The sequence below is a fragment of the Chiroxiphia lanceolata genome, chromosome 4 (genome assembly GCF_009829145.1).
Source record: "Chiroxiphia lanceolata isolate bChiLan1 chromosome 4, bChiLan1.pri, whole genome shotgun sequence".
Classification (NCBI taxonomy): Eukaryota; Metazoa; Chordata; class Aves; order Passeriformes; family Pipridae; genus Chiroxiphia; species Chiroxiphia lanceolata.
The window spans coordinates 13,947,556-14,066,767 of record NC_045640.1 but is presented as its reverse complement, the minus strand read 5'-3'; the positions used below and the strand labels follow the sequence as shown (position 1 = coordinate 14,066,767).

The 119,212-nt window shown below is 38.4% G+C and overlaps 2 protein-coding genes across 3 annotated transcripts; one reads left to right on the top strand and one right to left on the bottom strand.

The window, feature by feature from the left end:
• The first annotated feature begins 7,600 nt into the window (after positions 1-7,600).
• Positions 7,601-31,495, top strand: NSG1 (neuronal vesicle trafficking associated 1). Of its 2 annotated transcripts, none has more exons than XM_032684668.1 (5): positions 7,601-7,832; positions 8,294-8,447; positions 12,180-12,296; positions 23,562-23,672; positions 28,820-31,495. In XM_032684668.1, the coding sequence occupies exons 2-5, from the start codon at positions 8,319-8,321 to the stop codon at positions 29,018-29,020; spliced, it is 558 nt and encodes a 185-aa protein (XP_032540559.1). In that variant the 5' UTR covers positions 7,601-7,832; positions 8,294-8,318; the 3' UTR covers positions 29,021-31,495. The 2 variants fall into 2 exon arrangements, with proteins under 2 accessions (XP_032540559.1, XP_032540558.1); XM_032684667.1 differs by having other exon boundaries at positions 7,605-7,832; positions 8,297-8,447.
• Positions 30,365-93,438, bottom strand: STX18 (syntaxin 18). Its single transcript, XM_032684666.1, has 11 exons — positions 93,242-93,438; positions 59,311-59,378; positions 49,400-49,515; positions 48,278-48,355; positions 48,108-48,174; positions 45,452-45,567; positions 41,839-41,927; positions 34,905-34,963; positions 34,025-34,094; positions 33,376-33,456; positions 30,365-31,978 (listed from the first exon to the last, which is right to left on the bottom strand). The coding sequence occupies exons 1-11, from the start codon at positions 93,401-93,403 to the stop codon at positions 31,883-31,885; spliced, it is 1,002 nt and encodes a 333-aa protein (XP_032540557.1). The 5' UTR covers positions 93,404-93,438; the 3' UTR covers positions 30,365-31,882.
• Positions 93,439-119,212: the final 25,774 nt, after the last annotated feature.

Below are 119,212 nucleotides of genomic sequence, written 5' to 3'. Positions count from 1 at the left end.
GAATTAAAACCTCAAGATTCTCACTAAACTACTACTAGCACTGTGAATTATTTTGGCCATCCCAACACTCTCAAAGAATTGTCCTTTTCTGTCTCTCGGGCCTGATTTGTTTTTCTTTTGGAATTCAGCTTTGTCTGTAGTGGGAAATGGAACAGGGAATTGTTAGTTCATCTTTGTCCGGTGCTTTGAAGATGTAAAATATTTTTGGAAGCTGCTTGGTACAGTTGCCCATATTCTCCTCAGGGAAACAAATCTAACATTTGCTCTCCACAGCCTGCCCTTAGTGGAGTATTCAAGGAGATCTCTTTCCCTTTCTGTTCCCACAGGGCAACTGGATGCCTTTATTGCCGCTTCTGCTTGAAGACACCAATTCAAGAACCCAATTTATAAAGAGTCTTGAATGTGTTTGGCAGATTTCCTCAGCTGATATACTTTAATGTTCAGTGGGAACCCTGTCTTTCTGGAATTATTCCTCACTTCTCATTTTTGTTTTCTGTTTTTCACTGCGTTTTCATTTTGACTAATTCTTCCTCAAATATGCACCATGGAGATTTGATTGATTTAAAATTCATAAGTGCTGGATTTAGATTTCTTAGCATGTAGGGTGCTTAATGCCCTCAGTTGCAGTTTCCTAAAGTAACATAAGGAATTCAAATACAGCAGTGATGATGCTGCACATTTTACAGAATACAAATAGGGGTTTTTAGGTTCTTAGATCTCTTGCTGTGAAGTACCAGTAATCCTGTGCTAGTAAACATCTGTGCTGTCTGGATGTAGCTGGTCTTGTTTTTTATTTCTGCTAACAGAGAAGGAATTATTCCTGTGGCAACCAGATCCTGCAGGGTTAATACTATTTCTTTGAAGTTACTACTGATATTTCTTGCTACATCCTTTTGTCATCATTTTTCAAAGTAGCTCTTGTTGCATGGATTGTCAGTTTAAAGGAATGCAAAATGGGTTACCAGGATAGGAAAAACTCTGTTGTTTTAAAGCCATGATAAAGCTCTAATCTTACAAATGAGTGTGATATACAGTTCACATAAGTTGCACTGCATGTCACAGTTTTTGCTTTTACAGTTCTTAATAACAGGCAAGTGTAAAACCCTTTCCATCCAGAATATAAAACTAATAATAATACTACATGTTAATATCAATACATTTTAAAGTCAAGAGTACCCTTCTGATATTAGTTAATTAGTTACACAGTTTCCCTTCCCATTGAGTTACTTTATTTCACATGAGAATGGTTCAAAGCTGTGCCAGGGGAGGTTTAGGCTGGACATTAGGAAGCATTTGTTTCCCAAGAGGATGGTCAAACACCAGAACAGCTCGATGTCCCAAGCCTGTCAGTGTTTAAGAGGCATTTGGACAATGTTCTTAGTAACGTTCTTTAACTTTTGCTCAGCCCTGAATAGGTCAGGCAGCTGGACTAGAAGATCGTTTTAAGTCCATTCCAGATGAAATAGTCTATTCTATTCCATACCATTCCATTCCATTCCCATAATTGCCTTGCTCCACCCACCCTGAAAAATACGAATATAATAGTAAGGATATTAACTTGGTTTTTAGTAACATCTCTGTTTGCAGTTTTGTTTTTCAATGTACCATATTCAAAGCTTTCTAAAAACAAACAAACAAACAAACAAAAAACAGTGGACAGCTGCTGCAGTTTAGGCACCTAATTCTAATAATTCATTACTTTCTAAAAGGTATAATTCATCCTTTCAGTAAAAGTAGCTGGCTTATTCATTACTTGCTTTGCTGGCTCCCTCTTATTTTTCACTTGTTAGTGATCTGGAGTGAGCAGATGTTTTGTACATCCTCCTCTCTTCGTTTTTTGACATTTAGATATGTGCAAATAAGCATATTTAGGAGTCCCCAAAAACCTGCCATAGTCAATAAATGAATGCTCTACAGATTTTGGCTTCTCTGTTATTTGGAAAACTGTTCCCATAATGCTACATTCCTTTCCATTCTTTTCAGCATGTCTTCTCATCGTATCTTTGAACATAGAAACTTTTTAAAGTGCTGACCTAAATTATCAAAAGTGATCTTTAATTTCCTATGCCTCAGATTTTAAGTGCTCAGATTAAGAGTGAATCTTGACTAGCTGGCTCTCTTCTCTTTGCTTTCTTGAAGCCTGTCACTTTCCCGGCTACAGACTGAGACACCCCAAAATCACTTGGTGCTTTTGGCAATTTCAGATATTGAAGTTAAAGTGCCATTGTCTTAGAACTCCATCACAACTACAAATTGAATGAAAGAACGAGCACAGACACGAAAGATACAGAGCTTTGAATTTACACGTACCTTAGAAAATTTCTGATTGCTAGTTTTTATCTCTGGCGAAGTTCTATTTGCAAACTGAAATACAGCAAGATCAATGCCATGTGCAAAAACTTAAATGGCAGCTTTTGAGAAATTGCCCCATTAACCTGATGAGTTTCTAATTACAATAAGACATAAGAGCTTTTTTTCCTCATGCTATGTAGGATTTTGTCCTAACAGGTTTTTTTTAAAGCTACCCTGCTGTTAAAATAATTTAACTGCAGTGTTTGAGTATAATTTGTCCTATATTTCTTTTGCTTTCTCTGAGGAGTTACATAACTTTTTAATTTCTAATGAGGTTTCCTAAATATAAATTGTGATGTTATATTATGCACCTCCTTTGGCTCCCAACCAATTAATTTGAAGTGGTTCAAGGCCAAAGAGAAGTCTAGGATCACATTCTAGCATTCCTGGTGAAAGGCTTGTTTACGCACTTTTTTTTTTTTTTAAATAAATGGTTTAGTGGTTAAGTCCAGCTTCTGTTGAAATTGATCTTATCCTTTAATTTTATGTAATACTCTAAATTATTAGAGGATCATTTAGGATAGTTACATGACCTTGTGTTACTTAGATGCTGTTTAAAATCCATTTGTATAATAGCCAAAACATTACTGGGCTCTCCTAAATCAGGTAACTTTAGCCATTTAAATGACTGTTTAATCATAAGCAGGATTAACCTGGGAAGAGATCAGTAAAAGATCAACCTCACTTTACCCCTAAAGCTGTGCTTCCTTGCCTTTAAGTATATCCCATCACTGCTGTCTCCCCAAATCCCCCTGCCAGACAGAGCTCTGCCTCCTCATCATCAGGACTGTCACTTTTCTGCCCCAACTTAGCAAAGTGGTGGGTCTGATATCTGAGAATAACAGGAGGCCTGGAGAACAATTTGTCTGTCTGTACCGACTCTCCTTTCCCTTTCTCCCCTGGACTCAGAGCACTGATCTCCTTGCTGTATTTTGGCACCTTCTCTTCACCAAGAGATGAACCTGCAGGCCTACAGATGGTGTGAGGACAGAGACAGGACATAATCTGCCTTGTAGCACAATTTATCCCTTCTGCTGCACCTGCAATCTCAGAGCACTGATTCTCAGAGCAATCCTTCTGGCTTTTACTGCCCTGTATTTTATGGGGGCGTATCACTGATGTTTGCATTACTATTTGAGAAATGCTGCTCTTGAGAATCTGAGTGCTTAGAACTTCCTCTGTCTCAGCATTATTCCAACGTGTGGACTACCTTCTTCCTGAAAATGTTATTTACATGTCTGTGTCTGAATTCAGGATGATGGACATAAGGATGCCAGACTTGAAAAATTGTTCCATGTTTTAAAGAATTTCACAGATTTCCAGTGACCATTCCTCAATTTTCCCCAAGGAATAATTCAATCTCCTCCTTCTCAGTAATTTTGGAAATAGCAGATGTGCATTCTTCAGTATCAATACCTTTATTTCCATTTGACAATTCTACAAATCTGACAGTAACTGAAAATCATTATCCAGTTCATATTGCTGTTTTCTGTCATTAAGCTATCGCTTTTGTTCATGCACAGGTTTACTATTCATTTATCTACTATCCATTTCAGTATGAATGTCACAATTCTAGAGTTGTTTACACATAAGCCTATCACATATACAAGTCAGAGAAGAAAAATGTAAAGAAAAAGTTAGATTTTAGCTCCATTTCTGTCCCAGTCTGGATTTACGGGGCGGAGAGAAGGACTAAAGATGCTTTATAAACCTTAGCACTTCCTGGTGAGGTGAACTTGCTTGTATCACGTGCTAGTAGCTATGCAGCTGGCTCTACCTATACAGCTTCACCATGCACTTGTACCTCCTTTGGTACATCACTTAATCCATGTTTCCCTATTGCTGACTAAGAGTTTAACATAATTTCTGAAGATTATTGGCTTCTTAAAACAGACTGGTGAGAATGCTCTTCTTCCTCTGGTATTTGTAAATAACCTCAGATACCGAAGGGACTCGTTGCTTCAGGGTGAATAAACAGCAGGGATACTTGATGAACAACAATAGGTAGTGCTGCTTTACTTCAGCAGAGTTTGTCCCTTTTCATGAATGCTTATGTTGCACAAGCAATTGCAGCATTGCACTGCATCAGCACTGTTCCTAATCCTGATTTGGAAACATCAACTGTTAACTTGACAAAGCGTGACACATGGTATGTTGAAGTGTTTTCAGCTGCACTAACACAACAAATTGTAATGGTTCCAGAAGAGCCATTTCAGTTGATTGTGTCAATAAACCACAGCCCACAAAGAAAAAGACATGTGGTCAACCTGAATAAAGCATCATCAAATCACAAATAATAGATTAATTGTCACAAATTTTGTCCTCATTTTTAGAAAAAGAATTTTGCAGGAAAAAGAATCCTGTAATTCCCAGAGCTTTTGTCTGTGATGAATCAGAAGTCTAGCCCTGTGGCACTTACCAGTTTACGACATTTCATAATGTCCATATGTAGAGAGTGTGTGACTTTGTTCTTCATAGTTCTGCTACAAAATGAGAGCTTGTCAGGTGTTCTCAGTTTAGGTCAAAATGTAAGCTGTCCATGCAACTGGACTTCCTCCAGCTTTTGTGAGACATAGACCAACTGTTATTTAAGGAACACTTCTGTATCACTTCCCAGACTAAGTGCCAGCAAACACAAGCTTCACATTACTTTTTTTTTTTCTCCATTAGTTAGTTCATTGGGAAGAACTACATCTGCTTGACGGTAGTGCGAATTTTCAGCTTTCATAGTTAGGCTGATGGTACACACAGTGAATTCTAACCTCATTGAGACTATTAAGATTTCAGAGTAAGTAAATCAGGGTACAATCTGACTTAATGAGACTAGCCAGTAGGTCATCAATTCTGTGCGTGTGCTGCTTTTTCTGTTGCCCACATACCAGTCAAAACCCACAAGGAGCTATTGCGCTTCCTCAGAGATCACTAACATTAGATAAAGATTGCTGGCCATGACACTTCAGTGGCTCAGCAAGGATGTGTGTTACTTGTTAAGCACCTGGAACTTGAGTTACTCTGTGGAAGATTGACCACAGTCCCCCAAATTTAAAACCCCCTGAATAACCATAGCTAAATGACCTACAGCAGGAGCCCTAGAGGAAAGAGGTATGCTAGTTTTGAAGACTCATTTCTTTTCACATATTCTCTGTGTTAATATATACCTTTTTGCATTGTTAAGGCAGCAATTTTTGACTAGGAAGCATGTGAGTTTTCTTACTCAGCTACCTCATTTCTTTCTTCTGAAACCATCAGTAGCAAATTACAGTTGGTTATTTGATATCAGAAATTAAATCCTCTTAACTGCTCATTTCACATACCTGGCAAATAAAGACACTTACTAGTCACAGATATTTGTGTGCATGTATATGCACATGCAAACACATAGCTTTTTTTCTTTTACATCATAGTATATGGGATGAAATGCACTTAAAATGAAAAAAGGTAAGCCAAGTATTTGCAGTTGTACTGAGTGGCAGCAAGTGTAGTATCCAGTTGCTTAACAACAGGATTTTTCTGTAAAACTAAAGAATTGGGTAAGATTAGTTAGTTTATGCTAAAGGCAGATATCATTAAAGAAATGCACAATGCTAAAGAGAAGAATAACTTACTCTGTAGACTATCCAAATTTCTCATTTTCCCTGCAAGAGACACTAAAACTGAGGACCCCTGGAATATGCTCACATAATTGAAAAAAATGCCTCACCAATCAACTGGGGAATTTACATCCATTCATCTTAATCTGATACTGATACTTCCTCAGGCACGCACTTAATACACAATTGCCCAGAGCTTTTGACCAACTTCAGCCAACAGAAGGGCTCAAATATAAAATCACAGAAGCTGGAGATGAAAGGACTTAGTCACTCAATTTGTTAAACCATTTGCTGTGTTATTTTGGCTCCCTGTAGTATACTGTCAAATACACTTCTGATCATCACTTGGACTTTTGATGTCATTTGGATTCTGAATTACTTTGGCTTCACATAGAAATGAATGGATTACACTCATCCATCCGTGGGTTATTCATCTGTTCTGTTCAAGAACACTTGTAAGACAAGGATTTTGCCAAAATTAAATAATTCAAGTGTTTCCCGTTTTCTGAGAAACCCCTTCATTTCCAATTACAGGTGCAATTTTCTATATAAAATGAAAAACTTTTTCTTCTATTTAACACACACAAGTATGATTTATGAAATGTTACTCAGGTAAGACAAGCTTATTTTACACTTTATTTACTCGGGACGGAACACTGATGGGAGAAATAAATGAGATAGACAGGATGATCCACAGTGGGAGACACGACTTGCTTTATGTCACAGCCAGAAAGGAGCTCTGGGCCTCTATCATTACAGACCATTGACCTCAGAAAAATGAAACACATGTTGGATTGGGCAATTGGAACAAGCCACACAGAAGGGCTGCTCATGCTGTCATCTGTGAGGAGAGGCTGGCTGGTTTTGAAGCATAAAACTGGCTCTAGGCTGAGCACCTGTCTGCCTCTTCTCTCTCAGAGCTGCCTACCATCCCAGTCACTTGTTGCATCGCCCACAGCGCTTTTCTTTCCACTGGCTGGAAAGCAATGCACCTGTAAGACTACAAGATGAGCATGATGGTTTGCCTTAGGTTAGAGGAGACAGCGCAGTGAATATGAATCACTTTTATTGGTTTTTTTCCGCCCCGAGCCAGCCGGGCTGGTAAGATGTCCTCTCCCGCTCAGCTGCCAGGCTCCGCAATACGCCTTTGCCCTGAAGTGACGCGGGCGCCGGTTCCGATGCTCGCGTTCCCCCCGCTCTGCGGAGCGGGGACGGGGTCTCACCGTCCCCACAGCCCCGGCTCGTCCCTTCCCCGCGGGAGCGGCTGGAAGGGGAGAGCCGGCCATCGCCCCCCGGCTGAGGCGGCCAGAGGGAGCAGCCCCCGCCATCCCCCGCCTCAGGGGCCGGCGCCCCGCCGCGCGGCGGGCAGGGCGAGGCCGGGTCCCCTCGCCGCCGCCTGATGTAGCGCAGTTTCCCCGACCGCGGCACCGACGCTGCCCTTGCCGCGGCTCCCCAGGGCCAGGACTCGCACGGACCCGGGGCAAGGGGCTGCCGAGGGGATCAGGGCGGCGGCTCCGCCGGTCCCCGTTGGCGCAGGGCACGGGCAGCCACCGCCCCCAGCACCGTGAGGCAAAGAGGGAGGGAGGGGCGCGGAGGGCGGCGCATCCCGGCCGGTCCCCCCCCACCGCCGCCGCCTCCTTCTCCACCTGCTGCCGCTGCGCCAGTCGCCGGCTGGGGGGAGCCGCCCGCCCGCTCGTCCCCGCGGGGCCCCTTTGTGCTGCTGCTGCTCCAGAGCTGCCTCAGCCAAGCGCCGGCTGCGTCACGGCCCCGGCTCTGCGGCCGCCCAGAGCCACCCGCGGAGGGAGAGCCGCCGCCTCGCCCCCCGCTCCGCCATCGCTGCGCGGGCCGCGGCGAACGACGCCCCCCGAGGAAGGGCCGGGAGCCGCGGCGGTGAGTGGCGGCCGCGCTGCCCCTGCCCCGGGGAGGGGAGACCGGGAGAAAGGAGCAGGGAGCCCTCCGGCACGGCACGGGCAGGGGAGGGGGCGCGGGGAGAGGGCTCCGGAGCTCTGCGCATCCCGCGGGCTGCGGGGCGATGCCGCACCGGGCCGCGCGGGCAGCATCGCTCGCGTCGGGCTGACGTGCCGCGGATTTTGGGGTGTTTTTTTGTGTGCGTGATGGTGGGGTTTTTGTTTGTTCTGTTTATTCTTTAATTTTTATTTTTTTTAACTTCGATAGTAGAAGCTTTGGCCATCGTTCTTACTTCGCAGAACGCTAAAGCCTAACCCAGTCACAGCGACGAAGGCATATTTATTTTATTTTATTTTTTGGCCATAAGGTATTTTTGACTCACTGGGGAAAGGTCTGGTTTGTGATATTTTGCATTTCTGTACGTGTGTGTCCGTGTGTGCTAGCAGAAAATCCCTCTATCCTGGAAGAATGGTGAAACTGGGGAATAATTTCAGCGAGAAGAGCACAAAGCAGCCCCTTTTGGAGGATGGATTTGACACCATCCCCCTGATCACACCCCTGGATGTCAATCAACTCCAGTTCCCACCTCCTGATAAGGTACAGTAGGCTTTAGTTTCCACCCTGGAGAATCACACCCAAATCACAGGCAAACAACAAAAGAATAGGTTATGTGTAATGAGCAGCTTAGAAACGGCGAGAAATTTGGGGTGCTTTAAAGGATGCTAGTTCCATCTGGAGGAAAAAAAAAAGTTAAACTCATGAAAATCCAGTAATAGTGATTTGCATTAAAAACCAGTGCAAAATGTTAGCAGTAAGCATATATAGATTTCAGTGTTGTGTATGAAACATATAGACATATAAATGCAAGCTTCTCTGTGCTGTATTGTCATAGCCCTTCCTATTCTGCATCTTTCTTTTTTTATTATTATTTGTAAGGTACTGTGTATTTTGTGTGAATGATGTGAATTTTCTCTGTCCAGAAAATGCCTCTCTGACTGGGGGATAAAGCCCTGCTTTATTTCTCTGCAACATGGGGACAGGCAGACTGGCAACAGAGAGCTCTTCCATCTTCCTTCTGTGCTTCAGTAGGAAACTAATGCTAGCCCCAGACAAGCTGAAATAGATGAGAATAGGTCATTGAGTTTTTTCCATGGCAATTTATTTGGTTCAAAAACCTCCAAATAGGTGATTCAGATCCTCTGTAGTTGGAAGGGGACAGTCCAATGAGTGCTTACAGGTTGGAAGAGAAGTGTGCTTCCTGCATTCCTTATTATATGGCTTAATTATTAAGGATTTAATTTTAAAGCTTTAGGAAGGTGATGTGATAGCCTATAAATATGTTTATTGTCCTCACAATAAAGAATACAGTAAGTGTTACTACATGTAAGGCACACAGCAGTAGGATAACCTTTTCAGGTTTTTCAGTATTGTATTTTAATAGCATACCTACTTATACATTTCTCACATGCATCTGGCAAAAAAAGCTTTGTGGTCTTCATACAGTTTTTATTTTTGGCCTTCCACACATTCAATTCTACTTCTGGTTAAACTGATATTTACAGGATATATAGAATACATATACATACAGATATATTCATTCCTCAAAGCTCAAAAAGATTCAGATAATAGTATCTTAGGGTAAAGAATTTTAGCTTGTAAAATTTTCCTTGGTAGAGTGTTGCTTGTAGGCAATACAAATAATTTTTTGACCTCCATTTTATTTGCTATCAACACCATTCTGTGTTGTGTGTGGTGACCAGTTGGCAGGCATAAATGCAATAAGCCATAACAGCTGTTGGAGAGCCTGAGGGTCCATTTTATGCCCTCAGTTACATGGGTGTAAATCTTGTAACTGAGGACAAAATCGCACCCTAAGGCTTTAAAACAAGTTAAGTCTTACAGCGTCTGATACGCCTGCCAACTGGTGACTGGATATAACCGATTACAAGGGACCAGTGTCCAAAGGATTTCATTATGTTCCTGCACTGCTAAGCAGAAGTCTGAACTAGGGATCTGTATGGTAATAGGTTTAACCTGAGCAGAGCCTCTGTAGAGAGCTCAGGAGGTTCTGTGCCGGCCCTATGGCTCCTACTAGAATGGGGCAGAACTCCTCCCACCTTTAATGGCATTTGCCTTGAATAAAAGCAAATGTCCAGCTAGGCTAAAAGCTGAAATAAGGGAATATTTGATTGGTTTTTTACTCTCCACTGTCTAATTGTGTATTAGTTTTTCTTTCCTTTTGCAAACATGGGAAAAATTAAAGCCATGAATTTATTGGTCCTGCTGGTTTCCTTCTGTAAGTGGTTAGTCATGTCATGTCAGTGTCTCTTTACTGGTACAGACTCAAAGGCAGGAGCAGAGCAACTGATGTGAAAAGAAGAAAAAGTATTAAGGAAAGATTGGCACACAGATCAAATTCTGAAGTATGCAGACACTCATGTATAATGAATAGGAGTACATACTTCATATATCTATGCTTATTATTCACTTACAAGGCTCCAGTATGGCAGTGAAGCATAACTTCTTGAAGAGTAGTGACTACAGCGCTAAGGATTTGATGATTTTGACAGTTTCTAAATTAAAGGGGTGAAGTGATTTAAATTCATATTCAGATATGTTAAACAAAAGAAGACATTACATAACCAAGCAGTTAGAACTGTACATTCAGTGTCAGCTGAATGTGATTTGAGTTGCCTGAGATTACGCAACATAAAGGGGGGAGGAATGTAAGTAAAATGTTAAAAAGCATTTCAGAACTCTTCAGGCAGTTTACTTTCATGGTGCTGTTGGGCAGTTATAAAGTTAAAATAGGTAATAACTACTATCTTACTAATTATAGCTGAAAATAGGTAAAGAAGTTGCTAAACCACTGTCCTGCACAAATATGTGTAATGCTGTCAAAGTGTCTAATAAGCTTTATGGTACTGACTCTAGTACAGTTACACATTCTAGGTACCATTCAAGGAAGTGAGAAGAGGGGAACCCAAAGCTTGTAATTTCAATGCCTGGCTACCTGTGAGTGTCATAATGTTAGTTTTGGAGAGATGGAAAGAGACTATTTTACAAGGGCATGTAGTGACAGGACAAGGGGGAATGGATTCAAACTGAGTGTAGGTCTAGTTTAGATATTAGGAAGAAGTTCCTTCCTTTAAGGGTGGTGCAGCTCTGGAACAGGTTGCTCAGAGAAGCTCTGGATGCCCCATCCCTGGAAGTGTTCAAGGCCAGGCTGGAGGGAGCTCTGAGCAACCTGGTCTAGTGGAAGGTGTCCCTGCCCTTGGAATTAGATCATCTTTAAGGTCTCTTCCAACCCAGGCCATTCTATGATTCTATGATAATGTATTTGCTATTAATACCACGGGCTGTGCTAAAGATAGAATTTGATTCTAAAAATCTAAGAGTAGGTATTTATTCCTTGGAACAACAGAGAAAATTGAAAAAATCGTAATAGCGCTGTCAGGATGATGAACTGCACCCTATCTCGAGAATGATACTTAGAAAAAGATCCTGAAAAATGCAGAAGACAAAAATGAGGCAAATAGGTTAGGTATGAGAAAATTTTGTACAATTAGAATGCCTAGGAGAATAGTAGAGATTAGACTGACGTAGTGAATATTTTGGGAATACAGGTAAGGTGCTAAATGGTGCAGCTTGGGGCAGTAGTTCATAGTAAGGGATAGACTAAAGTTGAAGAGCCTTGGGTGTTTGAAGCAATCTCATTAACACAAGGGTTTGTGTGCATCTTGCTGCTTGCAGCTGATAAATCGGAAATTAGATGTTGAATATAAGAGTGCCAAAGGCCATAGTCTATCACATAGTGAATAGCAACTAGATGGGTCATTTCATTTTTTCTGAACTCAAGATCCTGCCATCAAAGAACATGGCATCTTGCAGGATTTTTGTGGGCCCTCTTCAGTAATCTTCTCCTATTGGTCTCCAGTTTGAAATCCCATTAGTGGGATTTCCTGAAGCAAGTGGAGGTGACTGTTTTCAGACTATACAAAGTGAGAAGGACCATGATTTGGATTTGACCTATGCTTGCCTAGTACAGGAGCACAGTATCACCACAGATGAAAGAACTGGAAGTTTGTGAAACTGTTGTATAACAAGTCTTCCTGTAGGTCCATCAAGATCACTTTAAGAGATAACTTTGTTAATGATTGATATGCCAGAAAAATAAATAATAATTTACAGCTTTCAAAGAAGAATTACACAAAGAGGGGGGAGGAATATTTTGCTAGATGTGCTTGTAGGTAAAAGAAGAGTTAAAGAATAATTAAGGTTTCTGTGGCTAGTTTCAGCTGACAGTTTTTTTTTACTTTTTTCTTAAAGGTTGTGGTCAAAACAAAAACAGAATATGAACCTGATCGCAAGAAGGGAAAGTTCCGTACTCCTAAAATAGCTGAATTCACAATCAGCATCACTGAAGGGGTTTCAGAAAGATTTAAGGTAAGCAGTGCTGTCTGAAGATGTTAATAGCTCAGTTGTGTTCACAGAATTGCTTAAAATCAATTGCTGATTGAAGTCAGAACTGGCTGTAACAGAGTGCCTGTTGTGGGTATAGCTGGACATGAGAAAAATAAATTCAGTGTTATAATAGTTCAGTATGTAACAATTAGAAACAAAATCAAATCTTGAAGCATTATTGCTTGTAATCCCTCTCTAGCAGATGAATTCAGAAGGTGTTTCTGTCAGTGTGTGGGTTTCAGAACATGGCTGTCTGGGGTGTCTGCGGGCTGCACACAGGTAGTGCTCATGGCATGGATAAAACTCCTGTTTGTGCTGAAGGACAAGAACCACAAGAACATTTATTTTCTTTTTGGCTTCTTATTTATCACTGTGGCCAAACCATTCTCTTAAAAGCACTGTCATAGTCCATTATGTATTTTTTATGGTTAAGCGTATGACTTGGCAGCTCAGGGGTATATACCAGAGCTCTGCTGTCAGGTTTCCTGGTCCAATTAAATCGTAAAGCTTGGTGACTACTCTTACTGTCAGATGGTAGTTCACCAAGAATCTGACTCAGATTTACTCTTTAGTGTCCCTGTTGCTTCCTTCAGTAGTCCCGTAGGAAACCTGAGAGCTTAACTGGTGCAAAGATTGAATTTCCCCCTTCTCACTGGAGATAGGTTTTCCTGCTCTGTGTAAGTAAAGCAAAACAGGAAAGTTGGTACTTCAACTCATGCTTCCCTACTTGTTCTTTTAACAAAGGAAGACTGGAGCTTTTCAGTGCTTTTAATTGGCATCTTACCCAAGGATGCCAAAGCGTTTTTAAACAGTAGGAAACCACACTCTTCCCTGCGCAAGTACAAATATATTTGGAAAGCCTAACATTTAGTATGAGGGAGAAATACAGAGATTCAGTAGAGATGTGGATTCTCTTTATATTGCATGCTTCTGAACTCTGCATGATAGGAGATTTTAGGGCACACCAGAGATTATGGTTTTGTCATGCCTGAGCAGTGGTTCTAAAAGCTGCCCAGGCCCAAGCTGACCTTCAGAAGTGTATATACAGCTCTCAGTGAAATCAGAGCATGCTAAACAAACAAAGTGAAGGCTCAGGGAGGGATTAGAATATATTTGGAAAGGAACTGTGCAGAGTGTTGCCGCGACAAATGTTTTAAGTGCCAGTTACCTGGTGGAGTCATCAGCCACACAGTGAAGCATGTAGGTTCCCAGTAAGCTATATGGGGAACCACCCTGGATAGCTAAGAAGAAATGATATGGGGTGTGGTAGGGTTTTACTAAGCAGGTAAGAAACTTATTTCCATTTTTTTCTATTCCTTGATTTGGGGCAAGGATGTCCTATCCCTCAGGGAAAATGCTACATTCTGACTAATATGCTCTCTTTGTCCTCCTGGCACCGTAGTACCACTCAGTCCTTGAGAGTAATCCCCTTCCTGTCAGGCAAGGGTTGGGAAAATGCAATTAGACAGCTCAGAACAAGGGGAACTTACGTCTGGTTGTCTTTGTGTGTGTCCTGGTCACACTGAGGTGACTGGAAAATGCTTGCTATGTTGTAGAAGAGAAAGGCGAGAAAGTTTGAGTACCCTACTAGGACTTTGGTTCCAAGCAGCTGAGCAGATGAATTTTGCACTTACGCTTTAGCTGTAGGGACTAAGGGGTTTCATTGCTTGAACATTAAGATATCTTAATCACATCTAAGTGGTTTGCACATCCCTATGTAGATCTGTTTTTTTCTGTCTTTGTTGAGAGAGCTGAGCAAATGAGACCTTACTGAACAACAAATAAAAAAGCTTGTCATGCTGTTGGGTAGTCTTTTCTAATATATATAGCTGAACAGTTAGAAGCCTGAGCATCTTTGCATTGCATTTTTATATACTTTTGGATGGCATACTTAAGTAAAATATCGTTTAGATACTACTTTATGATGATCATTCTGGGATTAATCTCATACTATGGGGTTGCTAGGTTTTGCTGCTAGGTAACTACTGCATCAGAGGGAGGTTTCAGTAAGATTTGGTATCTCTTGGGAATTGCAGAGTGATTCACACTGTGGCTGTAAGTCTAGGCTTCTAAAGAAGAGTGTGGGGGTTGATCAATTAGGAAAATTGTGGTTCAGTTAATTGAAAACAATGTTCATGCAGAACATTCAGGTCCTAAAAATGTCCCTTAATCTCCATATAGCAAGTTTCAGAATTGAATTATGCTGCTTGAAACATTTTAAAGAGAACTGACTGGTTCTCCAGCAGGGATGACTGTCATATTTACCACTCCCAGTAGTAAATATTAGATGAATAATTTATGACATTTCATAAATATGTAGATGAAAAGTACCGATTGTGTGAGGTTTTCTCCTGGGTCCTTATTAATTGTGAGTCATCATGTCAACTGCTGATGTTGATTCTGAGAGAGCAAAAAGATATTTGTCTGAAAATTAAATATTTGCTATAATTATGAAATGCATTATTTAACTGGTGAGATATTGACTTTGGCTCGTGTTCATGAAAAGTTTCAGATGCTGTTTTAATGACTTCAGTATTGTACATCACCAATGCACAAGCCTGCCACAAGACACAGCCCAAATGTTGTGCTAAAAATAAAGCAAGTCAGTCAGTCATATTTACAAATAATTCACATGTGTATTCTAGGATGTACTTCTTAAATAAGGACAAAGCAGATTGCAGTTTTGGGATTCAGCAGTGCAAATCATCTAAAGCTGTTCTTCTTGAGAAGTTATACATTATAACAAATGAAGCAACTCCAGCATGTGCATATGTCATGTAGATGGTGTTTTAGCACCTGGGTGAATAATCAATTACAAAATGTATTTTCTGCATTCAGCCCACATTACCACAGTTACTACAACAGAGCTGAGAATGTTTACAAAGAAAACTGCAAGTATAATTTTCTTCTATGAAGCGACATTCTGAATTCAAATCAGAATATCTCAGAAGAATGTGAAGATTTCCTGATTATGGGAACCCTGTTGTCTTAATTTAGTTTTATGGCACTAACCAGACTAAGAAAGATGTGATTTGTCACTGAAGATTATTTTCCATTGAGACATAGAAGTCTTGCTTTTGTTCTTTGAAAGTGTAGGCTAATGTGGGGAGTTGGTTCTTCACAACTGGAAAGCGACTTTGAACAAGGCAGATTTTTCCCTCCTGTAAATTGTCTGCTATACAGAGTAACACAACAAGGCTGGAAATGTCATTGCAAAGGACCCTTGTGAATCAGGACACAGGAGGAAGCTATGACAGAAGAAAATTGATGGTGTGAGTTACCCAAGGCCAAACCTTTGCTTCCCCCATTGACAGAGCAGTGTTCTTACAACCTCCAGTTGGATTTTGTAGTGGGATGTCTGTTCTGGCACCCATTGAATTGGGCTACAGTTGACAGTTATGCACAAACACACCAATTTAAAAAAATGTCTGTTGTAGCAATGCATGACTTTTTTTTTTTTCTGTCTTTGGGAAAATCTCAATAAAGAAGATTCAGAGGTATTTTGAAAGCAAACACTTATGTTTCCCTATAAACTTTAAGCCCTTAAATAAACCCAAGCTGTAGTATGCCTTCAGCCTTTTGGTTCTATTGAAAGGCAGTTCAGTTCTTCAGACTTTATCCTTGACATCTCTACATACACCTAACTGCAGAGCCAAAGCCTGAAGCTTATTTCTGTGGTAAGACCATATGGTGCAAGCCATGTACTATCAAGTAGCAAGCAGTTGTTGAAATGTCTGCATGAGGTTGTGGAAGAGGAATTCAGACTGCTTTCAAGATCAGTTCTCGCAGTTTTACCTGGTCATTTTAAGACTGCAAAAATGTATGCAACATATATCTAACTATTCAGTTTTTTTTTTCTATCTTAAAAGGGGCATCCTTCAAGCATATTTCTGCCTCAAGACTTTTGTATCTCTTCTTAGTAATGCCAACAATTACTATTGCTGCAAAAATAATCAGAGACAAGGAAGATAGATCTCTCTTGCTGTGTGATTACTTTGTGTGTTGAGTAGCTCTTTGCTCCCACATTAAAAGTCTGTTAGGTGCATGAGATGTCTCCCGTACAGGATATCACTTCCTTAAGTACATTGTGTGTCTGTCACTTTGGCTGGATGAGTGACAGGTACTTACTTACTGTCAGTAGTTCTGTTTCTTCAGTAGAACTGCTCACAGGATTAAAGTTGTTCACAAGTATAAGTGTTTGGCAGGCTTTGAATTTTTTCTTTATTGCTTAAAATAAGAAAAATAAAGGATGTTCTTTTTTCAGTGTAACTACTATTTTAAAACGATGCAAAGGCAGTACATGGCAACTGTCACTTTTTTTTTTTCTTAAATATTTGATACTCTCTGATATGGCATTGACAATCCTCCTGCTAAATTTTTGGCTGAAAGGAATTTTTACAGTCAGAGCTAGAAGATTTAAATAAAGTGAATGGCCTAACAGTGGCTTCCCTGTTATTAGTCAGGTCTCCTCTGCTATTGGCTCTGTTAGAAATCATTTTATTGGAAGAGAACCAGTGACATTGACAAAGATGTTTTGGATCTCTCCAGATATATCACTTAAATAGCCTTTCCTCTTCTGTAGTAACCTTAAGCAGCCTTTATCCTGGCCTCAGTAATATCTTCTGGGTTTGTATGTGAAGGTAGTAAGATTCTTATCTTGGTGCCACAGGGCTTCTTGAACTGCTTCCTCAGATCTCTGTAGTTAAGAAACTAATACAGGGTGCCATGTGATGGGAATGTTGTCATGAACAGCTGAGTTAAGCCACAGTGCTAGGAACTCAAGGCCACTGCCTTGTTAACTTGTTTTTGTCTAACAGTATGTCCCTCAGGTTTCATTAATCAACTCCCTTGCAGACTGGTCCTGTTGCCTTGCACTGTTGCAGTTAATAAATGCTGATTTTGTAGCTTCTTTTCTGTTACTGTCCTCATGAATCTATCTGCCTTTCTTGCTGCTACTCCCAATCATCTCCAGGTAGACATCCAAGACAGTTCTCTCCTTCTCTGTGTCATCTCTGTTTGGGAAGGACAGTCTTTTGATTTCTCCTGCTTTTTCTATACAGACTGCCCCAAAACTGTCATCCTCTTTGAGCATAAAGGTTTGATGGGAATGTTCTGGTGAAGAAGTTGAGTTTAATAGATGGCTACCAGTCATATAGCTAAACATGACACGATGTTAGAAATACACTTCTTGAAACGAGGCACCTGATTGTCTTGTATATGTATATATATTCCCATGGAAAGTATGGGACATTGTACCAAGTTGTTCTGTGTAATTTGCATTGCTCAGTAAATGAATACGAGTCAAATGTTGCATGTATAGAGGTAAAGGTTCTCTTTTTGCTTTTATGTTGCCATTTCCTGCAAATTGAACTTTTTTAATCCTTGAGTGCATTGTTTCAGACACATTTTTCATGTAAACTTCCAGAGGCAGGCTGAAGTAATAGCAAACAAGGACATAGTTTTTGAAAAGCAGTGATAAGTGGAGAGCTGATTTTGGTGTTCTCCAGTGTGCTGGTAGAGGGCATTGTGCAGCTGGAGATGCAGGATTTCAGGGGAGAGAGGTGAAATGGAGGTCACAGCCATTTGCAGGGAAGTCAGTGCAGTGTTTTACGAATTTTTGTCTGTGAGATGTAGCCAGACACAATCTATTGTAATTACAGTCTGTCTGCCTAAAATTCTCTTGTAGTTTAAATTCAATAGCAATAATCTTAATTTCCTGTCCTAAGTGGTTGTACAGAGTTGCTGTATTTCACCCCTGAGGTCTTTGCATTTAGCTGGTGAGCAAAGCATAAATTGGTTGTAAATCACTTCATATGAAAGGTGCTCTGTGTCTGTATGTCTTCACTCTTCTCGTTCAGTCATCAAGTCTGTACCTCACACTTTACAGACAGATCAGAAATGAAAGTTGTTTTGCCAGGAGGCTGAGTTGAAATAGATAATGCAGAGATGAGATGTGACCAAGTGCAGTGATTGAGCAGTGAAAATTACTGCATATCTTGTTAGTTCCACCTTAGTTCCACCTCTCATAATAACAGGAATGCTTCTACGTGGGTTTGTGTGCTGATGGAAGGAAAAGCATGAAGGAAGGCGTGGTGCAAAGCAGCACAGTGTGAGTGGGTTAATGGAAGAATTTCAGACAAGAGGAGGCGGCATTAGAAAGGTGAAGGCAGAGGAGAAACGGATGGTACCCAGGCTTTAATGGGACAGTGGGACACAGGCAAAATGGATGGAGCTGAGAGGAGCAAAAGGAGTAGACTTGTGCATGCCTTGAAACATGATTCATAATTTGTTCAGAAAGGGACAGGAGCCAGGAAAGGATGTGAAGAGAAACAGGCACTGTTGGTACAATTGATGAATTTTGCTGTAATATTGCAACTTGATTAAAAAGGGAGTCCAATCAACAGTAGTGGAGTAAGGAAGAAGGAGACTGCAGTAGCCAGGCAGAGAAGAATACAGCTTGCAGTGTTTCAGAGCTGAGGCAAAGTAGGATGGACTGATAGGGAAGACCTAGCAGATCTTATGGTAAAGGCCTTATCACAACCTGCTTACATGTTAGTGTAGTTGTCAGATATGGTGAGTTTCATTTGTTCAGCTAACCACTTACAGAGTCTGAAGACAAGTTTTTTTGCTGTGGGTATGCTTAGTTCATTCATTAGTCATCTCTCATTTCGATTACTGTAATGGCTTCTGGCTAGACGTTGTCCTTCTTCTGCTCTTCACTTTCAATCTATTCAGAAATCTGCCACATACATAGTATCTTGTCATCTTCTCTGTTCACTTCGTTTTGCTGCCAGATCCCCTTAAAACTAACTTTAAACGTCACACTCAAGATGAAAGCAAAGCCACACTTAGAATTCCTAGTTAAAAGAAATGGTTGTTTGTCCTATCTTGTAGTTATTTAATGAAAAGTATTTTAAAAGCCCATCACTCTTGCAGTGTGACAGTCACCTTGGAGTTCTGCAGGATCTGCATGGCAGTGAATGCTCATAGTAATTCATAAGACTTCTGCTCCCACTGTGTGTGGTCCTGCACTGCCAGCTGGCTACAACAAAGAGAGAAGAGGTTCAAGATTTCCTTCCAGAAGAATGGGAGTGGTGCTTGTGCATGTATTGCATCTGCTCCTGCCTTGAACAGAGGAAAAGGGCAAGTTGCTGTTAGTGTGTTGGTAGGAAGACAAGAATAACTTTAGGTTACAGCGGGTATGCAAAGTTGCTGTGGAAGAAAGCAATAAAATGGCAGCGTTGGTGTTGGTTGTGGTCTGAAGAGCAGATTGTTGCCTTCTCTTTTTCCAGGCTTTTATTTCTGAAAGGCATCCAGTAGGAGAGGGCTCAGAAGGTGAAGCAGAGAGTTTAGGCTACACTATGTTACTGGCTGGGGAGAGAAGCTGACTGTAGTGAACATGGGGATCTGACAACTGTGGACCATCACTGTGGGTTATTTTGAGAGTGAAGAAAAATGGCTATTAGAAGAAAGAGGATTGTCAGTTTATAAGGGAGAAGTAGATCAGATTAACAGGTGATTGTGATCACCTTGCAAAGAAATCCATCACTGGATTCCATCTGTGTCATTTGCATCTGTGACTGTCCTTAAATAGAAGTTACTCGTATCCTGAAGGATGGTAAGAGATGGGAGATTCTCTCCTAATAGGAAGGAGACAAGAGCTTACTTGATTAGGGATTTGCAAATGCAGTGTGATTGCAAATCATTGAAGATAATGAGAGTAAAAATTTACATGTTAATACCAAAATTAGTAACATCAGGAAATACAGTAAGTGAGAGAAAATTTTGAACCAGGAGCCCTGAAAGCTCTTCCCAGGGGCTTACTGGGTGGCAATGGAAGAACTTGTATGAGCTGTGAGAACTCACAGCTCCATGTCAGTCACTGAAAACAGGTCTCAGCAAATGGACTCTGAGGTTGTGGCTCTGCAACTTGTCAGGCTCCAGCACTGGGCTTTTGTCCTCTTCTGGAAAGTAACTGTTTTTTGAAACAATTTTTGAGCTTTGAACAGAGTGATATTGCAGTGATTGTGGAAATACAGTCTTTTTCTTTTGTCTAATACTTATCCTCAGTTACAAAATAGCTTGTTAGTATGTTGTCTCGGTATGTTCCTGAGACCTCATCTATATATTAGAATAGTTACAACTGGGAAATGCTGTTATAATTCTACTACTGCCTGCTAGTAGAATGGCCAGGAAATAGGGTTAAAATGCTTTAAGATTTGAGAATATTTTTCAAAACATTTTAAAACTGTTTGCTCCTATCTGTGGCAGAGACAAATGTGAGCTGAATTGATCTGTGCCATAGCAATTGTTCTGCTTGATGTCCATGTCCTGTGTCACAGGCCTGTGCTCCTAAAGAGAGCGGTCTTTGTTGAAGGCTGCGTGGAGTATGTCTTGTGGAGCATGAGAAGCTTCAGCAATAATCCCATCTGGCTTTTAGCTTTTCTATCCTAGCTCTCTAGTCTCTCTTTTCCCTTTCTTCTCTGAGGTAAAGAGCAGCCACTGTCAGAGCAAAAGGAACATTCTAACATGTGCTTGGAGTCAGTGGGAAGTGAATGACCCAAACCTGCAAATTGGACAGGGCCCTGTGTATATTGTAGATCTGCAGGGCTGGGTGAGGAGTGCTCCCTGTTTTCTGGTTCCTCATGTGCCCATGCTGCCCAGCAGCTCTGGAGCTCAGAAGAGGAAGGCCTTGGGCCCACAGCCCTGCAGACAGAGCGGGCTGTGGACCTGCACAGGGGCCCAGGCATGGTGAGGCCCATGGGGCAGGAGGACCCAGGGCATCTGTGTACAGGTACGGGGTACCAGCAGGGCATTAAGGAGGTGCAGTTCCCCAAGTGGGAACTGCAGGTTTAGGGGAGAAGGGTCAATTTTTCTAGAGCCTGGAGTGCAAGGTAAATTTGGAGGGAGAGAACAGAGAATAAGAATAAGGCTCATTTCAGTTGTGGGGAGGGGAGAGCCCTGGAGGGTGGAATGCAAGGTTTGGGCCAAGCCAAAGTGTGAAGGGTACATGTACGTGCACTTGTACATGTGTGTGGGTGGGACAGCTGAGGAAGCACAGGAAGAACACAACCATAGAAGAATAAAGGGAGAAGCCTGATTATAAACCTACCAGAAGGGTTGAGCTAAGGCGTAGCTTGGCCAGAAATGGGGGCGTGTCTGTGTTATGTTGTTTGTTATTAAACAGAGAATAACCAGAAAGGAAAGTGAAAATGTACTTTAGCTCTTGGATTCGTGCAGGATATTCTGAGACATGAAACATGTAAGCAGAAAACATTAGGTTGGCAAGACAGAGTGATCTATCCATGTTAACTTTTCTGTTTGCAAATGAGTAATAAACTCGGAGAAAGACTAATTAGATACAAAAATTCACGTCAGTGTGAAGTTTTTAGAGGCTGATTATGATTGAATTATTTTTCTTTTTTAATCCAGTGACTGTTGAGAAACTGAACATTTAATCGGAAAGGTGCTTTGCTCCATGTCTCATTTCTAACAGCATTGTTACATTAATGTCTGCATTTCTTCTGCTAAATTGCTTTTTGATCTGCAGTTCTCCCTGCCTGTAGTCCAGCCTTTCTTTTATGCTTATTTTCTGTCTATCAAAAATCCTTAAAAAATCCTTGGCTTCAGCAGCACAAGATACTTCCCAGCCTTGTTTCAGCCAGGACATTTAGCACTCGCTGTTGTCTGCCCATGATGAAGTTTGCTTCCACAGCATGAGAAGTCCCTAAAGTTCGTTGCAGTCCTGTAATGTCCTAATCTCACTGGCACACACAGTTTGCAGTGTTGCAAAATCTGTTAGTTCAGGGATTTATCATAAAGGGACTTGTTTTTACCAAGAGGCAAAGCTACAATTTCTTGTTGTTGTTGCTTTCTCAAATATCAGATTAGTCTTGTTTCAATTAATTGACCCTGACATGCCTAAATTCTTTTTTTAGGAGGTGTATATAGCTGGCTTCTGCAATTTCCTTTACAATTTAGATTACTTTATACTTTGGTTTAAGAAATTAATCATAATCTTGTTTGTTTCTGTTTATTATTGTTTCTTATGCTGTAGCACATGCTGGCTTACTTTCTAACTTGCCAAACAGGAAATAAATCTCAACCACTCTTACTGTGTAATCTCCTTGGGGTACTAGTCTATCAGTAGTTGTTTTAGAATAATACTACACATCTGGGATACTGTCCCAGGTAATGAATGCTATTTGCTCAGCTCACACTTTCCAGAAAAATGGGTCTGAATTAGAGAGCTTTGCAGTGTAACTACTAGGCCAGATTTGTGCTTTCTCTTGTCGATGGGTGATGGAATTCTGAAGGTGGTTCTCTCTCCTGTCACACCTAAAAGGCTGCCGGTCTCCAGCTGCTCAGTTTGTCTGGGAAAGGTGAGCTTGATACTGACACTGAGTTCAGATTTTAAGTGTGTCTTGGATTTTTCTCCAGCTCAAATTCAGGACCAGAGAGCTACTGAAGGATATGGTGAATAGCCAGTGCCATGTAAGGGAGTCTGTAGTGGCTTCTCTGTGAGCACTGAGAAAAGAGGTGCAACAGAGCTCCTCCAGGCTCTCCCAGTGTTGAACATGGTGTATTCCCTTACGGATCTGGCAGCGAACTACTCCTGTACAGTCTCTGTGTGATGAAGTAGTACTGTTTCAACTTAGAAATCAAGGAGCAGTGAGCAACCAAGCATGCAGAACTACTGGTGTAACTATCCATATGTTCAGAGCAGGCACAACAAACTCTGATCTTACCAAGAGACTGCAGACATTACTTTCTCCATGCCCTGAAAGAGTCACCTTTGTATTATCTGGATGACACCTGTGCTAACTTACTGTCACCTGACTCCATTCTTGGACAGGCACAGGGAAAACAAACATGTCTATCAGCTGACATAAACTAGACTTATGCTTACATCATCCAAATACTGAAAAAACCAGCAGACCCAAGTTACCTTGCTGTGTCCTTCTGGCCTCATGTGTGCCCTAAACAGAAATGCAATCAAAAAAAGCCTTGCAGTCCAGAGACAGTGGGCCACTGACCAGATGATCTGCTTTCTTCTCTGAGAAGAGGGAGGTAGAAGCACTTATGTGCTGCTTCCCTGTTCTCCCTCCATAATTCAGCAGCTTGTTTTATCCTTGGCTTGATTTTACTGTAAAGTGCATTCATAGCTGGCTGCTGCTGCCTGCAGTAACAAGGAGCAGTATAATAAGCAGTGCATTGCTAACATAAGTGTTTTATTTTTCTTTACAGGTAACTGTGCTGGTCCTTTTTGCCCTTGCGTTCTTAACGTGTGTTGTATTTCTGGTAGTCTACAAGGTTTACAAGTATGATCACACCTGTCCGGAAGGATTTGTTTTCAAGGTAAATTGCACACCCGGTCTAGAAACACAGGAGAGTATGTAATATTCCGTGTTGTTCTGTGCATAACCTTGATTAAGTCATGCTGTACTGCACAGAATTTTGTGATTCTTCTCATAGGTTAGTGTGCTTCCTGCTACGTTTTTCTTATTAACTGAGGTTGTACTATTGCACAGTATTAATAATGTTTTTATTTTGCTAATGCTTTAAACATTGAAAATATCGCAAAAATCCAAACACTGGTGTCCTTCAGACTTCATCTGCAGTTGTCCAGACAAAGCCCTCATTTAAGGGTCATATGGTTTAATGTTGAATGGTCTTCCAAAATAAGAGAATGATAAAACCTGGAGAAAAAAAATTCTGGAATATGTGTCAGAGAAACAGTAGAGTGATGTTCTCATTAAGAGTAGTAGAGTTACATGAGGGTTATTTTTGTAGGAAGAACTTCTTGTTCTAGAACGGTGACCTCCGAGCCCTACTGCCACCGGCCAAAAGTGATGCCAAAAAAGAGAAAATACATTTATTGGAAAAAAATACTGGTTCTAACCAAAAGAGAGGCTGGGCTGACTTAATTTATGTGAGGTGGTAGTGCTGGCTCCTCAGTTATGACCTGGGCTGAAAGTCAGAAAAGTAACATTGATTTCTGTTGTAAATTTAGCAGGGTTGAACTTGGCTGTAATTAGATAAGAAAAGTAGCAGTGATGATGGCAGTCTTCCCTCTAATTTTCTAAAAATATTTAGTCACATAATGAATCAAATGGGTACCCAGTATGAACTTCAAAAGGAACTACTTGACAATTCAGGATTTCTATCTGTCACTGCAGGCACATAAATATCTTACAAGAATCTAGTCCAAAATTATAATCAGTGATGCCCTGTTGGATTAATTTAGCTTCAAGCATTCAGTTGGTTACTACTTTCCCAGCAAAAGATACTGTGGTTAGAATACTTGGCTGTAACTCAGGAGATCAGCTTTCAGTTCTGCTGTTGGTTTTTTGTGTTGTCTTAGACAAGCACTGAAACCCTTCTGTGCTCATGTCTCGTGGGACAATAGCCCAGTAGCCCTTTCTTCCCCCCCCTAAGCTCTCTTGGCATAGAGGAATTTGGAATATGGACTATATGTTCCTACCAAACTTGTCTTGATGTGACCCTGACTTGACAGGAACAGCTAGTTATGTGCTCCTGTGTAAGTCTAGCAGCAGTCTCCTGCTTCTGCTTCCTTTCGCACCGGGTTGTCCTCTCCTTTGAGTTGCAGCCTTCTGGCTTCTTTTGGCTTTTCTTGGTAGTGCCACAATATTTAAGGGAAGAACAGTTTCTTAGCTACATTTTAGTTGCACTGAGTCTGGTTGTGTTTCTTTCCTTAGGGTCCTGTGTTTGGGACAGAAGTTAGGCAGAATGTCCCATAGCTTGTGCTGTTTTTAAGGTGCAGCACGTCCACAGGGCTGCGTTATGGTTACTCTCCTGGTGTTTTTTTGGAGGCTGCTTAGAGCTGCTTGATCGCATAATGCCAGAAGACACGGCATCTTTGGTAATGTAACTCTAAAAAAAGAGTTTGGCAAATGACACAAGGCCTGAAACTACCAATGTTGAGATGAATTTTTGTTTGCCTGTGCATCTGTTTCGGGGAGAGTCTGTGATATGTCATGGCATAGCTTGGCACACATGTCCTAGCAGACATGAAATCTGTCACCTTGTGAGCAGCGTATCAGTGGACTGGCTTCATCCTTAGGTAGACTCAACAACATTTCCTGGCCTGGATGTCCAGATGCTGATATGATTTCCTGGTTAAGGGCAAAGGTGTCCCTGCCTCAGGAAGCCTGGTTCTGTAGGAATCTCTACATAAAGGCTGAGCTATTGCAGCTGAGTCAGACTCGCTCTTCTCTGCTTTGATGCTCTCATACATGGAGCAGTTCCAAACGGTTCTGCTGTCCTACGCCTCCAGGACTTGAGGGTGTATTTTAAAAGGTGCTCATCTTCCTCTGTGCAGCAGTTTTAACCTGCTCCAGCCTTATTTCTGTGCTTGCTTAAGCTGAGACAGCCCTAGTACTGCTGCTATACTGATTGCTCCTCTGAGCAGTCTTCACTGCCTGTTGGTGAGACTCAAAACTTGAGTGCACTTACATCCTGGAGGAATTTCTCCAGGACATCAGTATGCTCTGTACCATATCTGTTACCCTTCAGCTTTTTTTGCCAACGCACCTGCATTCTGTCAGACTTGTGGACAGTACCATGAAGTCATTTCAGTGCACTGGAGACCACAGCATCATCTGTGTAATTGGGAATTACTGACCCAGCAAAGTTAACGTGACAGAAGATATTATTTATAAGAGAATACCACTGGGGTCTTCATGTCAAAGGAACAAAAGGAGTCATCTTAATTCAGCCAGATATAGACTGGCAACCAGGGGTTTCTCTGGCATCCAAGGCCATAACCCGTAACTAATTTCCAAAATTGAAGGGCTTTAAAAGAAAGAAGAGACTGACTGTGGAGCATCTCACTTTCTCCTCATGGCCTTCTTAATTCTCTCACCTGGGAACCATGGAAACAAACAAAAAGGATAGAGAGAAATGTTCTGCATAGCTGAAAGTCTTAGGCAAGTGCCACGATAACAATTGGCAGCAGTTCCCATAGCTCAGTCACTGGGTGCTGCGTGGCTTGCCTTGACTGGGAACTAAGCAAAGGGGCTGCTCCTGGGCAGAACACAAGGGGCAGTGAGTAAAAGGGGAGATTTTCCCATCTTTTCTAGAAGAGCAAAATCCTGAGAGCAAAAATGCAGTCAAGATAGAAACTGCTGTGTGTTTCTTTAGGCTCTTCTGTCAGATGTTGTGCATGTTTGTGACTACGAAAAAAAAAACAAACCAAAACCCATTACTGAGTCATTTTTGCCTGTTACAAAGCAAATTGCTTCTAAAGGCAACGAAGGATTCTGTGGCATTTTTAAAACTGTCAATCTTGGCTTGTCTTCACCTCTAATAATTATATTTGCTTGAATTTCCTTGGCAGATTTCATTATCTCAATGGATTGTGTTCCTTCTCCCATTTTAAATATTTAGAATTGCGACTACATCCCATGACTGGGTGAAATAATCACTACAAATATGTCTGTATCTGTATACTTATTAGCCATTTATCACATCAGCATTAGTGTCAGTTATCCCAGATAAAGCACGGATAATACTTCCAGAAGATGGCATGTTGATGTAATTCAACATGTGTATCAAATAGCTCTATTCCAGATTCCTGGGTTATGTTTTTATAAATCTAGGTCCCAGTCTTGCAGCTGAAAACCTCTGCTGATTTAAACAGTGCTGAATGGGCACAGGTGCTGCTCAGCTGGGGTTAAATCCCTTCTGCTTTGTTGTGCTACTTCAACAAAACAGAGAGGGAAGATTTGCCCCAGCTGCTGCCTTGACAAAAGATAAGATAACAAATAAAGGGAACCTGGGCGGATGTGGTAACTTTGGGCACTGTTGAGTCTGACACACTTCAAGGCTTCCGTCACACCCGCAGGTTCAAGCCGGTGAGGTGTTGTCTCTGTGGGAGGGCTGTTAGTTTTGTGACAGTGAGGCTGCTTTGAGCCATCAAATGTGCCATGTGATTGAATTCCCCAGGGGCAGGCAGCTTCATAAGACTACCCATGGGCCTGTTGTTTTGGCAGGTCTCCGTTTTTTCTTTCCTACCTTTTGATGCCTTTTTATCACACTAACATTTTTAGGATGCAAAATTTGTATTAAGCCAAGACTGTCTGCTGCATCTTCCTCCTTTTTGTGCTGTATGATTTTAACCAGTTGAAACTGTTGTTCCTGATGCTTATTTATGCCACTTCTCTTTTTCTTTTTGTCGGCAAGGACAAAAGTGAACTTAGAAGTAAATGTGGACACAGTTGAGGTAGCATCTGGTCCTAAAAGCCATGGAATTTTTGCACGTGTTTTTATGCTGAGAAATTTCCAGTATTAAATTTCGTTTGCTGAGCTGTAGGAGAACAGTAGCAGTTCAGAGTTGCTGTGCCATAATACTATAAATTTTAGTCCTCGGGTGCTGGAAGAAGGAAGACTGAACAGCCAATTTCTTTTTAAAAGAGCCAGAGTAGAAATGATTAAACTTATTTTTCTGAAGCTGCAGCTACTCATAGCTTACAGAGAGTCAATTCATTTGCTCAAGTGACTGTCCCAACATGCTGAGGTATCAAGGAAGACTGCCTGGACTAGCTGGTGTGGAAAGAGGACCTGCAGAGAGACCCCATGACCTTATGGGGCAAAACTTAGGGGTCACAGTATATGTCCAAGTCGTTTTTTCCTTCAGTGCAACCAGCTTCTCTGTAGGCTCTTAATTCACCATCACTGGAACAGTTGCTAGATAAGACCTGTGACAAATGCACTGCACAGGCACACTCACTTTGGGTTTTAAGATGACAGCAAAATTTGGATCCCACTTAGTATTTAACCCTCTAAATCACCTTTTTCACTCTCCAAAGCTCTAAGCATGTAGCAGGTTCTGTGCAGTGCTCGTGCACTCCTGGGAAATGAAATAATGTAGTCCCACAGTTACAGAGAGCTTTTTAAAAGCGTGCTGTTGGCTACATCTTTCTGACGAAGAGTGAAGTATTTTCTATGTGTGTACACACTTGTGCATATGCTTGGCCACCCGCAATGTTTTCCTGTATGTCTTAGTTACTGGGCTGTAAAACTGTTCATACGCTGGCACCAATATATCTGTATTAATTTCCATCCCTTGGACTGCAAACACCATAGTAAATTGCCTGAAGTTAATCTAATGGCAGGATACAGACAGCTGTAATTGTAAATCAACCAGCTGGAAGTAAGTGGGCAAGAAAAAACAGCAAAATATGGCTGGAACTAGAGACTGAAAACTTTAAAAATAATTTTAGGCAAGCGTGTTACGTTAATTATGCTGGCATATAAACCCAGATTGGTCTTCCTGGCAAATGCATGAATAGTTTAAGGAGTGCAGGGAAGAACATTTTGAACACAGTAGGACAACACTGTAGTTAATTGCTGTGTATTGCATCTTGACTCACAGAATGTGACTGTTGGCTTAGACTGAAAATAAAAGGAGAAAAAGAACCCTAATCTGCTGCTGGTGTGTGTGGGGCTGTATCTGCAATCTAAGAGATGGATTTTCCTTTCAGAATAATCAGTGCATTCCAGCTGGGTTGGAAAACTACTACTCTGAACAAGACTCCAACGCTCGAGGGAAATTTTACACAGTCATAAACCACTACAACCTGGCCAAACAAACCATCACGCGCTCCGTGTCCCCGTGGATGACAGTACTGTCAGAAGAGAAACTGTCTGAACAGGAGACTGAAGCTGCTGAGAAATCAGCTTAGTATGATAAGCGAATTATTAAAAATATGTAATTTGAAGGTAACTAAGGGACTTCAAGGAACTTTTCATTGAATATAATTATGAATAATTTAGAGGTTACTCATGTTTATGGTGCAATTGCTTCTGTTTGCTGATACTGCTTTGCAAAAAAAAAACAAAAAAAAAACCAAAACAAAAACTTGCTGCAGAACATTCATGGGCATAACCCCAGGTGCATATCAGCATTGCTGTAGAGCTTTGACACCATTTTCAATGTTAAAAGAATCCAATGCTAAGATATGTTCTTGCAGTTTATTGGATACTGATAGATTTCATCACTGGATTTTCAGGGCTTGGACCTTAGATAAATGATGTGTTCTGTTGTCTGAACAGATACTTAATTTGTTAAGTTTTTTAATTCTCTTTGTCATTTTGCAAACTGAAACACCCCAGCCATAACTAGAGTGATCTCTTGTTTAGCTGAAAGCTGTAAGTAATATTTAGTTTGGGCTCAAGCAAGAACGGTAGTCAGCACTGATGTCGGGGGCGTAATGTAATGACTTGTATGGAGAAAGAAACTGTCAGGTCGCATTTTTCCTTATGTTTCCTTTACTGTTGTTTATTTGTAAGTGATAATGAAGTTCTCTGCAACAAGGCATGCTCAATGTTTTCTTATTGCTGTCAACAGGATTTAACTGCATTTCCACTGTGGCTTTAGCATCTTGGTAAGGATGTGCACTGAAACACAAACTAGATAGACATATTGGAAAAACACCCGACAGTTTTAGTGGTGGGTGTCAAGGATAGTGTAAAAACTATACAGTTCATGAGAAATGACATCTTTTGATGATCTTTTGATCATACATTAAGAGTACATGTAGTCTACTATGTCATTTGTTGGATACAACTGAGGGAGTAATATGTCTAAATTTTCTCCTGTATTACATTCACATTTTCCCTTCTTATTAATTAGAAAGAGCTTTCTGTTTATGTATGGTTTGCAGTTTGATACTTTTTAAAACACAGAGCATCACAAGTGAAACAGTAGCGTATTAGATACCACAACTGGCTGTTTTGAAGCTACATGTGAAACAGAGTGAGGAGTAGAACTGTTTGTGTATGGCTTGGGAGGGGAAAAGACGTAGAAGAATATAGTATTGTGGATGCACGTTAAAGTTCCATTGTAATTACAAACTTACCTATTCTTTGTGTGAAATCATGTTTTCATTTTTATTATAAATCTTAAATATACATTACAAAAGGACATTATTAATTTAACATACAAAATAAGTGTGTGAAGCATCTAGGCAAGCAAGTCACCTTTTTGTTCATGTTACTTGAATGGGACAAGGGGTAGTGGACATGTCAAAAGTTCCTTTTTATTTTTTTTGGTAGAGTCTATTAAAAAATTGAAAGGGAAACATCAGTATAGGCTATTTCTCAAGATCAGTAGTAGAACAAACATGGTCAGCTCTACTTCTGTTTCTTTCCAGCAAAATTGCTTTATCAAAGCCTTTCATTCCAATACAGTAAAAATAACCATTATGACTCAATGCTCAAGGCTTGATAATGAAATGTGCATCACAGTGCAGCTCTAAAAGGCTGTTAATATATTAAGTCATCGTGGTATGTGGAATGCATCAAAAGCAATAAATTATGTGCCAGTTTTTTTCTTTGCATTTAAAAATATCAAGCTTATGTTAAGATCTTCAACACATACCATGTTTGCAATTTTTAACAGGCATCTGCTTTATTGAATGTAATTAATTCACATGTAACTTTTGACATTTTCACTCTGTGCAGAGTAAAGAATAAGAGTGATGCTGCTTGTTGCATATAATGTATAGAGATATACATTTCAGAAGAGATATGAAACCACACACATTTCATCCCAGCGTATTTACAGAGGACATTCAGATTTCACAGGATGGAAAGATCTGTTCCCCAAGACTGTCCTACGTAGAAATGATTCATGATACATCTCTTCCCCTTAAATTTAGGACAATAAAAATTTTAATGCACAAGTAAATACTGATGAGAAACAACTTCTTTTTCTCCTCCTAACAACAAACAATAAAAATTAGTAAGCCATACAGTCTAGGAGAAGCAGATTGCTTATGCTTCTTGAACTCAAAACCATTTTTCCTCTGATTTAATAGGAGGGAGTTTATTGATTCTTATCTACAGTTGGTTTTGAGGTATTTTTTTTTTAGTTAACAAACTGCTCCCAGTTTTAGTACTTGGACTTTAATACTGTCCATCCTTCGGCTTTGTTCCAGCATCCCAGAACGTCTGTTTCACTGCACAATCTGTCTATGTTGTATTCTCTCTTTTCACCTAGAAGTAAAGCTCTTTAGTTGACTCCTTATCATTATTGCTACTAAAAAATCAAGCTGATTTCTCAGTCAAGTAGTTTCAAAGGATTAGAAGTAGAGGTCATAGATGTGCAAAGTGATCACTGTGTACTGAAGTGGTAAATAAATGCCTGAGACAGTGTAGATACTTTTGCACAGTAACACTTCTCTCTCGCTCTGGGATGGGAGCTGGACTTTCAACATCACAAGTGGGTGGCTCTGACAAAACCAGTATTGTTATTTTTTCTTCCATTAGCTCTGCTCCAGCTTGTAGCTTTCTTCCCAGCCCTTTTAAAGAGTGTTCTCCGAAGGATTAAGCGTGGTTTTATATTTGACAAATGGATTTAAAATGAAGGCTGTCAGTTCCCTCTGCACTAATGGATATATGCACACACTTATTTCTTGGAAAATATTTCCATCATAGAGGTATGAAAAATGCATAAAATATGTAGGTATGCCATATACCCAACTCCATTGAAAAAAAAAGTCAAAAGTTTTACAAACAAAGCACGTAGACAATAGTATGTTTAATTAATTATCATACCAGTCCAAGAAAAGCAAGGAAAATGAACACATCACAAGGAAGAATAGGATCCACACTCTAAATCCAGCATTGTTTTTGATGGCCTGTGAGGAAAAGGTTATCCCTGTTACCATCACCAGTAAACACACAGAATTTCAACAGTGGCAACCCAGGATGCCTGTTAGTGGCATCACCCTTCCCTCCCACGTGAGAAGTAACCACGGTGGTAGCGGATCAAGGGTTGGACTTGATGATCCCAGAGGTCCTTTACAACCTGGCTGATTCTATGATTCTATGATAAGTAACATAATTTGCCCTTAATTTCAGATAAATACAGGTCAGATAGGCTGTACCTCTTTAGATTTATCAGTGAAGTCGCACTCAAAATTTTCAAATCAGACATTTAGGAAAAAAAAAAAGAAAATCCCAAGATCCCATGCAATGGAACTCAAAACATTAGGAACTACAACAAAAAGTACATGCTTCTAGATTAGTGTCAAGTTCCAAATGTGAAATTCCATGATTAGAAGTAAGAAGGCATTTATCTTTCTAATAAACATCTGAGTTAAACAAATGAAAAACCAACAAAACCAAACAAAAAAAACCCTGACACCTATGGAGGTTGATATAGCACAGTGAGTGCTCTCACAGCAAGTATTTTTCTAGGATTCTTCCCAAAATTGAGACCAGCATGTACCAGGGGACCTGGTTTTCACTCTCATTTTTCAGATTTACAGATGGAAGATTTTTTTTTTTACATGGTACAAACATCAATGTGAGTGACAAAGTTTTGTATTTAGCACCTTTTGCTAGTTTCTCTGTGTGGTTTAGGAAACTTAGTTCTACCTAAAAATGTGAAAAATGAAGCAAAAATAACTTCAATTCTTGCCACATTTGATGCACTTTTCAGGAGAGCAGAGCAGTAAATAACATCCTCATAATACCTTTTCTGTGTGCTCTCAGGAGGGCCATTTACTCAATAGCCTAATTTAGGAACTCTGTTTTTATTCAAATCTCAGTTACTGAAAGAAAACATCCTTTCCTTCTAATTAGTAAGACAGTGGAAGAGATTTTTTACTAGGAACATGTGAGAAGTGTTCAGGGTGGCAGAGAGTCTCTTCTGCTAATGCTTAGCATTTAACTCTAGCTTCAACCATTTCAGCACTGTCTTTTATCATAGTCTGCAATTTCTGCCCCCTCCCCTCCTTTTTTTTAAAACCAACTTCACAGGTGCTTAAATGCAAGCCAGGTGACCTTCATATTTAAAAAATTGATGAGGCCAACTAGATTTCTGCAGACCTGTGAGCTATTCAGATCATGGTTAGAACTAATGAAAAGCTCAGCTAACTTGAACAGTTTTCCCAAACCCATGTCCTGACACCCCAGCACCCACTGCACCGGTCCTGTGGGGGAGCTCTCACATGCTGTTTAAAGCAACACTTGGGAAAAACTGAAAGTTAAGAGAAACAAGTGAGTTTAAAACACAACTTCAAGACATTACCTCTCTTATGTCTTCATTGCCTTCTTTGATATTCTCTGTTGCACCCACAACTAATTGATGGATATTGTCAATATCAGTTTCCTGTTTTAAAAAAGAAATAAAACTGAGAAACAGTAATGAAAGTTAGGAAAAAACCACTTCCAAGCACTTAGAGAACAAGCAGAACTCAAAAATGAATCTGGTATTACTAACATCTTTGTTTCATTGATGCAAAGGTATAGAGTAATTACAATTAAGTTGCAGTTTCTTTATCTGTGATTTTATGAGCTTGAATGGAGACCACCAAGATCAGCAGGAAGTCTCCCATTTATCCAAGTTTAACCTGTCTGATATTTCCCAGCTCTTTTGGAAGAGGCAGCACCACTTCCAGAAAGGATGTTATGAAATAACACATTTAACAGAAGACCAGTTCTGAGGCATTAGAATCATCCTAACACATGTTGCGTTTTCCATTCCCTGTTCATACTAATAAGTAACAACAGTGAATATCTTGATTTTGAATTTGAAAAACAAACAAAAATCTTTTCCTTCACATGTGCACCAAAGATTCATTAACCTTATGTTTACACATTGCATGCAAGCAAGAGTAAAATATCCCCAAGAAAATCTTCAAGCTTTATTTGCTGCTGCAGTATTAAAATACACTAACCTGTTGCAAGACTTTCTCAGTGAATATCTCTTGTAATCTGGAGATTTCCACCACTTTTCCTTCAATTTGTCTTGGCAAAGAAGAGAAATACTCCATTAGAAACTAAATGCAAACATGTGTTGCTGTTGCAGATTCAGACTCTCCAGCCCAGTAAGTGGCTGTTCAGGAGGCCACTGTTTTGTCAGCCATCAGTGGGGCAGCACCAGCCTGTGATCAGGGCTCGGATGTTCTTGGTTGGAAAACAACCAGCCCATAAAGAAGCCCTGGAAAAGGCATCGCCCCGCAGCGCTCAGCAAGCTGCCTTCACTGCCAGGGGTTCACCTGTCTCCCTTCTTCAGTCTCACATAACAACATCCATGGTGGGCCCCAAGCAGCTGATTTTGACATATCCTCTTTATAGGCTACTATGACCTGTGGAATTCACCTTGCCTGGGACTAATAATCCAAAAGTCAGTTTCTAGCTTGAGAGCTGTTCAGCTGTTCTGCACAGCAAGGGAGAGTGAACGGTGCTGCTGTAAGGACAGCCAGGTCTCTGCACAGGGTCGGCGGTGGCACCTCCCCCACTGCTGTCTGTGTATGCAGTGGACCACAGGATATGAGTGGGAAACTCAGCATTTTAAAACTTGGGTAAGGGAGAATGCAAACCTTCCAAATTTAACCAGTACTATTCTGGATAGTTTGTGTGACCCTCAGAATCATTCTTTACCCTGTGGGACAGCACACAGCACCCTTCCTGGGCGCTCCTGTTTCATGCCACCTCCTCCCACACCACTGCAGTTGGTGCAGGCAGGTGTCCTGCAGCCAGTACACTGCGCGTGAGTGTTGTCCAGGTCACGGGACTGGCACGTGCCCCAGTTTGTTGAGTAACAGAAAATTGTACCTGACTTCATCAAAGAGATTGTTCATTTCACCAACAAGTCTCTGGTTCTCCTGTTCAAACTGGAAAAAGGGAGGAAATGACACACATGAGTTCACATGCCTGGACTCGGGGACCTTTCTTAATGCCCACAGCGATAAACCAACTCCCACCCTTTCCTTGCCATCCATTACACTATGTCTCAACTAAAACAATCTTAAAGTTACTCAAGTTTCTTTGCAGTAAGGAATGATACAGTGGATGAATCTGTCCTTTCTATATTATTTTAGAAATTTCAGTGGAGAAATCTTTCATGCTTGTGAAAGCATGTGATTCTCTTCATGCCATCTTTGCGCTGTCCTTCACATTCATGAACTGCCGGTGGAATGAATTTAGGAGCCTTTAGATTTTGCTGCAGTATGAAATACTTTACAAATGCACTGGCTTTAGTTATTCCAAAAGAGCTCTTTCAATTAAAACTCATGAGTATTTAATGAAACATTTAAATATATTGTTAGCACTGCATTTGTCAACTAGAAGGCTTTATGCAGGAAAATAATAAGCTTTGGCTTTTCAAGCATACATGACTCTCAGATAATTTGGGACTCATTACAGAACAAGTGACCATGCAGCAAGTATGATGACAAGATTTGCGGAAACAAAATCTGCACAGCCATAATACTGGAGAGAAGGGTCTCTCATGTCTCAGTGGATCTTACTGGAAACCACGTGATGAGGGCTCCCACACTGCCACTGTCCTCCACACTTTGTGCAGTAATATTTTTCACCTTCCTTCAGGCCCAGCAGAGCCTAAGAGAAACAGTACCTGACTCTAAGCAGCATATTAAATGTCAACCTGCATGCCTTAAGGTGAAGTCATTACTGCTAAAAATCAGAAATTTGTAGATTTAATCTCACCGAAGCGAGTGTTAATTGACAGGTATGAGTCTGAAGAAGGGTAACAGTGAATCTCATAGAAAAAGGTTTAGTTTTCTGACATGGGCAATTTACATCATGAAGTATAAAGAAAAATTACTTATTTCTCTAACATACAGATTTCTTTTTGTACTAGAGGTCACTGTCTACCTGACTGGCAAGAATAGCTTTCTCTCTTTGGTTAAAGGATTCCAGAGAGTCTAAAAGAAGGGTTATTGGGCACTGTCACCTTCACTGTGGGGTAGAGGCCTCAGGGAAAGCGTCCAGTCCCATGAGGTGAGGGGGAACAGAGCAACATACTGCACAGTTCCCTGAAGTCCCATTGATTTCCACTCTAAAGATCCAATGGTTTTGTTAAATAAGAAAATATCGTTGTGGCAAGTCACTGCTGTCTGTAGTGACTCCTCCTACAGAGCAGACCATTTGTTAAAATATAGTTGCCTAAAATACAGTGATATTTACTTCACAGCGGTAGATGGCTAAAGGTGCTTCCTCACTGCCCTCCTTTATGTTCACACCATTGTATGGCTGGTTTTGGTAGAGTCACCTCACAGCAAAGCCAAGGAACAGAGCAGTGAAACAGAGCCACCAGATCTAGCACTGCAATGACTGATTGCTCCTTGAGTGACTAAGGGGGGTCACCAAGCTGTAATTGTTTTTCTGACTTCTGTAAGGATAAGTATTTCTGTAAAATATTCAACATCAGAAATTCCCTATTTTGCTGCTTTAGTAAAACTGAGATGACAACTAATTTAGAAGACAAATTTTAATAAAGAAACAGTGAATGATTTTAATCCCTTACAAATAGCACAAATCCACTTGAGAAAGTATTCTTTAAAAAGTCCCTTTGATACTTAAAACCCTCCACTGGCACAAATTACCTTCTAAACTGCTAAATGATCTTTGCAACTTGAAATCATGGCTAATGAAGCACTTGGCACAGACAGCAGTTAAGATATGCTAAAACAGTCAATTGAACAAAGGGTTAGGGCATTGAACACTTCATATACCAGTGTGTCACAAAGGGATTTACATGATGGGAACCCAAAACCAAGCTCTAGGAGTCAGTACAGCTCAAAGATTTATGGCTTATTGAAGTAGCCTCTTTTATGACAGTGAAATATTTGGTTACCAAAATATAGCATACAGTGACAAACTGCTTAATATATGGCTAAAAATCTAATGCATAAAAGAAATCATCACCACTCCTTTTTGTTATCTCATGAAAGAAATGATTAGATATGCTGTTCCTGAATTTAGGACATAACCAACCAAAAAAAGATAGAGAGAAGTAGATATTTTCACAACTCTAAATGTCAGAGTCAGATTTTTCCCCAGTCAGTGCAACCAGAAGATATCTGCTCACAGTAACTATAAAAACCCTTAATACACCTGTACTCAGAGTTATAAACTGAAATTTATTGTGCAAATCATGCAATAACCTACAAACATTTTGAACAATGTCAGGCTCTCTCCTGAGGATAAAATACTGATAGAAATTGCTGCTCTAGCAATATGGTAGGGCTTTAATTCATTATTTTATCTACAGGAAGGATCCCAGAACCATGACTGAGATTTGTTAAGCATGATTTGACACAACATATCCCAGCTTAAAACCAACACAGCAGTTGTGTAACCTACCCTCTTTATAGAACCGTTTAGGATGGAAAAGACCTTTGAGATCAAGTCCAATTATTAAGCCAGCACTGCCAAGGCCACCACTAAACCATGTCCCTAAGTGCCATGTCTACATGTCTTTTAATCCCTCTAGGGATGGTGATATGGTTTGAAGCTGGCTCCCTGCCAAGTCTCCAAACCTTACCACCAGAAGCCCCCCCCCCCCAAAAACCTCAGGGAGAAGAGGGAGAGAAAAAAAAAACCAACCAACTAAGAAAACCCGAAACGAGAGAGAGACAGCTAAAGTGATATATATAAATATATTTACACTTATGTTACAATTGAAATATATACACAATTTAAAAATATATAGAATTTCACAAGGGAAGGGGAAGGGGGAAGGGAAAGGGAACAAAACCAAAATAATATATATATATATATATATATATATATATATATATATATCCCAATCAGTAGCCCGAGATCTAGTAACTAAGAGTTAGCAAAGAAAATATCCCACCACTCTCCTTGGGACAACCGGGAGTCGCTCCGGTACGATCGCCGGCAACCTCCGCCTCCCAAGGTCGACAAGGCCTTACCAGGCCTCGCTCCCCAACACAGCAGACTCAACAGCAGGGAACCTGCACCTCCAAGCCGCCGGAAGGAAAGAGAGCGAAGGCCTCTCCTCCTTTCTTCTTATAATCTGGTTTACGTAAAAATCGTAGGGAATACTGGGTAAATCTGGACCCTTCCTTGGTTACAAACTGGTCACCAAGGAAGGCCTAGCCCAAACCACCACAGATGGTGACTCCAACACTTCCCTGGGCAGCCTCTTCCAGTGCTTGACAACCCTTTCAAGTGAAGAAATTTTTCCTAAGATCCAGTCTAAACTTCCCCTGGGGCAACTTGAAGGCATTTTGTTTTGTTCTGTCACTTGTTACCTGAGAGAAGAGACCAACCCCCACCTGGGTACAACCTCCTTTCAGGGAGTTGTAAAGAGTGATAAGGTCTCCCTTGAGCCTCCTTTTCTCCAGGTTAAACACCCCCAGCTCCCTCAGCCTCTCCTTATGGGACTTGTGCTCCAGATGCTTCACCAGCTCCATTGCCCTTCTCTGGACATGCTCCAGCACCTCAATGTCCTTCTTGCAGTGAAGGGCCCAAAACCAAACACAGGATTGAAGGTCCTTTTCCAATGGGCAGTCTTCCAGTCACTCTGCCCCCAACCTGCAGCACTGCCTGGGGTTGCTGTGACCCAAGGGCAGGTCGTGGCTCTTGTCCTTGTTGAACCTCATACAATTGGCCTCAGCCCATCGATCCAGTCCGTCCAGATCCCTCTGCAGAGCCTTCCTGCCCTCCAGTAGATCAACACTCCCACCCACCTTGGTGTCATCTGCGAACTGACAGAGGGTGCACTCAGTCCCCTTGTTCACATCATTGATAAAGATATTAAACAGGACTGGCCCCAGTACTGAGCCCTGGGGGACACCACTGGTGACCAGCCACCAGCTGGATTTAACTCCATTCACCACCACTCTCTGGGCCTGGACATCCAAGCAGTTTTTACCCAGTGAAGAGTCCACCTGTCCAAGCCATGAGCAGCCAGTTTCTCCAGGAGAATGCTGTGGGAAGTGGTGTCAAAGGCTTTAGTAAGGTCCAGGTAGACACACCCACAGCCTTTCCCTAATCCACTAAGTGGATCACCTCGTCTTAGAAAGAGATCAAGTTGGTCAACCAGGACCCACCTTTCATGAATCCATGTTGGCTGGGCCTGATCCCCTGGTTGTCCTGCAAGTGCTGTGTGATGTCACTCAAGATGATCTGTTCCATGACCTGCCCCAGCATGGAGGTCAGGCTGACAGGGCTGTAGTTCTCCAGATCCTCCCTCCAGCCCTTCTGGGCTGATGGATGTCACATCTGGTGACCTCCAGTCAACTGGGACCCCTCCAGTTATCCAGGACTGCTGGTAAAATATGCAAAGTGCCTCAGTGAGCACTTGAGCCAGCATCCTCAGTACCCTTGGTACTCAAACCCATAGACTTGTGTGTGTCTAAGTGGCAAAGCAGGTCCACTGATCATTTCCCCTTGGATTATGAGAGCTTCATTCTGCTCCCCGTCCCTGTCATCCAGCTCAGGGGGCTGGATACCTGAGAACAACTGGTCTTACTATTAAAGAATGAGGCAAAGAAGATATTAGGTACCTCAGCCTTGTCCTCAGCCTTTGTTACTATGTCTCCCCTTCCATCCAGGAATTGATGGAGATTCTCCTTAGCCCTTCTTTTGTTGCCAATACATTTCTAAAAACACTTTTTTATTGTCTTCTACTGCAGTAGCCAGATTAAGTTCTAGGTGGGCTTTGGCCCTTCTGATTTTCTCCCTGCATATTGTTAACCTGTCCCTGCATAACTTTAACCTCTCCCTGCATAACCTAAAGGATTTAGATGAGCAATGAAAAAACCAATGCACATTCAAATGCTCAAATTATATCCTAGTTACACCTACATTTACATCTTGGACACAGATTTACCTGAAAATCAGAATAATGGATCTAGTGAATTTAAAGTCTTTTAGGAATGAAATTATATAGAATCCAACTTTTACTAATAAAGGTCAACTCTTAGCTGTAAGTTTCTGCAAAAAGGCACTGAAAGAGCAGTTTTGCTGTGGAATAGTCACCACGTACATCCCTAGCATTTGTAATTCAGCTAATTATAGTGTTCTTAAAACAAACCAAAACAACAACCCTAAGAAAAAAAATCTGTCCACAGAACAGAGAGGTGGTTTGCGCAGCTCTGAGCATCTACATACTGTGGCAACATTTACATATTACAAAAATATACAACTCTGTTTACAGTTTGTCAACACCTATAATACATATTCAAAGCCAACAGTAAAAATCTACCCAACAAGAAATGACCCTCACTGGGGAAGGCTGTTCTGGTGAGAGGAGGGTGCTGTAGTGGTAACTCCCTTCGTATGCTTTTTTCATTCTACTTTTTTACTATCAGTACTAACCCCCAAGTAGTGCCTAATTAACAGTTTCAGATTGGAGATTTTAGGAGTCCAGAAAGCCTTCAAATCATTAAAGTATGAACACAGATTTTTCCCTTATCTGCAGCCTTACTCTGAAAAGTAAAAAGATACGACAGGATTTCATGAAAAAGAAATGTATTTATTCCCAAAATACCATGACAAGGGATGTAACACATTTAAAACTTAATTACAGTGTGAGGCCTATAAAACACAACCCCTATTTAGCAGTAAGTCAGAGCCATCACCTTTGATGCTCATTTTCCCCGTTCCTCTGGAAGCAAGGGGGCTAACAGGATTCTGACTAAAGACAGGAGAACAAAAATATGCAAAGAATTCTCTTTAATAAGAAAACAGAAAGCAGGAGTAAGCCTTCAGATTTTAGACTGGCACTCAAGAACAATATGAGAGCATACAGAGCAGCCTCTGAAGAACCTTTTCTCTTTAGCAAACCAAACCATAATTTCATGCAACTTACTCATCTCTGACTGGAAGGGTGATGCATATCATGTCTGGGAACACTTCTAATAACTGCCAAGGAAGCTTCACAAACTCATTCTGCAGCAGCCCTTTCCGTTAGTGAAGCTCACTGTTCTGAAATCCGCACAGCTACTGACTGAAATATTTTTTTTTTCTTACTTTATATAAACCCAAGGCAATGTGTGCTTATGTAGAAAGGTTTTCTAAGAATTTTGAGCTATGTTCAAAATGATAAATTTTAGGAATAATCAAAAAATCTGACAAGTTGTCAGCAACCATGCCTTTGTCAGAAATTTTCTACTATATCAGTTCAACTGTAAGCAGAATTGGATCAATTAATACATAAACATGCTGATAACAGGGAAATGCAAAAAAGTTAAAATTCATGAAATTCTGTTGTGACAGATATCTATTCCTTCTGATCTTGATAATAAAAAAATAAAAAGAAATAAAATGAAGTATAACTTCATAGCTATACTTAAATAGTACAACTGCTTAAGCTGTGCCCTAAAAGCTATCCAAGAAAATAGGGTCAACACTTTATTCTTTCAGAAGTTTCATAATGCTTCTTCTGATGTTGCCTTGACTTCTATTATTTTCTGACTAAAAAAAAGCAACTAATGATTGTAATTTTAAAAAAGCAATTTTAATTTCAATTGTTGAAAATTAGTTGTACTAATTTCATGTCTCCATGTAAATATTTCGTAGCAATGTTAAATATTAGTTGCTACTAGAAGAACTAGGAAGACACATGCAAAAGGTGTATCTTGTTATGGCACTATTCTGTATAAAATGAATGCTAAAAATTAATTTGGGTGAATTTGTATTATCTTTTTAACACATATGAATACAACAGAAAATACGATAAAACAGACAATAAGACACAAGATAAACTTACCATTTGTATTTCTTCAGGTGACAGCTCATCTTCTCCTTTGCCATCCCCCCATAATCCAAGGTTACTTTGGGCATCAGGCAGATTCCTGTCTGTAAAAGAACCACCAAACACCTGAGACAATACAGGGCACTGAATAGTAAAGCGAAAATAACTTTTCAGCCATGTTAGACTGCTGATGAAATTGTTGTATCTCCTGTGTCAGTAACTGAGGTTCACCCTACATTTACAGCATGAAATTACATTGATAACCTTTAACATCCAAACTGGGCCAAAAGCCTACGTGCATGTTTAATTTTATGAACTACAAGGAGTTGCACTAACATACTGACAGTGAAAGATGTAAAACAACTCACAATGCACGAAGAGTTTTTAGGGCACAAAATACTGCGGCAGTTGTCTTTCAGCAGACAAAACCACACAATTTTCAAAATAACAGTCTATATGCAAACTATTATCTTCCAATGAGACTTTACAGTACAACCAGCTACTCATTCCAAAAACTAAAAACAGAATTTCAAAGATAATTTGTGCAAAGTTCACAGGACAAACTCTATCTCCTCATGCCGTTCAAACTTCCTGTTACAGCTCAAATCCCACACCACACTGTGCAAGGGGTCTTCCTGCATATAACAGGAATCAGCTCCAATCCCACAAATTAACCATAACACATCAAAGCTGCTTCATATATTTGAGTAGTACTTCCCCTTTGATTAAAGCTAATCATCTGCATAAATCTTTGCAGGAGTCGGGCATAAAAGATCTTGAATGGCTATTTCTGAGATATTCCCTTCTGGAAGATTTAATTTTAGGCTTAATTATACACTTCTGATTATAGACAAAGAAGTTAGAATGGGGAAGAAAAGAAACTATGCTAGAGGAATCTACTGTTTCTGAAGCTTTTTTAGCATCAGTATTTAAAAACCTCATAAGACTGCAGCCTTGAGAAGGCCTCTGTTCTCTCCACTGGCTGTGACATTTTTACAAAACTCGAGATTTGCACCACCTCACAATGGATCAACGCTGAACCTGCTTGGACTTATCAGATGCAGGTTGCAAATTAAAATACAGAAAGATTTAGCTTTTACTTTTTCATACATTCAGGCTTCCTATTTATCCCAGTAAATTTTTTCAGGCATTTATGATTATTTTAATTTATTTTGTTATAACCTTCTAAACCTGGTTTTTTTTCAATTGCATATGGAGCACTGATGCATCAACATTCAGATACTAACTTGTCTTGAGAAGCCTCTGAAAGGAGTAGGCCTATTTATAAACACATATATGAAAACAGTTCTTAGGAGTTTTCCCTTTTATCCTTCACAATAGTATTTGTGAAAACTCTTGAAAAATAAATATCATAAAAGAGTATTGTTGTGTATGTCTCCTTTATAAATTTTTTTTTGGCTTCCTAACAACCAAACCAGGATGCACAAACAATGGCAGTGTTACAAATGAGGGATGTGGATAAGGAATATAATAAATTTGAAAAAAAAAAAACCAAAAACAGTTCTTTCTTTTGAGTAATAAGAAATAAACCCAAGAATAGGTTTAAAGATTTTTAGAAAGTATTTGACTCCGTTTCTTTCCGTGGGGTATTGTCAGTATTTCAAGTCTATTTCACAGAAACACAAAACTAATTTGTTTAGGTAATCAATATATTTATATTTTATCAAAATTACAAGAAATTTTTTACTGTATTCAAACAAAATAAGATAATTAGTTTATGGAGGAAAAAAAAAAGATATGTTCCTGTTTTATCCCAGAGGAACCAATTACTTTCAGGCACTCTCAGCACTGTTAAAAAACCAGCACCTCTATCCAATGTGATTGCTAATAAGCAAATATACTTATGGTAAGAGGCAAGCAAGAAACATGTATCTCCCCCTTGGGTTCTTCCTGTCACTGTGGTACATTTTGGGCTCTCTGCAGCTTTCAAAGAGCTGACAATAATGCTTTTCTGCAACTCAACCAGCAAAAGCCAAACTACATTTCTGATTCACAAAGAGAAGCAGTTAACTCATGATGAAGATACAAAATAATCATCAAATCCCCTGAACCCTTTTCCATGCTGAAAGGAGACAGCTGCTAAGCTTGTGGACCACTTCAAAAGCTACTCATTATTTACATTTATTTCCATAAACTGTCAAATTTGTAATATGCAAATAAATACTGTCAGCATATAAAAGCGATCTCCAGAGAGACTATTTTCCTACCATGAGGCATGTCCACTATAATTCTCGTGTAAACAGGTGCTTTGCCTTGAAACAAAAGTAACCACATTTTGTTTTGGTTTCTGCCAAAAAAACCTAGACACAACCCAAGTTGTGCTTTAGCACGCCAAGTAAGACATTCAGCTGTTCACCAGTGTTCAAATTATGGACAGGACCACAAGCTGTTCTCAGAAGTATCTTTACAGAGAGATTTAACACAAGGGACCCAGGCATGCTGATGATGGCTAATTCATAAAAACAAATTATCACCATTCTCTAAACCATCAGCATCCTGATTATGAAAGAGTTCATTTTTAATGTGATCATTTCTCCAGTTTTTTAAAAATTTGAAAAGTTACTTGAAAAAAAATAAAAATCAAAGGCTGTAGGATTTAAACTGAGCTTCTGGTTTCCCAGTCATCTTGTTCATGTTATTTTCACGCTTCGACAACCACCCACCAGCAAAGTCACAAGGCTGATTTCTATAAGCAGCAGCAACCAGCACTTATCCTTATGTGAGGAATCACAGGCTGTGTGCATTTACAAACTGTTTCAGACAGATTTGTTTTGATATACAAGTTCCATAATTTTCTAGTCTAGTCAGCAATCCCTCATAAGGACTCCATCAGCATCACTTGTGTGGCAGGACCCCTACTTTCTCATAAAAATTAAAGCATAAACTCATAAAAGTGAAAACTGAAGTAATCAAAATTAACATGCAATAAACAAAGCTGCATTTCTATTTATTGCAGTGGTTTGCTGTGTCCAAGGCAACCAAAGAACAGTATTTTCCATGGTGTGGTGCAGATTTTTGGAGCTAAAAATTGTGATGACACTATGTGGTGGGAGTGCACACTTCCAGAGACTGTGGGGGCATTCGGTGACAAGTAAAGAGCACAGGGCAATGAAGATGCTACTATGCTGCTGCTTCTCTGGTGGCACCAGCTCACAGCTGCAAAACACTGATAACATGGTAAGGTGAAAGTCGTCTATGTGCCTGTGTGCTGCATCACTTAGGACAGACTATAAAAAGGTAGTAACGGCTAGAAACAGCACATAATCAAAAGCTGTACTTCTTACAATAAATAAATTCAGCGTCAGGGGCTGATAGGGCTGCAGAAGTACAAACTGGTCAGGAAGATAAGCAATGACATATCAGAAAATGTTCACACGCTGTGCGATATTTCAGTATTAGAGTCTTCATCCAGAAGTGGAGTACCCACTTCACATGAATCCACCCTCTGTATGGCCCTGGAGTCAGTCTCACAATATGCTTCTCAAAAGCCTGATCAGCTCAAGGAAGATTCAAATCACAGCAATTGGCCCTTCTAACAAGAAGGAAGTACTACTGACCAGACAGGCCTTGCCACAAAAAGTAGAATATAACTACATTTTATTCTTACCTTTACTTTCCTCAGCAGAAAGTTTTTCTCCAGAATCATCTAAAGGATTTAATGAAGATTTTTCAGGGGATAGAGGTGATTTGGACACATTGGTCTGCTCAGGTTCAAGTCTGGACCTAGAAGAACAAGAGCCTGTAATTTAACTGATACTACACACAAAAAGATTTCTCTAAAATGAGAACCACAGGTTACTAAATCCAATATTTTAACTCTTGCAAACTTCACAGTAAAGATATTCCAGTGAAGATACAAAATGTACTTAGCAACTTTCACTGAAATATTATTACAAAGGCAAAGAAAGCACGAATAGTATTCCTGGACAAAACACACCACATGCTCAGAGTTGAGGAGTATATTGAAGGCTAGAGCATAAAAATACAGACACTTTATTAAACTTCCTTTCAAAGTGGCAGTGTATTAAAATATTTTTTTTAAAAAACTCCAACATTTTGGTTATACTGAAAAATTCTTTTTAGTAGCATGGCCAACACTACTACTTTATTTTTTCAAGTGATAACGGTAATTTTACTTTATATTTTCAATTATCATTAAGGGAAAAGTAAGAAAATACAACAGAATTAGCTTTTTTTATCCTACAGCTAAGTCCCCATTATGTAATTTTAATAGAAAGGCAACGCAAAACATGAGAAGCGCATTCTATGATTATATTCTAAGTACTTGTCAAGTATGTTTCAGCGTGACACCAAAAAAAATTGAAAATCAGTGGCAACATATTTTTTTCCAGTAAATTTCTGTGATTTATTGTTGTCTACAGTGAATTCTATAACTGCTACACAGCAGATAGTTAAATGCTTAGCAGTTATGCTGCTAGAGAAGGTAAAGAATGAAAAAACCAAAAAGCAATGGTCTGAATCACCTGCTGTGCCAGCTTCATCACTTCCTCCCCTCACAAATATAATCAACAGTTAATCTCATTATGATCTGCAATTCTCCCCTGTGCCTAACAGAAGATGATGCATTTTGTGTTCCTTTCCTTCTCTGCATTGTGTCTAAATTCTAACCCATAATTAGAAAATTCTACAAAACCCGGAATATAATGCATTAGTCATCCCTGAGTGACTGTTATTTAACAAGAAAAAAACGGTAGCAGGGAACCTTTCTTAGTTATAAAACCTCTGAAAGTACTGGGCTTTTGGTAATTTTACAAAAAAGAACTCTTCTCTCATCTCCTCCCTCTCAAGTCTCAGATTTGCCTAATAATAAGGAAAAAAAATACTTATCTAGATGTCTATGCAGTTCAAATAATAGTTTTGAGACTAATAATATTAAACACCAATTCCCCAGCTAACAAAACTATCAGCTTGATTTTAATAATTGCATACATAATTCACAAAATATTCTAATGGGAAAAGAAATTTACAATTGAAATGAAATATAATCTTGAATATCAATAAACACAAAAATTGAAAATCACAACCAAGTACCTTCGCAGAAAAAAAATGCTTATGTTTCTATTTCTCAGCTTTTCTTTACAGGGAACTAGTCCTAACTGGCAGAACTTTTTAATCAAAAAATATGAGTTAACACATAAAGACAACTACTGTAAAAAAATTATAATACTCAGGCAATTTGTTGAAGAGTTTAGGATGGTTATCAGTATGAAAGGAAACATGATGAAATATATTCCTACTGCAAACCTTTCAGTATTGTCTGATACATACATATTTTAAATTGACTAAACTGCAGGAAAGAAGAGCTGCACTAGAATTAATTTACTTTTAAAGAAATGCATTCTTTTATTGTTTGTTGTCCTTACTTTGCACAGTATGCTAAATGTATTTCAATTTAAAATTAACAAAGTGCCTGGGATGCATTGTTTAAAGAATGCCTAGTTCTTTTAAGTGAAGGTACATTTCTCATCACATAAAGCATCAGCTGAAATCCTTGGGGAAATCACAAATTAACGATACTATTTTTCTTTAAGTCATAATAAAGACTGGGTTATGCACTGTGATTTATTTAAATTGAATTTTAACTTAAATGACAATTTGGCCATTATATCACATCTGCAATGCATACAGACTCTACCTGGTCAACATCAGTTTTCTAGTTCTTACATCCATAAAGACAGGTAAAGGGGTACATCATGTTTCTACTTGCCACGAACATCTGTCATCTCAAGTAGCATTTACTAACAAAACAGTCACTTGCTTTAGCAGAAAGATAGGGGCTTAAAAAAAAAAAAAAAGGCAAAAAAAAGCCAGAAAGAAAGAGAACAGGAGAGAAAAGTGATCATCTCTTGTACCTAAACAGACAGTACCCTAAATAGCATATCTTTGAGACATCCTATCTCTGAGACATATTACCAATGCAGCATTTTCTTGTAAATAATTTTGTTCAGAATATTACTTAATGGGACACATAAAAATATTTTGGTGCACTTGTAGAAGTCAGATAGGTTTATTAACCCACATTTTACTGATTTGGTTCTTTAATCCTTTACCTACATGAGAAGTACAGCGCTATATTGGCACTCTGTAAAAGAGCCCTGGAATGCACCTGCTGACAGCAGAAGATACTCATGCAACCACAGATTTCCATTAAAACAATTCTCTTAGAATCTAGCCATGAATAACAGTTTTGTTAAATGTCCTAAAAGCAAAAGGTACAGTTCACTATTTTTGATACTACTCACAGTCTCTTCTTATCTATCACTCGCTTAACTCGGATGGCTCTTTGTTCAGAATACAGCTTGCACACTCCTGTTCAAGAAAGCAATAAACAAAATTTCAGGTTAGAAGAGCAAGATTCCTTTCTTGGAAAATGCAATCATCCATTTTTAACCATGCAATAAATATGAAGTACTTTTTAAGTAATCTTCAATGAAGTCCAAGACAGCGGTTCTGTGCTCCTTTACCTGAGCAGACAGGACACCCCTGTGTGCTGAAATACAAAAGAAAGATATAAGACAATCTTGTAACTTCTTACTGAATTCCAAACCAGTTTGCACTTTCAGTTGATATGAAAGTTGTATACTCAAAAGGCCTATTTTAAATATAGCTATATTTAAATATAGGTTCTCTAAAACAGCAAGTCATTATAAGAAATCAAAAACTAAAGTCAGCTAGTGTCTTACAGTATTTTTATATATGCCAAGGAGTTATATCAATTAAATTTCTACACAGGAATAGGTGTCATCTAGCTAAGCATAGCAACGCAGATCTAGAGATTTAACTTGCTTAAAATATTGAACTTCTTCAAATTCCCCAGTGTATAGACTATGTGGAAGTATTTGGGATTTATTGTGTCAAATATCCTTTTCATTCACATATATTGGTATTTCTTATTTTATACTATGTAGTTCCCATGCATGCCTGACTTTCATTGTTTCTGAATAATGTTACAACTATGTTTGGATAGCATTTCACAGCTGATGAAAATCTTTAGTGTATTGACAAAAGACAGAGATACAGCAAGTCAACTTGAAAATGGCCAAACAGAAGTTCTCTCTACAACTTCCACAGGATAGCATAGTAGAGGTATGATCTCGGATTCAAGGTGTCAAAAATGCTGTTAATTTACCAGAACTCTGTTAAAGTTATTTAATTATCTCAAACTTGGAAATCTTATACCTATAATACTTTACAGGTGGACAAGTTAGAAAGAGACAACCATTGAATTTAGAGAGCTTTGGTTCAGGCCACAGTGATGAATTACTACTCAAGTTGTAAATATTTAAGACTCTCTTTACACTTGTATTTGAACAAACAAATAAAATTCTATGCTCTGGCCTCTCTTTCCACTAACATTTAAGAAAATGAAGTACAGTACTAAACAAGCAACGGGACTACAAAGATATAAACAAAAAGGCAATGAGACTTCACTAATCTCTTTCTAAAAGTGTTTTGGATTCACCATGCAATATTCAGCATTACATTAGCCTTTATCAACAACTGAGAAAAAACACGTAAGAGATGCTTAGTTTACCCTCTGTTCTCAGTTGATGAATGGCATCAGCACACGTTCTCATAAACACCTGAGCATCTTGATCTATCTGATCACGCTCCGTATCCGTCATCCTCCCATACTCAGACATAATATGGCTGAGAAAAAAGACAAACCTGTCACTTACAAAATCCCCAACATAAAATCCACGAGTACACATCTTAGACCTTCTTCCCAGCCACCATCTTCACAAAAACTTTTCTGGAACACTGATTTTCATGGAAAAAGGAGTATAAAGTACAATAAATATCCCTGACAAAAATGCCACTTCTATCAAAAAAACTTTGTTTTTTTAAACACTTTTACTAGTAAAATATATAAGAAAGCATCTTATATAATGATATAAGAAAAAATATATAAGAAAGCATTGTAAATAATCAAATACCGAGCAGATAAGGAGAAAATACTACTGGAAAATATATCATTGCCCTCAGCACTTATTTCAGTGAAGTGTATTTCAATTCTAAAAACACAAAAAGAATTAAGATAATGGAATAGCTCAAATACTGAAAGAAGTACAAAAAAAAAGGAACTTATTTTAGTTAAATATATTTTCATTATCCTAAATACAGAGTTTCATTTTTAAAGTAGCTGTACTATGAAATCTGTGAATTCAAACCAGACTAAGAATATTGGAAAATAATGCAAATTTTTAATATCAAGTTGAATGGAATATTCACTAAAACCTGTTCCCATTGTTTATTTCTATTTTAGATTATACATAATGCATTTAGTATTTTCTAATGGTATTAATATATCTGTTCTTACTAAATTAATAAAAATAGAGGCCTGTCCTTAAAATATTAACAGACTGTAGGTAACCACCAGAAAAGCATACTTTATGAAGGTATTTAACAGTGTTTCCACAGCCATAGGTGACAGGATGATAAAACTTTGCTACAGCAGCTTATCCTATGTTCATCTTGAGTTTCCTGATGATACGGTGATCACAGCCTATTATACCTTCTTTTTAAAAAACCAGAAAGAAAACCTTATACGCGCATTTGAATTTACTATTTTTATATGTGAAAATTTCCTTATGTATAATGCAATGATATTAATGCAGCAATACAAGTAAAAAGAAAGGATCTTTAATTAGCAAAACTAGCCTGATACCCTTAGAGATCTCTTACACACTTCACTGCAATAATGCCAAAGCTCCCCTGCTGCTGCAGTCCCTGCTACAGGAATGCCCACAACCAGTTCACACAACCCCACCTCACCAACTCTCATCGTATACAAACACATCAGTTCCTTCCTGCATCGTCAATGTACTGGAAGCATGGGTCTCCCACACCTCTTCCACAAAGTTTTAAGTGTACTCTAATGTCCTTGAGTACTATACCAAAATGCCTTAATTCCCATCCCATATAACTGGTTGCACGTCAAAAATCAGTACATAGTTCCTTTGGCTTAAAAATTAGTTTCTGCTTACTGGCCAGCTAGTACACAAGCACAGATTAGCAAGTAAAGAGTAAGACAAACTAATTAGAAGTAATATTCTATATTTCACATGTTTATTTCCAACACTGCCATGTATTTGGGATCTAAGTATCATGGGTTTTTTTCTCCCTACCGTTAAAACTATTCTAAATGTCATAAAATTAATTTTTAATACTTACAGAAAACCAGCCATATATAGTGTTTCCATTTATCTTTTACTAGCTGAATTGTTCCCCTTTGGTCAGGACTGACAGGTTTCATAAATTTGCAGCAGAATCCCTATCCCAGCTGTAATTAGTGATTTCTAACATATAACTCTAATTTGCACTTTCTGAGAAAGCAAATTCTGAATGATGAAAGATTTGAAATTGCCTGATTTTAGAAAAATCTAATAGAGGGGCTTTTCCCAACCTTGCTAAGATGACATATTGGCAGTTAAAAACAGAACATAACTCATATTGTTAAATGTATATTTAGACAGACCTTTCCCATACTCCCTTTGCACAGCTTGTACAGATGACTCTTTTTGCTACTAGTCTGTGGCATAAGCAAGTTCTTAGCATATGTAAAGCCAGAAAATGCATTCCTACATCCACCTCTACACAGGCCCAGACAGAAGGGGACCATTAAGTTCATCTGGTATGGATAGCATAATGTATAACATCCTTCAGTGAGCTCTGTCTACAGAGTTACTTGAGCACGTTAGGGCACACAGATTCAGCTGGAAAATGAACTTGTAGTCACAGCCTGGTGATGGCCCCCTGATGAAGCAAAAAAACTACACTCCTCTATTTCAAATTGCAATTATAAATTCTGGCTGGTCTGCTACTGAACAGGGTATATAAAGTTCTTGTCTTTACATCTATGTTCTTGTAATCTGCCCAACTCTGTGGTATTTGCAGAGTTATATGCTTTCCATACACTTTTTAATATTACAGGGTAAAATAAAGATTACAAAATGCAAACCAGAATTTTCTCTGAAATCAGACTTAGAAATACATATGAAAAAACCTGCCTCAGGCACACTTCATTTTTTACTAGCAGTAAAAACTACCACTAGTGTGGTACATTTACTAGTGGTAGTGATATGCTGAGGATAACTGCAAGAGCTTTATCATTGGGAAGCAAGTTGTTAAGTTACTTTTCCTAGTTGCTAATACAAAACTAGGGTAGATCTTAAACAGGAGTTTCACTGCTTCAAAGCTAGCAAAACACAGCTTAACCCAGTAAAAAAGAAATAGAATGCTTTTCTTTTTATAACTGCTTACAGCTTACACAGTGTTTGGTACCAGCGCTTTTGAACACAAGCTGGTCAAGCAACTCAGAGGCAAGGATACCTGAAACCCAACCTCCTTGGGAAGGCAAGAGTGGAGTCACACAATCATATGCCATTATGTCAAAACACATATGGCATCCACTAGTATTAACAGGGAACTGAAGTCCCCATTGCACTCCCTAGTAAATCTGCACGTGGAGATTATACTGAAAATTCACTTAATTATCATCCTCCAACCTTACCGGAAAATGAACCGTTCATTAAAATAAAACAGGCCAAAATAAAACAAAACCACATCAAAACATCAGACAAAAAACCAACTGAACAGAAAAAAAAATCCAGCTGTGTCTTGTATGTCAGAGATACAAATACTTGCTGAGAAGTGCAGTGGCAGTATTGCAGCAATGGACTGATCCATCACTAAATCAAGAAAGGTCAAACAAACCAGGTTTTTCAGAAACAATCAGAATCAGTAGCCAAGACACACACTGGCTAATGCATGCAGAAAAAGAAGGGAGAAAGGAGGAAAATAAATTCCTCTGGATTTTTATCCTAATTAATACGAGAAAACTTCATAAGAAACTTGGGCTGGAAGGCAACTTGGTTTATTTGGAATTTTTAAGACAGTGGGTGAAGAGTAAAATGAAGACAGTGAACATCAAGTAGGCAGACTTCATTAGTCTAGAAAAATGAGTAGGTTAGATTGGACAAAGAATGGAAACCTAAAAAGGTACCGAAAAGAATTCATATGAACTAGTAGTTCTCATATAGAAATTACATTATGGTAGTTTGCAATTCTGCCCTTGATGAAAGGGAAGAGTAGGTAATACAATGAGAGATCAACTGAGCTACTTCGTGAGCTCTTCACTGAGCTCAAACAGAAAAAGCAGAATACAGAAAGTGCAAATGAGTTCTGATTGCTACTGACACATCTAAAGGAATACAGCATGTAGGGACACATCAGAAAAGGTCAAGTGCATGATTACAACTCACAGCTGGTAACGGATGCCAGTGATAACAAGAGATTGCTGTGCAAACATTACTATTAGAAACACTTAAGAATGTGATGTTGGCTTGTTACTCAGCAGAGAAATAAAATTACACACAGAGTATGAATAAATGCCAGATGTTTGGGTTTTTTTGCATTAACTTTCATCACTAAGATCACTTAAAAGCTGCAGATATTATTCCCTTTAGTTTACTGCTTCTAAATCACCTGGGCCCAAGTTAGTATCTCTCTCATTTTGAATAGATCTAGTTCTTTGTTGATATTTTCATCAACAATAACAAGTGTCAGACAATATATGAACAACAGGCTGCTGAGTAAATGAGTGTACAAGAGAGAGAGCTATGGGAATGAGGTCATAGCACAAGTGTACCTGAAGGTGCAGTGGCTCCTGGAATAATGCTGAAGGTATTGATATATCCCTCCTATCTGTGTGGCAAAGGTGTGCTCTTGAATGGAACTAACCAACTTCCAAAAAAGTCCAGGGTTTTTGCACATTCATACAGTGATAAGAAACATGAGACCAAGTCCTGGAATAAAATAGGAAATGAATCAAATGAAAGGATGTATCCTCACTTCCAAGAACTAGGAGAGACTAAGCAAATGAGAGGTTGATGAAAAGATGAGGTTTAGCAACTATCTTAAAAAAAAATCTCTTAAAGGAAAAAAAAAAAAGCAGACGACTTACAGACCACTCAGCCTAGAAAAATGTAAGAATAAATAAGTAACATTTAAGCACTTATGAAAGAACAAAAAGATCACCAGTAGCCAAGATCATACCAGGACTATGCCATAGGCAGTGTAGTTTACTGCTGGGATGCAGTAACAGGTCTTACAGATGGATGACAAGCAACCATTGTTTTATTTTTTAGTATGGCTTTTGTTACCATCTCACATAGCATTCTCATAAGCTACTAGTGAATAAACGAGTTAGAAGAAACAAGCACCATATGAATCTGAAACTAAAAAGTTGAACTTGGGAGTAGTTGTACACCAAAACAGTAGGATGCACTGAGTCCATAGGATTTTGTCCTGAATCTGATGCTATTTAATACTTCAATTAACAATTCAGCAGAATTGAATATATACTTATTAAACCTGCAGAGGCATAAAGTTAAGCAAATTAAAACTGTATCAAGAGAACAGGACTTCAATTCAAAACAATACTGCCAAACTGGAGAAATGACATGAAGAATTCCAGTAAGGAATGCTCAGAGGCTCTTTGCTGCAGCAGGAACAATTATCTAAACCCACAGAGTAGGGAAGAGTACTTCAGAAAGTCATCTGGGATCATATTAGATCATAAACCAAACATAACAACAACATGTTGTTGCATAAAAAGTCATCATTACAATGGGATGCATAAATACAGTATAATGAAAAGCAATCTTTCTGCTATCCTTATGTTTGGGCAAGGTCTCAGCTGGATCTTTGTTTTATTTCACCACCTCACTGCAACACTAACTGGGACAGAAGTGGAGAGAAGAGGAAAAAGTACAATCAAACAAAGAGAACATATATGAAACCCCAAATATACTGAAATTGGAGAGACTGAGAAAAACCCAAAAGTAAGTTTGTGTAAAAAAATTATTCTAGTAGCATGGATAAGGAAAAAGGAAGAAGCAGAGTGAGGATATGAAATCTCACTTAAAGAAATATTTAAAAGCAAGCAAAGCACTACTAATTCTCTTTTTGGATGTTTCAGCCATGCTCCTCCCAGTTTATTTTGCTGGCAAAGCACAAGGGAGAAGAGCTGATGGAGGTGTTACGTCAGCTTTGGGAATTACTAACTTTCTGCTGGTGCATAAAATATTTTCTCCTTACTAATTCAATATAGACAACAAATCAAGAAGAAAAACTTGATTTTCCTCCAACAATGTATTACAAAAGAGAGAGAAGCCATAAGCAGAAAAAAAATCAGTTCTAAAATATTGATACCCACTCTTTTTAGTAGACGCTTCCCCCACCTACCACTTGCAGACACTACCTTACAAATATATAAAAAAATGCTCCTCATAAGTATTCAAGTACATGGTTGTACAATCTTAGTTGCAAATACAGCAGACATTTTAAAACTTCTTCCCTTTGGGCATCTAGCATGTTTTAAATTGCTTGATTTCCTATTTAACAAAGCTTTGTGCATTTTCATTTACCACCCTTTTCCATCTAAATGCTGTCTGATGTAAATCCAAGGTAAAAGACTGTCTACTCAAATGACAAAACATTCCACAACAACCTATGTAAAATTTTTTAATTCTGTGTGGAAGCCTCAGCTACTGGAACAGGCAGTACAGGCAAACCTGAATTAGCATTTTCAGTTTTGTAAAATATTGCTGAGAAATTCCAGAGTGCTACTGTGAAAAAATACTATTTCTGAAATGTGATATATTAACTTAGTGCAATTAAAAAAGAAAATATAAGTAATTTGAAAATAATTCCCTGGAGAACAGGAAAAGAAAGTCTCTACAGAGTCTCCAGGAAGAAAGTCTCTACAGATCATCTACATGTTTTCTATCAGTACAACAAACAAAGTCTTGTTTCTTGTAAAAATACGATTAAGTCTAGACAAGAAAGCAGCCTGGAGTCAGCTCAGGAGTCAGTAAAACAGTATTTTTAGAGTCCTTTAATGGCTGCTTCTTTTCTTTTATTGTTAAAGACATGGAAACACTCCCCATGAAACATTGTGTAAGCATTCAATGATTTTCTATTAAGCGGCAAATGATGTAACTGATTTATTGCCTTCAGATAGATAAATGCTTAGATAGATAATACTAGGGCAGGAGGTATAATTACTGGGCACCAACATTATTTTTTAAGACAGATAATTTGTTCAGAATTTTTTTGAAGTATATTATTTGCAACTGAAATGTTCAAACACTTAATTGCACAGAAGGACCACAGAAGCACGTAATGAAGACGCATCAGAATCCACTCATCCAGCCTTGCCCATGGAAAAAGTATCACTTCTATTCAGAAGCCATCTACACCACACTGATCGGCCACATAAGTATCTCTGCAGTTGCAAAACACCATAAATTAGATGTCTAATAATTCCAGATGGGAAGCTCTTCTCTCAAACATTTTTCCTTTTACATATGAGGTGTTCTGTGATCAGAATTTGGAATTCTCTCAATTCTTTCCAAAGTCTGATTAAAAGAGTAGGAATCTTTAAACTGTCTAAACCTTGAAAGAGCCTTCAGAGAAACTGGAGGCTTTGGAGGAGTCCTGAAAACCATTTCAAATTCCCAAGTGTTAGTGCACTAGTTCCTCAAACTATATTTAACACAAATATACAAACTGTCTTGGTGGTTCAATGATCAAAAGCATGAAGGAGCTGATGATGAAAAGAAGGCACAAGTTGTTCACAGATGAAACATCAGACAAGTTACCAAAGACTGAAGACAGTCTTTACACTGGAACACAGTGTAAAAAGCAATGTAGGGATGTGTTACAGCAAATGGACTGAGGGAAAGAATACAGAGAATGTGTAGCAGTCAATACACTAAAAATGGGAAGGTAAAAACTATCCTCATCTAAAAGGAGTGAAAACCTACATGCAAGAGCAAGTAAATAAATCCTGATAAACAGAAGATAAAGGTGCAGTGGCCTGTAAGCCAGCAAGTTTAGATCACTGCATCAATAGTTTCGTGTGCTTTGCCATTTACATATTTTGTAAATAACAGTCAAATCAAGAAGAAAGAAGGTGAATAAGCAATCTTGAGGGTTTTTTGGCTCAATTTAGGTATTTCAATTAAATATTTAAAGTTTGATAAAATGGGTCAGGGCCTTGCATTCAAATAACCCTTCCTCCAGTTGACTTTCATTGCTAAAAATTTTCCTCTAAAAATGAATTAGAGACATCCCCTCTACAGCAGGATATTTTACGTATGCCAAAAATAAAAACTCTATTATTAAAGAATTTATAGTCTGCAACAGCAAGGTCAAAGAAGCAACCAAGAACCTGGATGTAGCACATTATGAGGAAGTTTTAAAAGGCATACAATAATTCAACTTGGTAACTCAGAAGCTGAATTTCACCAACTCATTGTGCTAATTGGACAAATAGCAGGACTGACAAAATACAGAGTAGTCAAATTTCAAGAACAAAATTAAATCTCCTATGTAAGTTTCAGGACAGCCTTTTAATATTAAATTGTTCAAATACTGTTCCCATTATGTAAGTATTGAAAAGTTATTGAAACTGCTTTTGAATGAGGCATTTGCTAAGACTGTCAGACTGACAGCATGGATGCTGTGATGCTCTTTGCACCCACAAAGTAGAACAGCATAAACAATCTAGTATGTAATTTGACAGTATTACCTATTTTAAGTTTGACCATTAAGGACAGGATCAACTGCAATCACAGATGAGATTTGCAGGATTATTTATGGTTTAATAAAGGAAATGACACTTCTTTCCTCTCCTTAATGAATACCCTAGGGTAGGGTGTATGTGTGTGAACAACACTGAGAATTACCATGATAACTTGTTACAATAGAGTTTACAAAAAGAATATTAAAAACTTTTAGAAATCAAAATAACTTGGACAAATTTTTAGTCCTCTAATCACTTTCATTTTATGCACAGTACATAATACAAACAGTTAATACAAACAGTACCCAAAGTTTAACTGCCTCTGACTGCTCTTACTGCAGTTATTTGCAGTTTCTCAACCTCTGCATTCACACGAAGTTTTCACAGAGTAAACCCAGTTATTTCAGTATTGAATAGCTAGCTCCACCTAGTGTTGTTCATGACCTATTCCAACAGGCATTGAAAAGCAGGGAGCCAGTCATAACACCTAACTGTACAGTTACTTTTGCTTGCTGCTTTGGAAAAGCAGTCCCTCTTCCACCTCACACACAGAATTGACACCCCCAAGCTTCATTTTCACCAACTACGAATAGTTCTCATGGCCTCCCACTTATAAAACATGCCATCTTCTCTTACTGGTTTCATTTCTGAACCAACAAAATACAGCTTTTAAAAATATTGGGGAGACAAAAAAAGGGTGCCAGAAGTCTTCTAGCAACTCACTTAGCAACACATTTTGATTCCATTAACTGGGCAGTATTGCTATTGCTGTGACAGACCCTTTCAGGCCCAGAAGCTGTTTCTTAGAAAGACTGTTCCTCCAATATGGACTGAGCCTAAGGAACATCTGTTCTATTGTCTTCTCCTGGGGAATGGATATCTGTCTGGATACCACTTCTATTTGCTATCTGTGAAGCTTTCAACCCAAGATGACTTTAGGTTGCATTTTCTCTACTTTGATAGAAGGACAAGCTCAGCTTTAGTCAGGGTTGTGGCAGAATTGGAATGCAGACAGGGCTGACTCACTAAGTTTGCATGTAACAAAGTTTCATTAAAAAGCAAGTTTTACATTTCTCAAATGAAACTATTACTTGTACTCGGTTCACCAAAATACAAGTTGCAGTAACATTTAGCTCTTAGGATAACTTGATTTAGTATCTGCAGACCACAAGACGCTATTTTTTTCTTACTAACACCAACCTGTAAACTTGTATTTTAATCTTCTAAAAACCCCACTACTAAAGCTGTCAGCAGTAAGCAGATACAGCAGTTTGGAATGTTTCCTAATGGCTGAAGAGAATCAAAACTTTCTTCACACAGGAATAACTAGCAGAGATGAAGCCTACTGCTTTTGTCACAGAAAAACAAATCTTGTGCTGCTGTCCCCTGACACCGTATCCTCACTGGTGTCCTCCATCTGGAATCCCAGTGTCTGAAGAGTTTGCATCATTCTCCTCCAGGACCTGCCGAGGCTACTGACTGCACACTTTGTGTAGGTTTAGTGTCACGGGTGAAAGGGAAAACTGGATCACTGAAGCTGGTACCCTGCTGTCTCAGGAACCACATCAGAAACTTACCCTGCAGGTCCTTAAAAGGTGTGGGACTCAGAATTCTGGGTTTTGTTTCAGATCTCACTCCTAAGAGCCAGAAATAATTTTAAAACTCTGAGTCTCATTTTTTTCAGGTACATTGTCTTCTTGTGACAGCATTATTCCTCATCTTACAGTAGCTTACAGTAAGCCAATTGATATGCTGTCTTGGTTTTTGTCATTATGCCTATAGGTTTTTAAGCTGTTCATTTTATAAATCTTTAAATAAATAAATAAATCTATTTAAACACAATGCACACTTACCTATAAGCATTAATGTAGTCCTTTCTGTGTTGTAGAAGAAAATCTTTCAGCTTTCCAATATGAGAAATCTAAATGAATAAAAATCATAATTAAAATTTCAGTCAGGTAACTAATTATTTTATGTTTGAAGTTCAGTATTCCACATTTCAAACATGAATTTGTAAAATTATTTATTCTGTAATTAAATGGAATAATAAAATTTACTCTTTTATACTAGAATTTTCACATTTTCCAACCAGTCAATACACAAAAATAATCTAAAAAAGATGTGCTGTATGAAGGTTTAGCTCAGATTAAAAATAGTAATAAATACATGTCTTCTCTCCAAAAAGAATAAACCAAACACTAAATATAACTACAATATTAAATATTAAAAATATTAAATATTATAAAATAGTATCTAAATTGTCAATCCAGAATTTAATGTACAATTTGGAAATAAATTCATTTTGGAAGACTAAACTCTTTACTGATGAGCTATAACATAAATATTCAAGTTATTAGAACTTTTAGGCCAAAGGTGTTGTCCCTCTCCTTTCTATTTTTGCCATAATACAGTGACCAGTTTGTGCCCAAACTGAAGTAGCATCTCTATCATTTCCTAATCAATAGTAAGTTTTCCCAAAGCATACATCCCAATCAAATTTCTCCTTCTGGGTTTCCACCTCACTGTGGATAACTGTTACTATAAATCACTTCATTTTCTTTATTAAGAAAACTTTATATAAAGATCCTTCGGAAAGATGAAAGAAAAGAAAAATCTGAATAACTTTCGCATACTTTAGTCTGATTTAAAAGATTTTGTGTAGCATAAGATGCCACTTATTTTGGAAAATGGAGGAACTACAGAAATGTAGCTTAATTTGTCAGAGAAAAGATATGACTACCAGTATGACTTCCCTGGCAGGTTCTTGAAGACGACATGATGGGAAGAGGGGAGAAGGGAGGAGAATTTTATACATTAATGGTATATATTTTCAGAGGGATCCAGGGGGAACCTTTTTAAAGCATATTTTTAAATATTCATTAATAATTCAGTGTAAAAGAAGCATACAGGGAATTTCACAAAACAAAAGTTGGTTTAGTTTACAAATGCAATAAACGTGGTTTACTCCACGCATCTGGGAAAAAGCATCAGAAGCTGTTCAACTCTTAAAATCCTATTTTCATGCAAATGGTCCTTGTAATTAAACAAACAAAAAACCACAGAGAAGGAACACAGAATAGTTTGGACAAATAGAAGATTAATTCCTCCAATTATTTTTTTCAAAAGATTAGCAGCTTTTTGAAGAAAGAGGAAAAAAATTTAGTTATAAGACCAAAGTGATTTGTACAACTCAAAATAAATGTTTCTGTGTGCAAATAAAGATGTATCCATCTCCCTACTATTATTTGCTCTATTTCATTTTCACTATAACTCATCATACAGATGTTCCTTCTCATTGGCACTTGAACTCATTACTTGTACAGTAATCTCTTCCTCAGCTCAGACTTGGTATGTCATCAAATTTGCTGAATAGGTAAATTAAGCTTGACTATGAAAGCAAAACATTTAAAACAGCCATACAGTGTTTCAGTGGAACAATAATACTTAATAGAAAGAAAGAAAGTAGTACAGAAAACAAAACAGAAATGTAAAACAAGAAACATGTTCAAAACATTTACATTAATATGCAAACAAACGCTAAACTAGAAAACAGATTAGTAAAATTTTGTAAGCAATAAATCTTAATATTACTGCAATAGCTACAATTTAGGAGTGATTAACAAGCAGAAAGAATCAGAATGACAAGCAAGAACACTGTCTTACAGTAATTAATTCATCTAGTCACAAAGAGCATTCTATTTAGGCTAAAATTGTCATCGTGTGTTTGAATTGCACTGACCCCACTTTGCCTCTCCTCCATTTGTAAAGCTATTTTCATGAATTTAGAATGACACCATTATGCCCATACTCACACCAAGCTCTTAGTTCCCAAGATTTGCATCAGAAGTGAGACTTCTTGTTCTACTTTCCCTGAAATTCTAACAGCATCTTCTGTGATCCTGCACTGCTGATATTTCTCTTTTGCCTCTTTTTACAGTGTACTACTAGAATAGCTTTGAATTCAATTTGTCATTACCACATCAACAAAATGAAACAATTTTTATGAAAAAGGAGGTCTCACTAGCATTAATGTGGATTTTATCCAAATAAAAAGATTGGGGTTTTTTGTATGATGCTCAATCTTCTACAGTCGCAAAATATCACTGATTATACAGATATAAATTTTGAAGATATCTCCAGGGTCATCGAGCTGCAATTATTCTGGGGTTATCAGAGGCACACCATACACTCTTTATAAAGTTATCAAGCTCCACCCTAAAGGTAATAAAGGCTTCTCCCCGTTACAACTGAATGGTTTTGTTAGAATCCTACTATTGGTATTACAAATAAGGATGTCTAATTTCCAGGTTTACTGATTACCAACTTTTATTCACCTGTTCTTGCTTCAAAACAGTCCTTTCCCTTAAGAGCTCTGATTCCCTGTATGTGTTTGACTTTTTGTCAATAACTATCTTTCTCTAACTTCTGTACCCAAGACAACTGACTCCAATCTTTTAGTTTCTTCTCAAGAAACAGTTCTGAAGTTTCCTAACCCACAGCTTTCCTTTGCATTTGTTCCAGTTCGTATCCATCCCTTTCCAATGCAGATAATTAGAAGGCATTCACTGGCATTAGTTACTTCGTAACTCAGCTGGAAACAGCTTTTCTTCCACCATTTCCATTTATGACGTTCAAGCTTATTCTTTGTTTAGGTCTTCAAATACATGCTTACTCCTGAATTTCTTTCTTCTCCTCACAATTCCAAGACCCCAAAGTCATTCAGTACTTGCTGTAAGGTATCACTTCTCCCTCTCCTTCCTCTCAGCATTCCCTCATCAGTAAATTTTACCAGTCTGTCTTACTGTGGGACTCATTTTTAAACTCATCTTGCTCTTGTTTTAGGGAATGCAAAAAATAATTCCCCCATTAACCTCTCTTCAGTCCAACACTTCTTTTACTGTGGAAGAATTGCTGCTGCTAATTCATCTCATTCCGTTAGTATTTCCTCTGGTAATCTCCTCTAGACTTACTGCTGGCACTTTAGCAGACACTTCACCATCAGACTTCAGGTCATTTTAAACAAGGAAAAGCAGATTTTCTTAAAGCATCAAGTTGGTTGGACACATTCTATTTTTAGTAAGACAGCAAATTATACTGCATTGTATCTTGTTTTCTATTTGTCTTTTTCCCCTTAAAATATTTTCTGAATCCTGGACCACTTCTGAGTCAGGTCCTGCTGATGTCATTATCAGTTTCCCTTTGCCGACCTAATTAAAGGCATTAAATTGACTTCCCTCTGACCGAAGGGTACCATCTTCAATTTATTACCATAAAAATATCTGACATGAGAACCTGGTATTTCTCAAATCAGCTGTGGTTGAACTCAATCCAAAGACTACCTGATAACCACAATTCGGCTGCATTAAAGTTCTGGGATTTTCCAATTTCCAATTCCATGCTCTGGTTCCCAGTACATATATTGCTTTTATCCTGCTGGTCCATAGCTTTTTCCTTAATAATTTAGTCTTGAGTCCATGCTTAAACTATTTTTGATCTATACTCCAGTTGCATGACAAATCCACCTTTTTTTGCTAATTCTCTTTTTATTAAAATAGCTAAAGAATACTTTAACTTTCAGAGGGTTTTAATACTATTGATAACTTCGTGAATTTGGCCAAACCTGACTTTATTACAAAGTCTGCTCTTTTGTGACAGTTTTCTTGGCCAGTCTCTCTTTCCTTCCCTGATTTTCACTGCCTCTGGGATAATTTTTTGTTCTCTTCTCTAATTGATCTTTCAAGTAGATCTAGACCAATTTTAAATCCCACTTGCATTTCAGCACATCCATTTTTTTGTCACTCCATTTACCCACTCATCATAACTGCAACTTCCTATTTGCTGTACACGAATGTTTTCAAAATATTTATACCACTAGCTGACACACCCATCAAAAGGATAGATAACAGCAATTTGAAGAAGCAGCACAAACACATTTCAGTACTGGCCTCTTGTCATGCCTCTCATTCTTTGCATCTTGAAAAAAGCTTTTTTCTGTTCTGAAAGTCTGGAGTCAAGAAAAGCCTCTCCTTCAACCCTGAAATAAAGAAATTATTTCCCTTTTTTCCCCTGAAGGGATAGGAGGGCTTAGAGAAAGGCCCTTCGTAGTTGCAGCATTCTTGCATTAAGACTAAACTTACCTTAGAGGGAAGAACACTACTGAATTTCCAGATAACTGACAGTTTTATGAGAATCAGGGGAATAAAAGACCTTTCCTCACAATATTGCCAGCACCAGTTATATCATTACAGCAACAGCATCTTCTTGAGCTTCTGTTCACTATCAGAATATGGAAGGTTACATTCCTTCTGACAATGAAGACGAGTTAGAAAACTCCAGACTCTCCCTCTTCCCATTCTCATTGGCACTCCCCTCGAGGGTCAATATCACACCTCAAAACATCGAAATTACTTTTTTAAAATTACTGTTCCAGAAATGGGGCTTACAGTGCTTGAACTCAAATAGAAAGAATTGGTTTCTTTCATTTCAGCTCCACAAATACCTGTATCACCAGAAGGGAGAGCACAAGCTGAACAGCACCAGTAGGAAACTTCCTACAAGACGCATCTGCCATGTATGAGGGTATATTTAACTACAACTTACAAAATTCAACATGATAACCTCCTAAGATCAGGTACTGAATCTGGAAACTCCAGGTGTTTTTTAACAACTCCCAAGTGTAGTTTTGATCATGAAAACCCAATTGATTCTCTACAGCGAAGCAGCAGCAGGTTTCCACTTTGTGGCAACAAAAGCCTCAGCATCGTGCAAGTGAAAACCACTATAAATTCACATTAAAGTCTGTAACATGACATTTTAAAAGTTACTTTAGGTTCCAGTTCGTAAACTATCTCTTTAATACATATATCTGTGTTTTGTTGCCGCTATAGATTTTTTAAGCAACGCCTATGAAAACGTAAAAGCAAATATTGCATCTAATGTAGGTCTGGCACAAAAGGAAGCCTTGAATGGCTGCCATCTGCTACCACAGGTGGCATGCACAGCTCTATTTATACTTGGGGCCTGTGCTAGAAATGGTAGATATTCCTCTGTTTAGAGATTTTTTTAACGATTTCAGAGCAGGCTGTGTTATTAAATAAGATGAGAAAGAGGAAAGCGTTCCTTCCAAAGCAGCATCTTGAGGAGACGCACAGACTTGAGAATGAAGCCGCTGACTACGCTTCCCTCAGTCTCTTAGCAATACATACAGCATTTCTCTCCACTCCCAACAAAGAATTGATCACTCATGAAACAGTAGGTTCCAATTTGCATACGCTTAACCCACTGCAAGAAGCAGCAGCATTGTTTACGATTAAAATGATTGGAGTAGGTTCCCGTGACATATTGTAGAGGGAATTCAACCGTGCTGAATAGTCATTTCCATTGAACAAATATAGCGTTTTATCAAATTTACTCCTCCATCAGAACAATAAGCAAGTATTTCCTACCACATAAAACTGACTGTTACACTTCGCGCTATATTGCCGCTCTGAATTTTTTAAAAGGTGTACTTTGTCAAAGGAAACTTTAAAAATACTTAAAATCAAAACATAATAGAAAGGCTTTTGTAAAAGTCATGAGAGACATGGTATTTACTGTTGATTCAGCAACACTGAAAGGCACTGCTGGCTGAAGTTTCTTATTAACCCTAAAAAGAAAAAAAAAAGAAAAGGAAAAGAAAAAGCCTAAACAAAATTTCACATTTTTCAATATGTTTGAAAAGCTTTATGTCCAGTGTCTTACCTAAATATAGTCTATCTACAGATTCATGAGTAGGTGACTATATTCTAAAATCCCCTTTACAAAAATTGTAAAATTTAAATTGTTATAATATGAATATCTAGACGCCTATCATGTTTTCAATTCCAAACATATAGTCGACCCAAACATATCCACTGTCTATTTCAGATGAAATTCAGAATTCCAGTAAGGTAGTAGAAGATGTATAGGGACTACATGTTTCTGACCAAAAAAAGTACTGTCTCAGTACTAGGAGAAACAGTAATTCCTGTAAGAATATAAGCTTGTTTTTCCAGTGTGTAAACCATATTAACAAAAATCAAAACAAAACCAAGAAAAAAACAAAACCAAAAAACAACCACCAGATGAAATTTTCCATGGTTAGTGCATGTAATGAAGGTAAGTGTTTTCAGAAATCTGGAATAAAACCCAAACAGAATAGATACTATAAACACAATTCATATTAAATAAATTTTAAAATTAAGAGCTTAGGGTCTTATCTAAACTATTATAAGTGGGAAAAACTAGTCAGAAAACCTGTGATGCAGAAATTACTCCTATACAGAAGCTTTCCAGTACAAACTACCTTTGATTAGATAGAATTACGAACTTTTTAAAAATAAAACACATGAAAGGCTAGGTTCCACACAGTTTCCTTCTAGGTTACATTTTAAGCACTGTCAGCCCATTGAACCAACACAGGCTCCTTCCGGATGTTACTACAAACAGACAAGATTTTTGTTTTCAAAATACTGTTACTTGGATTCTACATTTCAGAAACCAGAACCTTCAAAAGACGAAATTATATAATTCCCTGATCCAACGACATGCAACAGAGATTAAACCAATTAAATTAACCCAAAGTTTAAATCAGGAGCTGAAGTTCTGAATTTAAAAGCGTGAAGACTTCAAAAGTTCTTTAAAGGGGTTTGGCTGGTGACTCTCCAGCAGCCCATGAGGTGGTGCTGTCCCCCCAGAATTCACGGCAGGGGCACATTTGCTGCCTCCAAATGTCAACCCGCCAGTTTTCGGCTGATTTGTCTCTTGAGGGGATACATTTGGTTTAGGTTTCCCCAGCAAATGTGAAAGTTTCTAAAATAGGTCACGCAGATCAATTGCTCTCGTAATCCGAGACCCAAAAGAGCAAATAATATCTAAACTGTGGCGTGGGGGTGGCCCGGAGCTGGAAGCAGGGAGCAGGAGGCAAGGAGACAGCCAGCCTGGCTACCTCTAATCTCAGGAAAATTGTGACTTTGTTCAGTTTCTGCTTTACATCAGCATATACCTTACAGCAGCAGCAAAGGGTAGAGAAACATTTTAATTGTATTTTATTAGTAGTCTTGCATTCGGAGCAAAGGAATTAACCAAGAATAAGGGGGGTCCTACTAATAAAATGGGATAAGAACATTCAAAACTGAATTAACTGAAATAAAAGCCATGAAAATGAAGACTGAGGCATTTTGAATCTTCGAGGTAAAGATGGCACAAAACTTTAAAAATATTTTTTTAAATGTTTAATATTTTCAGTATTTTTTCTGATTTAAAGTAACCCTTTTTTTTTTTTGTAAAATGAAAACAAAATTTTAAAGAATCATTGCAGAAGTTTGTGTTAGGTGTTGTGGAATACTGGAAGTTAAAACCTGTCTGAAGAATACCACAGGCAGTGTTCTGTGCCCAGTAACAAACCGATTAAGAAACCCCTAAACTGCAATAAGAAGCAAAGCCAATTTCCTGACACCTGGTCTGGAGCAGAAAACACTCCATTTTGCTTGATATTAAACTATCAAAAAGGAAAAAGTAAAAAAGCACTGTCTTGTACACTATATTAAAAAAACCTGTCAACTCTAAACAAATATTTGTTTTTTGATTCTTGCTTTACTTAACATATTTTATATATTCTGCCTTTGTTTCAAAAATTGTCTCGTTGATTTATGCTACTGTCAGTTCATACTGAAATACTCTGAAGTGCACTTCAGATCTGCATTTGGTTATTTTTATTTTTTATTCATTGTTTATTATACAAAATGGAAAATTTGGTGGTAAATAACTCACTAGCAGCCTTATAAAAGCTTCATCATACTACACTTTACTTATAAGTAATGTAATGTTGGCGTAAGATTTGGTCAAATGTACAATGAAGAGATTATACTTGTAATTTTGTGACACAACTGCAAACATTTTTTGTTCAAGGCTCTTCTAAAAAGAGTGACGCAAAAAAAGATCTAAAAGCCCAAAGGTTCAGCTCCCCCACTGACCACAAAAAAGACTGTAAGTACCTGATATTATCACTGGATGAAGGTTTTACTGGGATATTATTTGGGGATGAAGTTGCTGCATGTTTTAAAAATGTGCATGGTACCTACAGCAAACTCCAACTGTACAGAAAAATTACTCTGAAGTCACTGATTTTTTTAGGAGTGAAATTATCCCAAAATATATTGTATATTCTTTAAACCATTTTAATGCTTTGTACTTCAGGCATTTATAAATAGAGAAAAAAAAATCTTATAGGATAATTACTTATAAACACTAATTTCAACTCTGAACTAGAAAAATGCAAATGCACATAGAATTTAAGACAGAGGTCTGAGTTAACTTTGTCCCTGTTTTCTTAGGTCTTATGGGAACATACCATCACATAGAGAACCACATTTAAATATTCTGAAAATAGTCTGTACAGAGTCAAAAGGAACAGGAGGTGACCTCCTGAAAAAATTAACAGTAGGCTTTCTACAATGTAACATCATGGTAAATGGTTTTAGTAACCAGCTTTCATTTATTCTCCATGGCAACAAATACTTTCAATTAAAAAAAAAAGCACATCTGATTTTAATAAAACTTACTATTTCTCTTTTTCTTGTTTATTGTCCAACTCTAATCATAACTTTCTTTAACATTTATATTTTTACATGATCATCGAAAACCTCACTGACTAAAATATAAACCCCACAACAATTGTGGGGAATGTTTTGGTTGAGAGATAAAAGGAAATTGGTCAAAATACATATTTGCAATAATTGGCCTTTACCATTGCTGTTCAAAATGCTCCATTTACAAGCTTTCAGTAACTGCATTCAAAGTTGTGTTTTTCTGTAAGCAGTATTTTTCCTGTCCCTTGTTCTCACAGTCTGAACTCATTTACTATATTTTCTGGACTTAAAGATGTTTTACGATATAGAGATAGATTTCTAGTCTCATTTAACAGATATACAGTAATAAAAGGTTACTCTTTCTAACCATCACTATGAAATTCAGAATCCAAGTTTTTGCAGTGCAATTCAGAGAGCTACATGTGCACGTGCTTCACGTTGGGACTAAGGTGAATCTGCCTCAGCATAAGCCATCCCAGGCCAGTGGAGCAGCTGAGCCCGTGGCAGGAGCTGTGCCGCTGCCGCAGTGGAGCCGCGGCCGGAGCAGAGCCTCCGTCACGCTGCTGTGCCAGGCCATTCCCACTCCAGTTCTACATCCTTGGTGTATTTACACTCATGCACCTCTACACTGACAGAGCACGAACTGTCACAGCACTCATTCTGTCTGAATATTCTACCACCCTGTCAGAAATGACTCAGAGGGACAAGCACCATTCTGTCTCGGTGTCCAAGCACTTTTCTGGATTTTCCTCATCGGTACAACAATGTTCTTAGTGCAAAAAATCCTTCTATTATGTTTCAACATCTTCATTTATATTATGCGTATTAAACATTACTTTAGTGGTTGCTCTAGCACTTACACCAAGTAAGTCTTTCCCCCACTAAAACAATGGACTGGACCAAGAAAACACCCAGTCAGAAATGAGATGTTTATGAACACTTACGTAAAAAACCATGTTTATGAACCCTTATGTAAAAAACATGTAGAGATCAGGCACAAAAGCAGTAAATAAACATAGTGGAAATAAACTAATTCTGTACACATTAAGATTTTAATCCAAGTGCTTTATGGTATCCTCAGAAAAATGAAAACAAAGGGCCCTTTTTGCCCCCTCTTCTCATGGAACAGGAAGCCAAGACCTGGATCCTCTGCCCTAAATGGCAGGAACTTACTGGGCCCTGGTAACCGTAATTCCTTACACAGCTGATGTGGAGTGACGCACTGATAGAGGCTGTTCACATTCTCAGTAAATCCAGAGCTTCTCAATCAGGCACATGGATCTCCTCCATGCCACCTCACTTCAAATGGTCTGCTTTGGTCCTTTTTCTAAGCAGGCCACTACTCCTTTGCACCTAGGAAGTAGAATTATGCAAAAAAATCCCTCCCCCATACCTGGGGATCCACTGGTCCTTATAACAGCAAACTGAGGTAAGGAAAAAAATAACAGCAAAGAAAAAGGATAGACCTTCTAATAGGACCAAATAGGGACACTAACAGTCAGTCTGAAATCCAGTCTTATAATATTATCCCATTCCATTCACCCTGTCACTTTCTAAGAAATAGAAGTGTCTTATACAATGCTAAATAAGGCAAACCATAACAGGTTCTCAACTCTACAGCAAGGGCAAGAAGTTTATCAGAGCAGAAGTGGGACTAAAAGCATCACAGAACAAAAGCACCTTACTCTGTCCCCACTCCAGAATCTTCTGACATGACCAAAGTCCAAGAGAATAATCCCTTCCTTATAGAGCACATCACTCTTTCATATTTCCATTAAGTTAACTACCAAATGACCATTAGCTTCCCAAGGTATCAGATGAAGTGTCTGGAAAAAATCTCAGGACTCCAGAATTAGTTCATCACAAGATGCTATTCATGCTGGTTTTGATCTGCCCTGGGGTATTTGCCAGCTGGTTTGCCTGAGAAAAAAATGCCTCTACCACAGGGGAGAGGAATTCCTACTTGAAAAAAATCCAGTAGGTAGTCACATAGAACTTTCTCCCAAGAAAGTGCTTGCTGAATTCGTGAGAAGGAAGATTTAGCTGTAATTAAAAGGGAAATCAACGCTACTCTTTCGCATCTGAGTAATGCTGACAATTCGAAAATATATTTTTAATCACTGAAAGCAGAAACTCCTGACAAGATTTCAAGTTGTGAAGTAAAGCACTTTTCCCTTCTCACTTTTTCTCAGCCATGAATCTCAGAAGGATTTTTTTAAATGTTCACTTCCTGTAATTTTGGTAATTTTAGAGTATAATTTTTTTACATTTTTATGATGCCTTTGGGGTATCATTACAAATATTTTTTAAGCATTAAAACTTACAAAAATAAAATTAAGTAATAGCTTCTCTTAAGGAGAGACTGTCAGTCCTGTTCTGAATAAACAATCCCTTTTAAAGGCAATCTTGAGATTTATATCCGCTGTAACCATAGAAATTAATCTTGAGTTTAAACAAAATAGAGTAAAACATAATTTATTTAATGAAAATCAGAACAGTGCTATTGCAAACGAAAGTTGGGTTTCTCCTTTTTTATTTCAACAGACAGCTTTGTATGCAGTTTTAAGATTTTACTTGATGGGCTACTTCTTACAACTTAATCATACTCATTTAACCAATTTGAACAAAGTATTCAGATTTCTGAGTATTTTAATTTTACTTGATATAGATGTCAATCAGTAAAAAAAAAGGTTACAGACTTCACAGATTTAAAAAGCCGCAGTTAAATATACGAAACATTTTTAATGATAAGAGCAACCATGAGAAACTGCTCCGACGTGAGGTGAACAAGAAGATAGCAGAAACATTTTTGAGAGTTTCTCAGGTAAAAAGTTTGGGAATAGCAGAGAAGAATAAAAAAGCACAAACCGAGAAACAGTTTTATTTGTCAGCACAGCTAAAAAAAATGACATTATGTTCAGAATAAAACAGTGGTTCCCATAGACTAAGTATTTACAAGTTTGCACGAAACATTCCAGCATACTGACCCTCAACAACAATCATAATGCATGAAGAACTTCAAGGTTTAAATAATTAAGTATTTATAGGTCACTTACATAAGAGTTAAAAGAGTTGTAGCATTTACTGTATTTTCAAAAAGCAAGGAAAAGAACTTGAAGTTCATGTGAGGAAGCACTCATATGCTTCACAATATAACATCAAAACAAAAGACAGAGTGCAAAACATAGAAAAAAATTCACAATAGATTGAAATAGTTTCCTGTGAGAACATCTGTAACAGCCACAAAAATTTTACAGAAGTTGTGAAAAATATTGAAGTATACAGTAGAAGGAAATGTTATCAAAAGAAATACAACCTAATAGATAATTTCTCTAATTCCTTTATGTATTATGATGAACTGTTTGTGGCACTCGCAGCTATTATATTACCTGTATATAAGGCCACCTTCTAAGCCTCCCTTGATCACATCAACAGGAAATTATCAGACCATATTAGAAAAAGTTCATTAATAAAGTTCAGTCTTATTTACAATTAGGAAGCTAAACTTTGAATTCTGTACTCTAAACCCAATTATTCTGTCTATCATACAATGACATATATATTACCAAAGAAGAAAAGAAAGAAAAGAAAGAAAATTAAATTGCTTAAAAGCCAGAAGTTTCTAATAAGACAGTAACTGTTCATAAGCCAGAGTACCAAATCTAAAGTCCTTGAGAGACATAAGCTTCTGGTCCCCTCTTCTTACCTCTCAGTATGTAAAAGAGAATAATCTCGGAGACTCAACCAAACCAAGGCTCACATGGACATAACAAGCCTTGGCTTGTAATACAAATGGGGAAGAAGAGACTCAGTGAAGTGAACCCTGCAAGGCCATACAAGACAACTCAAAATACGACAGTCCATTCTTGTCTCCTGGTTAACTCACCTGTTTCCTGTAGCAGGCTACCTCTCCCTGTAATGTATTACTCATTTCTGAAAGCACTGTATCTATCTCTAGAAAGTCTCAAATTCATAGGAACCCACAACTTCACGTAGCAGGTAGCTTTTTGATGGTACTCGCACGGAAAAGAAAATACACAATGTGTAAATAGGGAGAGAACACAGAGACAAATAAAAAAAATTAAGGCAAAATCAAGAGACACAAGAAGAGGAAATAAAGGGTTGGCTGAGATAAAAGCAGAGAGTATCTGCATTGAGACATACCACCACTGTACACTGCTGCATAAAGTCTGAGGTTTCAGACAGCAGTCACCTCCAAAGGCGTCCAAGAAGAGAGCGCTGCAAACTACAGGGTTCTCTTCATGGCTGCTCCCAAAAGGAATGCAGGAATGAAATTACTAAGTGCCCAGCCAGCTGTGAGACAATCTTAGGAAGCAAGATCATGAAACACACACTGACACATGCTTATTGACAGATTCCTGTTCACAAACACTTGGCAGTGAGAGTACGTGTCAGCTATCCAGCACCTAAGTACACTGAGATAAGATCACATTAACTACCAGTGTGATGAAAGAGGTTGTCCTTATTCTGTCAACTCAAACCAACCAGAAGTGCTTCAAAAGCCAAAAATCTTAAACCACTATTTTGCCAAATGAATTTGAGTTCGTATTTTACTTGAAACACTCTGGTAGAAAGAATAAAACAGGAACTACTTTGCTTTGTCCAGTTTTTTAAGGTATATTTCATAGGCAGCATCACAGTTTTTCATAGCTTGTGGCACACGAACATTTCAAAGATATTACCATTTTCAGAGATCTTGCTTTTCACAACTTACTGCTAATCTATGTATGGGCATTGCTGTAGCATGTAGGGCAAGAAGGAACTGTCAAGGAACTAAAACACCACTGTGTCAACAAGTAAACACGTACCAACTGTTGACAAGTTAATAGATTAAGCCATAGAAGTTACTAAGAAGCTTTGTGTTAAGATTCAGTGTCCATCAAGCAGTTCCACTGTATCTCACCAGCCCATCCACAATGAAGAAATCAACGTTACTTCTGTGTCTTTTGCCATAACAACTAAATTGGCCAGGTTAGGCTGCAGTAGCTAAATGCTATTGCATTGTGTGGGGAAATAAAAGAACAACTGCATGGGAAACACTTGTGTTTCAGCAGACAAGCAGATGGAGAAACTGGAGTATCTCTTGTGAGATGGATACTGGTTTGTACAAATTTTCACTCAAGGTTAGAGTAAAATGCTACTGCAGTTTGCCACAGAATGTTTCACAGCTCTCACATAAATTATGTGAACAGTCTCTCATGTCAAGGACAGAACTAATACTACATTTTCCAGTTTCTATTTGACCTACAAACACCTGATTTAACAGATATCATACAACTGCTCCACAGTTCTGCTCTGCATTACACATGAATCAGTATTACTGGAACACATTTCATCAGTATTTCAATATTCTGCTCATGCACTGGCATGAACTTCGGAAGAGAGAAAGGTCAACAGGAGGTACCTCCTTGCTGAGGAGCTATCTCACTAGCAACTGTAAGATGAAAATGTTAAGACTATGAATCACAATTAGAACACAAAAACTTAATACTGGGAAGAGAATTTACCACACAGGGATTGGTCAAAATTATGTGGTAAATGTCAAGCAGATATCTGACTGTATGAGTAGATGGAACAGGAATTGGTAAAATTCACTGTGGCACAGGGGTGAAAAATAAAAGAAACACTGAAAAGTGTGGAAAGATAAGAATTGAAGATGGAAGAGGGAATAAAAACAGAGGCAGAAGGGCATGGCCTGAGGTAAAGAATGAAAATCCACAAAACATTGTAAGCGACACCCAAGATAAAAGCAATAATTATAATTTCAGTGCAAACGAAAGACACATCAGAGACACAAGAGCTAGCGTGTACTTGGAAGAATGGGACCCTTATTTAGTGTAATAAATAAAACAAAAACCAAAAAAAATCCCCAAAAAACACCCTAAAACCTCACACTTAACGGGGAAAGAAAAAACCTCCAAACCAATTACCAAATCTCTTAGGATGTAAAATATTCTCCTTGAAAGTGTTCAAAGCAGCCTAATAACACTTTATGCTACATATATGCTAGAAAAGAAAGGATTAACCTGACCTCATGTTTTAATAGCACATTTTACTTCTTGGCACACCAGCATTAGAACCAGATAATCCCCAAAATTACAATTTTTCTCCACAGAAACACACAACGATTTCAAATGCCTGCAGCTCTTATGTCATACCAATGGAAAAGCATACTGTTGAACACAACGTATAGCAGCAGTGCAAATACTTAAACTCAGGATATCTAAACCAGTTGGAAGGTATTTTTTTCTTTTTTGTCTCGTATGTTCTTTGACTCCATAACAATTCAAATTTTGTTCCTGCAATAAGGAAATCAAGTGTCTGTCTGACTACAGCATCAGTGAGCACGGAAAAGACAAAAATGACTACGGACAGAAAAACAAAGAGAAGGAAAATAAAACCTGTTGTCCAAACAGAAAGTTTTACTCATGTAACTTTGTTTCATTCTGTCTAGTTGCACTGTCTCAAATTAGCTGAGCTGTGACTTTTTATGAAGTTTAAATAACTAAAGATGATTTTTCTTTTATTTAAACTGATTTGAGGAATTTGCACTTTAGAAAATAAAAGCATAGTTTTAATGACTGCATGCATCTTTTTATTGCTTAATTAGTAGCCATTATTAATACTAACTAATGATATTAAGGAAGTCAAGAAAAGGAAAAAGTCTAACAAGAGCTAGACAAGACAGGCAAAAAAAAAAAAGGAAAAATTATTTACACAGATTAGGCTTCACATAGACTGCACTTTTAATTTCTTTGTCTTATACAATAAATTAGACAGCAACAAGAAGAAAAAGCCTGCCTTCTGCTGCAGAAATAAAGTAAAACAACTGACTAGATATTTGTGGGAAACCAAATTATCCTACATGTGGTTAATGGTTTCTTACCATTTAAATAAACAAGTGTCTACTAATTCTGTAACGTAGAGAAAATCAGTTGAAAATTAGGAAATAAATATTGTAACAAAGGACTTAAATGATAAATAAACACCAAAAATAAGTAATCAGTGACACTAAAATTGTGAGAGATTCCAACAGAGAACTATGACAAAATCCAATACACAGAGCCAGAAATAAAAGCACACACTGTCAAAAAAAGTAAGAGTTGGAAGGAACAAATGAAAAGGAAAAAGAAAGCTACTTCTTTTAAATAAGTGAAACAGGAGAAAATGGGGTGACTCCTGAAGAGCCACAATTTTTTTCCAAAGTCAATTTCAGAGATAACAATATAGTTAATATTCCCTTTAGATTTAAAGGTGATCCTACAAGTAAAATTAAAGGCATTTACTTGAACAGAGGCAGTTAAAAGATACGTGCTCTATGCCTGGTTTGGAGCGTGTGCTCTGAGGCAGTGGACACGTACAATTATAAGAGCTGACTGAAGTTATCCGGTTTGAAAACAGCCAACACACAAACACAACACACTCGCTGAAGCACAAAGAACAAACACTTTCACTTTTAAAATTTCCCTTTCCATTAAACAAAAAACACAGGGTTGGTTTGTTTGTTTTTTTTAAGTAATACTATTTTTCTCTTACAGTACAAATATAAAGCATATGCAAAGCACACAGCAGAAAATCTACTAGGCAGTGTCAACTGCACGCAACTAACTGAAATTCAGTAGTTTGTTGCAACAGTCACAAAAGAAAGTCCTTTTCCTAATGAGCAAAGAGGTGGAATCAAACCAACCAACCTTCACTTGGGACAAACAGTTGATGTGGTCATGAAAAATCTTGAGACAGACTAAGAAACAGTCATTTCACCTGTAAACCAATTTTTGTCTATTGCAGGAGGCATAACTCTTAAAAAGTTACTGTTAGTAGCCTTTGAATTTGTGGTCAGGAGTGTCACTACACCTTAGAACTAAAATTATCTAGGTCAGAGTAAACACAGTGCAAAATCTAGACTTCTCCTTTCAGGTAACGTGCAGACTACAGGTACAGCGTTAGTTTACTCTCAGAACACACTTGGTTTAGCTGTTACACTAAAATGCTTTTATTTCTGAAGTTCTGTACTACACTGAAGCCCTATAAAATGAAACAGAGCCCAAAAAACAGACCCAGCATCCTGGATGTAGTAGCCTTATGAACTATAATACAATTTTATTAAAAATTCAGGAACTTGTATCAACCATCCCTACTTTCAATTACAAAGTCTGATGGTATGCTGAATGGCAGCACAGACTTTACTAGAATTTTTAGGTGAATTTTATTTCTTATGGACATTATGGTAAGGAGGAGGGAAAAAAGTGATAGGGGGCTTGGTGGAAGTGTTCAATGTTTTTAGACAGCATCTTCTATGATAAATCTACTAAACCAAATACAATTGTACAACAGATTATGACATTCGCCATTTGCAACAGCTGAAAGGTCTTCTTGGCTCCTGATGTGGAGTTAAGGCAGGGAGAAAAAAAAGTCCTGAGTGGTTCTGTAAATAGGATTGTGATGAAAGGACTGCAACTGAAAATTGAATTTCCTGACTTCTCAGTGCACGGCAGTCCTTCCTTTTTGAGAGGAAAAAAACCACTGATGTTACATACCAAGAACTACTACATTTTCTGGTCTTACACTACTACAAATTTTGCTTTAAAATTATGATTACAAAAATAATTTTATATATGGATTACCTTCTCAAAACAGTATCATTCATTCAGAAAACTAAAACACGCTAAAAAGCAAAATCAAACAAACAAAAACCAAAAAAAAACCCAGAAGACAAATAGTAGAGAACTTTTCCCATGTTTACAAAATATAAAGACAAAACACATTCCATGCAATCTCTTGGGCCTACAGTTTTACAGTCAACGCAACATTCATTAGATCCTTTTTTTTCCACAAGTGTTACAAGGAAAACCAATTAAACATCAAAAGACTCCTGCTTGTCATGTCAAATTTACTACTCATTGCAACAGTGTGCCTTATTCATCAAATACGTGTTGATTTGGAAGTCATCATGAACCACATCCTTAACTAACTACAGCAACTGCTACAAAATGCTGATTTACTATTAAGAATCAGTAAGTTAAACTAAATGCACCAATTATCATAGCCTTCACTTGCCAGGAGACGCCACTCCATCAAAAGCACAAGGTACAATTAAAAAGTTAAAAATAAAGTGTTTATTCTGTCCTTAGTCGTTGCTCCTCCACTGCTGCCCAAGAGATAGGAAATGTACTGTTCCAACAACCAAAGTCTTGTGCACTGGGGCTGGTTCCTGCAAACTACACACGCCTTTGTTGCAGAGAACACTTGTCCAGAGAAGGCTGCACATAACTGTCACATGAGGAATAAGAGCATCATGTTGGCAATGTTATGTCAGGCAGTGAATGCAGCACAAGATACTTCCCAGCTAGATAAATACTATGTGGTTTGTTTTGCTTGTAGGATAATATCAAAAGATGCCTGGGCTTCAAGTTAGTGGTCTAAGTGATAACCTTTACTAACTGTAGCTGTATTCTTGAGCACTGTCCATAGGGCTGAATGGATAGTTTATTTGCTCTAACTGAAATAAATTAATAAAATAGTTGAAAACCTATTTTCAGCATAGTTTCTAATCTGTGTCAACTACCAGTAATATTGCAGTCGGGTAGTCTGGGGTTCATTTTTCTAAAAGAGCAAAAAACTTCAAAGGTGGGTGTTTTAATCAGAACATTAAAAATATAGATTTGAGTACAGACATTAAATTACATAATTTTGTTCAGATTCTTTCATAATTTCATTGTAGCAATATTAAATATTCAAAATAGCTGTTTAACCCACTTTTTAAAATTTAAAATTATTTATCCAGTAAACCATTAGGACTCAGACCTATTTTATTAACCTCACTGGGATAAAAATGTAGCCATAAACACTAAGTCAACAAGTAACAACCATCATGATCTAGCAACTAGGTAGCAAAAGAAATCCTTTAAAAACTATCAAACGACATTAAAAATAAAATTAGATGTAAATTCAAGTTTTAGACTGTGGTCAATTGAGGTCTAGACAAAACCCTCTGTTTGTTCACTGCCTAGTCTCCAGTCTGCTCTAAGTTTGAAAAGGTAATTGAACTCAGTCTATAATTACTGGATTAGATACAGATGGGCTCTGTACATTTCAGGGGAGGAAAGAACTGTTTTGATTCATTTTATGATTGCCTGTAAGGTCAAACTTTTCAAAATGTACTTTCATCTGTTAAATGGTTTCTCAAAGTCCCAGGGGGACATCTTCAATAACTGATGTTTTAAGCAATTTGGATCTATCAGATCCAGTCTTTGAATGTAATATGCTGTCCATTTTCTAGAATTATAAATGTGCATGTAGGTTAATTGCTACAACTCATACAGATTTTCAAAACTACACTTTTTTAGAAAATTGCAAGTTTTACTCAACAACTGTTACGCATAAATATTTGTAGAATTATTATCATTTAGGGTACAGAATATCTTTGGAAATACAAATAAGTAACACAAATTAGAAATGTCCTTATTCATAATTCCTTCCCATTTGGAGAATGTTCTCTTAGGACTCAACTGAACAATGTATGATAAGTTCCAACTAAATCAGTTTACTTTTTGCAAAAAAAAAAAAAAAAGAGAAACATATCTTAATTAAAAAATCCTAAACAGTACTTGAGAAAACTTCATTTTCCATAAGCTCTGACTTGAACCTTCATCTTCACTCTCTCTCAAGGTCAAATGGGGAACAAACAATAAGTGAGCACTAAACTCTCATTCTCCTAAGAATTTTTTGCAAAGTATTTTCTTCAATTAAATCAACTGTAACTCTGCAGCCTGTTTCAGTACAACCAGGATTTCATTTTGCTTAGTGAACAGTTCAAATGCTCTGCAAAGGGTATCTAGCTCTGCTCTCACTTAGAGACTCTCAGAGATACTGTAATAGCAATTTAAAGCAGAAAACACACCGTGCAATCAGAAGGCAATATAATAGTTCAGTTCATAGTCTTAAAATCATAGGAAACTTAATTCCAAACTTACTATTCAAGAGTTTCAGTTTATTTGTATTACAACAATCATCTTGCTTATAAAATTCCAGTAGGAAAGTATTTTTTTTTCTTACATCACATTTGTGTTCAATCAACAACAATATCTCACCAGCAAAGTCTCAGACTCAGTCAAAAAAGTTATCTTTGTAGGATCAGACATCTATAGAGTTGTTCTGACAGAGACTCAGTATTCAAGCACCAGTAATAAGGATAATTGGAACTATGTTAATATAATCTCCCTCTGTCTCCAAGTAGGCTAATGAAAAAGCAAGTTCTCATGTAGTTTCCATGATTAACACTTTATTCATATTATTTCAAAGTCCTCCACAGAAGGGACATAACCTGAAGGCAGAACCAATCACCACAAAACTCCAGCAGAAAGATGCAATAAAGTAACAGAGTTATTTGTATGGCTGCTCAGAGAGAAGATCATGTCCATCATCATCATCAGGCTGCACAGAATTCCTACCACAACTTATAAGTCTCACTGAAAGAAAAAACTTCTTCCACTGCATTTTAAGAATTGATTGATATAAATCAGTTTATTCAAAACAGTTCAATAAACAGACGATGGGTTTTTGTAACAACCATGTATAAACAAATGAAACAAGCACACAATTTTACTCAAAAGATAAAATCCATGTAATATTTGCCCTATCTTCCTTCCCACATCTATAATGGATGCTTTTAAATTTATTTATTTATTTAAAATTGAAATAATACTCATATTAGAATTTATATGGGGTGTGTATGCTTAATTCAATAAATCTTGATTTTTATTTAAGATCTATATAAAAAAGGCTTCTTCTTCATTGTAAGCAAAAAAATAAATTCGCTTCAAAAAATGTCTTATTTTTCTTACAAAATAAAATTATAAGTATTTCAAGTGTTTTGTGTGAACACACAAACTGCTCCTGAAACTACTGCAATTTTTAGACAATAAATTGTGAAGCTAATATAGCTAAATAGCCAGGCCACAGCACCATGAATTCTGCATGCTGTAACATGGCAGAAAATACACAGGATATAAGAAGTTACACTAGGTCACATTTTAGAACAACTAATTAACACTGATATTTTTTCTTTTTTTCTTCTCCATCACATTTTCACTATCTCAAATAAGGATTTTCCTGTATTTGCTGTGCAGTTCCTTATATCATATTTAGAACCATAAGAAACAGTATTTCCCATCAGTATTCGTAAGTATGAACAGTATTCATAAGTATTTCCCATCTACACTTTAATGGATTTTACAACAAGCTAAAAATCTTGGGAACTGGAAAAAACATCATCAAGAAAAATAAAGTGTATTCTTACAATAAGCTACTCTCACTTACTGTGTCTTTACACAAAACTCTAAAAAACAAAGAAAGGAGATATCCAATTCATATACGTGAAACAGAGTCAGTATGCAGACTACAGCGACGTAGAATTATTTAATCAATGAACACCTCATATCCATTACTGATTTCTTCACTCTTAAAATAAAAATCACTTAACCATCTTTATACATAATTCGTCCTCTGAAATTTGTGAGGAAGAAATCAGACAAAAAAACCCCCAACATTAAAAAGTGGTTGCTTATTTCACAGCAACAAACTTCTGTGGTAGATTAAGCAGCCTGTGAAGTCTAATATGGCTATTTTATTTTAGAATAACAACTTTAGAATGTTGTTCCCTACACGTTCTTTTATTCTTAAAAACGAAGAGAGAACATTCATCCGTTCGCAGTCCAAGGTCAGACTGATCAGAGTCACAGGTCACTGGAGCAGGAGTCTGGGATCTGAAAAACCACTGTTCAATTCCTTGCTTTGGTATGAAGCAGTGTCCCACATGTAAAAAGGAATTCCTGATCCATCCTTACGCGTTAACTCCTGCATTACTTGTTGAGTACTGTATGTATTTTGAAATACATGCACTTGACTTAAGATACTTCAAGTGATGCATAATCTACCAAATAAAGGATCAGCTGAATCACACCTCAAATAATGTGTGCTACTTGTGGCACTGTATCTTACTTTGCTTCTTCATAATATCCATGCAGAAATCAGACACTTTTTTTTCTTCTGATCATGTACCCTAACAAAATAAGATTAAAGGATTTCTCACCACAAAGTAGATTTTTCAGACTTTAGATCATCTGTGTAGCTCTTTCTATTACAAAAAAAAAAACCAACAAAAAACCAGAACAACAAAGCAACCTCCCACCACTATCACATTTCATAAAAAGGTTGACATCAGAATTGGACACAACATTTTGTCATTTTAGTAGTGCTATACACTTTTCCTTTAATTTATAATTCCCTCTATGCTTTGTTAAACTTACATCTTTTAAAAACTTCAGTTCTCTTTTTTGGTATTGACTTCTATGTGCAATATTTCCTAAGAGTCAAAGAGGTCGAATTATGCCCTATCACATTCACAACCAGAATCAGTAACTACCCTGCTGACACATGCAAAGGTAACGTTAAGCTCAAGAATCTTTGCATACATTTAATAATTTTCTATATGGATGAATGAGCCATGCCTCAATTTAAGCCCTCATAAAGCAATGTCTTCCCATGAATATCACAGCAGAAACCACAGTATGCATCACGCTGGCCAGCTGAGTCGACCCAAAGAAAATAATATATAACAAAGACAGTTGAAGAAAGTAGAATTTTAAATTAATCAAAAATTTGTAGCTGTCACACGAAAACTAGCATGCAACAAGGTTCTGAAAGAATATCTCAGGAACACACACATCTGTTTAATATTACAAGCCAACTGTCAACATCCTAAGTGAAGTTTTAATTTAATATTTTTTTCTTTCTTGATGTTTTACCTTTAGTCAATGCCTTGTGAGAGTATCGGCTTTCTATAAGAAACTGTTAAATATAAAGAAATGTTATTGTAGCATGTTTATAAAATCATAGTTCGAGAACTTTTTATTTTTCTAAGGCCTGACCACAACTTAATTATCTGCAGGACATTCCAAGCTCACAATTGCAAGCTCCAGTTCCCAAGCAATTTTGAACAATATCTACTGTACAGGACATACTAGCACTGCAAATACCACAACATGGTAGTGTTTCCATAAGTCAACATTAGAGCCTTCAGACATAGGTTTTATTTTCAATAAATATTTGTTTCTCTACTAATCATTAAATGGTTTTCATCACCATTACATGTTTGTCTTTCACATGTCAGCTTGATATCACTGTTTCTTTTTAAATAGTGCACTGGTAATAAAAAAGATAGATACATTGTATAACATGCCTTCCATTACACATAGAGTGTCCTAAGAGTAAGCACTATGTTCTTCTACAGCTCACACAATGTTTTCCTTCCTTTTCAGGAAAGAGTAAGAGCTGGGAAAAAAACTCTGGAGGCCTTACTTCCCCCCCCCATTAAAAAATAAAAAATTCACTGAATGATCACATTAGAATTTAATGAGGACATCAGAATAATACTTCATATTAGAGGTCTAATAAATTTAGGAGTAAAACCAAGACCCCTTCTCTTATTTTCAACCATAAACCAACATAATATTTAAGAGCTTCCAGATATCCTCACAGAACCTCCACCAGCATTCACTTGAAACTCATTTCACACTTCCTACCCAGCTGAGACATGGAGAGGTGGGAAGCACCAGCAAGTTGCATCCTGTACTGCAGAAATGAAATACTCAGTTTAGAATCAGTGAGATTACATCCACATTCAAAACCGTTTAAAAGTCAACCAAAAAAAGGAAATATCCAAAAGGAAATGTCAAGCAATCCATTAATAATGGAAAAGCAAAGACTGAAAGGAATCTGGATTACATTTAATTGTATCTGGGTTTTGTTTTGTTTGTTTTTCAAATGCTGGACAATACCTCTGGAAATGGAATAGATGTAAATTTGAGTAGATGAAACACATCTGCTCTTCTACAGCTCTCACCACCCTCTATCAAAAGGGAAGGCAGAGTCAGAATGAAAAGATAAAAAGGGACAACAAACACCTGATCACTATAAAATGTCACTTTTGGCAGACAGAAAGCTTTGACACGCCACCACAAAGTCAGGAAACTTACATTTTCAAGAAAGTGTCCATCATTTAACATTCTATACAATTATATCACAGTAATATTTTCAACAGTAAAGAACAGTTTCCTTAAATTGCTGGAAATGATTCATACCTCCAATTTTCACCCTTTAATTGCTCTCACTGCTGAAGCTATTGTGCCAGGTTTTATTATTTCCAGTCTGAAAAATATTTTCAAGTGTAGTTGGACTGAAGTTTCAAAGACAGAGCACATAATTACCTAATCTTTCACTGAAAAATTATATCATTTTGTCCACAGTGAAACACAGAAAAACTTAATCCACTCATTACCAAAAATCACAAGTAATCAGCTCAGCATTACAGCAAGAACTAACCCTGATGACCAAAACCAGCCTCAATTAACAAAAACACAGATGTGAGTACTATTCATTGAAAGTAATGATAACTAACTGATTTTTGTGAGAAGTTGTAAAACCTTTATGTTTTTAAATAGCTGTTCCCTCAGATTAGAATTAAACTTTTTTTTGCTGATCACATATGTGAAACATAATTAACATCCTAAATAACAGCATCTACTCATTTTATTTGAATACACTTCAGAGTTCAAAGCAACTTGATTCAGAATGATTCAAAATTAATAAAAAATGGTTTGATAATTGTCAGAGAGAAGAAAACTCCTCAGTTCAAGTCTCAATTTAGCAGAAGATAAAAGAAGTTACTTTTCAAATGTCCAAGAACATCCCTCCCTTTGCAAGTGAAGAAGCAGGACAAACTACACACACAGAAAATGAGAACAGCAGGATGGTGAGAAGAGTCAAGCTAAGTCCTTCTCTCAGCTGCTATCCACCAAACTTGTTCTATTTTAAAAAAGCAGAGGAGGAGGATAATTAGAACTTTAAAGTAACTAACTTCCAGGGAAATCAGCTTTATTTTGGCCTCACTGCTAATACCTGGGGAAATAAACCCCAACAGTTAAATCTCTTAACAAATCACACTGATATTCTTTTGAGTATGTTTATTTTTATGTTCATTTCTGTCTCAAGCAAGAGATTATATTTCAACATACATAAATACAGAGCCCAAAGATTGTAGCAATGTCAGCGTATCAAAATACTAAAAATAATGAGCTCCTCTTGCTCCAAAATCTTTGATAAAGAACTCAGAGAAACAGTAAAAAGCCTAAATGTATCAATTAAATTCACTAACCTGAAAATATTTTCAGCTTCGTTCTTCCTTCTTCCATTTCCCATCCTTTCTTTCCTATTTAGATGTATTACATCATAACCTCCATATCATTTCCTGATATTCATTCTTTTTATTTTTTATTTTTAACCCATATTTCTACCTCTAATCTTAGACTGTCTCTTCTCCATCATACATCCTTCCATTTACTTCCAGCTATGCCTGTTCACTTTCTATTGTCTTTCTTTTCCACTGTATCTCTCTGCCTTTCAGACCCCTCGAGCTCCACCATCCTGCCCCCAGCCCACCTTTCTCCTTCAGAGGTCATCCTAATGTATATTCATATGCTCCACAAACTTCCACAAACGTTACCCTTATCTGTGGTAGGATGACAAAGCAAGAACTCACAAGAAGTGTTGGCTTAATGAGCAACCACAGTCAGGAAGGAGTTCAGTGACCAGCGACATGATACAACAATTCCTCCAACAACCCCAAGCAAGGAAAGAACCTTCCACAACCAGCCTGGAAGGAGGTAAGGTGAGGACAAAGACAACATCCTCAAAATGGGAACTGCAGCCTTAGATGCTTTTGGACGACTCAGCACCACATGGGGTCCAGTTAGTCAAAACAAAATTAACAGGCAACTAAGGAAAGTTGTCTCCCAAGCCAACTTTCAATCCCGCTGTTCTGTTATATTCAGAAAATAATTCCCAGGGAGTTAAGAATGTACTTTAAAACAAACAAACAAAGCTGAGGGTGGGGAGGGGAAGGACACAATGACAGACGTTTGCACAGACATCTCCCAAAATGCAAGAGTTCGTAACTTTTCCCTCAAGGCCAATCTATACTGTCTCCATTGTTTCTAACGTGAGTTTTGCTAAAACCAGAAGCATTACATGGAGAACATTAGTGATTTGGCATTTAATCCTAATGCATTGAACAAGGTCAGCATTTCATTCTTCTCCAGAAGTATTTTCAAAAAAATCTTTACTCTGCTATTTCCTTAACCAGCTTTTTATGTGTTTCTCCTCTACTAATTAAAATAACCAACTTCTTTCCCTTCCATCTCTCAGACTAAACTTTTTCTCTAACAAGGATGAAGGAAACGAGAAGTAAAAACAATGCTCATAATTAAAAACTAACATTAACCATAATTTGCACAGGGAATGAGATAAATCTGAAATATTAGACAGCAATACACTGTAACTCCCTATTTGAAAAATCATAATTCAAAATTATATTTTCTGCCTACAACTTGGGGGAGGGAAACCCATGTGCATGTAAATGAGTACAAAATGCAGCATCACCGGTGAACTTTGGGGAAAAGAGTGACTGTTCATAACTATATATGGAGAAGTCAGAATTAATCCTAATGACCTCAGCTGTGGGCCCAATTTATTAGAACTTACCTCTCATTAAAAGTTAAGAAGTGAACTGAAATATCACTCGCTGTCCAAAATTTGGCACAGTCATTAATTTCTAATAAAGACTATAATTGGCTACACCACAAGCAGTATATATTTCCCCTGTATCCAAATATTCTCTCATGGGAGTTATTCTTATGTAATCATTAGAGTCAAAACGATCGTATAAACTAACCTTATTAAATCAGGTTACAATTTTTTAGTTTGAGTATAAAACCAAAACCATTAAAGCAACAATTTTAACCATTTTTGGCCATTTCCCTCATAGCACTGGTTAGTATCAGCTATTCAATCACAACAGAAGCAGTTCACTACATAACCACAGTCTTTGATGCTCTGCCTGCATTCTGCCACAGACTTTAATGGTACCACTCTTGGATATGGAAGTTTTAAGGATTAAGTCCCTTTCCGGTCTGTCCTAGACCCGGCAAATCCATGTCCCATCCTATAAAAGTTAACATAATAAACTGGCTATTTCTATATTTTGGATATTTCTCAGTCTTTTGAAAAGCTCAGATATAATGTGATTCGTTCTGGAGTCACCAACCTGAACTTGACTCAGAACCAGCAGCATAATAATTACTGTATATTCCAATAAAACATTTAATACTTGGCATTTCTATTTTTATATACCTTTTACTTTTAGAACAGAGATGGTGTTACTCCCTGCATCAGTATACTAGTCTGCCAAGAACTGAAGTTACCATATATCCAAAAATAGTAGGCAGTGGAAAAGCCTGTGGACCTCCCAGTCTGCAAGTCTACTCTTTTTCTTATTATATTAAAATTGTATTAAGCACAAGGAATCCTCTGTTTGAAATCTAGATCTCTGGATTTCATCTACTAATATTTTTAAAATTTTTTTTGTTTGTAAATCCCTAGAAATTTTCCAGTGAGGGTGCAGACTTGTCTTTCTCTGTTAATACTGCATATGTTACACAATCTTGGTGGCTGAATTTTATTCTTAGTGCTTCTTCAAGCAATCCCAAATAGTCTGAAAGGGATCAGAAAGTATATATGTTTAAAAACACTGAGTTTTAATTGTGCTATGTCAACAATTATATCATGCTATTCAAGGTGGTCCTCTATAGTCAATTTGAGGGACCAGCTACTGGTTTGGGGCATTTTTGGGCTTTATTAAATGAAGTGACAGTGGCAATGATGAAGCCATTGTAAACTCCATATACAAACACTCCAACCTTTTTTCTCCTATGGGAATGCTCTAAATAACAAACTGTGCAAAAATGTGCAGGAAGACCCCATGTTTGGGACCGAGGACAAAACATCAGCTCTCCATCTCTTCTAACAGCACTGCTCTTTTGAATTATCCCATGGGCTGCATTCCAAACGATGGAATATGCTGAATTTTGCAGGTATGTATGAAAAGCTGTTTTACCCAGAGAATGTAAAATTAAAAAAAAAAAAAAAAGCTACCAGTACCCTCTGGGTAGCCAAAGCAGCATACAAAAGTCAGGTAACCTTGAAATTAAAAGGTTTGCTTAAAATTTATATTCAATGCCATTTGTTCTGGCTTTCACGAGAACTAGTTTTGGAGACAAGTTTTATGTGAGGATTTTTCCTCCTCATTACACATTTGTACAGAGCAGCTGAACATATTTTTTATGTGAATATTGGCCTATCATACCAATTTTTTTTGAAGAATCAGTTAATTATCCTACAGAATCCATACACAGAGCTTATATGAATAACAGATGTTGCAGCCTCATGAATCTGGCATCCTTATGTGTTCAACAGCTTCAAACATGGACATTTGATCATTCTGAAATTTTGCATTTAAAGACTTAGAAACATTTAACCTTTCAATTTTTCCAATCTCAAGGATATGTTTTCAGATATGCCTGGTATTGCTTTTGAATTCATGCTACAACACTTCATTTTTTAGCTTTTTGCAAAATCTTAAAGAAGAAGAGAACCTCCCATAGCAAATCAGGAGATTTTATTCATGGCTGCAATCAAGCCTGCCATGAAATTCTACTTGACCATTTTTTTATATTTATTTCTGTTAATAGGCTGTATGACCCTTGATTCCATTTCTCCAACACATATTGAACAGTGAGCAGTGATAAAAAGTTCTCTTTCCTTCAATATTTTCAAATACCTAAGCAGCATATGACACAGATGATATTTCCAATAGCTCATACTTGCCATAAAAAAAAACCAGGAAAGGCTTAAACAGTCAGATTTCCTAATATTGTCCTAAAACAGAAACTCAAACGCCAAACACCTTCCAAAACTGACAATCTTTTAAAATATCCAAAATATCAGATTTAAGACATTGTAAAACTGTGAACTAGTCTCACAAACTCAGCCTCTGCGCTGCTTATGTTTGTCACTGAGCACTTACTGCAAGCCTGTTTTTTTTTTCTTAAATACTTCTGCTCTAATCAGTAAAATTCTTCAGTCATTTAGCTTAATCCCAAATCTGACACCATATCAAGGAACAAATATATTGGGTCTGTGTGGCAAGGTTTTGGTAGCAGGGGGGCTATGGGGTGGCTTCTGTGAGAAGCTGCCTGAAGCTCCCCCCCATGTCTGACAGAGCAAACACCAACCAGCTCCAAGATGGACCTGTCACTGGCCAAGGCCAAGCCCAGCAGCAAAAGTGGTTGTGCCTCTGGGATAAGAGTTAAGAAGGGGGTGCAAATGTGTTGCTGCACAACAGTAACTGCAGCTGGAGAGAGGAGGGAGAATATACGAGAGGAACAACTGTGCAGACACCAAGTTCAAGTGCAGAAGCAGAGGCACTGAAGCAGAGATGTCCCTGTAGCCCAGACCATGGTGAGGCAGGTGCCCCCCTGCAGCCCATGACGGTCTGTGGTGGAACAGAGATCCACCTGCAGCCCCTGGAGGAACCCCCACTGGAGCAACTGGAGGTGCCCAAAGGCAGCTGTGACCCCATGGGAAGTTCAAGCAGTCTCCTGGCAGGACCTGTGACCCCATGGAGAGAGGAGCGAGCCCACACTGGAGCAGGTGTGCTGGCAGGACTTGTGACACCACAGGGGATCCACGCAGGACCAGCCTGTTCCTGAAAGACTGCACCCTATGGGAGGGACCCCATGCTGGAACAAGGAAAGAGAGTGAGGAGTCCTCCCCTGTGGAGGAAGGCACAGCAGAGACACTGTGCAATGACCTGACTGCAGCCCCCATTCCCAGTCCCCCTGTGCCGCTGGTGAGGAGGAGGCAGAGAATTAGTGAAGAAGGGAGAGGTGGGGGAAAGGTGTTACTAAGATTTTGGTTTATTTCTCAATATCCTATTCTGATTTGACTGGTAACAAATTAAATTCATTTCCCCAATTTGAGTCGATTTTATCCATGACAGTAACTACCGAGGGGTCTCTCCCTGTCCTTATGGCCCATGAGCCTTTTGTTCTATTTTCTCTCCCCTGTCCAGATGAGGAGGGCAGTGATAGAGTAGCTTTGGTGGGCACCTGGCATCCAGTCAGGATGAACCTGCCACAGCTACATATGCCTGTACAAGTATGATGGAATACAAACTTAAATATCCCTGTATACTGCACTTAAAATAGCCATGTAACTGTAAAGTCTAAGAGAAAAAAATGCTGCTTTTCTTTTAATTCATCAAAAAGCACTAACATACGCATAATGAATTCTAACAATCTTTTATAAATTGCAAGCAGTGGAAAGTATGTCACTGTAACTGGAGCTTTCCTCTAGGGAATCCCTCTAGAATCATTTCTTACCTGGTCCTAGTCAATATGCAACTGGTGAAGAGATGGAGACATGCCAGAAACACTCACCATACATAAAGCGTAAGTCATCTTTCATTACATATCAGATAACCCAATGGTTGTACAATGCAGCTGACAGACCAAAAAAACCCAAACCAAACAAACAGTGATGGGTCAATGCTAGGGCAAAGAAATCCTTTCAACAAGTTCACAGCCATAACATTAATCTTCGATTTATATGGATCAGTTTTGTCACAGATTAACAACATCACCAGCAACATCAGTATCCGCAACCAACATTACCATGGTTATAGATGACCTCGTAACATCCTTGTGTTAACAACTTAGTCTCAAATACAAAAACCTTCATCAGCTCCCTACAGACTGCAGCAATACAGTATACTTGAGCATAAAACAGTCAGCTTCAAAAAAATAATACAGAATGTTGAAGTATTTTCTTGTGACTAACACAGAATAACAAGAGCACACAGATATCCTTTCATCTCTATACCAGCTTCCCCACACCATATCTATTCAAGTCAAAACTCTTATATTCTACATTCTCTATGCCTACATCAATCCACCAAAAAAATCACATTAAGTTTGAGAATGTAAACCAGGACTTTATAACTCTATCTCCCAAGTGCAATGAAACTTCACCATAAGTACAGGTGCCCGCTCTGTAGGATTACTGCTACAATTTTGCCAGCTTCTTCCTCTAATGCTAAGCACTTTCAATCTTCCTTTTTAAACATCACTTAAGACTGTACACAATGAAAACAAAAAACAAACAAAAAACCCAAAAAAATCTCCACAGTTCTCAAATCCTAGAGCAAGACTTGTAGTCCTTCAGGGGCAGAAAGAAGAAAAAGAATATATGACATACAATAGAACTACATCACTTAATACAGTTCAGCCAAGTGTTCAAACACATTAATAACATGACACAAAACCTCCATGGGATGGACTACAAAGGAGATTTCTGATACTACAGCTAAGCAGCCACCCAGTCTCACACTCCACCTGTGCTGCCAGGGCTGGCTGATGCTTCTGGAGCTTGGAGCACAAGTGGCATCAGTACGGCTCTACCTGCAAGATGCTATGCAAACCCACCCAGAATATAATGTTGAAAGGAGAAATTCTGTGTGTGGACTCCGTGTATTTCACTATTTCCATATTTGCAGGTCGAACGGAGAACTTCCACTATGGACTTTGGCTTGTCCAGTTTGGAGAAAAGATGGCTGAGGAGCAACCTCATTGCTTTCTATAGTTTCCTGGGGAGGGGACCTGAAGAAGGAGGTGCCGGCCTTTTCTCTCCGGTATCCAGGGATAGGACGAGTGGGAATGGTTCAAAGCTATGCTGGGGGAGGTTTAGGCTGGACATTAGGAAGCATTTCTTTACTGAGAGGGTGGTCAAACACCAGAACAGGCTTCCCAGAGAGGTGGTCCATGCCCCACACCCCAAGTTGCACAATCTTGGTCAAAGCAGCTAAGTTTTTAATTGCAAGGCTAAACAAAGTATTTGAAAGAGGGTGTGGCACATACATAATCAAACTGAACTGTATTTTGCTGAAACAAGCAGTTAAAATCATAATTTATTTTATTATAAAGCTTATCCTTCTAGCTGTAGTTTCAACGCTTTATTCACACATTTAGACGGTGGTCTGTAGTCTGGCATGTTGCTGGCTCACTGTCACAAAGGTACAGGTGTTACAGAGCAAGGCCAATCCATCTCCTCCTTCTCCATGATCAGCATGTCAAGAGATATCACATTCACACATGCTTCAGCAACACATTTTTAGCTTTCACTTCTTCTCCAAAGTCATCATTTATATAAGTACCATTAATTAAACCCATTTTACCCCTCAAGAGCTTCAGCTCATCCCTGCTGCCATTCGCTGTTTACTTTACTTGAAGCTCTTGCAATTAATCAAGATACTTTTATCCACATCTTTGTCCTTCTTTCTGTTGTCTGGACAATGCACAGAGGAAACTCAGAAAGGGTAAGGAGTTCAGAGACAAGACTGGGGTCTCCAGGAAACAGTAACTGTGACTAAGGAAAAACCAAAAGACTAAGGCAGGAGGAAAAGGACATGGCTCTAGCACACCATCACAGCACAGGACTATGGTGGGACAGTGAGAAAATGAGGGTAAGGTGAGGCCTAAGTATGAACAGAACTTTAAGGAAGAAAATCAAAACTGGAAGAAAGCAAAAGCAAGGGAGCCCTGGTCATAGAAAGGGAAGAGGGAGCAAAGACTAGGAGGGTGTAAAAGGTGGACATGAATCTAGTTTGAGGCTGTAAGTTATTTGAAATACAGACTGAAACTGAGAAGAAGGAATGGAAGTGCAGACAAAAATAACACTGGTGGCAATTGGGCAGAAGGTAAAAGCTTCAGAGGGAACAACAGAAATCTGTGGATATAACAGTATCTTGAGTAGAACATAAAAACCTCAGATTTCCTCAGGCTTCCTCTGCTACCACAAATAACTGTGAAACACTTCATTAATACATCCAAACACCATCTACTGCTAAACTCTTAGGGGGTAACAACCTGCCCTCAGCACCAACCCAAGTGCAGATTTAAAAGTTTCAGCTTTGTTGATGAAGATTGAAATTGAGAAGTCTGCTCTGTTCTGCCTTGGGTAAGACTGAAGAAGCCTGTTCTCTCTAACACTGCCTTTAGTTAAAATCAGAAAAAATGCAGTGGGGGGGGAGGAGGTAGATCTCATGGACAAAGATCACAAATGTAATTTTTTTGGACAGGTCTGATTGCTGCAGATAGATCCCTCCTAGCAACTCACAGCTGACAAGTCATATCATTTTTTTGTAATGATAAATAATTATATGTTCATTTAACAGGTACTCAACTTGACACCTCTGCTTAGGCCTCAAAGCAGTCACTGAGCCACTAAACTCAAGTGTTATAAAACACATCAGTTTTTATGTACTCTCTCTCACAATTGGGAAACATACAAAGAGCACAGAAATATGACATTAATATCTATGCTTGAAAACTAAATCATCCCTAAGTCGGAAAGTGACAGAACAAGATAACTTGTGCATTCTTCATTTAGTCCTAAACTTGCATATGCATTCTGTAAGCCTGTATTGTCAGAGACTGTATTAAGCAGCCTTTTTCTCTTAGTTTTGAAAGTACAGTCCAGTGCCTTATTAAATATATGTTATTGAAACTCTGCCTTTGACTCAGTATGCAGGAAAACAATCTGTGACAAAACTGTTCTTACAGAACGACTGTGGACTGAGTTACTAATGCCAGTCAGCTTTCAGGTCTGTAATTCCTTAACTTTACAGTGCTTGTCTTTTCAAGTCTTAAAACGTTCCGATTACCTCTGTACATTTAATTTGCCTAGGACTGGCATTTTACAGCCATACCGTGTGGCAGGGGAGGCAACCAAAGTAAAGGCAGCAAGTAGGAAAAGGAATTACAAACGCTGACGAACACAAGTGCTGGGGGAGCGCTCTCTTACGTGGCAACTGGCGTGAGGGAACACCCGTGCACGCCGGCACGGCCGAAGGGACGGTGGTTCTGCACCACGGAACCGCAGCCCCGGCAGGAGGGGCCGCGGCCCGGAGAGCCCCGGGGCCGCCCCGGAGGAGCCTGGAGGCGACAGCCGGGCTCGGAGCCGTCCCCGGCCGCCACAGCCGCGCCGGCCCGCGGCTCTCCCAGCCCACACCCGTGTGGGAAAGCGCTGCCCCGGGGCTCTCTGCGGGCGGCTCCGGGGCCTGCTCGCTTTCCCCGGGTCCCGCCGGACGCTCTGGGGCGGTGGTGAGGGGCGGGCAGCCCGCCCTCCCGCCAAGGGCCTCACTCACCACTTCCCGGGCGCGGCCGGTGAAGTCGCTCTTGGAGCGGGTGGCTCCCCGCTTGAGCAGCTCGTCCCTGGCGCTGTCCCCCGCCGCCACCCCCAGCGCCTTGTTGCGGGTCTTGACGGTCTTCACGCTGGCCTTGAAGAGCAGCGTGATGTCCACCGCCATGGCGCCCGCCGGTGCCGCCGCACGCCCGTCCCCGCGCAACGCGGCCCCGCGCGGCGCGTTCCGCCCTGCGCGGCGGGGCGGGAGGGGGCGGGCAGGCTCCCGCTTCCACCGGGAAGCGCTCGGGAGCGGCTCGTGCCCGCGGGAACCGGCGACGCGAGTGCGGACACGGGGGGGGCTGCCGCCTCCTCCGATCTAATAGCGGCTTTGCGGGGAATCAGAGTTATATTGCAGCAAAACTCGGGCGTGTAGGCCGCCCCGCTGCGGTGCCGTGGCAGGTGTCGCCAGTGGTGCTGTTACCCGCGGTGTCCCAGGCTCGGCAGCTTGGTCGTGGAAAGACAGGTTAGTTAGAGTCGATTAATACACGTTAGCAGATCTGCACTGGGTCGGGAGTTGGCGCTGGTGTGAGACTCCCCTAGGAAATGGCCACACGTGCGATCAGACAGTGATTGTTTCTCTGTGGTGACCGGTGACAGGACACGAGGGAAGGGCCTGAAGCTGTGTCAGGGGAGGTTTAGGTTGGATAGTAGAAAACGGTTTTTCATCCAAAGGGTGATTTGGCACTGGAACAGGCTCCCCAGGGAAGTGATCACAGCACCAAGCCTGGCAGAGTTCAAGGAGCACCTGGACGATACTCCGGGCACATGGTGTGACTCTTGGGAATGGTCCTGTGCAGGGCCAGGAGTTGGACACGACAATCCTTGTAGGTCCCTTCCAACTCAGCATATTCTGTGACTCTGTCTCTGTCTAAGCTTTTGACCCAATAACTAGTGGTGGTGTTTTTAGAGAGAGAGAGAGAGAGAGATATGTATGTATATGTAAGTGTGTATATGTAAATATACGTATCTATATATATATGCCATCTAATGCTCTGGGATCCAGCAGACACCATGTAGTTTTTAACTGTTCTTTCACTGACCAGAAGCACATTCCCTGAGATAGTTTCCAAAGAACACAATTTCGAAATCCTACCTCGCCTCAGTGGACTGGAACTTAATCAACCACAACTATTTTTCCTATCTACTCCAGAGTATAAGGCTTTCTTCTCTGGTTGATTACTATTCTGCTTTCAGTTCAATTCCCATCAACTCAGCCTTGGCTATATATTAGTGGTTCCCTCATAGTTATATTGCAATTAGTATTCATTCATACTTTGTTATTACTGTTCTATTTTAAATTGTGTTTTTATTGTGGTATGGATAGGTATTTCTAATTAAAGGAATAGGCTGTTTGAAGTCCCTGTCCTCGGTGCTGGATTTACCATGAGACTATATTTAAAGTATTAAAAAAGTGGACAATGAAGGACATTAAAGTTTTCACTCTAGGAAGGCCAGCAGTATTTGACTGAACCTTGAGCCAAATGCTTTGCTCTTTCAAGATTAAGAAATTCAGTGTAAAGATACTTTAGCAAAGGACGTGTTTAATAAAGCTGCGTGAAACTCACACATGGTAAATCAGATACTTTCAGTTATGTTTCCTAAAATTGGTGGGTTTTTTTCCCTTGCATAACAAAGCAAGCACATTTAATAAAATTCCAAGAGTGTCGTGATTACACTGACACCCTTCACTCCTTGAATACTCTTCTGAGACGTGTTTGTGAATACTAGATGTTTCAGGTGCTGTGGTTTTGTCAGTAAGTAATAACTCATTCCACAAACACAGGCACTTGCACAGGTAGCTTTTTGTCAGCAGAAATAAGAAGTTCACTGCTCAGCCCACAGTAGTATGCTCCTGAAAGTGTAGGTGATACCATTAACCTCTGGTTTTGTGCACCTTCAACTATGTAGTTTGTTACAATATTTAATGAAGCAAACATTTACACTCCCTTGAAGTATTCCCATTTAAGTGGCTATTGGATAAGAATCTACAGAGTTTTTCCTATTAGGGTGCTGCTTTTTGACATTTAAACTGTAGAAATATAAAAGTTATTTAGAAATTTTGAACTTCACCTTCCCATCCTGCTTTTAGGAAAAAAACACTTATTGGTGCCTATGTGAAGTAATAGTTTAATCGTTTTCTAATGAAATTTAAATTCTTTAAAATAACTGGAATACTCTAAACATTTTTGGAAGAAAAAAGAAACTACAGTTTATTAAAGCAATAAATTTTAACAGACATGCTGTAGTTTGCCTTCCAACTTTGCAAAGATTTATGCACATGTTAAACTACCGTGAATACTCCCTCTGAGGTCAGTGGAACTACACATGGCACACATAATTAAGCACATGACTCTTTCACTGGATCAGGACCTTACCTGGAAAGTTTTTCAGGAACAAGATCATGTCCTTATTTCTACTTTTACTTATTTATTTGTGCTTTATGTATGTGACCAATAGTTACTGAAAAAACACCCCAAAACAGCCACAGTAATAGTAATAGTACACAACCAGTTTTGAACCTCAACAGTCTTAAAACTTCCATTCAGGCCCAAGGAGATAAACAGAGACACATTTTAAAAGGAACAGAGTATTAAAATTCCATATAGCTGATCTCATCTGTCAGAAATAGACTGAACAGTTAATCTGGCAAAGTAAAAAGTTAAAGTACCTTTTTAATGTGAAAGAAGGTTGCTCAAGTGGTCTAACTCATTAGGTATATAATACCCAGGGCCTCTGCTGTAGAGATAAATAGATAGCTTTGAAGATTACAACTGCTTTAAAATCAATTGCTAAGAACTGGTGCCCAAAGCTTTTATTTGAACTTGATCCTAGCTTCCTGTATACAGTATCTGCATCTGCTCAGTAGTTATTTGCACTTCCACAGCCACCTCCTTTGAAAGCTTATGGCTTACTTTGGAGTAGATAGATTTCAATAGTACGTGCTCGAGCTTCCTGTAATTGCTAAAAAAACTGATCTTGAAATTTAAGATTTTAAGGTTGGAGTGAAATCCCAAAACCACACACAAAGGACTACAGTCCCACCACAAGCAATGCAGGTAAATCTGTAAGACCACATGCACTGTGCACTCTCTTGTGCCTCAGCGGGAACATGTCTGAATGAGAAGAAATTAGGACTTTGCAAACTACAAGAGTTTTGTGTGCAGTGTGAGAGCAACTTGGTGATCATCAGGTCTTGGTGTACCTTCTTAACAGGCATGTCCTGTAAAATGTCCTGGACAAACCTGCTAGTGAAAAGGAGTCGATGTTTCCCTGTGGTTGTCAATGAATGTGCCCAGTAAAGAGGGGCCAGTGGGGTTTGTCTCCACTCAGAGACAGGTAACTCAAATTTCCTTTGGTGTGAGAAGTAAACACAGGCAATAGAGCTCCTGAACATCTTCCCTTCCAATGTGACAAAGGTCCATATTTGGCACAGGCAATATCAAAAGGAAGACAGTTTGCTCACAGTGCACATTTGTAATCAACACAAATCAAAAAGGGAGAAACTGTATTTGATGACAGTTTAAACTTTTAAACCAACAGCATGCATGCTTATTGACTTACACTCAAAGTAAATACAACTTTGTGGATGTGTAAAGAAATCTTTGGTGTTTAAAACTAGAACTGGAAGACAATTCAACGTGTACAAAGGAAGTATGGTCACTGTATGCACTGAAACAAAGTTTTGTGGAAACAATGAATATGAACTGCATAGATATAAGCAACTTCTGTTGTCTGTGGCAACAAATATTTACTGCTAGAAACCAGTTCAATTGGCAGTAACATCAAGGTTCTGTTATTCCTCCTGGAACTAGACCATCACAACAAAATTTACACCAAAAATGGTACGAACAGAAACCCTTTACATAAAATATATTTTTGCCTTAAAACAGGTCTGTATATATGATGTATAACAATAGAAATTTTTAGAAAAAATAACTCGATTTTCCAATTGTTCAGAAGCATATTTCATTCAAAAGGAAGTCAGTTATAAACCCATCCTTTAGTTGTAATGTAAATCCTAACATGATACATTCTATCCAGATTACATCACCGAAGAAGTGTGTGTGTGTGTTTCTGCTTCTGTGTGTGTGTGTGTGTTCAATGCAATTAAATTTGAACTACTGAAATATTAAAGAGCTGGCTAGTGCATGCAAGAACAATCCTCAGGAGTGATGATTCTTCCTCAATTAAATGGAAACACTATCCTTGCCTTTGGACATTATATCTAAAAAGCAGGTAAAATTCCAAGTGAGGAAGAAAACTGTAGGTCTTCATCAGAAAAAAATTACCTTTTAGACAAGGTTTTATAAGAAAGAAATAAACCCAATTATATAGATGTTATTCTCCAAAGCACCAAACTTCAGAGGGTAAAATCTTCAGTTGTTTGCTCAATTTGTAACTCAAATTGTAAAACTGCTTATCCTACAAAGCTTTAACTCTTATAATACAGTGTATATTAGGGTTTTTTTGGCCACCTTATCACTACTGCTTCTTGGCTGATCCAACAGTAGCAGTAATTAGAGTAAATGAACTTTAAGAGTTGTGAAAATATACATGGCAATAACCCAGCTGAGACAGAGTGCCCTTTGAACAGTCTCTAAATGACACTGATGAATGTTAAGAGGCAGCTTTGACTAAGCTCAGGAATGTTCAGGTGTAGTGCCTTGTACATTCACAACCTGATTTTCTGCCACAAGCTTCCCTGAGTAGATGAACCCCTATAAATTGAGCAGCAGCCAACACAAAGAAATCAATGCAGACTTGTTACACATATAATTTAATATAGGTAGTGAAGAAAATGAATATTGCTAACAACTACACACTATGTCACCCTATGGGGCCTTAGAAATGGGATACAATGAGCACAACAGACGGGCCTGAATTTTGCGTGCCCCTGCCCACAATATTGAATGCAAGAGGATTTGGCTTGAAAATATTTATGCAATAAATATTGTATGTGTAGCATGCTGACATTGTCCCACAAGCTCTGAGTTACTGGCAGTGACCAGAGATAAAAGAATGTATGCAAGAGATCCTTCAGAAATTCCCCATGAAAAATAATGTTGATAGGCCAACTGTGAAAAGAGTAGGAGAGAGGTTAAAAAAACACTTTATTCTGGAAAACTATCCTACTATGAAGACTGAAAAGCAGTGCAGACCAAGCTGTTCCCCAAACTTAGACCAGATTCAATTATTTCTCATATCATGGTTTTAGAAGTGAAACCAACCTAGCTACACTCGAAAATTCCAACCCCCTTAATGAAAATGGATAAGAAAAATCTCTTATGGAATATGAAGATGAACTTCAGTCATGGAACACAACACAGATCATATTGATGACTTGTATTCAACAGGAAATGTATTTAAATGTGATCCTCCATTGATTCCATATTAACAACAAGCAAAAGTGAAGTTATTTACAAACAGTGATATAAGAAAAGGAGTTGTGAAATCTGGATCATTTTTGTTCAATTTTCTCATAAGAAACTCAAATCCTGCTGTGTACATAACACAGCATCCAACATGATGGTTGGACGGGCATTTAGTTTATGTTATTATGTATGCTTTAAAAGTAAAAGATGAAAAAGCAAATGAATTTTAATTTTGTTTCAATTGATGTAAACTTCAATGACCAACTGATATGTAAGGGAAATAATGTCCTAGTGCCTAAGTGCTTCCCACATTTATAGGGTCAGAAATAACAATAAACCAAATCAAAGACATTTCCGTGGTTGGGATTTGATCAGGACCCAGCCCACGTCACTAGAGATTCTACAAAGTCTTTGCCAAACCCACAAAGGACTGGAGTAATTCCATAGCTCCATTCGGACATTTCGAGGTAGGCAATGGCTCTCTATCTGCTGGATGTCACTAGAGTGACTTGTCACAGTGGCTTTCACAATAACTAAAGCAGCAATAAAGACACCAAATTAATTGACATTGCAGTACTCAAAATTATGTTATCTGTAGTTCTATTACTTATGACTAAGATTATGTACATTCTCACAGTATTTGCCTAGTTTACTTGCAGCTAAGCTCCCTGAACTTTTCATGACTCAGTTGCACAAAGCACTACTGTGGGTACAAGGGAAGGAATGGGAAAAAATAGCTTGTGGAAAAAAGGGTAGAACGGTACTGCAACACCCCCAGCTTATATTGGTTTATTCTGTCAGTGAACAGACACAAAAAACAAACCAGCAGAAATAAACCGGGAAGAGTAGCCTTTTAGAGAATAATTTTGTTCTCATGTATATCATCTCGGTTTAGTAAATCCACAAAGCCAGCAGATGAGGCATAGAAATAGTGTTTGACTCTATTCTTGCTTATTTTGGTAGAAGCAGGAGTTAAACTAGATTAAAAGGTGTTAGAGCCCTTTTGGCGTGTTTGCAGCCTGCATAGCAGCGCTGTACAGAGATCCCTGAGCTGGCTCCAAGCAGACTGGCATGTCCACAGTGTACTAGTGCCCTGAATGGTTTCTGCCAAAGTGTAATCATATCCCCTTAGCCTTTCAGCTTAGACTTGTACAAAGGCATTATTATTGCAATACAGAAAGTACCTTACCTGACAGGGTCTTAGAGCCAATTTGTTTTTTTCATGTTGATGACTGGGAGTCAGGGACCTGGCTTTCCTGGTCATCTCTCTTTTCCAACTTCAGTTTAGAGCAGAAATCCTTCTTTTTAGACCCTAAGGGGAAAATAAGGAAAGAATTGATACTCCTTAACTCTAAATAATCTCAGAGCTGGTACACAGTCTCGAGTCATTCTCTAGCCACCTCTACAGCCAGTTACCCTTTTGGCAAAGTGTGCCATTCATTCTAAGGGACATTGTCATGGACATCTTCTTCTATCAGTGCCTGTTTTGACAATCTACTTTAGACTAGACCCTCAGCTCAGACTGGCCATCTTTGGAGATTAGATAAATATAATCTTTCTTATCGTGGTGCTTGCTGTGATAAAAATGGAATATACCAAAATGAAATGATTCAATACTTCCTTGAGAACACTGGAGGGAGCTCACAGAAAGAGACAGGAAAAAAAGAGAAAAGGTGGCAAGACAAGTTGCTCCAGTTATCTGAAAAGTTCCGTGAATATTTGCACTTATAGATTGTGTTTCATTTTGATACATGTAGAAAGTGTAGGAAAGAGGTATTTTTGTTTATATTAAATTCTGGTAATTTTTCTCTGTATTTGTATCCTGGCATCATTGTAACTTTCTATTTTGAACACATTTACTTAGAAAACATGCTTAACAGGCCTTTTCTTTTTCATTTAAATTGATGTTTATTTGAATTCTCTTGTTTCTGTTCACTTGGCTTCATGCTCTGCAGTCTGATATTTCATCTAAAATGAGGGAGAGGGACTTTGGCAAACCCTAGTTATACATCCCCTAGGAAAATACCATCATCTTCAGTGAACACAACATAATGAGAAGGTGTCCTATTACATAATTGAGGAGGCATTGTCTTTTATATGCATTCTGGTTCATTTTTCACACTAAATTAATCTTAATAAGCATCTGCTTTGAGTAAAGAGAGTTTTGTGATATTTCAACCATGACCTCTCTGGAAGTCCAAATGATTTTACTTTATGTTTCAGACTGGAGTATTCTTTTGAAACATTTCCCTTTACTATATGATAACCAGTATGTTAACATGAGCTGATTAATCCCATCAGTCTAACACTGATACCATGGCTTTTATGCCCTTTCCCTAATAAACTTATGGCTGCAAACACACTGGCTTCTTAGATGAAGTCAGGGCAATCCTGCAGATTATGGAGGTCAAATTTGATGATCACAGTGGTCCCCTCTGGCATATAATCTATGAATCTGTAATTCAAACTGGAAGAAATACAAATAACTGTACAATAGCATTAACTGAAGAAATAAAACTAGCTTCTTCTACGACAGCGTTTGATATATTTATGAAAAAGATTATATGAACTGGTTGCCTGCAATAGCTGAAACAAGGATTTGGTGGCCCTGCAGTCACTTCCAGAACTATTTTACTGTGTTTCAATTGCTCATCATCTTGCTCTCATTTTTAATAGTTGTTTTAAAACAGTTTTTGATACAGTTACTAGGATAACAAATTAAAGATGGATTTTAGCTTTTTAAAGAAAGGCTCTCTTTCATTTCAGATGACAGACTGAATTGAGGCTTATGAATAATGCTTGTGTTGACCTGCCAGAATATGTCTTTGCAGCAATGAATTCTCAAATACCCAGGCTGAGCTTATTCATTTTGAAGTCAATGGGAGGGTAGGCAATACAGCCCAGTGCTGAATCAGGCTGAATTTTAGCGTAACAGTGATCATATACTGTGTTTCTTTAAAAAATAAGAAAATGCTTTACAAAGGCCATATTTCATTTTCTGTGTAGGACTTTTACTATAGAGTTTATCTGCTCAAAATTCTACTCCCATATGGCACGTGTTAAAGAAAATGTTCCAAATGTGTTGCAAAGTTCCAGAGTTACAGTTCTTTCTTGTCCTAGTAATTTGTAAGGTTTGACAGAGTTGAAGCTCAGGGAAGACCTGGACTGAATGAATATAGGAAATGGAGACATTTCCAAGAAAAGTAGGAAGTGGGTTTGGTAATTTATTCAGTAACGTACTAAGGGTCTGGTCCAATTAAAATAATGGGTAAAATTTACACTGGCTCAGAGGAAATAAACACAATACATTTCAAAAGCAAGCTTCTTACTTACTCTGGAGGTACATCTCAGATGAAACTAAAGGAGATTCACATTCCCTTTTGTCATTACCCATTTCATGGCAGTTTTTAACAGGATTGGGAAAAGGGTTGTACACCATCATACATGTCTTGGCTAAATTTAATTTGCAGTAACTATTTTAACTACCTGCATTTCTTCCTGTGGTTTCCATTCTTTGTAGCATTGCTAGATTTTACTACCTCTGCTGCATTTTCCTCAAGACCTACTTGTCTTCCACTGACAGGTGACTAGCTCCTGGTATGTTTTGCTGCCTCATGGAAGGATTTATGGAATTTTGTAGGCATTTGTGAGCACTTAGAGCTGCTTGGTTGCAAAAGAGCTTGGAGATGCTGGTTTAAATTCATAATCACTGGAAATATAAATATGTAAACCAAAAGCTTAAAGCAAGAGCACACTTAGTCTACATTGTTTTTCCTCCTCTTCTCTCACTCTAAGAAGAAGTTAAAGTATTTGTTTTATTAAAGGTTAATATTTTTTGTATTGTTTCTATTTCTTTGTCTGCTTATTGGCAAAGCACCAGCAGATTGCTTACACAGAACAAGAAGCAAACGCACACGGCCTCAGGATGCAGTTACACCATCTCTTAAGGTAATGTAAGTTCAGGCTGGTGCTGAAAGACCCATCCTGCCTGTTGCCTGCCCTGGCAGCCTGTGCCCATGTGCTGTCATTACCACTTGTGTGGCTGCCCAGTCAAGCAGATCGCCTTGCGTTTTCTCTAGGCTTATATTTCCATCAGATTGGCTTGCTCATGGCCATGAGTGCCAGCATATTTAATGCATCAAGAGTGCATAACCAGAGACAACTTGGAGGTTAGGACTCCCTTTTCTAGTAATGATCCCAAGTAAGAGTGACATAAACTGATAAAGAAACCATGCCTGTGGTTTTTAAAGATTACTAGTGATTATGGCTGCGTCTGTTTCTGGATATGTAATTTAAGTTATTTTTTAGAACATGTGAAATTAAAAATCCTTTGATTACCAGATACCTTTAAGGTTCTCAAATAGAGCTTACACACAAAAAAAATTAAATAATTTCTGAAAATCTTAGCTATAATTCTCTTTCTTAGGGCTTTATATCTACAGAAATCTTTCAGAGATGGATTATTTTGTTGTTACCTCTTCAGAGTCGAACATCAAACCCCTCATCTTTATGAGATGCAATAATACAAATACGGGATAAAAAATAACAGTAAATTCATATTCTAAGCTTAGTATCAACTGAGTGGATTTCAGAGATACATTAAGAGTTCCATTTGAATTTTTTTTACAAAAAAAAAAGTTAGCAATTCCTTGCAGTGTATCATATCATGTAGATTTTAACACCTCTACCTACAATCCAAACTTTGAATCAAGATTACTTGAGTGGGTATCAGCTATCATGCATCACCAAACCCATTTATTCAATTCATTGTCCTCTTTCCTTTCCAGGCCATAGTTGCTTGCAACACACATGCTTAAACTTGCAACTGTAATTCATATGTCAACACATTTCCATTAGCTAATCACAAATTATTAACTTCAGTTCTAGAAGTCTGACCACAGGTAAGTTTTCCCTTTGTCCAGTACACTTTAGAGCTCACATGGAGATTTTGAATGTGATTATAAGTGATAAGATATGTAATGATAGCAATATTTTGTGCTTGAAAGGGCATTTTTAGACTTCCATGCTTGTGAATACATTTGTGTAGAACTAAATTACTATGAAACTATGGTGTGCATATAGTCCAATGCATATGCATATGGAGTTATTCAGTGATTTTAAAAAACTTGTTTAGCAACCTTATTGCTTAACAATTAACTGGAACAACATGAACTATAAATGTGTAAGTTAAGATGGTTTTAAAGGAATAATACCTGTAGAAGAAATACAACTGTGGATTAGAATTTGACTTGGAGAAGAATATTACTTTAGTATGAGCAGGGTGGTCTTTCCCAGCTGATCCCCCAGGTAAGAAGTAAAGTGAAGTGCCTCCACACGCAGCTCAAAATCACTTCCCAAAAGTTCTGATGTAGCATTGTTGGAGAAGTCCGGTTCTCTGGGCTGCTTTTGGGACAGAGATGAAGAGGCTACAGGTCTGAAGGAAATAAGTCCACAGCCTCAATGCATGGAAAACTCTTGTGTTATTCACAGGCTGCACTGAGGGAACTCAGCAGAGCCGTGTTAGTTTGACTACCACAAGACTGGGAGCACCGAGCCGGCAGACAGTCATATGTGTTTCCAGCTTTGTGGATTCAGGAACCTTAGGTAACCTGTGTGATCACTGGCAACTTATGAGCACTGGTGGATGTGTGCCTCTGAAGCCCACTTATTAATTCAGCAAAGCATTTTCTTTCTCATGTTCTTTACAAAAAGAAATAAACTAACTCCTTATGAATTCAGTTTCAAATAGTGTCGGGCTAATTACTGCTATTAATTGTAGCAGAGAGCTTGAAGACATCGGTTTCCATATGAGCATGCAGCAAGTATTGCTAGACATCACTTACGGGCGAATGCTGCCTCAAAACAAAAGTCCACTTCCAATAGAAACCTCTCTAAAATGCTTCTGTTGGCATATCTGCTATATTCATACATTAGCTAGAAAAAAAAAAAAGCCTCCCTTTCATATCCAAAAGATTGCACTTTTCTCACTGACTTAAAGACAGGAAGCAAGGCAGATGCAAAGCTGGTAAAAAAATGAAAATATGATTGGTTTTATCTGAAAGATGACTCTTTCTGTAGTTTTTTAGAAGGCAGCAATAATCTTGCTTTTAATTTCAAAGGGTTAGTTTGCTTTTATGAAATTTTCTGTTTCTCATTTAGTTTATTGCAATAATTCCTTATTTGCATGACAGGTTTTACAAGCAAAATGGTTGATTACAAAATAATAAAACCTGACAGCTTCTTATTAAAACAGTGTCAAACCTTTAACCCACTTGTTCAGCTTTTTCACCACCTTTCACTAAAAATGTGAATACAGATTTGCCCCAAAATAGTTTTACATTGTTAAATCCAAATTGCTAAACATGTTAACCTATCCATTTATATGGATTCATATATTTCATTTACACTTTGAAATCAAATCGGTGTAATCCTATGGAATCCCAGCCTTATTGAGATGATTTTGAAGCAATGTCCGTGGTCAGCTCTTGTTAAAATTTTGCTAAATTGTTAAAGGATTGTTAAATCAAAACAACCCTTTTATAATGAGACACTCATATTAGCCCAAACATGGTCATAGCCTATTTGTTCACACTTGACTGAATTTATGACCGCTTAGCTATTTTAAAACGAAAATATCTTTATGATAATATAACTGCATCCAGATGAAAGAATTATAGCAATTTCATTTGTCTCTCCTTTTTTGTTTGGTTGGTTTTTTGTTGCTGCTTTTTTACAAATCATTGATTTGGTCAAATTGTTGGGTGCAAAAATCGAGCGTAGATCAGGCCTCAGATCGTGCTCTTATTAGCAAACCAAACACTGGTTTTGTTTTTGTTGCTGACGTTGTTTGTTTTCATTGCTGTCTGAATGAGCCTTTTATGGTCTCTGGCTCTGCCTGACTGACTGCACTCGATTGTATTTAATTACATTTACTCAGTAGTTTTAGCCGGGATCCCCGGCCATTACCTATCAAGTCCAATAGCTATTATTTAAATCCAATGACTCAGAATCAGAGAATTTATCTTTTACACAGTTATTGCCTAAACATCCAGCATAAACATGCAGAGATCTGGAGGACTTGTTCTGACTGTGCTGATTAAAGGCAAAGAGCAAGATGGATGGAGTCAGTTGTGATCAGCAGGCTACAGCGTCCTGCTGTGCTCCAGTCTCTGCCATTGTGCTGGGCTCTGGGTACCAGACTTGCCATGGTCCTCTCAGGTCTAAAAGGAAAGCTGGCTTTGTTTGCCTGTAAGCATCTGCAAACTGTTCTGACACATGATCTACCCTCTCAGCAAGGCCACTCATTAGGCTGATTATCACTTCAAAGTTTGTATTATCATCCATCTCTAAAGGCAATTAGGAATGGGTGGCTTTGAGTATCAGACACTGGGTGACACTAAGTGACTCATCTTTATTGATTCTTTTGTGAGCAGAGACAGTGATTGAGATGATAGGATTGCAGCCTACCTGCCCCTTTGACTGGTAAATACTGAAGAAAAACGGTGTGTAATTAACTGACAGTTAATATAGGTTCTGTTTAGTGTTCAGAAAGCACAATAGTGGAAGCTGCCCAAAAGGAACAAAGTAATGAAACTCCTTTGACAAGTTAAACTCTAAAGCCAACTGTGTAATTATCTGACAGTTAAAGGGGGGAGGGGAGGGCCGGGTTCAGTATTTATGAGACCAAAGGAATTCCTGCGCCTGAACAATGGGGACAGATACTGACAATAATCATAACAGCTACACAAAATATTTGTTTGTGCAAGTCTGCCTTTCAAGTGAATAATGATCGGTTTAGGGGTCAGAGGAAGCTTTGCCATTTCGTACCGCCGGTGCTCCAGCTTCCCGGGGCCGGGGCCGGTGCGCGGGGCTGGGAATGGGGCTAGGAATGGAGCGGGAGCTGGGGTTGGGGCCGGGGCCGGGGCTGGGACTGGAGCTTTATCTGGTCCTGGAACTGGGACCGGGACCGGGATTGGGACTGCAGCTGGGGCTGGAGCCGGGGCTGGAGCTGGGGCAGGGGCTGAGGCCGGGACTGAGGCTGCAGCTGGAACTAGAACTGGGGCTGGAGCTGGGGCAGGGGCTGAGGCCGGGACTGAGGCTGAGGCTGCTGCTGGAGCTGGAGCTGGGGCTGGGGCTGGGGCTGCAGCTGGGGCTGGGGCTGGAACTGGGGCTGGAACTGGGGCTGGAGCTGGGACTGGAACTGGGGCTGGAACTGGGGCTGGGACTGGAGCTGGGGCTGGATCCGGGGCTGGAGCTGGGCTCAGCGCTGCCGGGGCAGCAGCGGGACGTAAATCAGATTAACGAAGCTGCCGTTGAGAAAGCCAGACTGGCACGAAAGGGCCACAGTCTGGTCTGCACGAAGAAATGTATTGGCACGAAAACTTGATCCACCCTGGCTGGTATTCGCATGTAGCGTTGTCACACTAACAAACTCTTCACTTTTCCAGCACAGTTATAACCATTCCTTTTTACTCAAGCTTTCTGTCAGAACAAGTCAATTAGCACCGAGGCAATTTAGGGTCACACTTACTGGTCCTCTGCTGCAACATGATAAACTATTCTCCACGATTACACTCTCCCACGATGCAATATTCCCTGTAGGAGTAGCCTGCCTGGCAGCATTTTGAAATTTTATGCATGAGAGTCACAGTAAACAAGGAAGAAAAAGTGAAATTCATGTTCAAATGTGACACATACTGTTCTGGAAAAGGATATATTCTGTCATTTTCCTCTTGGAGGCGTTAAGGGCGACTTTTAAGGTTCACAAAGAGGGAATTCTATCATTGAAATGAGCCCTCTGGTAGGTACTGAAGTCCTAAAGAGACCATCAGGGTTTACTATTGGAAATATCAGACTACTATCATGGAATGTCAGAGTAGGTCCTTTCACAGTCTTTAGAGTGGTGTGGTTTTTTGACTGAGAGCTGTTTAATATTACTTGTGATTTCATCACTCTGGGAGTATGGGGGCTTCTTTTTTACTCAGACTAAATAAGCCTGAGAATGTCTCCATGAGATGGGCAAAAACAGGAAACATGACAGCCCTGTAAATTTTAAAAAGTGTATGCATATAGCTATATATGGGAGGGAAGATAGCTCAATGGAGGATTCAATTTGATGGGGTGATTGAATATAAAGCAATATCAGTATCTTGTGGCAGTGGGAGACCAGCAAAACTACATGGACAGATTATCTCCTTTTTGTCAGTATGGTAAATAATTAACAGAATATGGTATGGCCAGAAAATCTCTAGATGTGTCAGCAGAGGACCAGGCAAACACAAGGAAAATATTGCAACTGTACATGGTCTTTCTGAAACTGCTGCAGAAGGAGAATATTGTACCACGTTTAGATACTCATTCTGCCAAAGGAAAATACTGGCAAGGTAGAAGTACAGAAAACAGCTATAAAGATCTGTGTGAAAGACAAAAAATCCTGATCTATTTAATTTCTCTAAAAGAAGCTTAAGACCATTCAAAATCATCCATTTAGCTGGGAGATTTTAATCTATCAGACAAATACTTAACAAGGATCAACATCTGGAAACTGAAACTGGCAAATTCAGAATAAAAATAGATCATACATTTTAGAAAATGTGCCATGGAAGGAGATTACACAAGATTACATGAGGGTGTTTTGCCTTGAATTTCAGTTTTAAACTGACAAGTCTGTCTTAATTAAGAAGTAGGCTGGAAGGAATTGAAGAAGGATGCCACAATAAAATTTTACAGCTTGTAGAATGAAGGGGCATTAACTAGATAACTGTATTTTACCGTCTGCTTTTATATCTGTGAGAGGGTGAAGTAAAGAACTGAGGAGAGAGTAGGAAGTGGGAAACATGCATGTACTAGCAGCTTGCACATGCTGCTGGAGCACAACAGATCTCCAGAATCCTGGTCCTGATGCTGTTGACCTGCTGTGCCTTTGGCAAGTCATGGTATCTTGCCAGGTTTTTAATACTCCAGGCATCCTTTGATTATCTTATCTACTTGAAATGAAGTCGTAAGATAGTGTTGCTTCTGAAAAAAACAGAGTCCAACTCTCACATTCAGGTATTATTGCAATACAGAAACAGAACAATGAGAGAGGACTTTTAGTGTCTCAGTTCCAAATCACATCCCAGTCAGGCTGCCGAGTCTTCTTGCAAGAAACGGAGGATCAATTTCAAAGACTTGCACTCATACAACAGTTAAAATTAATCAGCATGAGAAATACAGGGTATAACAGAAAGAAATAGCAGGCACTGGAAGAACTGTCAGCAGACAGTGTGACAAAGGAAGTGAACTATGTTAGTTTTGTGTTAGCTTCTTTTATTCTTCTGAATGCATTTTCTTATGTTACAATAAGAGGAGACATTTCAAATTCACATGATATGAAGAATTTCCTTTGGACATGCTCTTATAGCTGCCCTTTTCCACAAAATACACAGAAAAGTCAGACAAGAGGAAGAGAAAGCTTCGAGCATAATGTTTGCTAATTCATTTTGACCTTCACTACTCATTTGTAAGTGCATCCTACTTTGTCTCTCACTTTTACCTTCTTTCCAATTTAATCTGATCCAAACAAATTATACACGAACAGACATTTTCATTTGAGTCTTGTTCGCTGAGATACTTAGCAAACAATCAACTGACGAACAAGATAAGGACAGCAAAAGAAAGCTAAGCTTTTGTTTAGATAGTGGGATCACAGATAAAGACCTAAGCGGGCCTGCACAAACTCAAGAACCAGTGATATTATCTCTTAATCTGTGTCACTGTGGTTGTATTTACGTACTCATAAGGCCTAATTTAAAAACATTTTTAAATGTACACAATTCAAACTTATTTTTTTGTTCTCCTTTTGGCTGAAATTGAGAGAAGTAGTCTGAAAAGTTTATTGTTTGCTTTTGAATCTTTGTGGTTTTAGTCTGGAAAAAGCTAAGCAAAAGAAAAAAGAAAGGAAAAAAGAAATCGTCACCTGAATTGATGGATAAGAGGAAACAGAAAAGAAAAAAAAAAAAAGAAAAAAGCGAAAGTTACGATATGGGCACCACTCTTTTCATTAGGATTTAGTTTTTTTGGTGGTGTTGGAGAGCCAGTACCATGACTATAGATGTAGTACCAGTTCTATGGAAGAAACACCCCCACAAGAGATATGCTTTGCTTTTGAGCCAAATATTTCAAAGCACTTAGTGAACAGTAGCGAAATAAGCCTCATCACTCCTGTGGAGCAGGTAGGAAGGACCAAGTCCTCCTCATGGGTGGGCAAACTGAGTTCCAAAGCGTTTAGGTGAGTGGCCGGACATGAAGCAGCAGGTCCTGCAGGGTGGAGAATGGAAACCTGACCTTCTCACACACACCTCTATTCCCTAACCACAGGACCTGTACTTCTTCTACAGTAGTTGATATAAAGTAATAGTCTCTAGATGAAACCCATAGAAAATTGCAGTCTCAGAATATATTTCGTCAGCACCTTTCACCAGCACACACAATTGTTTTGGGAAAAAAGCATGCTCCCATTTAAAATAGACTGAAAACTGTAACAACTCGCTCACTCCATGAGAAAATATATGTATACAATTAGAATACAAATCTCTAACTTGAATGAAAAAATATTTCTTTTTATGAGTATGAGCTTCAGTAGCAAGTTTTGCTGAGACAATATATTCGAAGGTTCTGTTGAGCATATATAAAATATGTATTTGCAAAAAATGTTGCTGGAATATATATATTGATATAAATATGTCCTCAAATGGTATTTAAATAGGGACCTAAGTTTTTGGTTTTTTTTTAAATTTGAGAAACTTAAAACTTGAGCCTACAGTTTCTTCCTGTCAGAGAAATAGGCTTTTTGTGAATTTTTGTTGGGATGGCATTGTGTATCTGAGGAGATGTTTCTTTCCTTTAGTTCGTGTCATACAGAAGCTTTATACCACCACCTATACAATCATCACTCTGCAACTAGAAAGGTGAATTTCCTACAGACAATCTAAAGAGTGGCTATATATGCCAGGAACTATATTAATAGAAGCCTTATGCTGACTGCAAACACTCCTTAAAGAGTGGAACAATCCCAGCCAAGGCATTGTCTGTGGACCCAGGTGTTCAATGCTTTTTTAAGAACTTTTAAAGAAAAGCAGTGTTGTGCTTGTCTGTTCTTATACCTGCTCAGAAGATCAAAGCAGAAGCAAACATAAAACTTTCCCAATATTTTGTGCCACAAAACTCAAGGATGGAAATGTAAAATTTGGATGCTAGGAAGCAATTGGTGTAACTGACCAATATAACACCAAAATAGAAAGGCAAGGGAAAGGAGAAATTCAAGGCATTTTGAGGGGAATAAGGTGTGAATTTGGTGCAGTGGAATGAGAGAAATTAACAAAAGGATTCCACGGTGGATAAAGACTATAACAGCCATGTTTTGAACAGGCAGATCATATCAGCTGGAGACTGGAATGGGGGAGAAGGAGAAGTAACTAAATGTTAGAAAAGCCAGACATCAAGAAAGGAGGTGAAGGGAAATGTGAGAAAAAGTCATGCTGTGGAAATATTAGAAGGAAAGCAGTAATATACTTTATCTGTAGTTTGGAAGTTCAAAATGAAGGACAGGAATGAGCTGAGGAAGAAATTAAATGTCAAAGCAAAGAAAGAAAATCTTAAATCAAATCTAGATTTGGCTCCAGGTTTCGCACATTCTCTACTCTGGAGTTTTGGCTCAGCTTACAAAGGGAGGAGCCATTCAGGACAGGGTGCAGATTCATTCACTCTAAAGATGCAAGGTTTTGGTTTGACACCATCTTGAAAGAAAACCTTATATAAAACAGCTTGGAGTTAGGTCTATATAGAGGCCAAAATATAGAGTATTATGGTGATTGATACTTGTTTGGGAGTCAAATTTGTTCTGCATGAAAAAGCTAGGGAAAGGGTTCCTCTTCTCTGATTCACTGAACAGAAGGTAATTGAAAGATCTCTTTATGGCAGGATTTACAACCCCTGAGCCTCAGTCGTTTTGAGCTAAATAATAATGCATTTGCATCGTAAGTGTATCTAATTTGAATTTCGCTTCCTGCCTAAACACTTTGAAAAGATGCATGCCTTGAGGTGTCTGCCTGAATAAAATTCCTGTGGAACTGAGGCTAACAAATAAAGTATGTCGTGGTGTGTTAGAATCTGCTTTGCCCGGGAGAATAGCTCCCCTGATAAACTGTCTGATTTATAATGACAACTGCTCCCACTGTTGTATACAAGTATACCTTACAGTAATGGGGAATTAAAGAGGCTTTCATGTGAAGCAAATATTTAGCTTTGAAGTCAGTGGGAGCTGAGAGAGCACAGCACCTCACAGGATTAGTCCCTTGGGAATTAACCTTTTCACCTTACTATAGAGGAAGGATGAAATTTTAAGACAGGATTTTAATGGTGTGAGCATACTAAGTAATAGCAAGGATGAGAATTCATAACAGTGAATTACTTTCTACTTCAAAAACACTGGGATAGTTCCATAAGGCTGCATGACTTTCTCAGGAGCTTATTGCTCCTAAGACATATAGAATTGGTTTTCATAGAGAGTGTAGCCTGTGGTCCTTTGTCATAACCTTGGTCATATAAGAGCTTCAGGAAGGGACTTTAAGTTTTTGTGTTAACTAACCCATCAGCACCACATCAATTGTGCAAAGGCAAGAACAGTTTTTATGTTTTCCTATGAGAGACTTTCCATCTGCTTTTTGCTTTCTGTTCTCTGTTTGAATTAACAAAAGTGACCATGGAAATCCAACTCATTCTGCAGTTTCTCAGTCAGAAGTGAACATATTTTTTTCCAGGTATTCTTTTGTTGATGATGATATTAAAAGTGACTTTTAAATTGGCTGTTGTGAAACAAACAGAATCCACCATTGAGGGAAAAGACAAACTGCTTATAATTAGTTCTGGCAGCTGGAGGATGGCACTCCTGCTGTTTCTGCTGCTGGCACTGTCAAGTACATCATGTCACAATGCATGAATTATCTGAGGTCAGCTCTTCAACACACCCAAATTGCTACCAATTATTAATTAATTAGTATCATTATGGGACTGCCTTGAGGGCTTATCAATCCCCTTGAAACAAATAAAGTGACTAAGAAAGAAAAGGAGGTAGAAGTGACTACTGATGACTAAAAAAGACTCATGAGTCTAATCGTGCAAGATACTTACTGCTGACCAACTGATCTCCAATCCTCTCCTCATCATCTCCAAACACATTTGAGTTGCATGGAAATATAAAACAACTGTTGCATGTTAATGTATTTTTTGTTACCAAAATTTTGCTATTTTAAACATTGCTGTCCAACTGTGTCCTTTTTATTATGTATTTCTTCACTTGCTCTTCCTCTGAAGGCTTCACCTACCATACTAGGAGCTGTGATTCATAAGATATATAGTTATAATGCTAAATAGTGCTATAGCTAACATTTTGTCATCTGTCCTCTGAAATGAACTGAAGAACTTAATGCTGCAAACCTTCCAATGCAATGTGAAAGTTAAATTACTTAGAATGTGATTTAAAAGAACAAATGTAATGAAGGGGGGCAGAATTATTCCAGTGATTACAGGTTAAGAATGAGTGAGACAGAAAGTCACTAATTCTACCTAAGTGCTACTTTAGGAGTCAAAGTCCGTATTTCTGAAAAGAACTCCTACCATCAGCACATCAGCGTATATTGCAGTCATTGCAACCGTGCACAAATAAATACATATCTAATTCACTGCCTCCTGCAGTGACATCTTGTTGTGCAGAATAAGGATGTGCAAACTTCATCAGATTGTGATAGCTTAGTATCATCCAATTTCCATAAGTCTCCAGTCATCGTAAAGTGCTAATTAAAGATATCTAAAAATATGAGATGATGATGGCCAAAAATATAGTGAGTTAGGTGATATAGAACCAGAGAAAAAGCAGAGATTCTGTGACTGTATGCTGACTGTATGCTCCCTCTCTACAGAAAAGTCTGTCTGATAAAATGTCCATCAATTGATGTAGAATGAAGAAGAGAAAAACATGGTTGATGGATATTAGTAAGAGGTCAGCAGATAGCTCTTTAGCTCAAGTAAGAGTCAAATGTGTTTTTAGGAGATAAAGACCTGAATGTTGCAGTCTAAGCCACAAGAAACAGACATTTGTAACTATTATTTTTTCTAAAGCATTTATCACTGGAATATCAGAGGACCAGTGTTTCAGAAAAATCTACCACCCACCTGGACAGGTCAGTGTATCCACCAGGTAAGTGAGATTTACATTTCCAATGTTCTTGGCACACAGCAGATCCTAGAGTAGAGCTTTATGGAGAGGCATTTTCTTCTGTCAAGTGGTGCTGAAGTCTTCAAAATCAGTCTCTTATTTTGGCACAGAAAGTGTTCATGTCTTCCTAAAACACTTTTTCAGAACCTCAGTTCTACGCTTGGGAATAAGTAATTAAACAATCAGATCAATGCAGTAGGTGACTGTCGTCTCTGGTTTTAAGTCTGCTTTTTGCATGTTTTGCCACAAAATTTCAATGACATGTCTGTGCTATTTTGCCTTAAATATTTTCCAGAAACATTTCTAGGAAATGGGGGAACATAAATAAGGGAAAAGAGCTAATCTCAGTCATAAGTGATTTAAACCATGGGTGTTCATTATTGTTTCAAAACAGCTGTCTCAAGGAAGCTTTTAAAAATATATTGCTACTATTATATGTAATTGCTGTAATTGTATTTTGAGTCCATAATGAAGTGAGGAGGTTTATCGGCACATATTCTTTCTTCAAATACATCACAATCATGATGAGTAGTCATAAGCCAAGAATGCCAAAGAAGAAAGGAGAAGAGAGTTCTGGAGAGAATAAGCAAAAAAAGGAATTTCCCAACTGAGAAAAAAATCTTTCCCAGTGTGGATCCCAGATCTCCTGAAAAATTGGGCTTGCTTTATTATGTCCATACAAAATATGACTATTCTCCTGCATAAAATACCGAAAATATCAACCTTACTATTTATTCACTCCATCCCCAAATCTACCCCCTACATTGATTTATCATTGAATTATTACTTTTTACCTTGAATGATGTTTTTGCTTAGAAAGGATGATAAGAATTGAGGCAGGACTTCCGCATAAGGCCTGCTGAAGACAGCAAGTGAAAGGGCCTAATATATAATTTTGCCATTCTTCTACCCAGTTTTGTTTTTCCAGCTTTCAATTTAATTGCTATTCAGTGACAGTTGTGCTCTGGGATGCCTTTCCAGGGAGCAGTTAGACTTGCAAATGTGTAATTTGACCTAACTATTACTAATTTTATCACCTGAGACATTTCATTACAAGAAATGTCCCAGTGGTTGTAGCTAGTCTTATAAAGCAATATATCTTATAACAAATTAACTAATTAATTACTCTAAAGAATATATAGTTTCTGTTCTGGATTTTGATTTCTTCTGAAATACATGTGTGAGCAGTTCAGAAGCAGTGTCCTCCATCAGCAAAATTGGACTGTCATTGGTTTGTTTGTACATGTTAGACAGAAAACAGTAGATGTCTCTGATAATTGGTGTCATCAGGCTTGAAACTGCAATGTCAGCACAGTCTTGCCAAATAACCTCCAGAAACAGGCAAGACTTCCCCTGCATGAGCTATATCTGATCTTCAGTGTGATGAAGTGAATCTAAAGTTACTTTTTCCAATACTTTCAGTGGAAAAACACGTTCTCTGCTGAGTTTACCTGCAATAAAAAGGGGGTTTCTACAAGCATCTGTTGTCCAAAACAGTCTGAAAGAGACTTTCATTATGTTGTGACAAACACAAGACAATGAAGACCTTTTATGTGTTTTTAATGGAATTTGAACATTCAGAATAAACTGTTCTGAGTAGGATTATCATCTGTGTCTTATGTTCTGATATCCTTTACTGAGAGTGCAAACAACTCCATTCGTCATTTCAGTGAATTAGGATCCTTTTACCTGAGATTCCCATTGTTTAGCTTTCTGAAGAAACCATCTAATCTTTATACCCCTTTTGGAGATGTTTCTGGAATAGCCTTTGGACACTGGTGTGATACAGTATCTGCCAAACTACACCTCACAGTGATCATGTTTGGATGAGCACACTCAGGGCATTAGGATTTATGGCCAATTCCTTTAGACAAATGTAGACTAAGGAAAAAGCCTTATGACATTCCTGTGTTTTTGATGTGGCACATCAGGCATGGTTTGTCTTCTCAAGCACCATGTACGTTGTACCACAAGTAACAGATGCAGACATGAGAGGTAACCTGCTACTGATAAGACCAATATTATATTACCTTCAGAGGAGACATAGGAAGAGCCACAGAAGGAAACATACTTCAAGTCCTGATTACTTTTTTTTCTGCATTGAATGCAGTGAAGCCAACATTAGTTCTTAGCAGAACTCATATAAGCGCTACCTTTTTTCTAAGACCTTTCACAAAAACCGCCTACAACTGAGTGGAAATTAAAAAATATTTTATTACTTTCAGAAATAGTAACTAATAGATAAAATAGCATTTTATTTCAGATTTTTTTTACCTTTGCAAGGACCGTGCCATGTGGCTTAGGGCCTCAAATTAGGTTTCTTGAAGTTGATTTTTGAAAGACAGTAGGAGTGGAAATATTTCATGATCTCTGCTCATTAGAAAGGGAAATGTTTTGCATCTGAATATTCCCTTCCAGTGTTGTGAGTCCAGCTAACTTTCTATGAGTGCCTGAGAACCAGACTACGAACCCAGCCAGAAAACAGCTATAAAAACAAGTAACATGGACCCCTCTCTTTTCACTTTGTCTTTAACTTAAGCTGAAGGTAATAACAGGAAAATTGGATAAAAAATATTTTTGGACCCAATTCTGTCTGGCAATTTGTGCCTCCTTGTACAGGAATATACTAAATTGTACCTTCCCCAAAATTTTCAGACCACAGTCACTCTACAGAAGTTCATAAAACAATTTTCATGCTGCAGAGTAGGGGCCAGTACACTTTAGGGTGTGTATAAACTTGTTTGTCACAGCTGTATGTAGTCTTTTTGTATTAGAGTGACTTGTGCTTCTGGAGAAGGAGTATGGGTAGATGGTTATCCCTACAGCTGCTCGTGTCAGGGGCGCCCAGTGAGCTCACTGCTCTCATAGAGGTGGCCTAAAATGACACCACCACATTGAGAGCTGGGGCTTCACTTCTTTGAGGCTTTTCTTGCTCCTTTTTGGATGTCTACAGACCAAAAGGTTATTAAAAAGGGTCTACAACTGTGCCCCGACTGCTGCAGAGAGACTGAAACATCTGTGTTCTTTTCTCCCCTTCACGTTAATAAGGTTGATTTGGAAGGAAAACCATGGAGTCCAGAAATATCCCCAAGTAGTTATGGAGATACAAGGACTTATTAATAGAGGCCATTTTCTACCACAAAGTTTTATCCTATCAGAAAGTGTCATTCTGTTGATCAGAAACTGGTATTTTTTTAGTGAGAAAATGTTTGGTATAAAGTTTTTTTTAAATATATTTCCATTAGAAATGTTTTTCCTTTTAGAAAAAAAAAATTAAGCCCTAATGTTACTTTCTGGAAAAAAAAATCTGGTTGCCTGAAATGTATAGATTTTTTCCCTGTAAATACATGAATGCTATGTTGACAACCTCCCTATGAACATTTATCCTTTTCTTATTTACACTGTCACACAAAAGTATTGGGACAGACAGCTCTTAAATTTAAAAAGGGTCTCAACAAGCAGTCTCAGATACATTTCTGAACTGCCGAGAAGATGAAATGTAACGCATCCTGTTGAGTGTCTGTGGGTAGTAATGACACTGTGCAAAACTTTGAGAGGTAGTGTCCCAATAATCAACCTCTTTGACCAGCTTTCTTTTGTTTGGTGCAAGTTGCATATGGAACCTCTAAACTCTTCCCTGACCATGAGTGGAGAATTTGCTATGTATGCTGCCAGTATTTAACTCAAAGGTAAATCTGAGTGTTTTTTTAAAAGATTCTTTCTGGTCCTACTCATTAACAAAATGCATCTCTCAGTCATCGAGTTAAAAATAATTATCTATTGACAATAAAATGTAACACCTTTTAACAATGCAGTGTGAATCAGAATGATCAAATAAGAATGTCTGAGGGGTTTTTGTTTGTTTGGGTTTTTTTTTTTATTTTTTTCCACAAAGCCCAAAGTGAATCAACTATTTTCTTAAGAAAATAAATACATGATAATGATGTGCCACCAGAGGTTTTCTTAGAGGATTTTTAAAGTCCTTTGAATTTTCACTCGTCCCATTTCTCCCTGACTGGAGATTTATCTTTTAACTAGTATTCTGTCAGTCTGTCCCTGTCTCAGCACAAAATGCAAACCAATCTGTAAGCTGGGAGAGCAAACCTGTTTGAGCCCTAGGGCCTGATGGCCTGCCTCCCTGCTGAAGTCAGTGAGAGTCTGTTAATTGATTTTAAAGGGAGCTGGATGACAGTACCAGTGTCAGATATAAACTGTTTGGAGAGTTTTGCGGGGATATGGTCTGGATAAGCAGCTAAAATTGATTCATTATCTGAACCCAATTGAATTGCCAATGCAGAAAGTTCATCCTCATTTCATTTCTGCTCTTTCCAAGTTCAGAGCTCAGGGATTTATCTACTCCTCTTCATCAGTGATTACAATTACTAACGTGACTATTTCAAGCAGTGCAGAAGCAGAACTCTCCCCAGCGCTTTTAGTGAAGTCACTTGCAATACAGTAGACAGAGGATACTGTTAAAAGAGTACTGAGCACATCTGACACTAAAGGATCCACTCTTTTCCTCTGGTTTAGCTGAACAGAGTCTGTGCTATCTAACATCACCTCAGCAGTTTTGCCTGAGTATTTAAGCAAGGACCTTCAGACAATCCCTAGCCTGAATCCCTTGGAGTCTGTAAAAGTTCAGACTACTAACTCATAAGTTCTTATTCCAGGTTTCAGCATTTATACACAAAAGTTTTTCTAACAGAGGAGATTCTGAGCTCTAGTGCCCCATTTTTAGTAGCTAGATGAATGAAGGACTATGGTTAAGTTACACACTTTGTAATTTCTTCTGAACTTCATGTATTTAAAGCACTTTAAGGCACCTTTAACCACAATTGTATAACACAGGAGGATCTGTTTCAACTTCAGAGCTCAAGGGTCTTTAGGGACTGGGGACCTTGGAGTCTTTTGGGTTGGACAAACCAACAATCAAGTGAGGTCAGAGACCCCAGCCCCTGTCTCCCTACCTACAAAGCATATGTGGTGCTCTCACACTGTAATTTCCTCCTCCATAATCTGACAATGACAATGTAGCCATGGGACTTTTCTTTCATTTCTTTCCCTGTTCTTGATGCCTCTTTCAGCTTTAAGGCTGCTACACAGTTGTCAGAAGTCTGGCTTCAATGCTCTGAAGGGAGACAGATACTGATAAATTTCCTTTTGATCTCTGCTCCGCAAAACCACTCAGTCAGAAAAAAATAGAGGGGTCTGTGTGCGTAGGGGTTGGAGGATGTGAAAGGCAAAAAGCACCCTCTCATGCCAGAGTGAGTATAACTCCCACTTCACATTGGATCTGAAAGATGAATAT

Coding starts and splice junctions, on each gene's coding strand:
- NSG1 (XM_032684668.1), top strand. CDS start 8,319: ATGGTGAAACTGGGGAATAATTTCAGCGAGAAGAGCACAAAGCAGCCC. Junction 8,448..12,179: donor AGTTCCCACCTCCTGATAAG/GTACAGTAGGCT, acceptor TTTTTCTTAAAG/GTTGTGGTCAAAACAAAAAC. Junction 12,297..23,561: donor GGGTTTCAGAAAGATTTAAG/GTAAGCAGTGCT, acceptor TTTTCTTTACAG/GTAACTGTGCTGGTCCTTTT.
- STX18 (XM_032684666.1), bottom strand. CDS start 93,403: ATGGCGGTGGACATCACGCTGCTCTTCAAGGCCAGCGTGAAGACCGTC. Junction 48,175..48,277: donor CATTGAAGATTACTTAAAAA/GTACTTCATATT, acceptor TTTCTTGAACAG/GAGTGTGCAAGCTGTATTCT. Junction 41,928..45,451: donor TTCTGCTGAGGAAAGTAAAG/GTAAGAATAAAA, acceptor GTTCTTTTACAG/ACAGGAATCTGCCTGATGCC.